The sequence below is a fragment of the Crinia signifera genome, chromosome 6 (assembly GCF_055691185.1).
Source record: "Crinia signifera chromosome 6, ASM5569118v1, whole genome shotgun sequence".
In the NCBI taxonomy this organism is placed as follows: Eukaryota; Metazoa; Chordata; class Amphibia; order Anura; family Myobatrachidae; genus Crinia; species Crinia signifera.
In genome coordinates this window covers 11,417,228-11,544,184 of record NC_139222.1, presented here as the reverse complement: position 1 = coordinate 11,544,184, position 126,957 = coordinate 11,417,228, and the positions used below count along the sequence as shown (strand labels likewise).

The 126,957-nt window shown below is 46.4% G+C and overlaps 1 protein-coding gene across 1 annotated transcript; it reads left to right on the top strand.

The window, feature by feature from the left end:
• Positions 1 to 5,394: 5,394 nt before the first annotated feature.
• Positions 5,395 to 94,450, top strand: LOC146007440 (uncharacterized). Its single transcript, XM_083145788.1, has 9 exons — positions 5,395 to 5,407; positions 5,619 to 7,226; positions 13,294 to 13,355; positions 18,581 to 19,060; positions 20,191 to 20,754; positions 24,652 to 24,744; positions 35,385 to 35,496; positions 47,187 to 48,509; positions 92,722 to 94,450. The coding sequence occupies exons 1-9, from the start codon at positions 5,395 to 5,397 to the stop codon at positions 93,672 to 93,674; spliced, it is 5,208 nt and encodes a 1,735-aa protein (XP_083001914.1). The 3' UTR covers positions 93,675 to 94,450.
• The last annotated feature ends 32,507 nt before the right edge of the window (positions 94,451 to 126,957 follow it).

The following is a 126,957-nucleotide window of genomic DNA, read 5'->3' as shown; positions in this document are numbered from 1 at the left end:
CTGCCGCTGCCCCATTCTCCAGCTCAGTCCTGATGTCCCCATTCTGTGTGATCTCCTTCTGTACCCTACTCCTCTGTCCTACCCCATTCTCCAGCTCAGTCCTGATGTCCCCATTCTGTGTGTGATCATCTTCTGTACCCTACCTCTCTGTACTGCCCCATTCTCCAGCTCAGTCCTGATGTCCCCATTCTGTGTGATCTTCTTCTGTACCCTACTCCTCTGTACTGCCCCATTTTCCAGCTCAGTCCTGATGCCCCCATTCTGTGTGATCTCCTTCTGTACCCTACTCCTCTGTACTGCCCCATTCTCCAGCTCAGTCCTGATGTCCCCATTCTGTGTGAGCTTCTTCAGTACCCTACTCCTCTGTCCTGCCGCTGCCCCATTCTCCAGCTTAGTCCGGTTGCCCCCATTCTGTGTGATCTCCTTCTGTACCCTACTCCTCTGTCCTGCCCCATTCTCCAGCTCAGTCCTGATGTCCCCATTCTGTGTGATCTCCTTCTGTACCCTATTCCTCTGTCCTGCCCCATTCTCCAGCTCAGTCCTGATGTCCCCATTCTGTGTGATCTCCTTCTGTACCCTACTCCTCTGTCCTGCCGATGCCCCATTCACCAGCTCAGTCCTGATGCCCCCATTCTGTGTGATCACCTTCTGTACCCTACTCCTCTGTCCTGCCGCTGCCCCATTCACCAGCTCAGTCCTGATGTCCCCATTCTGTGTGATCTCCTTCTGTACCCTGCTCCTCTGTCCTGCCGCTGCCCCATTCTCCAGCTCAGTCCTGATGTCCCCATTCTGTGTGATCTCCTTCTGTACCCTACTCCTCTGTCCTGCCGCTGCCCCATTCTCCAGCTCAGTCCTGATGTCCCCATTCTGTGTGATCTCCTTCTGTACCCTACTCCTCTGTCCTGCCCATTCTCCAGCTCAGTTCTGATGTCCCCATTCTGTGTGATCTCCTTCTGTACCCTACTCCTCTGTCCTGCCCCATTCTCCAGCTCAGTCCTGATGCCCCGTTCTGTGTGATCTCCTTCTGTACCCTACTCCTCTGTCCTGCCCCTTTCTCCAGCTCAGTCCTGATGCCCCATTCTGTGTGATCTCTTTCTGTACCCTACTCCTCTGACCTGCCCCATTCTCCAGCTCAGTTCTGATGTCCCCATTCTGTGTGATCTCCTTCTGTACCCTACTCCTCTGTCCTGCCCCATTCTCCAGCTCAGTTCTGATGTCCCCATTCTGTGTGATCTCCTTCTGTACCCTACTCCTCTGTCCTGCCCCATTCTCCAGCTCAGTCCTGATGCCCCCATTCTGTGTGATCTCCTTCTGTACCCTAGTCCTCTGTCCTGCCCCATTCTCCAGCTCAGTCCTGATGTCCCCATTCTGTGTGAGCTTCTTCTGTACCCTACTCCTCTGTCCTGCCGATGCCCCATTCACCAGCTCAGTCCTGATGCCCCCATTCTGTGTGATCACCTTCTGTACCCTACTCCTCTGTCCTGCCCCATTCTCCAGCTCAGTCCTGATGTCCCCATTCTGTGTGATCTCCTTCTGTACCCTACTCCTGTCCTGCCCCATTCTCCAGCTCAGTCCTGATGCCCCCATTCTGTGTGATCTCCTTCTGTACCCTACTCCCCTGTCCTGCTGATGCCCCATTCTCCAGCTCAGTCCTGATGTCCCCATTCTGTGTGATCATCTTCTGTACCCTACTCCTCTGTACTGCCCCATTCTCCAGCTCAGTCCTGATGTCCCCATTCTGTGTGATCATCTTCTGTGCCCTACTCCTCTGTACTGCCCCATTTTCCAGCTCAGTCCTGATGCCCCCATTCTGTGTGATCTCCTTCTGTACCCTACTCCTCTGTACTGCCCCATTCTCCAGCTCAGTCCTGATGTCCCCATTCTGTGTGAGCTTCTTCTGTACCCTACTCCTCTGTCCTGCCGCTGCCCCATTCTCCAGCTCAGTCCGGTTGCCCCCATTCTGTGTGATCTCCTTCTGTACCCTACTCCTCTGTCCTGCCCCATTCTCCAGCTCAGTCCTGATGTCCCCATTCTGTGTGATCTCTTTCTGTACCCTAGTCCTCTGTCCTGCCCCATTCTCCAGCTCAGTCCTGATGTCCCCATTCTGTGTGAGCTTCTTCTGTACCCTACTCCTCTGTCCTGCTGCTGCCCCATTCTCCAGCTCAGTCCTGATGCCCCCATTCTGTGTGATCTTCTTCTGTACCCTACTCCTCTGTCCTGCCCCATTCTCCAGCTCAGTCCTGATGCCCCCATTCTGTGTGATCACCTTCTGTACCCTACTCCTCTGTCCTGCCGCTGCCCCATTCTCCAGCTCAGTCCTGATGTCCCCATTCTGTGTGATCTCCTTCTGTACCCTACTCCTCTGTCCTGCCCCATTCTCCAGCTCAGTCCTGATGCCCCCATTCTGTGTGATCTCCTTCTGTACCCTACTCCTCTGTCCTGCCCCATTCTCCAGCTCAGTCCTGATGCCCCCATTCTGTGTGATCTCCTTCTGTACCCTACTCCTCTGTCCTGCCGATGCCCCATTCACCAGCTCAGTCCTGATGCCCCCATTCTGTGTGATCACCTTCTGTACCCTACTCCTCTGTCCTGCCACTGCCCCATTCTCCAGCTCAGTCCTAATGTCCCCATTCTGTGTGATCTCCTTCTGTACCTTACTCCTCTGTCCTGCCCCATTCACCAGCTCAGTTCTGATGTCCCCATTCTGTGTGATCACCTTCTGTACCCTACTCCTCTGTCCTGCCCCATTCTCCAGCTCAGTCCTGATGCCCCCATTCTGTGTGATCTCCTTCTGTACCCTACTCCTGTCCTGCCCCATTCTCCAGCTCAGTCCTGATGCCCCCATTCTGTGTGATCTCCTTCTGTACCCTACTCCCCTGTCCTGCCCCATTATCCAGCTCTGTCCTGATGCCCCCATTCTGTGTGATCTCCTTCTGTACCCTACTCCTCTGTCCTGCCGCTGCCCCATTCTCCAGCTCATTCCTGATGCCCCCATTCTGTGTGATCTCCTTCTGTACCCTAGTCCTCTGTCCTGCCGCTGCCCCATACTCCAGCTCAGTCCTGATGTCCCCATTCTGTGTGATCTCCTTCTGTACCCTAGTCCTCTGTCCTGCCCCATTCTCCAGCTCAGTCCTGATGTCCCCATTATGTGTGATCTTCTTCTGTACCCTACTCCTCTGTACTGCCCCATTCTCCAGCTCAGCCCTGATGTCCCCATTCTGTGTCATCACCTTCTGTACCCTACTCCTCTGTCCTGCCGCTGCCCCATTCTCCAGCTCAGTCCTGATGTCCCCATTCTGTGTGATCTCCTTCTGTACCCTACTCCTCTGTCCTGCCGCTGCCCCATTCTCCAGCTCAGTCCTGATGCCCCCATTCTGTGTGATCTCCTTCTGTATCCTACTCCCCTGTCCTGCCCCATTCTCCAGCTCAGTTCTGATGTCCCCATTCTGTGTGATCTCCTTCTGTACCCTACTCCTCTGTCCTGCCCCATTCTCCAGCTCAGTCCTGATGTCCCCATTCTGTGTGATCACCTTCTGTACCCTACTCCTCTGTCCTGCCGCTGCCCCATTCTCCAGCTCAGTCCTGATGTCCCCATTCTGTGTGATCTCCTTCTGTACCCTTCTCCTCTGTCCTGCCGCTGCCCCATTCTCCAGCTCAGTCCTGATGCCCCCATTCTGTGTGATCTCCTTCTGTACCCTACTCCTGTCCTGCCCCATTCTCCAGCTCAGTCCTGATGTCCCCATTCTGTGTGATCTCCTTCTGTACCCTACTCCTGTCCTGCCCCATTCTCCAGCTCAGTCCTGATGCCCCCATTCTGTGTGATCTCCTTCTGTACCCAACTCCTCTACCCTGCCGCTGCCCCATTCTCCAGCTCAGTCCTGATGTCCCCATTCTGTGTGATCTCCTTCTGTACCGTACTCCTCTGTCCTGCTGCCCCATTCTCCAGCTCAGTCCTGATGTCCCCATTCTGTGTGATCTCCTTCTGTACCCTACTCCTCTGTCCTGCCCCATTCTCCAGCTCAGTCCTGATGTCCCCATTCTGTGTGATCTCCTTCTGTACCCTACTCCTCTGTCCTGCCCCATTCTCCAGCTCAGTCCTGATGTCCCCATTCTGTATGATCTCCTTCTGTACCTTACTCCTCTGTCCTGCCGCTGCCCCATTCTCCAGCTCAGTCCTGATGTCCCCATTCTGTGTGATCTCCTTCTGTACCCTACTCCTCTGTCCTGCCGCTGCCCCATTCTCCAGCTCGGTCCTGATGTCCCCATTCTGTGTGATCTCCTTCTGTACCCTTCTCCTCTGTCCTGCCCCATTCTCCAGCTCAGTCCTGATGTCCCCATTCTGTGTGATCTCCTTCTGTACCCTACTCCTCTGTCCTGCCCCATTCTCCAGCTCAGTCCTGATGCCCCCATTCTGTGTGATCTCCTTCTGTGCCCTACTCCTCTGTCCTGCCCCATTCTCCAGCTCAGTCCTGATGCCCCCATTCTGTGTGATCTCCTTCTGTACCCTACTCCTCTGTCCTGCCGCTGCCCCATTCTCCAGCTCAGTCCTGATGTCCCCATTCTGTGTGATCTCCTTCTGTACCCTACTCCTCTGTCCTACCCCATTCTCCAGCTCAGTCCTGATGTCCCCATTCTGTGTGTGATCTCCTTCTGTACCTTACTCCTCTGTCCTGCCCCATTCTCCAGCTCAGTCCTGATGTCCCCATTCTGCGTGATCTCCTTCTGTACCCTACTCCTCTGTCCTGCTGCTGCCTCATTGTCCAGTTTCCTTACATTTAGCATCTTAGTCACATCACAGTTGTGTCCTCATGCCCCGGGCATCCATACGCCATGTGATACGAGATGCCCGGTGGCACCACGAGAGGAGTAGTGCCCCATATGTTTCCTTACATTTAGCATCTTAGTCACATCACAGTTGTGTCCTCATGCCCCGGGCACCCATACACCACGTGGTGCGAGATGCCCGGTGGCACCACGAGAGGAGTAGTGCCCCATATGTTTCCTTACATTTAGCATCTTAGTCACATCACAGTTGTGTCCTCATGCCCCGTGCACCCTTACACCACGTGGTACGAGATTCCCAGTGGCACCACGAGAGGAGTAGTGTCTCATATGTTTCCTTACAATAGGCATCTTAGTCACATCGCAGGTGCAGAGAAAAGCCTCTGATTGCACTACAGACTCTGGGCTGTGACTTGGTGTCGCACACGTACAGTCACAGATGACGCACAACAGAACGTGTGATATATACGCTGCCGGAACTGCATTGTGGTGCTTTGTGTACAGATTCAGCCTCAGTCCCACACTGATGTACAAATGTCGCACACACCAGAGATCAGTGTACACTAGCAATGTCGTTCTTCCACCTCTGTCTGTTTTACTTCTCCAAATAAGATGCACATTTTGGGTGAGAAAGATGCTCTGTGCTGCTGTGAGCCACGGGGCCTGGCACGGCTGAGAGGGGCTATTTGGTGCTGCTGCAGTAATTAAGGACCCATCTGTGGAAATGCTCCACGTTGTAACACAAGATCTCTCTTTCCATGCGTGTATTGTATTCCCAGCACAAGGACACCCGAGAAGGAATAATCCTGATGGATAAACCCCATTTTGTTTTTCAGATTTGAAAATAGAAGATGACATCACAGGAAGTTCTCCAGGAGAAAACCGCATTCCTCTAACTATACATTCAGTACATCGCAGTGCAGATACATCGCCTGCTTCCTCCGATAGTGAGGAATGTCCCACTGATGACACCGATAATGAGGAATGTTCCACTGATGCCACCGATAATGAGGAATGTACCACTGATGACACCAATAAGGAGAAATGTCCCACTGATGACACAGATGTTGGTACACCTAGTACATCTCGCAAAGTATTTGCCTGTTCTGAATGTGATAAGTGTTTTCCATGTAAGTCAAGGTTAGAAGCACATCAGAGAACTCACACAGGGGAGAAGCCATTTTCATGCTCTGAGTGTGGGAAATGTTTTAAAGTAAAGTCTCATCTTATTGTGCATCATAGAACCCACACAGGGGAGAAGCCGTTTTCATGTTCCGAGTGCGAGAAATGTTTTACACATAAATCAGCTCTTGTCCTACATCAGAGAACTCACACAGGTGAGAAGCCATTTTCATGTTCCGAGTGTGAGAAATGTTTTGCTTTGAAAGATGATCTTGTTAAACATCAGAGAACTCACACAGGTGAGAAGCCATTTCCATGTTCTGAGTGTGGGAAATGTTTTGCACAAAAAAAAGATCTTGGGAGGCATCAGAGAACTCACACAGGGGAGAAGCCGTATGCATGCTCTGAGTGTGAGAAATGTTATACGCAGAGAGGACAGCTTGTCCGACATCAGAGAACTCACACAGGGGAGAAGCCGTATGCATGTTCTGAGTGTGGGAAATGTTTTATATATAAATCAGAACTTAATAGACATCAGCTAAGCCACACAGGGGAGAAGCCGTTTCCATGTTCTGAATGTGGAAAATGTTTTATATATAAATCAGAACTTAATAGACATCAGCTAAGCCACACAGGGGTGAAGCGGTTTCCATGTTCTGAGTGTGAGAAATTTTTTGCACGTAAATCACATCTTGTTGAACATCAGAGACATCACACGGGGGAGAAGCCATTTCCATGTTCTGAGTGCGAGAAATGTTTTGCAGCTAAAGGAGACCTTGTTAAACATCAGAGAACTCACACAGGTGAAAAGTTTTTATGCTCTGAATGTGGGAAATCTTTTACACAAAAACAAATGCTTTGTGCTCATCAGAGATCTCACACAGGGGAGAAGCCGTATGCATGTTCTGAGTGTGAGAAATGTTTTCCACATAAATCAGCTCTTGTTGCACATCAGAGAACTCACACAGGGGAGAAGCCGTATGCATGTTCTGAGTGCAGGAAATGTTTTCCACATAAATCAGCTCTTGTTGAAAATCAGAGACATCACACGGGGGAGAAGCCGTTTCCATGTTCTGAGTGCGAGAAATGTTTTGCAGCGAAAGGAAGCCTTGTTAAACATCAGAGAACTCACACAGGGGAGAAGTTTTTATGCTCTGAATGTGGGAAATCTTTTACACAAAAACAATCGCTTTGTGCTCATCAGAGAACTCACACAGAGGAGAAGCCGTATGCATGTTCTGAGTGTGGGAAATGTTTTATATATATAAATATCATCTGGATAGACACCAGAAAATCCACACACAGGTGTAATGTAATACCCGGTAGATAAGGGACATGGTACAGGCTGGTTACATTACTCTGACAATAAAAGGAGAAATGTTGGCATAAATATGATGTATTCACTTATACCAAATTGTCAGGCGCTGTTTGATCTTAAATATTCATAATTTAACCTTATTATTAATATCGGTCTCTATAGGATTTTTCGTGTCAGTGCATACACGAGTAGTCTAAGGGGGACATTTACTAAGATGTGTATTCTGCTTCACATGTGATGTTGCTATGGGCAACCAATCAGAATCTACTTCCTACCTGCCACAGTGTCACTATCGCGCTGCGGGGTCTTCCTCAGCGTTCGGCTCAGGTGTCCCTTTGATAGTCAGATATGAGCTCTCCCGGGGAAGCAGGAGGCTGACATCTCAGTGTTTGAATATTGGCTTCTTTATCCGGGATTAGTTGTAGATTCAGAGCATTTTCTACTTTGTCTCTCATTCGCCATTCAATGTGTTAAATAAGACGGTGGACAGCAGAAGGCAATTGTGAGGGTGAGAACTAATGCTGCCCATACACTTTTGAGTTATTACATGCAATCATTTGATTTTGACCACATCTGGCTGATAGATGAAATGATCGTATGCATTTTAATGGGACCATTTAAAAGGATGCGCGGGCACGCCTTTGAACGCTGCACCGATAGATCGTATGTGCTGCACATCATTTCTGTTGAATTGCAGGAGCGATTGCATGTAGTTTTTAGAATTGTTTAAAACACTGGGCAGCCCTCTGATAGGCTGAGACAGCTTAGCCAATCAGAGGGCTGCCCAGTGTTACAAACAATTTTGCCACCACTGCTGACGCCCGCTAGCACTACACTACAATGCGGTCCTCTGCCAGCACCTGATGTGCCATCTCAAGATGGCATGGACATCGGGTGCTGAAAAGGGGCACTTTTTACACCGCAAGATGCAATCAGGTTTGATGGACATCGCACTTCGATGTTGCATCGAATCCGATAGCATAAGTGTATGGGCAGCATTACTTTTGATATATGTATATATTCCCTATTTTCTTAAGGCTGTCTCATCCTGTGGTGGTGAGTGTCCCTGCAATGCCCATTATGTATCAGGGGCCATCTGCACCAATGCACAGAAAAGCAGAAGCGTTCTCTTTTCATTTTCACTCCAACTTGCTGATGACCAAATGCTCTCATCTGTTGTGATCATATTACTGCCATACCTCACTGTGTCCCCTAGTCTCCTCCCACCTTAGAGGCTAAGCAGTGATTGGTCTGGTCAGCACCTGATTAGGAGACTACCAGGGAATACCTGGTGCTGTAATCTCTCAGACAGCAGAAGCGCAGGAACTATTCCCAGTGGAGTATTCTATACAGCCAGATCTGTTCTGTTTCTCTGCATCTCTCATCTGTCAGCCTTTAGGACGCTAACTGGTGCTGAGCAATATTATAAATGTATTCACTGGAACCTATGGATACTAAATATTGTATCTATTGCTGAGTACGGAATGTTCTCATTCAGTGTCATGCGTTATAACTGACATTTCCTTGCCGATGTCACTGATCATATTATATCTTAGCCACCTATTGTAGTGACTTACATCTTATTACCGGTGGTGACAGTTATATAGGAGATAATCCGTAGTGTAACCATTGTATGTGATCACAAAGACCTTTCCTATCATTATAAGGATTTCTGCATTTATTTGTATTGATTATGTCTTTCATGTTTGTCTTTATTGCTAAATATATGTTGCTATTTTAAACTATCTTATGAATAAAAGTTATTTTGAATTAATTCACAGATCATTTTATCTATATCTTTATAAAGTGTGTCCCAAAAACCCTGTTGTTCTTCTTTGGTTTTCTACGACTGACTGTTGTTTTCAGTTATTGCACTGAGCCTACCTTGGGAGCACCGCCAACCTGATACCACATGGGATTACCGGTAATGTGGTTTTGATGTTGGTAAAATTTGATTATTTACTTATGTTATACTTCAGTGCCTGTGCGAATCCTCCCCCACAGTGTGTATGGTTGCAGACCCATCAGGTTGTTTTAAAAATGTGTCAGATAAAAGGAACAGGGTACATGCCATACAATACAGTCTCTTACACATTATAACACACATTAGTGTTACACATAATGAAACAAACGGTAGTGCCGCTTATACACATACCACACAGTAGTGCCCCTTATACATTATACCATACAGTAGTGTCCCTTACACATTATGCCACACAGTAGTGTTTCTTACACATTATTATTCTTTATTTATATGGTTACACAAAGGATCCCCAGCACCCAGACGCATAAACGAATATGCAAAACAGGGACTTACAGTTGAACACAACAGAGGACAAGTATAGGGTACATAAAAATAGCTGTATCAGCAGAGGACACTGGAATAATTATCAGAAAATTGCAGAATGTGGTGCCATCAAAGATGGTTTTTAAGTAATAGAAGGAAAAGCACATGAGGGAAAAGGGCCCTGCTCGTAAGAGCTTACATTCTAAAGATGAGGGGCAGACAAATAGGGGTGACACAGATGGGACAGACAGCAAGCATAGAACAGAGAGGTGAGATTTGGTGAAGAAGTGGGTCCTGAGAGCCTGTGTGAGAGGTAGAGAATTCCAGAGGTAGGGAGCAGCATGTGAAAAGTCTTGGAGGTAGGAGTGGGAGGAAGTAATCCCTGGGCAGGAGAGGCTGCGTGCATTAGCAGAGCGAAGAGGGCAGGCAGTAGTGTAAAGGGCGATGAGGTCAGAGATGTTAATGGCAAAGGAATGGGTGAGGGAGTGATGGAAGCTTAAATTGGATTCTGAAAGGGAAGGGAAGCCATTGAAAGAAACTATAATATTCTTGTAACCTTTGTTTTGTAACAATGGGCTTTGAAGTTTGGACCTGGATTAAATATCTAAATCTTAGTTCTGTTTTTTTTGTGTTTTCCAATCCAAGCGTGCATGTAAGAGTCAGAGCTTGCCCTGGTCATTGGCATACACACGGTACTCTACCTCAGCGCATGTGGTAAATCAAATCGGTTACTGCCACCAGCCAATCAGTAAGGTGTCACGGGCAGCGATTCTCAGATTGGCATACCTGGAGACTTGCCACGCTTACAATAGTAGAATTTATCACCCTTTCAGACCTGACCTCTGACAGACTGATTAGAAGAGAATTACAACGAATTGAACTTCAAAAATAAAAAATTCCTTAGGGACAGATTCAATATACCACCCAGAGACAAGAAGAAACCAATTAAGACTTTAGAGAAAAACCCATTGAAGAGCAGTTCAGTATACAAAAGACTCAACCTAACAAACCAGCAGTATATGACATCACTACATACCAGCAGTATATGACATCACTACATACCAGCAGTATATGACATCACTACATACCAGCAGTATATGACATCACTACATACCAAAGCAAGACAAGAAACAGAGACCCCAGCAGAAAACAATATTCTAGCTGATGAGACAACGAATACATCGATATCTGAACAATCGTTTCCAATACATAAAGTAGAAACACCGTTAGAAGAAAACGCACATTACGACCATCTAGCTAGGATTTCACTAGAACAAGGGTGGGAATCAAGCAGAACAGAGGGACATACCATCAGATTCTCAATATTAAAAACAGAATTCACAATACATCAGGGTACACCTGAGAAAGGATCAGAACTAGAATCAAACTTGGACCAAAGAACATCTAACCAACATCGGACCTCACCAAGTGAGACAACAAGCACCCAGACATGTGTAGACATAGCACCTCTTTTTTTTTTAGGGGTGAAACACACAGCACCTCCATAAATAAAGAAAGCAACGAGATGGAGAAATGTAACAAACAAAATAAGAGGACTAGAAGAGGGTGCAGAGGAGGAGGTGGCAAGAAAGAGAGTAAGACACAGGAGGGGGAAATAGGAAAAGGAATATTCATTTTAAGAAACCATAACATGATCAAAGAACATACAAAATTACTAGGTAAAGGGCTAAAGTTCACTCCTACCAATCAATGAGACAAGTTCCAGACGTACCTTGATTTACATAATTTTACAGGAAAACTCACATAACAAGAAGTTCTTTGCAAATACAACGGCAGCACCAGTAAGAAACACCGATAATGGGGACCAATACAAACATACACACCAAAAACCAGCATCAACCTTCTACGCCAGCTACATGAAAGGCGCACAGATAGACCATTTCACCAAGATGGTAGAAAAAGATCTAGAAAAACTAGACATACACAATCATGACAGAAACCTAACTATTATTATTATTATAATTTTATTTATAAGGTGCCACAAGTGTTTCGCAGCGCCGTACAAAGGAACAATACAGGGAGACAAAACTTGGCATAACATTGAATAAATAACAAAAATACAGTACAAATAAAGAGCACCACAGTTCAATACACATTACAGCTTAAATGTAAGTAGTGAGGACCCAATCAACATACAACTAGAGGCTTGAGGCCAATGATGGAGATGAGTATGAAGATGGTCACTGAGTGTTGGAGTAAAGGAGAGCTGTGAGTGAAATGTGAAGAGAAGTGGGCTTTGACAACAGAAGGGAAGAGGGCCCTACTCGGAGGAGCTTACAATCTAGTAGGAAGGGGAGACAGACAGATTACAAGAGGTGCAAGCGAGGGGGTGGTGGTTAGATAGCAGGATGTAAACAGGCAAGGGGTCGGAGAACCAGCTGGTTTATGCAGTGGAAGGGTACGCTTTGATGAATAGGTGAGTTTTCAGTGCCCGTTTGAAGCTTTGCAAGGTCGGGGAGAGTCTAATGGAGCGAGGGAGTGCGTTCCACTGAAGGGGTGCAGCACGGGCAAAGTCCTGTACTCTAGCATGGGAAGCAGTGATCAGGGTGGAGGAGAGACGACAGTCGTCAGCTGACCGTAGAGGGCGGGAGGGTGTATGAATGAATAATAACTAGAAAAGAAATATCAGCATTACAGGATCTACAAAACAATCACTCAATAATAATAATAAAACCAGTTGACAAAGGGGGAGGGATTATAATTCTTAATAAAGCCGATTACCTAGAGCAGTGGTTCTCAATGCCGGTTCTCAGGACCCCCCAACAGTGCATGTTTTCCAGGTCTCCACACAGTGGGCCTTATTCTAGTTCACTTTTAGAGGCAAATTCCTTCTCAAATGGACAAAACCATGTGCACTGCAGGGGGGCAGATATAACATGTGCAGAGAGAGTTAGATTTGGGTGGGGTTTTTCTTCAAAGTGAGATCTATATTGCAGTGTAAAAATAAAGCAGTCAGTATTTCCCCTGTACAGAAACAAAATAACTCACCCAAATCTAATTCTATCTGCACCTGTTACATCTGCCCCCCTGCAGTGCACATGGTTTTGTCCTTCTGAGAAGGAATTTGCCTCTAAGAGTGAACTAGAATAAGGCCCAGAATCACAGATGAAATAATTAGCTCCACCTGTGGATCTTTTAAAATCTGTCAGTGAATAATGAGTGCACCTGCTGGGTGACATGGAAAACGTCCTTGAGGACGAGGTTGAGAACCACTGACCTAGAAGAATCACAGAGAATTCTGGGGGATACAAAAACATACTCCCGACTAAAACAAGACCCAACCATTAAATTCAAACAAGAGTTAGACAAACACTTACATGAAGGACATACAATGGGGATCCTGAAACAAAAAGTATTACAATTCATACAGACCAACCATCCAGTTATACCAGTGTTTTACTATCTCCCGAAAATCCACAAAAATGCTGTAAAGCCTGGTAGGCCAATAAATCATCAAACCTCTCACGATACTTGGATACCTTTTTGCAGCCATATGTTCAAAAACAGATCATTTCTAAGAGACACCACACATATACTAGACAAACTTCAAAATACCCAATGGGACCAAGACCTCTGGATGGCCACATCCATTGTTACATCATTATATTCAGTGATAGAACATGAGCAAGGGCTAGAAAGTATTAAATACCATCTCACACAGGATAAAGATTTAGCAACAGAACAGATACAATTCATTATCACCAGCATAGATTTCATTCTTAAACACAATTATGTCTGGTTTGAGAATTGGTTTTTTATGCAGACCACTGGGACAGCAATGGGCACGAGATTCGCCCCCAGAAACGCCAACCTCTTCCTGAGTTGGTGGGAGGACCACCACATATGGGGGGAGGTGACTAGAGGCGAATCTCGTGCTACGGACAAGGTACATAGATGATGTGCTCTTCATCTGGAGAGGGGATGAGCAGTCATTAAAATAATTCATTTCACACAAACAATAACAAGAACAATCTAATTTTCACAACCAAAAAATAAGTACATTTCCTCGACCTAAACATTTACACAGACAAATCTTGGATTCAAACAAAAACATAATTAAAAAAACAGTAGATGTAAACAGCTACATACTGTCAACCAGTTGGCATCACCCAAACTGGATGAATTCAGTCTCCAAAAGCCAGTTTATGAGACTAAGATGAAACTGCTCCAACATTTTATACTACATAAAACAAGGGAATGAACTGGCCAGTGAATTCAAAGAAAAACAATATGAAGAAAACAAAATCAGTGAAGCCTTTCAACAAATTCAACAGACCAATAGAGAAGACCTATTGAAATACAGAGATAAAGGACCAGATAAAGATCCAATCCTTAATGAGGTACCTTTCATCACACAATACTCCAAACAACCAGGACAATTGAGGACAATTCTAATCAAACACTGGCCAATACTATTAGAAGATGAAGTTCTGGAAGACCATCTCCCACAAATACCAAAACTTATATTCAAAAAGGCACCTGATTTAAAACAAAAATAAACAACCATATCCCCCCAAAACCTGCCATACAAACAACAATAGCTCAGTACCCCCCTAACAAAAGATTTCTTCTATTGTGGAAACTGTGCCAGTTGTAACAACCAAAAACAAAGAAGCACCAGACCCACCACCGACTTTAAATCCTTTATCAATGACGAAACATTTAAAATAAAGCAAGAAATCACATGCGACAGTAAGGGCTGTTTCACACAGTACGGTTCCTGCCGCACGGTGAAATCCCGTACGGCCAGGGAGCCGTGCCGCACTCAGCAGTTGTGAATGGACACTATTGTGTCCATTCACACGGGACGGCCACGGCCCGGCCGCACGGCTGCAGCCGGATCCCCCCACTGGAAGGGACGGCTGCCGGGCTGTGGCCATCCCTGCCATTATAAAATTCTGAGTGCGGCGCGGCTCCCTGACCGTACGGGATTTCACCGTGCGGCAGGAACCGTACTGTGTGAAACAGCCCTTAGGGTGTCATTTATCTCCTGAAATGTGGGTGCAACAAACAATGCGTTGGCAGAACTACCAGACAACTAAAAGAGCGTATATACGAGCACTTAAGGAACATAAAAGAGGGTACAAGGAACACAATATCTCAAGAAACTTCACCATGATAGTGACCCACAATTAGGGAAGCCAATCCCAGGGCAATTTTTCAATCCCGGGATTGAAAAATGCTCAATGCCCTGCATGTTTACTTACATGGGCATGGTGATGTTGCCGGGAGGGTGGGCGTGGAGCCGGGAGGGGTCGCCGGGAGCCGGGTGGGTAGGAGGGATCTCCGGGAGCCAGCCAGCATGTTGTCTAGGACAGGAGCAGGCAGGAAGCCAGGTGGGGGAGAGAGTTCTCCGTGAGCCGGGTGGGTAGGCAGGGTCTCCGGGAGCCAGCACGCAGGACACTTCTTAGACTGTCTGTGCGGCCTGCGCAGCGTGACCTATGACCTCGTCACACTGCGCAGGGCCGCACTGCCGGGTGCAGGGGAAGTCTGGCAGCGTCTGAGCGATGCTCAGACGCTGCCCAGCATTAGACTGCGCAGATCCCGAAATCCCGGGATTGGATACACCAATCCCGGTGTTTTGGGGGCCAAATCCCGGGATCCCGCCGATACCGATCTCAGTATTGGCCACACTACCCACAATCATTGAAAATTGTGGGTATAGAATTGTTACATTCAAACTGGAGGGGGGGAGACTATACACATAAAATCAACAAAGCAGAATTAAAATGAATGTAAAAACATAAAACATTTGCACCAAGAGGGCTCAACCTACACAATGAGGTTAAACCAATCATTGGCAAAAAAATAGAGCACAAAGAACAAATCTAAACAAAAGTCCATTCCTCCATCAGAAACCAGTACACAGCATAAGCATTAATATGAGTATAGTTTGAATGTACAATAATATTATCAAATACACTTCTTAATAAAGGGATAATGAATTTAAAATAAATTCAACGAACCACAGGCTAAATCAATCATTGGAAGTAAATAATTAATAAATAATTAATCAGACTACAGAACATCAATAGCTCACACACTTTAAAATATCACTTTTCACAGCAGCTAATTACAACAAACATTTGGACTCTAAATACTTAACACATATACTCTCCGAGAGAAAGATTACATTGATAACAAATTATCTAGTCGTATACACAGAGGAAATAATATATCAAAGAAGCATCTTAGGTACACAAGAGATTTTTCCAGACACCGACAGAAGCATTGACAAAGATTCCGACCTTTAGGTACTAACGGGGCTGCGACTAAGGAAGACTGTTAGGTCCTAGTGTAAATAGGGTAGACTGTTAGGTGCTGACAGGGGCACATTCTAGGGGAATGTCATGTCCAATTGAACAAAAAAGAGGGATACTTTGGAAAAACATATATAAAAACTAATCGCACTGCTAACACAAGAGGATAAAATGTACAATAATGACAGCAATGCCTAAAACCAAACAGATATGATATTCTAGAGATACGCAGACAAAATAATTGAAAAAACAATGAAAAGTACACCACTGGAGCCAATCAGAAGGCATTGATGACAGACACTCTGACCGACCAATACAAAATGATTACCAGAACCATCCAGAGAACGGAGAAGGTTTTAAACACACAGACTTTTCCAAAGCACAAACTTCCTTGAAGGCTTACAAGCTGAAACGCGTTGGAGACAGACGAAGATGGGAACGATCCAACCTGCACCCATACGGTGACAGCCGGGAGCACTCTTCTCGCAGCTGAACGGGAGCCAGATGGACTGCAAGGAAAGGGTAAGTAGGAGGCCGCAAGTGATGAGCGAGGCAGGAGGGATCCCGGTCTGAATAAGCTAGGCAGTGTCCACGGCAATGCTGTTGACCGGAACATCGCACTCTGCTATTTGAAGTCCCTGAAGCCGCCGGATATCAGCGGCGGTCGGTGCGTGGAGTGTACACATGTGCAACAACTTCACCATCTGGGGCTATCAGTTGAGACGCCGACACCCCTAAGCTGCACCAGTCCCTCTCCTCTGAAAACCTGCAGCAACAAACCAGCGGGCTTTTAAAGGGGTACCCGAAGACATAATTTATCTGATAAGCGGGACGCGGCATTTAGATAACATACTTAACTTTTGAAGAAACTGTGGACAGAGACTTTCATAATAATAGTGTATTTTCACATCTAGGTTTTATTCACCACCTTCAAATATTTAAAATTACACAAACACACACAGCCATGTCTGTATGTGTGTGTGTGTGTATTTTTATGTTTGTATTTTTTTTTTCCATACAAAGAAAAAGAAAGTAAGTACATAGTATAATGCATTTACATCATTTAGTACATTTCTCCAACAATGGTAATAATTCAATGGAGATAAGCATCGAAAGACCATAGCAGACCTCTCAATTTATGGATATTCTCCCTTAGTAATTTGGTTTCTGTGTAAATCAGTGTGTGGGATTTCTATGTGAGTCCATTTATACCATATACCGCATAGAACTGATGAGAAAACTCTAATGCGTGTGTTTCTATATATCCTATCTAACTGTGACGGTCAAAATAACCAAAAAATGGTTCTTTTAAATTTCAACATGTAGTAGTAAGTGTATTTACTGTGTAGTGAAATGTATGAGCAAATTGCCAGACCGTTAAAGCTTGACGAAGTAAAAGTTTAACCGATGATACGCCTGAAAGTAAAAAATTGTAGTGGAGAGAAGGAAAAAGTAGAGGAACGGTCCACCTGCTCAGCTAAAAAAATGACCATTGTTGGATCCACCGTTCCCTTCACCCATTCAGACAGATGCGCCAGTTGTGAGGCCACATAATACAGTCGCAGATTGGGGAGTCCCAAACCTCCCGATGACTGGGCCTTATACAGGGTTTTAATAGCAATTCTAGCTGTACCATTATTCCAAATAAAGGATCATTTCTCTTTCAATGGTCCTGGTGACACAGCTTCACATTGGGCTGTAGGAGGGTCCGCAGGAGCCAGGCACCTATACCAAAGCTTTTAGAAAGGTAGGCTCCTCCCACTGCATCCCAGAATCCTCAGTTCGTGTTAGGTGCCCATCGGAGTGGGTGTTATACTGAAGAGGCCGCTGCGCAGCTGAAGATTAGAGATAGATAGGTGTTTTTTATTTTCTTAATTTTGCACTTATAGGTAGGACGCAGTGCTGAGGATTCTCACAGAATCCTCACACTGCCAGCGCTGTATGAGCTGACAGAAGCGCGTCCTGTCAGCTCCCTGCGCACAGAGGAGACACTGTTCTCTCTGTGCGGCGCTGACAGCTTCTATTAAGAAGCTGCCTGGGCTCCGGAGTGCACTGAACCGGCTTCACGCAGGTGAGGTTCATGGGGAGGGGCGCTCCGTTATGGGGGCGGCCATTTTATGCGGAGCTTACAAGCTGAGCTCCTTATTGAAAAAGACAGCAGCTTGTCACAGGACGATTCCAAGTGGTCCCTATGCGAAGGGGAGACAATAGGAATGAGGAGATCCAACAGTGGGAGCAGCTACTGGGGGTAGTTTGGCGCCAAAACTCCACAAACCCCGCAGCAGCAGGGACAGTTGGTCTCTTCCCTCACTCTGCTTGGCGCTGCTTTGGGAGACGCTGACTGTGGAGCTGAAGCGCTGTTTTCTGGCTGAGTGGTGGATTTCCTGGGCACCGCTACCCCCTTCATCTGGAGGAGAATTCCAGAGCTTCAGACAGATAAGTGCTGTGATATGCATTGACTCTGTATATAACGCCTGTCAGTTTGCACTGTGTGAAAATACTTAATCATGTCAGAGCAAAAGTCTGTAACTTTGGGGGAGGGAGCCCTATTTACATTGTGCACATGCAGTGTTTGTGCACTTCAAATATCCCCTGAACAGATGGCCAAGGGGGGATTGTGCCTTGCTTGCGTAGCTGTGAGACCGATGGGCAGTGAACCCCAGAGGGTAGAGCAGACAGAGCCTGCGTGGGCTAATGCCCTGGGCAGGTCAGTGAATGCCTTAGTGCAGTTGTTTGACAAACAGAGATGTTGGGGTATCTTCCCCTAAACCTATATCATCTTCTCAACAGTCCTCTGGCTCCTTGCCTCTGACTCAAGCAGATCCTGGTCTGTTGCAGGTGATGCAGGACACTGCTAAGGGTATCAGAAGGTTTAATGCTCTGCTGGATAGATTTGACAATGATTCCGAGGGGACTCCTAGACCGTCTTATTCGGTCCCTTTGCTGCCTGTTGATTCAGGGGAGGAAGGAGAGTGCACCTCAGATATTCACTGGGAGCAGGGTGATGATTTTGAGGATACCTCAACCCCTGTGGTGGAGGATTTGATTGCTGCTGTTAAGCAGGCCTTGAATTTGTCTGAAGAAGACAAGACTCCTTTTAAAGGGGTGTTTAAGAGGCAACGTAGAGAGGCTGTTTCCTTCCCGGCAGATGAAGGTTTACAGGATCTTTTAGAAGGGGCTTGGAAAATGCCTGATAAGAGGCTCCAAAATTTTCGGCCTTTCGGCCCTCCTCTAGAGGAGGTGCATCCTTTTGGGTCCAGTCTTTTAGGGGTAAATTCCAGTCCAGTAAAGGAAAAGCCCCAAAATCTTGCTTCGGCTCTTTCCATAAGAAACTGAGCACCAAAGGTGATGAAAAGCCCTCGGCATGACTGCCTGGGGAATCCCCATCTGTCTTCAGAGTAGGGGGTCGTCTTTTAAGGTTTCGGGAAGCTTGAGCCTTGTTGGATCAGGATCCTTGGATGTTAGACATTGTCTCTAAGGGATACGAGATCCCTTTCAGGGGTCTTCCTCCGAGAAGATTCTTACCCACACCACTCCCAAAGGAGTCACGACTCCGAACTGCTCTTTTGGGGGGGGCTCAGTCGCTTCTAGAAAAAGGAGTGGTGATCCCGGTACCACGGGAGGAATGGAAAAAAGGCTTTTATTCCATTCTGTTTTTAGTGCCCAAACCAGATGGAACCTTCAGACCCATCCTGAATCTGAAGTCATTAAATCTTCACCTGTGGGGGGATCACTTCAAGATGGAGTCTCTGCGGTCTGTGCTTCTCAGCCTAGACCAGGGAGAATTTTTGGCGTCCATGGACATCCAGGACGCATATTTACATGTCCCAATTCACCTGAAGCATCAGGCTCTTTTGAGGTTTGCAATCGGGGACTGACATTTTCAATTCCAGGCGCTGCCCTTTGGACTGGCTAAGGCTCCACTACCGACACCAGTCTCAGGGGCTTGGGGGCAGTAGTCCTGGACCTGAGGCTTCAGGGCCTGTGGACTGCAGTGGAGTCAGCTGTCCCGATAAACATCCTGGAGCTTTGGGCTGTTTGCAAGGCCTTATCCCTGTCGGAAGACAGACTGAGAGGCCTCCCCATAAGGATTCAGTCGGACAACGCCACGGCTGTGGCATATCTGAATCATCAGGGCGGCACACACAGCATGCTGGCTATGAGTGAGGTGTCGCGGATTCTATTGTGGGCGGAGCAGAATGTTCCAGACTTATCGGCAATATTCATACCAGGTGTGAGGAATGTGGAGGCCGATTTCTTGAGCAGGGAAGAGCTGCTAGAAGGGAAATGGACGTTGAATCCACAGATCTTCCAGCAGATTGCATCTCGGTGGGGGCTCCCGGAGGTGGATTTAATGGCGTTCAGGTTTAACCATCAACCAAATTCTTTTCCAGGACTAGGGATCCTCTGGCGTCAGCTGTGGATGCAATGACCATACCCTGGACAGGGAATCTGGCATACATTTTTCCACCATTCCCGATGATTGCCAGGGTTCTGAAGAGGATCAGATACCAAGGGATTCCAGTAATACTGATAGCTCCAGATTGGCCAAGGAGGTCTTGGTACTCGAGTGTTCGGAGACTATCAGTAGAGTCGTGGCGTCTACCTCTAAGGCCAGACCTACTAAGTCAAGGGCCGTTTTTTCATCAGGATTTAGCTCGGCTAACTTTGACGGCTTGGCTATTGAAACCGCCATTTTAAATAACAAAGGATTTTCTGAAGCGGTTGTGAATACTATGATCAAGGCTAGAAAGTCGGTGTCTTCGGCTAACTACTATAGGGTCTGGAAGACATATATTAGATGGTGTGAGCGCCAGAAGTCTCATACGTCCAGAGTCCGGCTATCTAAGTTGCTTGAATTCCTTCAGGATGGATTTTCTTCAGAGCTGAGTCTCCAGTCTCTTAAAGTCCAGATATCGGCACTGTCGATTTTCTTTCAGAAAAGGGTGGCTGTGCTTCCGGAGGTGCAAACCTTCCTTCAGGGAGTTACCAGATTAAAACCACCATACAAACAACCGGTGGCACCATGGGATTTGTCTCTGGTGTTGGAGATACTTCAAAAGCCTCCTTTTGAACCATTAAGGTCGGCTGACCTCAAGTTTTTCATTTGGAAGTTAGTGTTTTTGTTGGCTGTTTCCTTTGTAAAGGGGGTTTCGGAGTTGGGAGCATTGTCTTGTAAGCCTCCCTTCTTAATCTTTCATGATAAGGCTGTTCTGAGAACAGTACCCCAGTTTTTGCCGAAAGTGGTTTCGGCTTTCCATTTAAATCAGGATATTGTTCTTCCTGTGTTTCAACCCCCAGAGGGTTCCAAGAAAAGGGACAAATTGAGGAATTTGGATGTGGTGCGCGCCTTGCGCATTTATATGGACAGTTAAAGTTTTTCAGAAGACAGATACTTTACTGGTTTTATATGATGTACAAGATAGGCTGGCCCGCTTCAAAACAGACCATTGCCAGGTGGTTGAGATCAGTTATTGCGTTTGTATATACTAAGGTTGGTAGGCCTGTACCAGCCAGAATAAACGCACATACCACCAGGTCTGTTGCCACCTCTTGGGCGGTTCGCCATGGGGCTACAGCTGAGCAAGTTTGCAGGGCCGCCACTTGGTCATCTGTTCACACTTTTGCCAAATTCTATAGGTTCCATGAGTTCGCGTTGGAGGACGCATCATTTGGGCGAGCAGTGATGAGAGCTGCAGACCTGAGCGTACCCTCCCAATGGACCGGCTCTGGAACGTCCCAATGTGAAGCTGTGTCACTAGGACCATTGAAAGAGAAAAAGGGATTTTTGTAAGAACTTACCGTTCGAATCCCTTTCTCTGATATGGTCCTGATGACACAGCGATCCCTCCCTTACACTCAGTAAGTATGCCGTTTTCATGATGTATCGTGTTATGATGGTAAAATTTAAGTTTCTGCATATGATATGTTTAGGCGTTTGTACTGAGTTGATGTATTCCAGTGGCTTTGGAAGTTGAACTGAGGATTCTGGGATGCAGTGGGAGGAGCCTACCTCTCTAAAGCTTTGGTATAGGTGCCTGGCTCCTGTGGACCCTCCTACATCCCAATGTGAAGCTGTGTCACCAGGACCATATCAGAGAAAGGGATTTGAATGGTAAGTTCTTACAAAAATCCCTTTATGGTGTCTCTGACCTATGTAGGGGTTACTTATTTATAAAACTCTACGTTGCTCAGCTGGAGGATCCCTTCCCGTGGAGGACAGTTGTTCCACATTTTGTTTGGTTTCCCATTGTACGGGTTTTAGTTAGCTTTACTCTTGTCTGCTCCAGAGGTGGTGGGCACCTTGTTTCCTTGCAAATTCCTGGTGGCACCGGGGTTGGGGTGAACCTAATTTACCCCTTCAAATGTGGCTACTATAGGTGAAGTCTTAGCGCTGCTGCCTATAACCTTTGGAGTCAGGTGTGGTGCTGTGGCCTGGTGTGGTGCTGTGGTCAGTCTCCTTCTGTATTTGTACACGGGTACTCCCCAGAGTACTAACACTAAGGTAGCCAGTACCCCATTCTGGTATCCGGAACAGCTGTCTTAGGTGGTCTACACCCTATCCCGCCACCAGAAATAGCTGCTGAATGTAGACTACACTTTGCCCAGCAGCCACAATGGCTAAGGTGGTCTGCACCCTATTCTGCTACCTTAAGTGGTTGGCTAAGGTGGTCTGCTCCCTATTCTGGTGCCTTGAATGGTTGGCTAAGGTGGTCTGCTCCCTATTCTGGTGCCTTGAATGGTTGGCTAAGGTGATCTGCAAAGCTGGGCAGTTAGACTCAGTGCCCTCACCAAGGAGTTTAGCTAAGTCTCACGGCCAGAGAATTTATGCATAGGTCCTACATCCTACCCGCCAAGCTTCCAGCACCATAAGTGCAGCCCGTCCGGGGACCGCAGCCTGTCACTGATCCACAACAACCATCCGATGTGACATTGGCTAAGGTGGTCTGCTCCCTACTCTGGTACCTAGAATGGTTGGCAAGTCGGACTGAAGAAGAAAGATGACTCTTTGTTGGGACACTTCTTTATAAAATGTATTATTTTTATTGATATACGTTAAAATCTATATTCCTACACTATACTTTTGCGCTTAATTGCCACCCAATAGCAACTATATAATTAATAATTGCACTACTAGATACCTGTTTTAAAGAGTGAAAAGATAATGACATCAAACAATAGTGGATCAAGAATATTTATTGGTACTTGTTTCCTAGCACGGTGCCACCGATTTTGATCAAAGTGCATCTTATCGCATTGCATGCAATATAGCGGCATGCGATGCGATTTTTAATTGTACAAGCACAATGATGGGTGCTTACAATGTTAAATGCACCCCCATTGTCAACGCCCCCCCACTATCAACGCCAACCGTAAGCGCAGTGAGCCCGCGAGGGGCGGCAGTACTCGTCCTCCGACCTTTTCATAACCCCACTATCCACGTCGGAGCGGAGTTGATTTTAGATAGTGTGGCGAGCGCAGCGAGCCACCGTGCCCGAAGCGTGGCGAGGGGACATGGATTACTTTCCATGTATTCCACGTCCCCTCGCGGGGCTCACCACGCTTCGGGCTCGCCACACTATCTAAAATCAACTCAATGCCGACGTGGATAGTGGGGGTATGAAAAGGTCGGAGGACGCGTACCGCTGCCCCTCGTGGGCTCGCTGTGCTTGCCACGCTTCGGGTTGGCGATGATAGTGGGGGTGTCGTTGACAATGGGGGTGCATTTAACATTGTAAGCACCCATCATTGTGCTTGTACAATTAAAAATTGCATCACATGCCATTTGCTGGCATGCAATGCTATGCAATATTTCATTGTACAAGCACTCCTGTTAATTTAACGGGAATATCGCATCGCATACCATCACATACCACTCAATAAGGATGGTATGCGATGGGCGCCCTGTTAGGAAACAAGTACCTATTTATTTGTATCAGCTGTGATAGCCAATGATCTCACTTTGGGAGTTTATCACATCCCTTGTGGCATTAATCTTTAACAGATTTTTTATATAAGTGATATATTAACAAACATTGGGGCAGATGTATGAAGGGTCGTTATGGGGGAGAAGGGGTATCAGCGCATGTTATGTGCACTGATACCGCTTCTCCCCCATGTATGAAGCAGCCAGCGTGCGGTACAGGACAGAGGCGCTATGCGCCCCTGTCCATATCGGCGCTGCTATCTAAATGATAGCAGGCCGAATGTATGCTCAGTGCAGCCGGCCGGGGGACAGGAGACAGCGCATCAGTGTAAACTGATGCACTGTCTCCAGGAGGGGACATCGCCGGAGGGGGGGGGGGGGTAGCGCTCCCCCGCTTCGGCGATCTTGTCGGTCTCCCCTCCTGCTTCGCCTCGCTAATGAGGCGAAGCAGGAAGTATTATAGCTATAATACATCTGCCCCATTACGTGAAACATCAAATTAAATATAAATGTTAAAAATTGACAAAGATATTATTCTGGGTCTGGGTGACTGTCTCAGGCTGATAGCCACAATGTTAATGGAATACTCATTCAGGAAAATATTGTGTGTGTGTGTATATATATATATATATATATATATATGCGAAAAGAAAAAGAAGGAGCGCACAGTAGAGCCACAGGTTAACGATTTTACTGAAAAAATCTGTATAAAAGCTCATACAATACAGTATAAATAGCCAGCATGAGAAGTATAGTCACCGACAATTAAATGCACGCTGTAGGTACGGGATCTGGGGACTCCAGGTATTCCGTCCAGAATGTATAGCGGCAATAGGCGTTCTCTGAATGAAGAGATGCGTGTGGCACGGGATCTGGGGATTCCAGCAACTTCCGACCAAAGTGTAAACGGTAACAGCATACACGGCACACCCAGCTGAAGGCACGGGACCTGGGGACTCCAGTCTCTCCGACCAAGATGGATCAGCGACGGCGGCGGCAGCGTTCTCAGCACGGCAGCAGCGGACAGGTAAGAATCAGCACAGGAGCTCTGATACGTCAGGAGGACACGCCCCTGGGGGCGTGTCCTCCTGACGTATCAGAGCTCCTGTGCTGATTCTTACCTGTCCGCTGCTGCCGTGCTGAGAACGCTGCCGCCGCCGTCGCTGATCCATCTTGGTCGGAGAGACTGGAGTCCCCAGGTCCCGTGCCTTCAGCTGGGTGTGCCGTGTATGCTGTTACCGTTTACACTTTGGTCGGAAGTTGCTGGAATCCCCAGATCCCGTGCCACACGCATCTCTTCATTCAGAGAACGCCTATTGCCGCTATACATTCTGGACGGAATACCTGGAGTCCCCAGATCCCGTACCTACAGCGTGCATTTAATTGTCGGTGACTATACTTCTCATGCTGGCTATTTATACTGTATTGTATGAGCTTTTATACAGATTTTTTCAGTAAAATCGTTAACCTGTGGCTCTACTGTGCGCTCCTTCTTTTTCTTTTCGCAATTCTACTGTCTCTGAGGCCTGACTAGCCCCATTTGAAGTGAGCTGCACTACGATACTAATTATTGGACAGACTTTCAGCTGATTTTTATTTCAGTGAGATTTTGCGCAGATTTTGCATTTCTTTATATATATATATATATATATATATACACACACACACACACACACTGCCGACAATGCAGATTTACATATTATTACACAGAGGGAGAAGATGAGGAGTATCAATGGGGGATTATGAAAGAAGGACTGCTCCCTTATGCCTCAAATTGTTCCTGCTCTCCTGCCATGTGTCTCAAGGACAGTGAACGGACTGGATGAGGGCGCAATTAAATAGAGGCTTATCAGCAGCAGTAGAAGGAAGATATGGGGATCTGCTGTTGAGGTCCAGTGCCAGGTTTCTAACCTGTTTAGAATAACCCAGTGCAGGGGATCAAACTAGGACTGGCCAACAATGAGAGTCCCCTAGTGGTGTAAAGTAGATAGCCAAGGTAAAGTTTATAATAAATCCCCTAATGGGGTAAGATAGGCAGTAGATAGCCAAAGTATAATACCAATAAACAATATGTCTTAATAGATGGTAAGCTATTCAGTTATATCTTATTCAGATGTACTCTAGCACTCCATGGTGATGTATATCTTATACAGATTCCCCCCAACTCTTTCCTATATCCCAAAGTGCGGACATCAGTTTAGGTACTACTGATTAAATGCTCTTATATTTCTCAATTTTTAGATAACATTAAATAACATCCTCATATTTCTCTAAATAAATATGCACTGTGTCCATTTAAATACTTGCTCCTCGATGACGGATGTATATAGAAAACCGGGGGTAATGGACTTAGTAAATGTGTACTTAGCTTTCTAATGAGCTGTAATCACATCATATGTGACTCTGGTTTCCATCTGGTGTAGTCCCCCAGACTCTGGACGCGCGTTTCACCGGTACGAAGGCTTAAACACCAGTGAGGGGGACGTGTTGGGTCTCCTTTATTTGTACGAATCTACAAGCTACCAGGTTAGGTGCTTCGGGTTTCGGCGGCACCTCCCTGCATTATTGTGATACGTCTTACTTTAGGTCTGTCTGGTATCAATGGCAAATCAGGGCTGTGGAAGTTCCTTCCGCTCTGTATGATGAGACAATAGCGTAACTCTCTCCTAGGGGCTGACGGCTTCATGTCCGCTCCTACATTGACCGAGTGCATCATCTGACCGGTCACCTAGCAATTTTGAAAGTATATGTGACGCTCCGTTTCTCCATAGCAACAGAGAGCGTCATTATTTTCTTGTGTGAATGGGTGCTGTTTTGTCTCCCAGGTTACGTGCGGCGTCTCTTACATTATTCAAATGTGTGAGACGAACATCTATTATTCATGCCAGCAAATAGCGCATTTCTTATATATTTATATTTTATACATTTATATTTATTTTAATGGTTGGCTAAGGTGGTCTGCTCCCTATTCTGGTACCTTGAATGGTTGTGTATGGTGGTCTGCTCCCTATTCTGCGCTAGGGTGGTCTGCTCCCTACTCTGGTACCTTGAATGGTTGGCTAAGGTGGTCGGCGCCCTACTCTGCGCTAAGGTGGTCTGCTCCCTATTCTGGTACCTTGAATGGTTGGCTAAGGTGGTCTGCTCCCTACTCTGGTACCTTGAATGGTTGGCTAAGGTGGTCTGAGCCCTATACTGGTACCTTGAATGGTTGGCTAAAGTGGTCTGCTCCCTATTCTGGTACCTTGAATGGTTGTGTATGGTGGTCTGCTCCCTATTCTGCGCTAAGGTGGTCTGCTCCCTACTCTGGTACCTTGAATGGTTGGCTAAGGTGGTCGGCGCCCTACTCTGCGCTAAGGTGGTCTGCTCCCTATTCTGGTACCTTGAATGGTTGGCTAAGGTGGTCTGCTCCCTACTCTGGTACCTTGAATGGTTGGCTAAGGTGGTCTGAGCCCTATACTGGTACCTTGAATGGTTGGCTAAGGTGGTCTGCGCCCTATACTGGTACCTTGAATGGTTGGCTAAGGTGGTCTGCGCCCTACTCTGGTACCTTGAATGGTTAGCTAAGGTGGTCTGCTCCCTATTCTGGTACCTTGAATGGTTGGCTAAGGTGCGCTAAGGTGGTCTGCTCCCTATTCTGGTACCTTGAATGGTTGGGTATGGTGGTCTGCGCCCTACTCTGGTACCTTGAATGGTTAGCTAAGGTGGTCTGCTCCCTATTCTGGTACCTTGAATGGTTAGGTAAGGTGGTCTGCACCCTATTCTGGTACCTTGAATGGTTGGCTAAGGTGGTCTGCACCCTACTCTGCGCTAAGGTGGTCTGCTCCCTATTCTGGTACCTTGAATGGTTAGGTAAGGTGGTCTGCACCCTATTCTGGTACCTTGAATGGTTGGTAAGGTGGTCTGCGCCCTACTCTGCGCTAAGGTGGTCTGCACCCTATTCTGGTACCTTGAATGGTTGGTAAGGTGGTCTACTCCCTATTCTGGTATCCGGAACACCTGGTGAAGGTGGTTTGCTCATCATTCTAGCATCTGAAACAGCTATGGCGGTCTGCATCCTGTTCCAACACACAGAACAGCTAACTAAGGTAGTCTTCACACCATGTGGCATTTAAATAAATAAGGAGGTCTTGCTCAGGTGGTCTACACCTAGAATGGCTATCTAAGGTGGTCAACATTCGGCACATCTGTCTATGGTGGTGTCTGCCACTAGAAATGGCTAAGGTGGTCTACGCCCCATTCACACATCCAGAACAGTCTTATATGGTGGTCTGTACCCTGCCCGGCACCCACAATGGGTATCTAAGGTGCTTTGTACCCCGAGACATCTGGCTGAGTTTGTCTGCTCCAGATCCGGTAACTAAGGTCATCTGCGCCCTGTTACAGAACTCATCATCCTGCTCAGGAAATGATGGAGGTGATGTTTTTTCTAATTAATCGATAAACTGATTGTCACTGATATTCCCGGCGTTCCGCCCCCTGACCTCCCAACACTACCAGGGAGCCAGCGGGCGTAATATCTGCCCCCTAATCCGGGCTATATACAGGCAGCAGCAGCCAGTGTGTCCGGGGGCGGCAGCAGCGGGTTCGGGGTCTCCCCAGTGACGGCGGCTCCGTGCACGGCTGAGCATTGTCACCTCCCCGGCTGCTGCCCGGCAACGGCACAGAGAGCTCCCCAGCGGCAGAGGGCGCTGCAGGCGGCGGTTCCATTGGACGCGTCACAGTCACTAGTGGAACATGATCACTTTCGGTGTATTCGCTGCCGCGCTGCGGCCATTTTCTCGGAGTCTCCAGAAGAGGGAAGTAGCGGGCGGCGCCGCCGCAGAGAAGTGTCCGGACTCGGAGCTCCGGGAGAGGCGGCCAGCGGGGTGTAAGTAAGTGCTGCAGTGTCGGTGTGAGCGGTGCTGGGGAAAGGGTTACACCTGACTCCCTGCACCCCTATATACCTGTGTGTGGCTGTGCCCCTATAGACCTGGGTGTGGCTGTGCCCCTATAGACCTGGGTGTGGCTGTGTCCCTATGGACCTGCGTGTGACTGTGCCCCTATGGACCTGGGTGTGGCTGTGCCCCTATAGACCTGGGTGTGGCTGTGCCCCTATAGACCTGGGTGTGGCTGTGTCCCTATGGACCTGCATGTGACTGCGCCCCTATGGACCTGCGTGTGGCTGCGCCCCTATGGACCTGCGTGTGGCTGTGCCCCTATGGACCGGCGTGTGACTGCGCCCCCATGGACCAGCGTATGGGAGCGTCACGGTGACATCACTCTTATCTCTATTACTGACGCAGGGACCCGACTGGGGAGGTGAGGGGGTCTGGGAGCGTCACAGTGATGTCACTCTTACATACCCTCCAACTGTACCGATTTTGCCGGTACAGTACCGTTTTTTAACAGTCTGTACCGGCAAAATCAGTTTGTACCGAATGTACCGGTTTTCTGCAACACAGGACTGTGTTGGGAGCGCGCGTCCTGGGGCAACAGACCAGCTGTCGTAGCGCCCCATTCTAAGTACCCCGCTCCCCGTGGACCCTGGCATGGAGGTGGCGGCACCATTCGCCCAGTTTGACGAGGACTGGCAGGACTTTTAACAAAGTTCCGTCCTCCATCCTCTTCCCCCGGGAGCAGCAGCCGCCTGTACAAGGTTCCCCCTCAGCAGCAGCAGATCCCTTCCCCGGGGGCCTGGGCGCTCTCAAGGACCTGGCCGAGCTGGACAACGGATTCTCCTTGGAGCTGACACCCACCACATCGCCCCGTCCTGCCGATCACCGAGGAGGGCATCATGCGTCATGACGACTGAGCGTGGCCATCTCTACGCAATGTGTACTGTAGTGTAGTGTGATGCAGGCAGCGTGTAGTGTATTGTAGCATACCCTCCATCATGGCTAGACTCCCCCCCCTCTCCTGCATTTTTTTAAATGCATACTTTTGAAAAAAGTATACATTCGGAAAGGGGGCTTGGCCACGCCCCCTTTCAGTAGGTGTACCGATTTCTGCCCTAGAAATGTTGGAGGGTATGCTCTTATCTCTATCACTGACACAGGGACCTGACTGGGGAGGTGAGGAGGTCTGGGAGCGTCACAGTGACATCTCTCTTATCTCTATCACTGACACAGGGACCTGACTGGGGAGGTGAGGGGGTCTGGGAGCATCACAGTGACATCACTCTTATCTCTATCACTGACACAGGGACCTGACCGGGGAGGTGAGGGGGTCTGGGAGCGTCACGGTGACATCACTCTTATCTCTATTACAGACACAGGGACCTGACTGGTAGGTGAGAGGGTCTGGGAGCATCACGGTGACATCACTCTTATCTCTATCACTGACACAGGGACCTGACCGGGGAGGTGAGGGGGTCTGGGAGCGTCACGGTGACATCACTCTTATCTCTATCACTGACACAGGGACCTGACCGGGGAGGTGAGGGGGTCTGGGAGCGTCACGGTGACATCACTCTTATCTCTATCACTGACACAGGGACCTGACCGGGGAGGTGAGGGGGTCTGGGAGCGTCACGGTGACATCACTCTTATCTCTATTACAGACACAGGGACCTGACTGGTAGGTGAGGGGGTCTGGGAGCGTCACAGTGACATCACTCTTATCTCTATTACTGACACAGGGACCTGACCGGGGAGGTTTCTTTTTATCTGTACTTAGTGGAACCCATTTTGCATACGTTTTGAAGTAAAAAATAAAAAAGACGGAGCTGGTGATGTCACACTCCCAGCTGGCAGTGAAGTTTGTTCATGCTGTACCTGCACAGCGCTGTCAGTGCCCAGAGTTAAGGAACACTTATCAGGCGCAAAAAAAGATGAAATAAGCAGATATATACTAAACATTTTATACTTGTCCAACTGTACAACATAATAAATTTGGTGATCTTGTAATACTTATTATATTGAATGCTAGAGTTCCCTCCTAAACACCATTATGGGTGCAGCCATGTTGAAATCGGTCACCTGACTTTCCTCAGCCACTCAGGGCCCTGCACCCAGATCAGCTGTTAGCATCTTCCAATGGGTGAACACACAGTACTATAAAGGGAACTTCCTGACCAACCAAATTTGCCAGTACAATGTCGCTTCTGCAGAAGTAACAGCTTAGTGCTGAGCTCCCCGGTACTTTGTATCCGCACGGTTCCAGTCCGTCCAATCCAGTTCCAGTCTGGTTACTTCACATCCGTGCTCTGCTCCAGCGTTCAGTTCCAATGTAGATACACAGTGACTTGTTCCTAGCAGCAAACATCCGGTTCTAGTCTTGTCACCGATCCCCCTTCTGTTTCCGTCATCAGTCTGGTTCCTATTTATTACTATCCAGTTCCAGCCCAGTAATCAATATGGTTCTGTTATGTCTCTGCGGAATACCCTGTGTATACAAACATTAGTGGCAATGGGCATACACATAAACATTGGTGGTCAGTGGGCATACACATATATAAACAATGGTGGGCACTGGGCATACATATTTCACGCAAGGAATCCTACATTAATCACAAAGTATGTAAGTAGGCAAGCGATATAGAGTGACGCATATTACGAGCATGATGTTGCAGAAGAGCGCTCATCAATTAATTAGGAACAAGGCAGTGGGGTAAACTGAATGTCCTGTGGGGTGCCAATCAAGCCTGGCACTCAGAGTAAGAAGCAGAATGGACAAGTTAGGGTAATTGTAAGGACTGTGCTAATTACACGGGTTGTGTGCATGATGTGTGGTCAGCAGGCTACATGGTCGACATTGTGTCAACTGTTTTACAAAAAGCATGTGTAGGACAGTTGTTCATTTAAACCGAGGGGTTGTTCTGTTTGTAGTTTATAGATCCACCTCGCTTCAAGTTGAAGGAGCTGGCGGCCTCTGTCACCTCCTCTGGAGTTCGGGGGTACACAATCAATGATATTGCCAATATATATATATATATTAAAATCTGGCGCAGGTGGACAGTGTCAGCTATAATGTATACATTACTGGCCTGCGCCAGCAATACAGTAATATATATAAACCCCGCCCATTATGTAAATAGCCTTTTCTATGAAAGATTTTCAGCAAAGTCTTTCGCCTCCTGAAAACCTCTCGCTCTTTGGGGAAAATAGCTCAGTGTGTACGCACTACTTTGGTGAAAGATATATCTATCTATAGGCCCATACACACTAGTAGACTTTCATTTCAAAAGACTTTGACAAAATCTTTGATAGATATATCTTTCACCAAAGTAGTGCGTACACACTAGACTATTTTCCTCAAAGAGCGAGAGCTTTTCAGGAGGCGAAAGACTTTGCTGAAAATCTTTCATAGAAAAGGCTATTTACATAATGGGCTGGGTTTGAATTCCAAGGGTGGGAGCAGGGTCCATTTTAATCAGTGCATTCCTGTTCTTGGTGCCTGATTCAGAACTGATTGTTGGCAAAATCCCGCCCGTGTGCACAGCAAACATTTTATTTGTAGCCGTGCACATAGGGAGAAAATTATTCACACCATCATGTCCATTACACATTATACCACATACTAGAATGCCCATTACACAATATGCCACACACCATTGGGTGATCGGCAGTGGGTGATAGTGATGGATAGCGGGTGACAGCAGTGTAAGGGTGGTGGATGAGGGTGACGGGCAGTGGGTGATAGTGACAGATAGTGGGTGACAGCAGTGTAAGGGTGATGGGCAGTGGGTGATAGCGATGGATAGTGGGTGATAGCGATGGATAGTGGGTGACGGCAGCATAAGGGCGACATCGGTGTGAGGGTGACGAGCAGTGAGTGATAGTAATGGATAGTGGGTGACAGCAGCATGAGGGTGGTGGATGAGGGTGACGGGCAGTGGGTGACAGCAGCGTGAGGGTGATGGGCAGTGGGTGATGGTGACGGCAGCGTAAGGGTGGCCGGTGATGGTGACGGAAAGTGTACTGACTGGGGGGGCACATGCCACCCTGCCACCCGACACAGTCCGCTACTGGAACTTGGGCCCCTAGGATTATGGGGCCCTAGGGCAACTGCCCATCAAGCCCTTGCATTAAGATGTCCCTGAATATATACATTGCTGGCCTGTGCCAGCAATGTATATATTACTTGCTAATACGTAATCATTGGTGCCCTGTGGCACCAATAATATATACATTGCTGGTCTGTGCCAGCAATGTATATATTACTGGCTTATTAATAACATTGGTGCCCAGTGGTGCCAGTAATATATACATTGCTGGTCTGTGCCAGCAATGTATATATTACTGGCTTATTAATAACATTGGTGCCCTGTGGCACCAATAATATATACATTGCTGGTCTGTGCCAGCAATGTATATATTACTGGCTTATTAATAACATTGGTGCCCAGTGGTGCCAGTAATATATACATTGCTGACCTGTGCCAGCAATGTATATATTACTGGCTTATTAATAACATTGGTGCCCAGTGGTGCCAGTAATATATACATTGCTGACCTGTGCCAGCAATGTATATATTACTGCATTATAAATATCATTGGTGGCCAGTGGTGGCAGAAATATATACATTGCTGGCATATGCCAGCAATGTATATATCACTGCCTTTAACATTGGTGGTCAGCGGAGGAGCAGGGAGGATGCGGCCAGTGGGCTGTGGGCCGGGCGTTCGGCTAGGGGGGCGGGGTGCTCCGATGTGCTGCTGTGTACTGTAGCCGGGAGGAGGGGGAGAGGAGGCTGCGCTGCGTGCATATCTGCAGCCTGTGACCGGACAGCGTGGGAGCGAGGAGGGGTGAGTATAAGCAGGGGGAGGGAGCGGGCGGTCAGCTGGGCTGAAAGTCTGTGATCTTTCAGCCCGGCTGCCGTACACATTTAGCGATGATGGCTAAAAAACCAGCCATCATCGCTAGATGTGCTGGTAAAACCAGCAGACTTCCCACCTCGCTACCGATGATGCGGGAGCGCGCATCATCGCTAGTCGGGGATCTCTGGCCCATACACACTAGGCGATTTTCAGCTGAAAATCGTCAAGTGTGTATGGGCCTATAGATTTTGGCAAAGTCTTTTGGAGTGAAAATCTTCTAGTGTGTGTGTGTGTGTGGGCCTTAAGGCTTCACCTATAATAGCCATGTTTGTGTCCGGCCTCAGCCCGGTGCCACCAGGTATTATAGGGAACAAGGTGCCTAATACCTCTAAACTGGACAAGAGGAAAAACTAACTAAAACCCAGTAAACAAGCAAACAGACAGTGGCACAATTGTTCCCAATGGGTAATTTGAGGAATGACCCCCAAACGGACTCTAAAGGCCTAAGGGATACGGTCATTAGGTCTACACCAACTGGTTTGACATGGGTCTAGGTCGACAGGTAAGTAGGTCGACACAAGCAATAGGTTCACAGTCAAAAGGTCCACATGGGGTTTTTCACTGTTTTTTGAGCCGACATGTGCCGGCAGGCAGTATTTCATGCACTACCATCCACTAGGGTGTGGTGGGAGAATAAAATAGTGTGCCCAAAGCATTGCGAGCAATGCGGGGTTATGCAGTGTACTTCAAACTGTGTCAATGTCGACTGATTTGACATTCGGGTCAAAAAACAGTGTTGACCTCGCCCATGTCGACCCAGTGCTTGTCCACCAAACCTAGTTGGTGTAGACCTAACAACCCAGGCCTAGTCAGAAGGTAAAAGCACAGAAGTAATGACCCCTCTGCTCTGTGCACAAAATACGGAAAATCACTCTGCATGCTAGTATAGGAAATAACAACATACACACGAGCAGTGTTAATGAATGCTACTATGCATGAAGATGTTAAACAAAAGTAACTCACAAGTATAATGCTGGTAAATGCAACAATGCATAAAGATGTTACACAAAATAATTAACAAGTACAAAGGCGCACAGTGTTTTAGAAGCCACTTGACCTGGAAGAGAGACAAAAAAACTCTACACAGAATCTCTCACAGAATGCTAGTAAGGCACAATGATGGCAAGAGGGTGCACTTATCTCAACCTCCTGGGTTCTGCAGGGCCAGGCAGAGGACACAGGACTCAGAAACAGGGACTAGCGGCAGACAGCAATTCCAACAGCAAACTAAGGCAAGGCAGCAGCACGTGGAGTCTGGACAGCAGACCCACGGCTGGGAACTCAGGCTGGAACACTAACCAACAGACTGCACAGTGAGAAGCCACTGCTGTGGAACAAAACAGGAAATATAACCAGCAGGGAGCAGCTGGTCAGAATCCCTAATGACAGGTAATCAGCTAATGAGAAAAATCAGACCAGGTTGCTTAGCAACAGCTAAATAACAAACCAGCAGCAGCACACCTAACCGGTTCCAGTTCAGTCATCTATCTGGTTCTAGCCTGTCCCATTTCCTGTTGCTACCCCTCCTGTAGCACATATACATTCATGGATTGTACTAAATCATAAAAGCTATAACCTATAACAGAATGTAATGGACTGTATTTCCTATTTTAAGCAGCTTTTGCAGCCTGCTGGGAACAACAGCCAGGTAATCAGCACCTGTAACCTTGGCTTACACCTCTGCTGGGTACAGGGCTCCTGATGCTGGACAAGCTGGCCAGGAGATATACACAGTGCTGCTGCCTATCCCAAATACACTGCCAGCACATATAAACATAGATGTGAAGATGCATGTAACATATGTTCTTAGCAGCCCCCCGTCAGTAATATTCAGACATTATTAATGTATTTTATTTTGTGATTTAATTAGGGTGAAACACTGACCGATATTAAAGAACAAAATAAAGAGGGAGAAGAAGAGATGGATGTGATGGGTGACCAGCAGTGTAAGGAGGAGGAAATCCCTGCAGGTATCAGCACAGGTGAGTAATAATCACTAAGTACAGAACAGAGGGTAACTCTGTGATGCTGCCGCAGTGAGTACTCGGAGAGTGAATGACAGGAAGGGACGGCTTGGGGGAGGTAACAGGAAGTGGCGGCAGGAGTGTCATTGTCATTATCAGGGCGTGTTCCTGCCATCAGCTGTGACCATGTATGTAGAGAAACACGGGCCAGTATCGGTACTGCAGCGGCCAGTCTGCGTGACCATAGAATCAGGGAGCCGATGTTCCCCATTTCTGTGATGGTGCCGTGTATGGTGAGGTGGTTGCTGAGGACCTTGCAATGGCTCCGGGGGCCGTGTCTCATCTTGGCTGGGCAGCTGCTCACGTGTGATGGTTACCAGGTCTGTAACCTCAGACATGGCAGCTGCGTAGGCTTCTGTGTACTAATCACATTCACATATTCTCCTTGTTCAGTCTCTACAGTATTATCTTATTCTATACCCTCTTCTGTCAGCTCAGACTAATGAGGGAAATGTATCTGCCCCGTGGGTAACGCTGGAGCCAACATCTCCTCTTACACCAATGTTCTCAGCTGTTCCCACAGCCTCCCCGCAGCCTGGTGCTGCTCCTACAAGGCACATTGCCGCAGTGATTCCATCATTAGTCAATGGGAGGAGACCCGGTGACATTAGTAGAAGTAGTTTATTTATTTATAAGGCGCCACAAAGTGTCCGCAGCGCCGTACATAGCAAACATAAAAACAATTTACAAGGTAACGTACAGGGTGCGTTGATAAAATGCAGCATAAATAGGGGTATAGCTGATAGGACTAAAATCAGCATCAGTTCAGAAGTAGGTTTTGAAATTGTTGAGGAGACTGAGGATGAAGTAGAGGAAGGGAAGAACAGGACAGGAGCACAGGTGAGGTAAAGAGGTAGGGTGAGTACGTGAGGAAGGAGGACCCTACTCATAAGAGTTAACAGACTAAAAGGAGGTGGGTGGACGAACGAAAAACAATAGGATAAGTAGGAATGGAGGCAGGATAGGAGGATCAAAAGAGGTTCGGAGGAGGAGGGATAGGCTAGTCAAAAGAAGTGGGTAAGGAAATCAGAAAGCCTGATGGGTGGCGGGAGGTTGTTCCAGTGCAGGGGGGGCAGCGCGAGAGAAGTCTTGGACACGGGAGTGGGAGGAGGTGATTAGGTGAGAGGTCAGTCGGAGGTCAGTGGTGGAGCGAAGAGGACGGGAGGGAGTGTGGATAGAGATCAGTGAAGAGAGGTAAGAAGCAGCTGAGGAGGAGAGAGAGCCTTGTAGGTGAAGGTGAGGAGTTTAAAGAGAACTCGGAAAGGAATGGGGAGCCAGTGAAGAGATAGCCAGAGGGGGAAGGTGGAGGCAGAGCAGCGGGAGAGGAAGATGAGCCTAGCAGCAGCGTTAACAATGGATTGGAGAGGTGCGAGGCGGGTGAGAGGTAGCCCGAAGAGAAGGATGTTGCAGTAGTCAAGGCGGGAGATGACAAGATAGTGAATGAGAATTTTGGTCGCATCAGTGGAGAGGAATGGTCTGATGCGCGAGATGTTGCGGAGGTGAAAGCGGCAAGACTGTGAGAGCACGAATGTGGGGGGTGAAAGAGAGGGAGAAGTCAATGATGACACCGAGGCATCGCGTTTTGTCAGTGGAGGTGATCTCGGTTTCACCAATGCTGATGGAGATAGTGGGAGAAGAGGGGATGTTCGGGGGATGGAAGATTATTGGCTCCTGCGTTACCAACAGGGCAGATTAATTTCCCTCCTGTGCAGTATCACCTGTCATAGTGCCCATTATCTCCCTGTGTTAAGGAGCCCATACACGCTGCAATGCGGCGGCTCCATTTTGTACTTTGAGATGCGCGCTCCTGCGCATCTCATTGTACAGTACAAAAAGTATGTGCTGCACAAACTTTTTGTACTAGCTTTTCATTGCATCGCATTGCATGCACAAGGCATGCGATGCGATGTGTACTATTAAAGTACAAAACGTACGCCCACAACGGAGCGTGTATGGGCTCCTATATGGTGTCTTCCATGTCCTAGAGCTTACAGTCCCCACCTACCAAGTACCTCAGCCTATAACAGCCACTTTCCCAGATCTGCAGTCATTCACTGGTATTCTGCAGCCATCAGGACTTCAGCCCCAAGTAGTGTAAGCTCGAGATCACATACAGATATATTTACATGGAACAGACACCTCAGAGATTACTAAAAGTAAACCGCATGCCAGATCTTCACTATAGCACAGGTAATCCTCACTGAAGAGTATGCTCACCAATTGTCCAAGCAGCATTCTGTGTGATCTCCTTCTGTACCCTACTCCTCTGTCCTGCCCCATTCTCCAGCTCAGTCCTGATGTCCCCATTCTGTGTGATCTCCTTCTGTACCCTACTCCTCTGTCCTGCCCCATTCTCCAGCTCAGTCCTGATGTCCCCATTCTGTGTGATCTCCTTCTGTACCCTACTCCTCTGTCCTGCCCCATTCTCCAGCTCAGTCCTGATGTCCCCATTCTGTGTGATCTCCTTCTGTACCCTACTCCTCTGTCCTGCCCCATTCTCCAGCTCAGTCCTGATGCCCCCATTCTGTGTGATCTCCTTCTGTACCCTACTCCTCTGTCCTGCTGCTGCCTCATTCTCCAGCTCAGTCCTCATGTCCCCATTCTGTGTGATCTCCTTCTGTACCCTACTCCTCTGTCCTGCCGCTGCCCCATTCTCCAGCTCAGTCCTGATGTCCCCATTCTGTGTGATCTCCTTCTGTACCCTACTCCTCTGTCCTGTCCCATTCTCCAGCTCAGTCCTGATGTCTCCATTCTGTGTGATCTCCTTCTGTACCCTACTCCTCTGTCCTGCCCCATTCTCCAGCTCAGTCCTGATGCCCCCATTCTGTGTGATCTCCTTCTGTACCCTACTCCTCTGTCCTGCCGCTGCCCCATTCTCCAGCTCAGTCCTGATGTCCCCATTCTGTGTGATCTCCTTCTGTACCCTACTCCTCTGTCCTGCCGCTGCCCCACTCTCCAGCTCAGTCCTGATGTCCCCATTCTGTGTGATCTCCTTCTGTACCCTACTCCTCTGCCCTGCCCCATTCTCCAGCTCAGTCCTGATGCCCCATTCTGTGTGATCTCCTTCTGTACCCTACTCCTCTGTCCTGCCGCTGCCCCATTCTCCAGCTCAGTCCTGATGTCCCCATTCTGTGTGATCTCCTTCTGTACCCCACTCCTCTGTCCTGCCCCATTCTCCAGCTCACTCCTGATGCCCCCATTCTGTGTGATCTCCATCTGTACCCTACTCCTCTGTCCTGCCGCTGCCCCATTCTCCAGCTCAGTCCCGATGTCCCCATTCTGTGTGATCTCCTTCTGTACCCTACTCCCTGTCCTGCCCCATTCTCCAGCTCAGTCCTGATGCCCCCATTCTGTGTGATCTCCTTCTGTACCCTACTCCTCTGTCCTGCCGCTGCCCCATTCTCCAGCTCAGTCCTGATGTCCCCATTCTGTGTGATCTCCTTCTGTACCCTACTCCTCTGTCCTGCCGCTGCCCCATTCTCCAGCTCAGTCCTGATGTCCCCATTCTGTGTGATCTCCTTCTGTACCCTACTCCTCTGTCCTGCCCCATTCTCCAGCTCAGTCCTGATGCCCCCATTCTGTGTGATCTCCTTCTGTACCCTACTCCCCTGTCCTGCCCCATTCTCCAGCTCAGTCCTGATGTCCCCATTCTGTGTGATCTCCTTCTGTACCCTACTCCTCTGTCCTGCCGCTGCCCCATTCTCCAGCTCAGTCCTGATGTCCCCATTCTGTGTGATCTCCTTCTGTACCCTACTCCTCTGTCCTGCCCCATTCTCCAGCTCAGTCCTGATGCCCCCATTCTGTGTGATCTCCTTCTGTACCCTACTCCCCTGTCCTGCCCCATTCTCCAGCTCAGTCCTGATGTCCCCATTCTGTGTGATCTCCTTCTGTACCCTACTCCCTGCCGCTGCCCCATTCTCCAGCTCAGTCCTGATGCCCCCATTCTGTGTGATCTCCTTCTGTACCCTACTCCTCTGTCCTGCCCCATTCTCCAGCTCAGTCCTGATGTCCCCATTCTGTGTGATCTCCTTCTGTACCCTACTCCTCTGTCCTGCCGCTGCGCCATTCTCCAGCTCAGTCCTGATGCCCCCATTCTGTGTGATCTCCTTCTGTACCCTACTCCTCTGTCCTGCCCCATCGTCCAGCTCAGTCCTGATGTCCCCATTCTGTGTGATCTCCTTCTGTACCCTACTCCTCTGTCCTGTTGCTGCCTCATTGTCCAGTTTCCTTACAGTTAGCATCTTTTTTTTTTTAATCATTTTTATTTGAGCTTTTTTTAAAACAATATAAAGACATATGAATATGACATATACATTAACAACAAACTTGAAAGTACTTTTCCATTCACAGCCACAACATACATTACAATTCTTGCCTCCAATACCACATATCAAATTTGACATGTCTCCCTACCATTTTTAATTCTTAATCCTCCATTCTTTTTACGCATAGTTACCATCCACTATTTTAGACAACTGCTTTACTTCGATCCATCTCATATTATACTCTCTATCCTGATATTACTATTATTCTTACTCTTTTCGGGCTTCATTTACCTCTAATAATTTATTCATTTTTATGAGCTTTTAAGTGAATTTTACCCTCGTGATTCTCCCCCCCCCCCTCCCTCCCATCATTCTAATATGATAAGTAGCTATGGCTCTTATTTTAACGCCCAATTTGTGTTCGATCTTTCGTGCTCTTTCTTTCAATCATTTCTGTTAGTGCTTTTCCCCTCGATATAGCCTTACCAAGGCCTTACTAGATACACTACGTGTCATCCTACTACTTATATAACATCATAAAGTGCTCATTTTACTCATAATCAAGGTAAGCAATGTGATACACAAAGGAGAAGGAGAAAAATAAAATAAATAAATACATAAATAAATAGATACATATATAAATAGATTAACAGAGAATTAAGGAATAAAGACATAAAGTATAACTTCAATTCTCTTAATTTCTCCCTACCCCTTTATATATTCCCCCCCTCCCCTATATATATCCCTTATTATACCACCCCTCCCATATCCTGTAGAATTTTGTTACTGTGTTCCGTGATATATATATATATTTTTCGTGCTCTATTGTGCTATTTACTAATTCCACCCATTTCCTAATATCAGGGCCTTCTTTGGCCATCCAGGATCTGGCTATGCTGACCTTTGCTATTGCACATATATTTAAAGCAGTTTGTCTTTTTTCGGATGTGGTGTCCTCACGAGGCCAAATACCCAGAATGCAGCTACCTGGGTTCACATGTTGATATGGGATTCCCAGCTCTACCAATATCTCCCTAACCTTTTCCCATAGGGTTTGCACCTTTTTACATTGCCACATCAAGTGAAAGAACGAACACTCCAGTTCCCCACATTTTGGACAACTATCCCCTTTGTTTCCACCAAATCTGCTCAGCTTCACTGGGGTTATGTAAGTCCTATGAAGTATATTTATCTGGACCTGCTGGACCCTTAAGGAATTGGTCGCGCCCCTTGTTGACGCCATGGCCATTATCCAGTCCTCATCACTAAACTCTGGAATGTCTACCCTCCATTTAGTTCTAAGTTCTGTAAGTTCATTTTCTTGACTAAAATTTAAGAGGTACTTATACATTTTAGAGACTCTCTTCCCCTGACTTGTCTTGTTAATGAAGTTTTTAACTGGAGTATCTATAATCATATGTGAGTTCTCTCCCCCAATACTTTGAGATAGTGCACTCCGCATTTGCAAGTATCTAAAAAACATTGATTTAGGTATCCCATATTCGCTCTGAAGTTGTGAAAAGGGTTTCAATACGTTGTTATCATACACCTGCCCCAGATAGTTGATACCATAGTTGTTCCATATTTTGTCCCCTTGTTCTAATTTTAGTTTCCCCGTATGTTTGAAGGAGAAGATGTACCTCTCAGGGTCGATTCCTTTGTAGTTGGTGATTCTGCCCACATGTTTCCATACCCTACTTGCCTGTGTCAATATCGGTGGTGTCCTCCGGCCACCTCCCGCCTCCAGTAAAGCCTGCAGTGGAGTATACCCAGGGGCGGCCACCCCGACCAGGTCCACCAGACCAGGTGGTTCTTCCCCTTTCCGGATCCAGCCACTGATATGAGCTAGCTGGGTCGCGAAATAATACAGCCTGAAGCTGGGCATTGCCAGCCCTCCCCTTTCTCTCTCTCTAATCAGGGTATCATTTTTTATTCTTGGGCGTTTGTTTCTCCAAATGAAAGATGTTACAATACTATTGATTTTTCTAAATATATCTTCACTTATAAATATAGGGGATTGTTGCACGATATAAAGAAACTTGGGCAGGATCACCATCTTAATAAGATTTATCCGCCCTATCAATGTCAATGGTAGCTTCATCCAACATTTACACTTCACTTTAATTTCCTCAATCAGAGGGGCCACATTATCAGAGTAAAAACTTTTGGGATCACTTGAGATGACAATCCCCAGATATTTACATTTTTTTGACACTTGGAGAGGGGTATCTACCCTAGACTCCCCCTGTCCCTCCTTTCCCCTTATCAACAGATGAGATTTATTCCAGTTTATGGTGAGGCCTGAGAAGAGCCCAAACTCCGTGAGTATGGTTATCACCCTCGGCAAATCCCTTTGATAGTTTGTCATGCCTACCATCAGATCATCTGCATATAAAGATACAATATTATAATTTTTCATCCTTAGGTCCCTCTCTATCCCAATTGTCTCTCTTATTTTACACGCTATTGGCTCTATCGCCACCGCAAACAGCAGGGGCGATAGGGGGCACCCCTGACGTGTGCCCCTTGACAGGGAGAAGGATTCTGACACAAATCCATTTATGGACACTCTGGCTGCTGGATTACCATACAGCAAGAAAATCCACCCAATGTAGCGCGGCCCAAAACCAAAGGCCTTCAGTACTGCTCGCAAGTACGGCCACTCCACCGAGTCGAATGCCTTGTTGGCGTCAAACGACGCCAACGCAGCATCAGACCCTATAAAGTCTAATGTCTGAAGGTACGTAAAGACCCGTCTTATATTTTCAGATGTGGCCTTCCCACTCATGAACCCCGTTTGATCTGGGCTTACAATATCCCTGACTACCCGACTCAGCCTGTTAGCCAATACTTTGGCATATATCTTCGCATCGGCTGTAATCAGGGATATTGGACGGTAGGAATCCACGTTCATCGGGTCCTTTCCACTTTTAGGAATGACAGTAATCACTGCCTCTGTCATAGAGTTTGCTATTTCCCCCTCCCTTTCCATTTCCTGGAACAGATGCATTAATCTGGGTATCAGGACAGACCCATATTTTTTGTAAATTTCCCCCGGCAGCCCATCAATACCTGGCGCCTTTCCATTTGCCAGAGCAGCTACCGCCTCTCCTATTTCTTCAGACGAAAAGGACTCTTCCATACTATTTGCTATTTCGGGGGTCAATTTTGGTAGATTAATCCTGCCCACATACCTTTGTATGTCCTCCTCCCCTTTATCCTCTAATCTCGATTGGTATACCCCCTTAAAGTGTTTTACAAATACCTCGGAAATTTTAGCAGTGTTGGTGTGGATTTCTCCAGCGTCTGATACTATTTTGCTCACTATATTTGTTGGTCTATCTACTTTGGATATTAAGGCCATGAATTTCCCTGCTTTATCCGAGTTTACATATATTTGATGGGAACTTTTGAGGATCCTATTTTTAGCCATACTTTGCAGATGTTCTACCCATTTTCCTTGCGCCCTCACCCATTCCTCTCTATCCTTCTCTGTTTTACTTAGGATATACCCTTGTTCGTACTCTTTCATTTTCTCCTCCAATTCTAAGGCTTTTTCCTGCGCCCCTTTTTTGATCAAACTTGTCTTTTTGAGCATATAACCCCTGAAAAATGCCTTGAATGTATCCCATACATTAATAAAATTAGTAGAACCTATGTTTGAATCAAAGAACCTCTCTATTTCTTCCACTACCTCCTCCGAATTATCCATCTGCTCTAACCACCCTGCTTGAAATCTCCAATACCTGAATCCTTCCTCCTTTCTTAGCTCTATTTTCATTACCACTGGGGAATGATCAGATATTCCACGGGCTTTATATTCTACCGCCGAGATGCTGTTCAACATATTTCCTGATATAAGTATCATGTCTATCCTGGAGAATGATTTTTTGGCTGGAGAGTAGCATGAGTATTGTCTTGCCCCCGGATATCTTTCCCTCCAGACGTCAAACCATCCTATTTCCCTGATAAAATCGCCTATACCTCTCCTTACATTCACCAATGCCCCTTTATGACTCCAGCTATCCATTACGGGGTTCAAAACAGCGTTTAAATCCCCTAGACCTATTACATTACTTTCTGGGTATGACGCTGAGAAATCTACCGCCATCCTCAGTATCTCATACGTGAAGGGGGGAGGTATATAGACAGACATGATACAAAACCTAACCGCATTAATAAAACAATCCAGGAAAATAAATCTACCCCCCGGATCAATTTTGGAGGTGATACATTCAAACGATATACTTTTTTTAATTAGGATTGATACCCCCCTAGAAGAGGAGGTGAACGGGGCATGGAAGTAAGACCCAATCCAGGGGCGCTTTAGTGAGAGGATTTTGTCCCCACACAAGTGCGTCTCCTGAAGACATATAACATCAGCATTTAGTGATTTGCATTGTTTAAGTACCATTGACCTCTTGATCTTTTCATTCAGTCCTCTCACATTCCAAGTCATACACCTAACCATAGCTTTTCCCTCTGGCAAACTGTAAACTTTCTGGTAACACGATAATCAAATTCTGGATTATTTTTAAACTTTTTGGTTGCAAGATACATACATAATTCACACTTACACATATCACATTTAACACATACCCCCCCTCCTCCCCCACCCTGTATCACCTACCCATCTAGGCATACCTATTCCCAACTTAACCCCTTACTCTAATTACACCCCAGTTTTCCTCCTCTTTTTTTTTTTTTTCCCTTTTTTTTTTCCTTTTTTTTAACCAAGGGGTTGATTAATTAATAGCCACCAAACGCCCGGCCGGCTCTCCAGCCCTTATTCATATTTTCCTTCCTATTTTTCTTCTTTCCCCCCCACCACCCCACCCCCCACACTTCAATATTGCTTTATTCACTTTTAATTTTCCTGGTTATTATTATCACAATCTTTTCCCCCGCTCCCCTCCTTTATATTTATTCTTCAGTACACATAAATCGGGCAGAGAGTTTCAGTCCTAGCCCAATTGCTTCCTGCCGGGATAGTTATTATCTAGCCACTTGGCTGCTTCACCCGGGTTCAAAAAGAATTTTGTTTCTCCTCCCGAGATCACTCGTAGTTTAGAGGGATATATCATTGAATATTTAACTTCGAGTTCTCTCATCCTGCTCTTGACTTCTCGGAATTTAGCTCGCTCCCGTTGTACTTCCAGAGGGAGGTCGGGGAATACTGAGACCTTTGCACCCTTATAACCAAAGTCCCCTTTGTTTCGGGCCAGTCTTAAGATTGTGTCTCTGTCCTTAAAATGAAGGACCTTGGCAATAAAGGTCCGAGGTGGGCCTCCTGGAGGTGGCGGGCGACCTGGTACTCTGTGCGCCCTTTCCACAGCAAATTGAGCCGTAAACTCCCCCCCTCCAAACTCCTCTTTCATCCACTCTTCAAGAAATTTTTCAGGGGCTCTTCCTTCTACCCGCTCCTCCAGACCCACAAATCGAACATTGTTACGCCTCATCCTCCCTTCAATGTCCGACATTTTAAAGCGTATCTCACTTAGCTGCCCCGTCAGTATTTTAACTTGCTTTTGCAGTGGTTCGGCAGCATCCTCCATTATGGACATTCGACTTTCCAGTTCAGTCACTCTTTCTCTGTTTTTTTGGGCATCATTCCTAATAAGCATTATGTCTGACTGGACCTGATTTATTTGTTCAGAGAGGCGAACTTCGCATTTATTAACAGCATCGAGGACCTGTTGTAAGGTCACTTCTGGGATTGGCTGTACGCTGGTTGCTTTAGTGGGGGTTGACTGTGGGGTAGCGACCTGCGAGCTATTAGCAGCATTAGTTTGTGTACGTGCGTACTTTTCTAGCCTCGCGGCAGCGGTATTTGTGCCTGTTTTACCCATTTTGGGGCTCTTGGGTTAAGGCCAATTTTTATCAAGAGTCTATGTCCTTTAGCTTTTTGCCTTTAACCTTTCAGCTGTTCAACTCTTAAATTACTGCAGCAGAGTATTTCTCAGGTTGGGTACAATAATCCTGCTGCTGTATTACAGGAGTTCTTTAATCCCCAGCCTGTCTCAGGACACAAGAGTAAACAAATATAAAGTAGGGCTTACCAGCCAAGGGAGTTCCACCAGTTTCTTTATGCCCTCAGAGCCTTCTTCGTCTCCCCTGATGTCACTGGCTGCTGGCTTTTGTTGCAGGACTTTTCTCCTCCGGTCTATGCAGGCACCGGTACCCGGACGTTTTTCCCCCCTGCCTGCTCCACTTGGATCCTCAGAGTTAGCCCACAATGTCCACTGGCTTAGGGGGTCCCCAGCAAGGCTTTCCCTCCTTGCCGTCCGCTCGCTGCTCTCCCCGAGCGCTCCGTCCCCTCCGCAGATTAGTGCTGGTCGGTGTAGCCGGAGGCGAGACACGCCAAGGAGCTCCAGCGTCTCTTCCTCCCCACTGCGCCCGCGCGAGATCACCCGCTCACGTGACTACCTCGTCACTACCCGGCGTCTGCGTCTCTGTGCCACTGCCGCTGCCGCTATGGGACACCTCGCTCCAGTCACCCGCAACAACCTCCAGAGCTTTCCTCCGTCAAGGGCTCACAATCTCCTCCCAGGTATATGTTCAGTGTGGCGGGAAGGGGGGGGAGTGATTCACCGCTGGTTCAGCTGGAGAGCCGGACCTCTCTCCTCCACCTCACTCACAGGCTGCCGTGGCCACACCCCTCCTCAAAAAACCTCCGAAAAAGTTAGCATCTTAGTCACATCATAGTTGGGTCCTCATGCCCCGGGCATCCATACACCACGTGGTACGAGATGCCCGGTGACACCACGAGAGGAGTAGTGCCCCATATGTTTCCTTACATTTAGCATCTTAGTCACATCATAGTTGGGTCCTAATGCCCCGGGTATCTATACACCACGTGGTACAAGATGCCCGGTGACACCACGAGAGGAGTAGTGCACCGTATGTTTCCTTACAATAGGCATCTTAGTCACATCGCAGGTGCAGAGAAAAGCCTCTGATTGCACTACAGACTCTGGGCTGTGACTTGGTGTCGCACACGTACAGTCACAGATGACGCACAACAGAACGTGTGATATACGCTGCTGGCACTGCATTGTGGTGCTTTGTGTATGTGTTCAGCCTCAGTCACACACTGATGTACAAATGTCGCACACACCAGAGATCAGTGTACACTAGCAATGTCGTTCTTCCACCTCTGTCTGTTTTACTTCTCCAAATAAGATGCACATTTGGGATGAGAGACACTCTGTGCTGCTGTGGGGCACGGGGCCTGGCACGCAGAGGGCTATACGGTGCTTCTGCAGTAATTAAGGACTCATCTGTGGAAATGCTCCACAGTGTAACACAAGATCTCTCTTTCCATGCGTCTGTTATTCCCAAGAAGGAATTACCCTGATGGATTAACCCCATTTTGTTTTTCAGATTTGAAAATAGAAGATGACATCACAGGAAGTTCTCCAGGAGAAAACCGCATTCCTCTAACTATACATTCAGTCCATCACAGTGCAGATACATCAGCTGATCCCTCCGATAGTGAGGAATGTTCCACTGATGACAGTGATAGTAAGGAATGTCCCACTGATGACACCGATAATGAGGAATGTTCCACTGATGACACCGATAATGAGGAATGTTCCACTGATGCCACCGATAATGAGGAATGTTCTACTGATGACGCCGATAATGAGGAATGTTCCACTGATGGCACCGATAATGAGGAATGTTCCACTGATGCCACCGATAATGAGGAATGTTCCACTGATGACACCGATAATGAGGAATGTTCCACTGATGCCACCGATAATGAGGAATGTTCCACTGATGCCACATTTGGTACACCTAGTACATCTCGCAAAGTATTTGCCTGTTGTGAATGTGATAAGTGTTTTCCATGTAAGTCAAAGTTAGTTGAACATCAGAGAACTCACACAGGGGAGAGGCCGTTTCCATGCTCTGAGTGTGGGAAATGTTTTAAAGTAAAGTCTTATCTTATAACACATCAGAGAGTTCACACAGGGGAGAAGCCATTTATGTGTTCTGTGTGTGGGAAATGTTATAAAATGAAAGCGCATCTTAATGTGCATCATAGAACCCACACAGGAGAGATGATGTTTCCATGTTCTGAGTGCGAGAAATGTTTTACACTTAAATCAGCTCTTGTCCTACATCATAGAACTCACACAGGTGAGAAGCCATTTTCATGTTCCGAGTGCGAGAAATGTTTTGCTTTGAAAGATGATCTTGTTAAACATCAGAGAACTCACACAGGTGAGAAGCCATTTCCATGTTCTGAGTGTGGGAAATATTTTGCACAAAAAAAAGATCTTGGGAGGCATCAGAGAATTCACACAGGGGAGAAGCCGTATGCATGTTCTGAGTGTGAGAAATGTTATACACAGAGAGCACATCTTGTCCTACATCAGAGAACTCACACAGGGGAGAAGCCGTATGCATGTTCTGAGTGTGGGAAATGTTTTCCACATAAATCAGCTCTTGTTGCACATCAGAGAACTCACACAGGGGAGAAGCCGTTTCCTTGTTCTGAATGTGGAAAATGTTTTATATATAAATCAAAACTTAATAGACATCAGCTAAGCCACACAGGGGAGAAGCAGTTTCCATGTGCTGAGTGTGAGAAATGTTTTGCCCTGAAAGGAGATCTTGTTAAACATCAGAGAATTCACACAGGGGAGAAGTTTTTATGCTCTGAATGTGGGAAATGTTTTACACAAAAACAAACGCTTTGTGCTCATCAGAGAACTCACACAGGGGAGAAGCCGTATGCATGTTCTGAGTGCGGGAAATGTTTTATATATAAACATCATCTGGTTAGACACCAGAAAATCCACACACAGGTGTAATGTAATACCCGGAAGATAAGGGAAATGATACAGGCTGGTTACATTACTCTGACAGTAAAAAGGAGAAATGTTGGCATAAATATGATGTATTCACTTATACCAAATTGTCAGGCGCTGTTTGATCTTAAATATTCATTATATAACCTTATTATTAATATCGGTCTCTATAGGATTTTTCGTGTCAGTGCATACACGAGTAGTCTAAGGGGGACATTTACTAAGATGTGTATTCTGCTTCACATGTGGTGTTGCTATGGGCAACCAATCAGAATCTACTTCCTGCCTGTCACAGTGTCACGATCGCGCTGCGGGGTCCTCCTCAGCGTTCGGCTCAGGTGTCCCTTTGATAGTCAGATATGAGCTGTCCCGGGGAAGCAGGAGGCTGACATCTCAGTGTTTGAATATTGGCTTCTTTATCCGGGATTAGTTGTAGATTCAGAGCATTTTCTACTTTGTCTCTCATTCGCCATTCAATGTGTTAAATAAGACGGTGGACAGCAGAAGGCAATTGTGAGGGTGAGAACTAATGCTGCCCATACACTTGTGAGATATTACATGCAATCATTTGCTTTTGACCACATCTGGCTGATAGATGAAATGTTTGTATGCATTTTAATGGGACCATTAAACAGGATGCGCGGGCACGCCTTTGAACGCTGCACCGATAGATCGTATGTGCTGCACATCATTTCTGTTGAATTGCAGGAGCGATCCCATGTAGTTTTTAACCACATGCAATCGCTCAAATGCAATCCACGGGTGGGGGGGGGGGGCAGCGGAGAGAACGCTTTCAGTGGCTTGGGGAGAGGGGGCCGAAGGGAGCGCTGGAGGTGTGGGAGAGGGCAACATTGTATTGTAGCGCTAGCGGGAGTCAGCGGTGGTGGCAGAATTATTTAAAACACTGGGCAGCCCTCTGATAGGCTGAGACAGCTTAGCCAATCAGAGGGCTGCCCAGTGTTTTAAACAATTTTGCCACCACTGCTGACGCCCGCTAGCACTACACTACAATGCGGTCCTCTGCCAGCACCTGATGTGCCATCTCAAGATGGCATGGACATCGGGTGCTGAAAAGGGGCACTTTTTACACCGCAAGATGCAATCGGGTTTGATGGACATCGCACTTCGATGTTGCATCGAATCCGATAGCATAAGTGTATGGGCAGCATTACTTTTGATATATATGTATATATTCCCTATTTTCTTACGGCTGTCTCATTCGGTGGTGGTGAGTGTCCCTGCAATGCTGATTATGTATCAGGGACCATCTGCACCAATGCACAGAAAGGCAGAAGCGTTCTCTTTTCATTTTCACTCCAACTTGCTGATGACCAAATGCTCTCATCTGCGGTGATCATATTACTGCCATACCTCACTGTGTCCCCTAGTCTCCTCCCACCTTAGAGGCTAAGCCGTGATTGGCCTGGTTAGCACCTGATTAGGAGACTACCAGGGAATACCTGGTGCTGTAATCTCTCAGACAGCAGAAGCGCAGGAACTATTCCCAGTGGAGTATTCTATACAGCCAGATCTGTTCTGTTTCTCTGCATCTCTCATCTGTCAGCCTTTAGGACGCTAACTGGTGCTGAGCAATATTATAAATGTATTCACTGGAACCTATGGATACTAAATATTGTATCTATTGCTGAGTACGGAATGTTCTCAATCAGTGTCATGCGTTATAACTGACATTTCCTTGCCGATGTCACTGATCATATTATATCTTAGCCACCTATTGTAGTGACTTACATCTTATTACCGGTGGTGGCCATTTATAGGAGATAATCCGTAGTGTAACCATTGTATGTGATCACAAAGACCTTTCCTATCATTATAAGGATTTCTGCATTTATATGTATTGATTATGTCTTTCATGTTTGTCTTTATTGCTAAATATATGACGCTATTTTAAACTATCTTCTGAATAAAAGTTTTTTTAATTAATTCACTGATCATTTTATCCCCTGTTGTTCTTCTTTGGTTTTCTACGACTGACTGTTGTTTTCAGTTATTGCACTGAACCTACCTTGGAAGCACCGCCAACCTGATACCACATGGGATTACCGGTAATGTGGTTTTGATGTTGGTAAAATTTGATTATTTACTTATGTTATACTTCAGTGCCTGTGCGAATCCTCCCCGACAGTGTGTATGGTTGCAGACCCGTCAGGTTGTTTTAAAAAGTGATGTGGGTCTTTAGAGCCTGTATGAGAGGTAAAGAATTCCAGAGGTAGGGGGCAGCATGTGATAAGTCTTGGAGTTAGGAGTGGGAGGAAGTAATCCTTAGGCAGTAGAGGTGGCGTGCATTATCAGAGCGAAGAGGGCGGGCAGGAGTGTAAAGGGCGATGAGGTCAGAGATGTGAATGGGTGAGTCATGCTGCTTTCAGACCGCATAACTGGCTTTGACCCTGTATTTGGAAACGTTTCCAAAAACGGGTCTGCCAGATAAAACCCCTTTCACACCGCAGCACTTAAACGGTATATTACCGTTTAAGTGCCGATTTTTTGACACTGGCAGACCCGTTTTTGGAAACTTTCCAAATACAGGGTCAAAGCCAGTGCAGCCTTCAGCCCTCCCCTCCGTGCAGCTCCCCCCCCCCCCTTCGCGTGTCGACCGAGAGCATGTCGACGCCCCCCCGCGCATGTCGACGCCCCCCGCGCGTGTCGACCCCCCCCCACCCCGCGTGCCGGCGCCCCCCCCCCCCCGTGTTGACTTACCCCGTGCCGGTACCTCCGTTGTGGACTGCAGCTCAGTATGCTCGGAAAGCACTTATGAAAAAAGTGTCTTCCAGAAAATGGCTGCCCCATAGGAAACCCTGTTTAAAAAAACTGTCTTCCGTATGGGGGGCAGCCATTTTCTGAAAGACACTTTTTTCATAAGTGCTTTCCGAGCATACTGAGCTGCAGTGCCGGGAACCACAACGGAGATACCGGCACGGGGTAAGTCGACACGGGGGGGCGCCGACACGCGGGGGGGTCGACACGCGGGGGGGCCGTCGACACGCGCGCGGGGGGTGTCGACACGCGCGGGGGGGGCTCCAGTGCTGTGAATACTTAATGAGCGCTCATTAAGTATTCACTGTGCTGAATTTAGGACCCAGCTCATTGGCTGGGTCCTAAATACCGTTTCTGAGCCGATTTTTGCGCTAAAATACCGGTTCAGAAACGGGTAGGACCCTGCATTTTAACCGGTTAGAAAAAACGGCATTTTCTAACCGGTTAAGTGGGACTGGACCTTTCAGACCGCACACATTACCGTTTTAAAACGGTAAAAAAACGGCAATTTACCGTTTTAAAAGTGCGGTCTGAAAGGGGCATAAGTGTTGGAAGCTTAAATTGGATTCTGAAAGGGAAGGGAAGCCAGTGAAAGAAACTATGATATTCTTGTAACCTTTCTTATTTCTGTGACAATGAGATTTGAAGTTTGGACCTGGATTAAAAATCTAAATCTTAGTTCTGGTTTTCTGCGTTTTCCAACCCAAGACCGAGAGCATGTTACCATTTTCTTTTATGTATTAATAAATTTGTGTGCATGTAAGAGTCAGTGCTTGCCCTGGGCATTGGCATACACACGGTACTCTGGCTGGTGGCAGTAACTGATTTGATTTAGCACATGCGCTGAGGTAGTCAGTAAGGTGTCACCGGCAGTGATATTTTGCCACGCCTAAAATAGTAGAATTTATCACCCTTTCAGACCTGACCTCTGACAGACTGATTAGAGAAGAATTACAACTAATTGAACTTCAAAAATAAAAAATTCCTTGGGGACAGATTCAATATACCACCCAAAGACAAGAAGAAACCAATTAAGACTTTAGAGAAAAAAACATTGACGAGCAGTTCAGTATACAAAAGACCCAACCTAACATACCAGCAGTATATGACATCACTACATACCAGCAGTATACGACATCACTACATACCAGCAGTATATGACATCACTGCATACCAGCTGTATATGACATCACTACATACCAGCAGTATACGACATCACTACATACCAGCAGTATACGACATCACTACATACCAAAGCAAGACAAGAAACAGAGACCCCAGCAGAAAACAATATTCTAGCTGATGAGACAACGAATACATCGATATCTGAACAATCGTTTTCAATACATGAAGTAGAAACACCGTTAGAAGAAAACGCACATTACGACCATCTAGCTAGGATTTCACTAGAACAAGGATGGGAATCAAGCAGAACAGAGGGACATACCATCAGATTCTCAATATTAAAAACAGAATTCGCAATACATCAGGGTACATCTGAGAAAGGATCAGAACTAGAATCAAACACTGACCAAAGAACATCTAAACAACATCAGACCTCACCAAGGGGGTTATTCTAGTTCACTCTTTCTGACAAAATCCTTCTTAGATGGACAAAACCATGTGCACTGCAGGTGGGGCAGATGTTACTTGTGCAGAGATAATTAGATTTGGGTGGGGTTTTACTTCAAAGTGAGATCTATATTGCAGTGTAAAATAAAAGCAGCCAGTATTTACCCTTCTCACAAACAAAATAACTCACCCAAATCTAATTCTCTTTGCACATTTTACATCTGCCCTCCTGCAGTGCACATGGTTTTGTCCATCTAAGAAGGATTTTGTCAGAAAGAGTGAACTAGAATAAGGCCCCAAGTGAGACAACAAGCACCCAGACATGTGTCGACATAGCACCTCTTTTTTTAGGGGTGAAACACACAGCACCTCCATAAATAAAGAAAGCAACGAGATGGAGAAATGTAACAAACACAATAAGAGGACTAGAAGAGGGTGCAGAGGAGGAGGTGGCAAGAAAGAGAGTAAGACACAGGAGGGGGAAATAGGAAAAGGAATATTCATTTTAAGCAACCATATCATGACAAAAGAACATACAAAATTACTATGTAAAGGGCTAAAGTTCACTCCTACCAATCAATGAGACAAGTTCCAGACGTACCTTGATTTACATAATTTTACAGGAAAACTCACATAACAAGAAGTTTTTTGCAAATACAACGCCAGCACCAATAAGAAACACCGATAATGGGGACCAATACAAACATACACACCAAAAACCAGCATCGACCTTCTACCCCAGCTACATGAAAGGCGCACAGGGAGACAGTTTCACAAAGATGGTAGAAAAAGATCTAGAAAAACTAGACATACACAATCATGACAGAAACCTAACTATTATTATTATTATTATAATTTTATTTATAAGGCGCCACAAGTGTTTCGCAGCGCCGTACAAAGGAACAATACAGGGAGACAAAACTTGGCATAACATTGAATAAATAACAAAAATACAGTACAAATAAAGAGCACCACAGTTCAATACACATTACAGCTTAAATGTAAGTAGTGAGGACCCAATCAACATACAACTAGAGGCTTGAGGCCAATGATGGAGATGAGTATGAAGATGGTCACTGAGTGTTGGAGTAAAGGAGAGCTGTGAGTGAAATGTGAAGAGAAGTGGGCTTTGACAACAGGAGGGAAGAGGGCCCTACTCGGAGGAGCTTACAATCTAGTAGGAAGGGGAGACAGACAGATTACAAGAGGTGCAAGCGAGGGGGTGGTGGTTAGATAGCAGGATGTAAACAGGCAAGGGGTCGGAGAACCAGCTGGTTTATGCAGTGGAAGGGTACGCTTTGATGAATAGGTGAGTTTTCAGTGCCCGTTTGAAGCTTTGCAAGGTCGGGGAGAGTCTAATGGAGCGAGGGAGTGCGTTCCACTGAAGGGGTGCAGCACGGGCAAAGTCTTGTACTCTAGCATGGGAAGCAGTGATCAGGGTGGAGGAGAGACGACAGTCGTCAGCTGACCGTAGAGGGCGGGAGGGTGTATGAATGAATAATAACTAGAAAAGAAATATCAGCATTACAGGATCTACAAAACAATCACTCAATAATAATAATAAAACCAGTTGACAAAGGGGGAGGGATTATAATTCTTAATAAAGCCGATTACCTAGAGCAGTGGTTCTCAATGCCGGTTCTCAGGACCCCCCAACAGTGCATGTTTTCCAGGTCTCCACACAGTGGGCCTTATTCTAGTTCACTTTTAGAGGCAAATTCCTTCTCAAATGGACAAAACCATGTGCACTGCAGGGGGGCAGATATAACATGTGCAGAGAGAGTTAGATTTGGGTGGGGTTTTTCTTCAAAGTGAGATCTATATTGCAGTGTAAAAATAAAGCAGTCAGTATTTTCCCTGTACAGAAACAAAATAACTCACCCAAATCTAATTCTATCTGCACCTGTTACATCTGCCCCCCTGCAGTGCACATGGTTTTGTCCATCTGAGAAGGAATTTGCCTCTAAGAGTGAACTAGAATAAGGCCCAGAATCACAGATGAAATAATTAGCTCCACCTGTGGATCTTTTAAAATCTGTCAGTGAATAATGAGTGCACCTGCTGGGTGACATGGAAAACGTCCTTGAGGACGAGGTTGAGAACCACTGACCTAGAAGAATCACAGAGAATTCTGGGGGATACAAAAACATACTCCCGACTAAAACAAGACCCAACCATTAAATTCAAACAAGAGTTAGACAAACACTTACATGAAGGACATACAATGGGGATCCTGAAACAAAAAGTATTACAATTCATACAGACCAACCATCCAGTTATACCAGTGTTTTACTATCTCCCGAAAATCCACAAAAATACTGTAAAGCCTGGTAGGCCAATAAATCATCAAACCTCTCACGATACTTGGATACCTTTTTGCAGCCATATGTTCAAAAACAGAGATCATTTCTAAGAGACACCACACATATACTAGACAAACTTCAAAATACCCAATGGGACCAAGACCTCTGGCTGGCCACATCCGATATTACATCATTATATTCAGTGATAGAACATGAGCAAGGGCTAGAAAGTATTAAATACCATCTCACACAGGATAAAGATTTAGCAACAGAACAGATACAATTCATTATCACCAGCATAGATTTCATTCTTAAACACAATTATGTCTGGTTTGAGAATCAGTTTTTCATGCAGACCACTGGGACAGCAATGGGCACGAGATTCGCCCCCAGAAACGCCAACCTCTTCATGAGTTGGTGGGAGGACCACCACATATGGGGGGAGGTGACTAGAGGCGAATCTCGTGCTACGGACAAGGTACATAGATGATGTGCTCTTCATCTGGAGAGGGGATGAGCAGTCATTAAAATAATTCATTTCACACAAACAATAACAAGAACAATCTAATTTTCACAACCAAGTAAATTTCCTCGACCTAAACATTTACACAGACAAATCTTGGATTCAAACAAAAACATAATAAAAAAAAACAGTAGATGTAAACAGCTACATACTGTCAACCAGTTGGCATCACCCAAACTGGATGAATTCAGTCCCCAAAAGCCAGTTTATGAGACTAAGATGAAACTGCTCCAACATTTTATACTACATAAAACAAGGGAATGAACTGGCCAGACAATTCAAAGAAAAACAATATGAAGAAAACAAAATCAGTGAAGCCTTCCAACAAATTCAACAGACCAATAGAGAAGACCTATTGAAATACAGAGATAAAGGAGCAGATAAAGATCCAATCCTTAATGAGGTACCTTTCATCACACAATACTCCAAACAATCAGGACAATTCTAATCAAACACTGGCCAATACTATTAGAAGATAAAGTTCTGGCAGACCATCTCCCACAAATACCAAAACTTATATTCAAAAAGGCACCTGATTTAAAACAAAAGTTAATAAAAAAAACATATCCCCCAAAACCTGCCATACAAACAACAATAGCTCAGTACCCCCTAACAAAAGGTTTCTTCTATTGTGGAAACTTTGCCGGTTGTAACAACCAAAAACAGAAGCACCAGACCCACCACAGATTTTAAATCCTTTGTCAATGACGAAACATTTAAAATAAAGCAAGAAATAACATGCGACAGCAAAGGTGTCATTCATCTCCTGAAATGTGGGTGCAACAAATAATGCGTTGGCAGAACTACCAGACAACTAAAAGAGCATATATAGGAGCACTTAAGGAACATAAAAAGAGGGTACAAGGAACACAATATCTGAAAACACTTCAAACTTCACCATGATAGTGACCCACAATCATTGAAATTTGTGGGCATAGAATTGATACATCCAAACTGGAGGGTGGAAGACTGTACACATAAAATCAACAAAGCAGAATTAAAATGAATGTAAAAACATAAAACATTTGCACCAAGAGGGCTCAACCTACACAATGAGGTTAAATCAATCATTGGCAAAAAAATAGAGCACAAAGAACAAATCTAAACAAAAGTCCATTCCTCCATCAGAAACCAGTACACAGCATAAGCATTAATAGGAGTATAGTTTGAATGTACAATAATATTATCAAATACACTTCTTAATAAAGGGATAGTTAATTTAAAATAAATTCATCGAACCACAGGCTAAATCAATCATTGGAAGTAAATAATTAATAAATAATTAATCAGACTACAGAACATCAATAGCTCACACACCCATTAAAATATCACTTTTCACAGCAGCTAATTACAACAAACATTAGGACTCTAAATACTTAACACATATACTCTCCGAGAGAAAGATTACATTGATAACAAATGATCTAGTCATATACACAGAGGAAACAATATATCAAAGAAGCATCTTAGGTACACAAGAGATTTTTCCAGACACCGGCAGAAGCATTGACAAAGATTCCGACCTTTAGGTACTAACGGGACTGCGACTAAGGAAGACTGTTAGGTCCTAGTGTAAATAGGGTAGACTGTTAGGTGCTGACAGGGGCACATTCAAGGGGAATGTCATGTCCAATTGAACAAAAAAGAGGGATACTTTGGAAAAAACATATATAAAAACTAATCGCACTGCTAACACAAAAGGATAAAATGGAGGATAAAATGTACAATAATGACAGCAATGCCTAAAACCAAACAGATCTGATATTCTAGAGATACGCAGACAAAATAAATGAAAAAACAATGAAAAGTACACCACTGGAGCCAATCAGAAGGCATTGATGACAGACACTCTGACCGACCAATACGAAATGATTACCAGAACCATCCAGAGAACGGAGAAGGTTTTAAACACACAGACTTTTCCAAAGCACAAACTTCCTTGAAGGCTTACAAGCTGAAACGCGTTGGAGACAGACGAAGATGGGAACGATCCAACCTGCACCCATACGGTGACAGCCGGTAGCACTCTTCTCGCAGCTGAATGGGAGCCAGATGGACTGCAAGGAAAGGGTAAGTAGGAGGCTGCAAGTGACGAGCGAGGCAGGAGGGATCTCGGTCTGAATAAGCTAGGCAGTGTCCACGGCAATGCTGTTGACCGGAACATCGCACTCTGCTATTTGAAGTCCCTGAAGCCGCCAGATATCAGCGGCGGTCGGTGCATGGAGTGTACACATGTGCAACAACTTCACCATCTGGGGCTATCAGTTGAGACGCCAACACCCCTAAGCTGCACCAGTCTCTCTCCTCTGAAAACCTGCAGCAACAAACCAGCGGGCTTTTAAAGGGGTACCCGAAGACATAATTTATCTGATAAGCGGGACGCGGCATTTAGATAACATACTTAACTTTTAAAGAAACTGTGGACAGAGACTTTCATAATAATAGTGTATTTTCAGATCTAGGTTTTATTCACCACCTTCAAATATTTAAAATTACACAAACACACACAGCCATGTCTGTATGTGTGTGTGTATTTTTAAGTTTGTATTTTTTTTTTCCATACAAAGAAAAAGAAAGTAAATGAAATTACAAACAACGAAGTACATAGTATAATACATTTACATCATTTAGTACATTTCTCCAACAATGGTAATAATTCAATGGAGATAAGCATCAAAAGACCATAGCAGACCTCTCAATTTATGGATATTCTCCCTTAGTAATTTGGTTTCTGTGTAAACCAGTGTGTGGGATTTCTATGTGAGTCAATTTATACCATATACCGCATAGAACTGATGAGAAAACTCTAATGCATGTGTTTCTATATATCCTATCTAACTGTGAAGGTCAAAATAACCAAAAAATGGTTCTTTTAAATTTCAACATGTAGTAGTAAGTGTATTTACTGTGTAGTGATATATATATATATGGTACTCTTTACCTATCACGGCGCCCATCGCGGGCATATTTATGTCTGGCCGCGACGCGACCGACGCGATGCCCGCGATTTCCCATTGAAAACCATGTTAAACATGGAAATCGCGTCGGTCGCGTCGTGGCCGGCCATAAATGTGCACACGATGACCGCGACGCGATGCCCACGATTTGCCATAGGAATCAATGTTAAAAGGCCCGATGGACACGATTTTCATGTTAAATGGCTCAATGGACCCGATTTCCACATAGGAATCAATGTTAAATGGGCTACAGAGCCCAAATTGGCACAATTAACCCTTAAATGTCCCCCCAAATTTTTGAACACCACCCCACGATCCACGCCAACCCGAAGCGGGGCGAGCGCAGCGAGCCCGCGAGGGACGGCGGTACGCGTCCTCCGACCTTTTCATGCCCTACTATACACGTCGGCGTGGAGTTGAGAATAGAATAGTGTGGCGAGCGCACCGAGGCCCGAAGCGTGGCGAGCGCAGCGAGCCCCGCGAGGGGACGCGGATACCTTCACAGGTAAACGCGTCCCCTCGCGGACTTCACAGGTGTCCGCGTCGCCACGGACACCTGTGAAGCCCGCGAGGGGACGCGTATAACTGTGAAGGTATCCGCGCCCCCTCGCGGGGCTCGCTGCGCTCGCCACGCTTCGGGCCTCGGTGGCTCGCTGCGCTCGCCACACTATTCTATTCTCAACTCCACGCCGACGTGGATAGTAGGGCATGAAAAGGTCGGAGGACGCGTACTGCCGCCCCTCGCGGGCTCGCTGCGCTCGCCACGCTTCGGGTTGGCGTGGATCGTGGGGTGGCGTTAAAAAATTTGGGGGGACATTTAAGGGTTAATTGTGCCTATTTGGGCTCTGTAGCCCATTTAACATTGATTCCTATGTGGAAATCGCGGGCATTGAGGCATTTGACATAAAAATCGCGGTCAAACTGCCTTTTTAACATTGTTCCCTATGGGAAAATCGCGGTCATCGCGGGCACCCGATTTTGATGTACCCGCGATGCCCGCGATGACCGCGATTTTACCCCCGACGCCCGCGATTCTAATCGTGGGCGCCGTTCTAGGTAAAGAGTACCATATATATATATATATATATAAATATATATATATATATATATATATATATATATATATATATAGACAAAAGGGTGCCCAAAACCGCGCACAACAATTGTGTTGCAGCAACTCTGAGGATCCCGTTAGGCGGGACCCAGGTGGGTTTAGAGATGAAAAAGGTAAGAGTTCAGAGTGCGCTACCAGAAATTACAATTTTTAAAATACAATATGAACCACAATTAAAAAACTTAGAAGCTATAAGTAAAGGGCTCTAATTACAGAACGGTGGGGAAATCTCCATATAAAAAGGGATCCCGCACTTTACATATGGACGATCGCTCCGTTCTCAACAGGTAATAACAAAAACAAAATGGCCCCCGTTTGGAACGCACGGCGTGCACGCCTTGCGTTCCACCACTCAATTAAGTTTTTATAGCTCAGAGAAGCAATTTCGGAATATAAGGTTATGTCCACGGCTTAAGGACATTACACCCAAAGAGCCTATTAACATTTGGTCACCCTAATATAAGTCAAAGAAGTACATTTCAGCATAAAAGAATAAGAGTGATTAAGCCCATACAGGAAGTGATGTCACTCCTAGAATCCCTATATATACCTACCAGAGCACACTGGTATCCATTCAGCTTTTGGATTCCAGTGAGCACACATCCGGTTGTCCAGACATTTGTAAGTGTTTTTTCTTATATTGTTGGCTCTTAATCACATAAGAATTACATGTATGTACATTTAAGTCAATTGAAAGCTATCCACGTTTTGCTTATTTTTAGATGGGACTATTTTGTTGCTAAGGAATTGCTTTGAGGCCTTATTCTGTTTGGGGTGGATATTAACCCCCGCATATCAGGCCCCTAAAGAATTGATTGTCGGTCCGTCCTTAATTGCGGGTACAAACACATTTCTGTAAGTAGAATAAACCAGTTGTCCTCAATATAAAGACATTTGGGTACTCTATATTTAGGAATATTCAATTTATCACTATATCTTTTCTCAGATGTTTTTTTGGTACTGTATTGTTGACACAATTCGACCAGTGTGTATGACAATTGATGTCGTACAAAGGTGTATATATAAACTTTTCAAAATAATTATCTCTTCCTTTCACTTCGGTGGGGTATTCACTTATTTAATCACAAAGGATCACAATTGTCTGTAATTAACTCTAAGTATTGTCATTATATATTCAATCACGTATATCAGGATCAGTATGATCCCTTTGTAAACTAAACGTTTTCAAACGTATATATTGTATATGTTCACCACAGAACAAAATTACATTTTCACAAATTCTAAATCATAGAAATAGTAATGCATTATCCTTAATGAAATCATGTATAATATTAATCATGTTTTGCATATTATTATTGTCTCTCTCTCTCTCTCATCCTCCTCTCCTCTTTATACCCTTCATTACCAAAAATTGTTCCTTTTACTCTAAATGTACAAATGAATTTTTTCTTGTTTTCATTTTTATTCATGTCTGTATTGAATTTACAGTGCCATTTGGTTGTCAAAAATATTGCGTATAAGCCCCTGATGAAGTCATTCTCATGACGAAACGCCTTGGGCCTGCTTCACCAATGGAATAACAGATACTTGCTGCAATAAAAAAGCTGTTGTATTTCTGTACTTTTACGTGTTGCCTATGAGGCTTTTATATTAAAATCGGTACTTGTTTCCTAGCACGGCCACACCGATTAAGATCGGGGTGATCGTGCTGAAAAAAATCGGGTCGATCGCATCGCATGCGATTTGGTCGCATGCGATGCGATCGACGCGACCGACCGATTTTTCACCCGATTTTTTCATTCAATCCAATGTAAATTGGGTCCCTGGGACCCAATTTTACATTGGATTGAATGAAAAAAATTCCCAACCCCCCCAAATTCAAGCGCGTAAACCCCACCCCACGATAGACGGCAACCCGAAGCGTGGCGAGCGCAGCGAGCCCGCGAGGGGCGGCGGTACGCGTCCTCCGACCTTTTCATGCCCTACTATCCACTAGGGCGTGGAGTGAGAATAGAATAGTGTGGCGAGCGCAGCGAGCCACCGAGCCCGAAGCGTGGCGAGGGGACGCGGATACCTTCACAGGTAAACGCGTCCCTTCGCGGGCTTCACAGCTGTCCGCGTCGCCACGGACACCTGTGAAGCCCGCGAAGGGACGCGTATAACTGTGAAGATATCCGCGTCCCCTCGCGGGGCTCGCTGCGCTCGCCACGCTTCGGGCTCGGTGGCTCGCTGCGCTCGCCACACTATTCTATTCTCACTCCACGCCCTAGTGGATAGTAGGGCATGAAAAGGTCGGAGGACGCGTACCGCCGCCCCTCGCGGGCTCGCTGCGCTCGCCACGCTTCGGGTTGGCGTGTATCGTGGGGCGACGACGGGGACATTTATAATGTGAAATGGGTCATATTGACCCATTTCACATTTTTTGACATTTTTACACCATTTCAAAGTTAAAAAATTTTTTAACATTGAATCCTATGCAAAAATCGGGTGCATCGCGTCGCATCGCGTCGGGACCAATGTTAATGGTCCCGACCGACGCGATGCCCCCGATATTTTAACTTCCCGACAAGATTTCAATGTTAAAATTTTTTTTAACATTGAAGTCAATGGAAATATCGGGGGCATCGCGTCGGTCGCGTCGGGACCAATGTTAATGGTCCCGACCGACGTGATGCACCCGATATTTCCATTGACTTCCATGGACCTGATTTCAAAAGAAATCGGGTCCATCGGGGTAATCGTGTCCCTTAATTAAGGGACACGATTACTTAAGATTGTGGCCGTGCTAGGAAACAAGTACCTTAAAATCATATTGTATTTTAAAAATTGTGTAATTTCTGGTAGCGCACTCTGAACTCTTACCTTTTTCATATATATATATATATATATATATATATATATATATATATATATATATATATATATATATAGTTTCTGGCAAAACCAATATGTATAATTATTATGTGAACTAATGTGTATATTATCCAAGTGTGAAAAGAAAAAATAGGGGAGCATATTATTAATATTAATCTCTATAAAAAATGGTATATAAAATACTTTAAAATTAAATATATTTACTATAAATTGATTACAGTAACACAAGATTCTTTTCCTTCCCCTCACCCCCCCCCCCCCAACCCAGTCACACGCCTTTCCGCTGATCTTCATAAAACTAAAACCAACCTTATACTATATCTTTTTTACACAGAACAAAAAAAACAAGAAAGAATGCAAATAAAGAATGCAAATAAATAAATGAAAACAACCCAATGAATTGTATTCTGTATTTTCTGCTGTCTGTATACATATTTAAGCAAATATATCTCTTATCTATTTATTCCTTTCCTACACATATATCCACGGGTTATATATATCCTCAATATATTCACAAAATATACAAGAGAAAAAAATAATGGTACTTGTTTCCTAGCACGGGTCCCATCGCATACCAAAACTTAAGGTATGCGATGGGACCCGACCGACCCGATTCTAGGGTTTTTAAGACGTTCCCATACAATTTTAAAATCGCGTTGCATCGCATGCCATTATAATGCCATGCGATGCAATGCGATTATGCCCGATTTCACATTGTACAGCCACCCTGATGACTGATTACAATGTTAAATGCCCCCCAGACCCGATTTGTAATTGTATACCCACCATAATGGTTAATTAGTATGTCAAATGCCCCCCCATTGTTCACGCCACAATAAACGCCAACCCGAAGCGTGGCGAGCGCAGCGGTACGCATCCTCCGACCTTTTCATACCCCCACTATCCACGTTGGCTTTGAGTTGATTGTATATAGTGGGGCGAGCGCAGCGAGGGGACGTGTAATACATGTGAAGTAATGCGTGTCCCCTCGCCGGGCTCGCCACGCTTCGGGCTTGCTGCGCTAGCCTCACTATATAAAATCAACTCCACGCCGACGTGGATAGTGGGGGTATGAAAAGGTCGGAGGACGCGTACCACCGCTCCTCGTAGGCTCGCTGCGCTCGCCATGCTTCGGGTTGGCATTTATCGTGGTGCAGCATTAACAATGGGGGGGGGGGGGCATTTGACATAGTAATTACCCATCAGGGTGGGTATACAATTAAAAATCGGGTCTGGGGGGGCATTTAACAAAGGAATAAGCCATCAGGGTGGCTGTATAATTAAAAATCACAGACCCGATGCCATACAATGTTAATCGGTGGCGCCGTGCTAGGAAACAAGTACCAAAATAATAGATATATGTATCATTTTATAACCCAAACCAGCAATGTACCATCAAACAATTCAAAGTATTGTGTTGTACTGGGGGAGCGTGGTTTTCCTGCTCCCCCAGCGGCACTACGCTAATTGCATACAGCGTCCGTGGTGAGTGCCTGAGCAGGGGGACTGAATGTGACTGCTGAGGAGTCGCCGTGGATCCCAGCATAAGTCAGAGGGGATCGACGTGGTGCTGGGCCGGAGGAGGGTAAGTATAGACCAGCCAGTGGGGATATTAAGCAGTGTGTTTTTTAGGGCTCCAGAGCCAATTGCGTAGTTTACGTAGCCAGCATCGTGCTGTACTGGTATTCTGAATACACCACTACGTAATGGGTGCCCTGATAATACACAAGTACTGAAGGATATTTGTCTAAATCTGATTCATGGGGTAGTATATTCCGGTGATCTGATTCCACTGCTCATTGGACAGGGACCCTAAGTATATTTCCCATTTCAATCTGAGTTTAACAATTTGCTCCAGTATAGATTTATCATTAATAACTACATATGTAGCAGATATCTTTCCCCTCTGTCCCAGGTTCAGTAACATTTTTCAGCACGTCGCAACTGATAATATTGATATAGAGGAGTATTAGGGACCCCGAAAATATATTTTCATTGTTGAAAGAACCTGAACCCGTCTTCACAGTATATCTGACCTACTGATAGTACTCACAGAGTAATCCAAATATTATCCTCAGATAATTTAAACATTTCTGGATATGCATTATTAAACCATAGCGGGGTACTTTCATCTTGATCAGCCCAATCATAAAATGTATGAGCAAATTGCCAGACCGTTAAGCTTGACGAAGCAAAAGTTTAACCGATGATACGCCTGAAAGTAAAAAATTGTAGTGGAGAGAAGGAAAAAGTAGAGGAACAGTCCACCTGCTCAGCTAAAAAAATGACCATTGTTGGATCCACCGTTCCCTTCACCCATTCAGACAGTTGCGCCAGTTGTGAGGCCACATAATACAGTCGCAGATTGGGGAGTCCCAAACCTCCCGATGACTGGGCCTTATACAGGGTTTTAATAGCAATTCTAGCTGTACCATTATTCCAAATAAAGGATCATTTCTCTTTCAATGGTCCTGGTGACACAGCTTCACATTGGGCTGTAGGAGGGTCCGCAGGAGCCAGGCACCTATCCTAAAGCTTTTAGAAAGGTAGGCTCCTCCCACTGCATCCCAGAATCCTCAGTTCGTGTTAGGTGCCCATCGGAGTGGGTGTTATACTGAAGAGGCTGCTGCACAGCTGAAGATTAGAGATAGATAGGTGTTTTTTATTTTCTTAATTTTGCACTTATAGGTAGGACGCAGTGCTGAGGATTCTCACAGAATCCTCACACTGCCAGCGCTGTATGAGCTGACAGAAGCGCGTCCTGTCAGCTCCCTGCGCACAGAGGAGACACTGTTCTCTCTGTGCGGCGCTGACAGCTTCTATTAAGAAGCTGCCTGGGCTCCGGAGTGAACTGAACCGGCTTCACGCAGGTGAGGTTCATGGGGAGGGGTGCTCCGTTATGGGGGCGGCCATTTTATGCCGAGCTTACAAGCTGAGCTCCTTATTGAAAAAGACAGCAGCTTGTCACAGGACGATTCCAAGTGGTCCCCATGCGAAGGGGAGACACTAGGAATGAGGAGATTCAACAGTGGGACCGGCTACTGGGGGTAGTTTGGCGCCAAAACTCCACAGACCCCGCAGCAGCAGGGACAGTTGGTCTCTTCCCTCACTCTGCTTGGCGCTGCTTTGGGAGACGCTGACTGTGGAGCTGAAGCGCTGTTTTCTGGCTGAGTGGTGGATTTCCTGGGCATCGCTACCCCCTTCATCTGCAGGAGAATTCCGGAGCTTCAGACAGATAAGTGCTGTGATATACATTGACTCTGTATATAACGCCTGTCAGTTTGCACTGTGTGAAAATACTTTATCATGTCAGAGCAACAGTCTTTAGCTTTGGGAGAGGGAGCCCCATTTACATTGAGCGCGTGCAGTGTTTGTGCACTTCAAATTTCCCCTGAACAGATGGCCAAGGGGGGATTGTGCCTTGCTTGCATAGCTGTGAGACCGATGGGCAGTGAACCCCAGAGGGTAGAGCAGACAGAGCCTGCGTGGGCTAGTGCCCTGGGCAGGTCAGTGAATGCCTTAGTGCAGTGTTTGACAAACAGAGATGTTGGGGTATCTTCCCCTAAACCTATGTCATCCTCTCAGCAGTCCTCAGGCTCCTTGCCTCTGACTCAAGCAGATCCTGGTCTGTTGCAGGTGATGCAGGACACTGCTAAGGGTATCAGTAGGTTTAATGCTCTGCTGGATAGATTTGACAATGATTCCGAGGGGACTCCTAGACCGTCTTATTCGGTCCCTTTGCTGCCTGTTGATTCGGGGGAGGAAGGAGAGTGCACCTCAGATATTCACTGGGAGCAGGGTGATGATATTGAGGATACCTCAACCCCTGGGGTGGAGGATTTGATTGCTGCTGTTAAGCAGGCCTTGAATTTGTCTGAAGACTCCTTTTAAAGGGGTGTTTAAGAGGCAACGTAGAGAGGCTGTTACCTTCCCAGCAGATGAAGGTTTACAGGATCTTTTAGAAGGGGCTTGGAAAACGCCTGATAAGAGGCTCCAAAATTTTCGGCCTTTCGTCCGTCCTTTCGGCCCTCCTCTAGAGGAGGTGCGTCCTTTTGAGGCCAGTCTTTTAGGGGTAAATTCCAGTCCAGTAAAGGAAAAGCCCCAAAATCTCGCTTCGGCTCTTTCCATAAGAAACTGAGCACCAAAGGTGATGAAAAGCCCTCGGCATGACTGCCTGGGGAATCCCCATCTGTCTTCAGAGTAGGGGGTCGTCTTTTAAGGTTTCGGGAAGCTTGGGCCTTGTTGGATCAGGATCCTTGGATGTTAGACATTGTCTCACAGGGATACGAGATCCCTTTCAGGGGTCTTCCTCCGAGAAGATTCTTACCCACACCACTCCCAAAGGAGTCACGACTCCGAACTGCTCTTTTGGGGGGGGCTCAGTCGCTTCTAGAAAAAGGAGTGGTGATCCCCGTACCACGGGAGGAATGGAAAAAAGGCTTTTATTCCATTCTGTTTTTAGTGCCCAAACCAGATGGAACCTTCAGACCCATCCTGAATCTGAAGTAATTAAATCTTCACCTGTGGGGGGATCACTTCAAGATGGAGTCTCTGCGGTCTGTGCTTCTCAGCCTAGACCAGGGAGAATTTTTGGCGTCCATGGACATCCAGGACGCATATTTATATGTCCCAATTCACCTGAAGCATCAGGCTCTTTTGAGGTTTGCAATCGGGGACCGACATTTTCAATTCCAGGCGCTGCCCTTTGGACTGGCTAAGGCTCCACTACCGACACCAGTCTCAGGGGCTTGGGGGCAGTAGTCCTGGACCTGAGGCTTCAGGGCCTGTGGACTGCAGTGGAGTCAGCTGTCCCGATAAACATCCTGGAGCTTTGGGCTGTTTGCAAGGCCTTATCCCTGTCGGAAGACAGACTGAGAGGCCTCCCCATAAGGATTCAGTCGGACAACGCCACGGCTGTGGCATATCTGAATCATCAGGGTGGCACACGCAGCATGCTGGCTATGAGGGAGGTGTCGCGGATTCTATTGTGGGCGGAGCAGAATGTTCCAGACTTATCGGCAATATTCATACCAGGTGTGAGGAATGTGGAGGCAGATTTCTTGAGCAGGGAAGAGCTGCTAGAAGGGAAATGGACGTTGAATTCACAGATCTTCCAGCAGATTGCATCTCGGTGGGGGCTCCCGGAGGTGGATTTAATGGCGTCCAGGTTCAACCATCAACCAAATTCTTTTCCAGGACTAGGGATCCTCTGGCGTCAGCTGTGGATGCAATGACCATACCCTGGACAGGGAATCTGGCATAAATTTTTCCACCATTCCCGATGATTGCCAGGGTTCTGAAGAGGATCAGATACCAAGGGATTCTAGTAATACTGATAGCTCCAGATTGGCCAAGGAGGTCTTGGTACTCGAGTGTTCGGAGACTATCAGTAGAGTCGTGGCGTCTACCTCTAAGGCCAGACCTACTAAGTCAAGGGCCGTTTTTTCATCAGGACTTAGCTCGGCTAACTTTGACGGCTTGGCTATTGAAACTATGATCAAGGCTAGAAAGTCGGTGTCTTCGGCTAACTACTATAGGGTCTGGAAGACATATATTAGATGGTGTGAGCGCCAGAAGTCTCATACGTCCAGAGTCCGGCTATCTAAGTTGCTTGAATTCCTTCAGGATGGATTTTCTTCAGAGCTGAGTCTCCAGTCTCTTAAAGTCCAGATATCGGCTCTGTCGATTTTCTTTCAGAAAAGGGTGGCTGTGCTCCCGGAGGTGCAAACCTTTCTTCAGGGAGTAACTAGATTAAAACCACCATACAAACAACCGGTGGCACCCTGGGATTTGTCTCTGGTGTTGGAGATACTTCAAAAGCCTCCTTTTGAACCAGTTAGTGTTTTTGTGTGCTGTTTCCTTTGTAAAGGGGGTTTCGGAGTTGGGAGCATTGTCTTGTAAGCCTCCCTTCTTAATCTTTCATGATGATAAGGCTGTTCTGAGAACAGTACCCCAGTTTTTGCCGAAAGTGGTTTCGGCTTTCCATTTAAATCAGGATATTGTTCTTCCTGTGTTTCAACCCCCAGAGGGTTCCAAGAAAAGGGACAAATTGAGGAATTTGGATGTGGTGCGCGCCTTGCGCATTTATATGGACAGTTAAAGTTTTTCAGAAGAAAGATACTTTACTGGTTTTATATGATGTACACAAGATAGGCTGGCCCGCTTCAAAACAGACCATTGCCAGGTGGTTGAGATCAGTTATTGCGTTTGTATATACTAAGGTTGGTAGGCCTGTACCAGCCAGAATAAACGCACATACCACCAGGTCTGTTGCCACCTCTTGGGCGGTTCGCCATGGAACTACGGCTGAGCAAGTATGCAGGGCTGCCACTTGGTCATCTGTTCACACTTTTGCCAAATTCTACAGGTTCCACGAGTTCGCGTTGGAGAACGCATCATTTGGGCGAGCAGTGATGAGAGCTGCAGACCTGAGCGTACCCTCCCAATGGACCGTCCCAATGTGAAGCTGTGTCACTAGGACCATTGAAAGAGAAAAAGGGATTTTTGTAAGAACTTACCGTTCGAATCCCTTTCTCTGATATGGTCCTGGTGACATAGCGATCAGTAAGTATGCCAGTGTTCATGATGTATCGTGTTATGATGGTAAAATTGAAGTTTCTGCATATGATATGTTCAGGCGTTTGTACTGAGTTGATGTATTCCAGTGGCTTTGAAAGTTGAACTGAGGATTCTGGGATGCAGTGGGAGGAGCCTACCTCTCTAAAGCTTTGGTATAGGTGCCTGGCTCCTGTGGACCCTCCTACATCCCAATGTGAAGCTGTGTCACCAGGACCATATCAGAGAAAGGGATTTGAATGGTAAGTTCTTACAAAAATCCCTTTATGGTGTCTCTGACCTATGTAGGGGTTACTTATTTATAAAACTCTACGTTGTTCAGCTGGAGGATCCCTTCCCGTGGAGGACAGTTGTTCCACATTTTGTTTGGTTTCCCATTGTACGGGTTTTAGTTAGCTTTACTCTTGTCTGCTCCAGAGGTGGTGGGCATCTTGTTACCTTGCAAATTCCTGGTGACACAGGGGTTGGGGTGAACCTAATTTAAGCCTTCGAATGTGGCTACTATAGGTGAAGTCTTAGCGCTGCTGACTATAACCTTTGGAGTCAGGTGTGGTGCTGTGGCCCGGTGTGGTGCTGTGGTCAGTCTCCTTCTGTATTTGTACACGGGTACACCCCAGAGTACTAACACTAAGGTAGCCAGTACCCCATTCTGGTATCCGGAACAGCTGTCTTAGGTGGTCTACACCCTACCCGCCACCAGAAATAGCTGCTGAATGTAGACTACACTTTGCCCAGCAGCCACAATGGCTAAGGTGGTCTGCACCCTATTCTGCTACCTTAAGTGATTGGCTAAGGTGGTCTGCTCCCTATTCTGGTGCCTTGAATGGTTGGCTAAGGTGATCTGCAAAGCTGGGCAGTTAGACTCAGTGCCCTCACCAAGGAGTTTAGCTAAGTCTCACGGCCAGAGAGTTTATGCATAGGTCCTACATCCTACCCGCCAAGCTTCCAGCACCATAAGTGCAGCCCGTCCGGGGACCGCAGCCTGTCACTGATCCACAACAACCATCCGATGTGACATTGGCTAAGGTGGTCTGCTCCCTATTTTGGTACCTTGAATGGTTGGCTAAGGTGGTCTGCTCCCTACTCTGGTACCTAGAATGGTTGGCAAGTCGGACTGAAGAAGAAAGATGACTCTTTGTTGAGACACTTCTTTATAAAATGTATTATTTTTATTGATATACGTTAAAATCTATATTCCTACACTATACTTTTGCGCTTAATTGCCACCCAATAGCAACTATATAATTAATAATTGCACTACTAGATACCTGTTTTAAAGAGTGAAAAGATAATGACATCAAACAATAGTGAATCAAGAATATTTATTGGTACTTGTTTCCTAGCACGGTGCCACCGATTTTGATCAAAGTGCATCTTATCGCATTGCATGCAATATAGCGGCATGCGATGCGATTTTTAATTGTACAAGCACAATGATGGGTGCTTACAATGTTAAATGCACCCCCATTGTCAACGCCCCCCCCAATATCAACGCCAACCCTAAGCGCAGTGAGCCCACGAGGGGCGGCAGTACTCGTCCTCCGACCTTTTCATAACCCCACTATCCACGTCGGAGCGGAGTTGATTTTAGATAGTGTGGCGAGCGCAGCGAGCCACCATGCCTGAAGCGTGGCGAGGGGACATGGATTACTTTCCATGTATTCCACGTCCCCTCGCGGGGCTCACCACGCTTCGGGCTCGCCACACTATCTAAAATCAACTCAATGCCAACGTGGATAGTGGGGGTATGAAAAGGTCGGAGGACGCTGCCCCTCGTGGGCTCGCTGTGCTTGCCACGCTTCGGGTTGGCGTTAATAGTGGGGGTGTCGTTGACAATGGGGGTGCATTTAACATTGTAAGCACCCATCATTGTGCTTGTACAATTAAAAATTGCATCACATGCCATTTGCTGGCATGCGATGCTATGCGATATTTCATTGTACAAGCACTCCTGTTAATTTAACGGGAATATCGCATCGCATACCATCACATACCACTCAATATGGATGGTATGCGATGGGCGCCCTGTTAGGAAACAAGTACCTATTTATTTGTATCAGCTGTCATAGCCAATGATCTCACTTTGGGAGTTTATCACATCCCTTGTGGCATTAATCTTTAACAGATTTTTTTTTTTTTTTTTTTTTTTTTTATCATTAGATTTTTATTGAGAAAATATTTCTTGTTTTAGTTGCACAAAATATCAACATATGATATAAGACAATTACAGTAATTGAGCAAATAGAAAGGAGGGATGGGGGTACGGGGGTACAGAAAAAAGAAACAGGGCGAGATTGGGAGGGGGAGTATGGGGAAGGGGGAAGTACATCAGGTACACAATGTCTCAACAACAACAAGTTGTAAATATCCTACTTGTCAATCAACGGGTCAATCACAAGTCAGGGCAGGGGCCCTTGGGCTTAAACTAGGGGATCTGAGTGAAGACAAACTAATCGGGACGTTTTGCGTGGAAAGACAGCCCGTTCTCTCCCTATATTTGGACCACTTAAGCCACTTTGTGCGTATAGATGTGGACATTGTGGAAAAACCGTGGTCAACTGTCTCGAATACAAAATGTTTGTGTATCTTATTTATAATCACTGATATATTAGGGATTTCGGATGATTTTCACAGGTAGGCCAAGGAAGCTTTTGTGGCTATCAGGATATGACCCAGGAGGTATTTGTCTTCTCCAATCGTGTCTTTGGGGAGATAGTGGAATAGCGCCACTAGAGGATCCTTTGGGACAGTCACCCCCAGTACCTCTGAGATAAGTAGGAAAACCTCGCTCCAGAGTGTGTGAATTGCAGGGCAGCGCCAAAAGATGTGCAAAAGGTCTCCCGTCATTCCACAATTCCTCCAACAGCTAGCTGAGACATCTGGCCAAATTGTATGTAACCGCACCGGGGTGAAGTACATTCTATGAATCAGTTTGTAAAACATTTCTGAGTGGTTTACACACCCAGAAATCTTAAAGCTCGATTTAAAAATAGCTTCCCAAATTTCTTCGTTAAAAGTGTTAGGAAGATCTCTCTCCCACTTAACTTGTGCTGGGAACTTCACTTTTTGCTGTATGCTGAGTAAATATTGATACCACCTAGAGATATTCCCTTTCGTAGACTGGGAAGTGAGGAGAAATGTTAGGATTTTAGGGAGACCACTCTGCACTGGGGATTTTGGCATGTGTTTCTGCACCCAATTCCGTACCTGCAGATATTTGTAAAAATCCTGCTTCGGGATGTTGTATTTAGATTGAAGGAAAGAGAAGGGGGCTACAGTCCCATCAAGAAGGACATCCTGTATGGACTGCAGGCCTAATTCTCGCCAGGTATTTAGCTGTAGGTCCTGAATCGTGAGGGCTATGGAATGGAGGGATAACTGCGGGGTGGGCAAGGCCTTATCCTGAGTGCTATGGATTAGACCATGCCAAGCGGACAAGGTCGCCAGAATCGCTCTACAGTTCCTGGCTTCTCGGGTAGCCAAAGCCCCCGGCATCCAGGGAAAATCTGATAGGGAGAAAGGTAAAACTGCGTTCTGTTCTATGGATACCCACGGTTTGGGAGCATCTCTAGAGAACCAGTCCCTAATCTGGCCAAGCATACACGCCGAGTGGTATTTTTCCAAATCTGGGTATGCCACCCCCCCTACACTTTTGGCCAGAGTCAGAGTTGATCTAGCTATTCTCGGTCTTGCCCCGCCCCAGATGTATTTGGATAATAAGCGGTTAAATTTATTGCACAGAGCTTTAGGGAAGGGTCTAGGGATTGTACGAAAAAGGTACATTAGCTTGGGGAGTAATACCATTTTTGCCGCTGCCACACTACCGACCCAAGAAACTTCCTGCATCATCCACTCTTTTGTGATCTTTTCAAATGCTCTATATAGTGGGTCAAAGTTACAGTTCATTAGGTCCCCTTCTCTGGAGAGATTAACCCCCAGGTATTTAATCGATTTTGATTGCCATGAGTATTTGTATTTTTCTTTTAGTCTACGTAGGACCTCCTCCGGCACGTTTATAGGAAGGGCTTCTGTTTTTGTCGTATTTAATTTGTAGAAGGAGATGTCTGTATAGGAGTCTAGGATATTGTGTAGGTGTGAGAGAGAAGCCTCAGGTTGGAGTAGGCATAGTAAAATGTCATCAGCAAAGAGGCTGATTTTGTGAGAAAGCCTGCCAATCTCAGGTCCAACGACAGATTGCCTAGATCTAATACATTGCGCTAGGGGTTCAATGGACAAGGCAAACATCAGGGGTGATAGGGGGCATCCTTGACGTGTCCCATTGGAGATATTGAATGGGGTGGAAGAACAGCCATTAGTGAATACCGAGGCCGATGGGGCGGAGTATAACGCTAGCATGGATTGTAATATTCCTCCCTTGAACCCAAAAGTGAGAGTGGCCTTCATGTAGTCCCAGTTGAGCCTATCAAAGGCTTTTTCCGCGTCCAGGGAGAGAACTAGCATTGGGAGGCCCTGGAGTTGACAATACTCCATTAGGTTAATGACCCTCCGGGTGTTGTCGGACGCTTGCCTGCCCAGCACAAAGCCCACCTGGTCCTGGTGAATGAGTTTGGGGAGTAATGGCGATATTCTGTTGGCTATCATCTTCGCAAATATTTTTATATCCGTGTTTAATAAAGCTATGGGGCGATAGTTTTGTACCGCAGTGGGCGGCTTGCCTGGCTTCGGTATAGTAACTATTCGGGCCCCCAACATCTCCTTAGGAAAGTAGGAGGAATGAGAGGCTTCGTTAAAGACCGACAGGAGCACAGGTGCAAGTGTAGTCTTAAATGCTTTGAAGAAATTAGAAGGGTAGCCGTCTGGGCCTGGGGCTTTATCTGAGGGGAATGAATCGATGGCCGCCTCTACTTCACTCAGCGTCCACGGGGAGCCAAGTGCTTCGCAAGTCACTGAGTCAAGAGAGGGGAGGTCTAGGCTATCAAGGAACTTATTTATTTTAGCTAAAGTTGGTTGGGGCGTGTTGGGATCATCTTTTAGATTATACAGTTGCGAGTAGTACTCCGCGAAAGTGTCGGCTATGGTAAAAGGGTCAACTACTTTGGTACCCCTGGGGGTGTAAATTGCATGTATGCGTTCTTTGGCTCTACGGCCTCTCAGTTTGCGGGCCAACAGGCGGCCTGCCTTATTGCCCAGCGTATAATATCTTTGGTTAAGCCTTTGGATATTACGATGGACTTCTGTGAGGGAAAATGTGTTGACTGTATCTCGGGCGATTAGGAGTTGTCTAAAAAGGGCTTTATTATGAGGGTCTGCTTTATGGGCTTTTTCTAGTGTGGCTGATTTCCTTTCTGCCGAGGCTTGGCGTTGTTTGTACTGTCGCTTCATTCTAGATGCCACTTGTATTGCTGAGCCTCGGATCACTGCCTTCAGCGCACACCAATGCGTGAAGACAGAGGTATCCGAGGGGGAGTTGGTTTTAATATATGAGTCCTTTAACAGATTTTTTATATAAGTGATATATTAACAAACACTGGGGCAGATGTATGAAGGGTCGTTATGGCGGAGAAGGGGTATCAGCGCACGTTATGTGCACTGATACCGCTTCTCCCCCATGTATGAAGCAGCCAGCGTGCGGTACAGGACAGAGGCGCTATCCTATGATAGCAGGCCGAATGTATGCCCAGTGCAGCCGGCCGGGGGACAGGAGACAGCGCATCAGTGTAAACTGATACGCTATCTCCAGGAGGGGACATCGCCGGAGGGGGGGTTAGCGCTCCCCCGCTTCGGCGATCTTGTCGGTCTCCCCTCCTCCTCGCTAATGAGGCGAAGCAGGAAGTATTATAGCTATAATACATCTGCCCCATTACGTGAAACATCAAATTAAATATAAATGTTAAAAATTGACAAAGATATTATTCTGGGTCTGGGTGACTGTCTCAGGCTGATAGCCACAATGTTAATGGAATACTCATTCAGGAAAATATTGTGTGTGTGTATATATATATATAAACACACACACACACTGCCGACAACGCACAGATTTACATATTATTACACAGAGGGAGAAGATTACGCCTCTGTTAGGTTAACCCTTGGTGCTCCAGGGAAAAACAAAACCAACAAACTGATGCAGGGGAATGTGGAGTGTTTTAATGAAACAGAACAAAAAGAGGAACACGGGAACAGATGCAAAAAACTGGAACAAACTTAGTGCTAATAAAAAATACAAAGTGGCTGGGGAGCAGAACAAAAACAGAGGTACCGGGTGCAGATGCAGGTGATCCGACAGTTTGGCTGAGGCTTAGGCTGAGGCACAAGGCACAGGACACGAGGCACAGGATACAAGGGAACGGCTGTAGGCTCCTTCCCATACAAGGCAAAAATGGAGAATGACCAGCCCTGAGTGCTGGTCTCAGATGGAATATATAGGCCAATAACAGGTGTCTCACATGAGCAATTGTCACTAACGCCAGGCACCTGATCCCTCAGAGTAAAGAGAGACAAGTCCAACAGGTGCCTGGTGCCCCCTAGTGGTAGTACACATGAAAAGGCAAACAAACATAACATAATGCCCCCCTGAAGAAGGCGGATTCCAGACGCCTTAAGAGTCATCTTCTACTGTTCTTCTTCTTGTTCTTCTTAGAACCAGACGACGTAGCCTTACAGAGCCCAGCGGCCTGGAGGGAGTCCTTAATAATAGCCCAAACCTCTGGTGGACCAAACCTCCTGGTAACCGCTTCAGTGAAGGCAGCCAAATCATGCAATGCTGGATCTTTAGACTCCAAAGAATTCGCCCATGTCAGTGCCTCCCCTCTAAACCTCATCAACATATTGCCAATTAATTCCTCCATATTTGTACCTTCCCAAGGCTGGCAGAAGAAGGCATTAAGTGTGGAAATATTCCCATCAAAAAAGATGGTTCCAGGAATACACCCCGTGTCATCAAAGACTATGCCTGGGTTTGTGGTACTGGTGCCCCCTTCTCGGACCCCTGGCACGTCAGGCGGAACCTCTCGGACCTCTGGCACGTCAGGCAGAACCTCTCGGACCTCTGGTACGTCGGGCGGAACCTCTCGGACCTCTGGCACGTCGGGCGGACCCTCACGGACCTCTGGCAAGTCGGGCGGACCCTCACGGACCTCTGGCACGTCGGGCAGAACCTCTCGGACCTCTGGCACGTCAGGCAGAACCTCTCGGACCTCTGGCACGTCAGGCAGAACCTCTCGGACCTCTGGCACGTCAGGCGGAATCTCTCGGGCCTCTGGCACGTCGGGTGGACCCTCACGGACCTCTGGCACATCGGGTGGAAATGCTCTGAAAGAAAAAACATCGCAACTGACGGCCGACACGGCGGCCCTCAATTTATGCCCAATGGAATCAGCAGGAGCGGACTCAAGACAGGGGGGCACAGGAGTCACAGAAGCGTCCTCAGGCCCGGAGGCCAGGGCAGAAGCGTCCTCAGGCCCGGAGGCCAGGGCAGAAGCGTCCTCAGGCCCGGAGGCCAGGGCAGAAGCGTCCTCAGGCCCGGAGGCCAGGGCAGAAGCGTCCTCAGGCCCGGAGGCCAGGGCAGAAGCGTCCTCAGGCCCGGAGGCCAGGGCAGAAGCGTCCTCAGGCCCGGAGGCCAGGGCAGAAGCGTCCTCAGGCCCGGAGGCCAGGGCAGAAGCGTTCTCAGGCCCGGAGGCAAGGGCAATAGCGTCCTCAGGCCCGGAGGCCAGGGCAGAAGCGTCCTCAGGCCCGGAGGCCAGGGCAGAAGCGTCCTCAGGCCCGGAGGCCAGGGCAGAAGCGTCCTCAGGCCCGGAGGCCAGGGCAGAAGCGTCCTCAGGCCCGGAGGCCAGGGCAGAAGCGTCCTCAGGCCCGGAGGCCAGGGCAGAAGCGTCCTCAGGCCCGGAGGCCAGGGCAGAAGCGTCCTCAGGCCCGGAGGCCAGGGCAGAAGCGTCCTCTGACCCGGAGGCCAGGGCAATAGCGTCCTCTGACCCGGAGGCCAGGGCAATAGCATCCTCTGACCCGGAGGCCAGGGCAATAGCGTCCTCTGACCCGGAGGCCAGGGCAATAGCGTCCTCTGACCCGGAGGCCAGGGCAATAGCGTCCTCTGACCCGGAGGCCAGGGCAATAGCGTCCTCTGACCCGGAGGCCAGGGCAATAGCGTCCTCTGACCCAGAGGCCAGGGCAATAGCGTCCTCTGACCCGGAGGCCAGGGCAATAGCAACCCCCTCCTGGGGCTGGATAGGACCCCCTCCTGGGGCTAGACAGACGGAACCCCCTCCTGGGGCTAGACAGACGGAACCCCCTCCTGGGGCTAGACAGACGGAACCCCCCCCTGGGGCTAGACAGACGGAACCCCCTCCTGGGGCTAGAACATCGGGCTCCTTGGCGGGGACCGGATCATCGGGCTCCTTGGCGGGGACCGGATCATCGGGCTCCTTGGCGGGGACCGGATCATCGGGCTCCTTGGCGGAGACCGGGACATCGGACCCTCTGGCGGAGACCGGGACATCGGACCCTCTGGCGGAGACCGGGACATCGGACCCTCTGGCGGAGACCGGGACATCGGACCCTCTGGCGGAGACCGGGACATCGGACCCTCTGGCGGAGACCGGGACATCGGACCCTCTGGCGGAGACCGGGACATCGGACCCTCTGGCGGAGACCGGGACATCGGACCCTCTGGCGGAGACCGGGACATCGGACCCTCTGGCGGAGACCGGGACATCGGACCCTCTGGCGGAGACCGGGACATCGGACCCTCTGGCGGAGACCGGGACATCGGACCCTCTGGCGGAGACCGGGACATCGGACCCTCTGGCGGAGACCGGGACATCGGACGTTGGCCTCCCCCCAAGAAATTCCTCAGACTGTAGAGACTCTGGCTGGGCAGCTCTGGGTAGAGACTCTGGCTGGGCAGCTCTGGGTAGAGACTCTGGCTGGGCAGCTCTGGGTAGAGACTCTGGCTGGGCAGCTCTGGGTAGAGACTCTGGCTGGGCAGCTCTGGGTAGAGACTCTGGCTGGGCAGCTCTGGGTAGAGACTCTGGCTGGGCAGCTCTGGGTAGAGACTCTGGCTGGGCAGCTCTGGGTAGAGACTCTGGCTGGGCAGCTCTGGGTAGAGACTCTGGCTGGGCAGCTCTGGGTAGAGACTCTGGCTGGGCAGCTCTGTCCGCCATTTTGGGCCTGCGATGAGGACAGGAGAGCAAAAAGTGTTCAGGGCTGGCACAATACAGGCACAAAAGGTTATTCCTGCGAAAGGCACGCTCTGTTACAGATAGCGGAGCACGAGGACCACTTGAACCTCTGAAATTCACAGTTACTGTTTGGAGTGTATCTGGAACCACAGCAACCGATGGGAAAATGGTGTTCTGAGGGTTGGAGACACTAGAAGGCCCCTCTTGCGGCACAGAAGTTTGCTTTTCTGCCAATTGTCCAGGAAAATCAGGAGTAAAATTAACTTGAAGCAATGCAGATATTTTCTTTAGGAAATCAGACAAAAAGGTGCCAAGTTGAAGTAATTGCACACGTAGTAAAATGATATCTGCATGCATAGGGTTAAGTGCAGCTTTTCCACAGGGATCATTAGCTAACTTGAAAGCACCAGGGAGCTCTGCAATCAAGGATTTAATTAGAGAATCCAAACAAAACTTTTGTTCAGCATTCTCTTGTCTGTTTTGGCTGGTCATTATGTTAGGTTAACCCTTGGTGCTCCAGGGAAAAACAAAACCAACAAACTGATGCAGGGGAATGTGGAGTGTTTTAATGAAACAGAACAAAAAGAGGAACACGGGAACAGATGCAAAAAACTGGAACAAACTTAGTGCTAATAAAAAATACAAAGTGGCTGGGGAGCAGAACAAAAACAGAGGTACCGGGTGCAGATGCAGGTGATCCGACAGTTTGGCTGAGGCTTAGGCTGAGGCACAAGGCACAGGACACGAGGCACAGGATACAAGGGAACGGCTGTAGGCTCCTTCCCATACAAGGCAAAAATGGAGAATGACCAGCCCTGAGTGCTGGTCTCAGATGGAATATATAGGCCAATAACAGGTGTCTCACATGAGCAATTGTCACTAACGCCAGGCACCTGATCCCTCAGAGTAAAGAGAGACAAGTCCAACAGGTGCCTGGTGCCCCCTAGTGGTAGTACACATGAAAAGGCAAACAAACATAACAGCCTCAAATTGTTCCTGCTCTCCTGCCATGTGTCCCAAGGACAGTGAACGGACTGGATGAGGGCACAATTAAATAGAGGCTTATCAGCGGCAGTAGAAGGAAGATATGGGGATCTGCTGTTGAGGTCCAGTGCCAGGTTTCTAACCAGTTTAGAATAACCCAGTGCAGGGGGTCAAACTAGGACTGGCCAACAATGAGAGTCCCCTAGTGGGGTAAAGTAGATAGCCAAGGTAAAGTTTATATAATAAATCCCCTAATGGGGTAAGATAGGCAGTAGATAGCCAAAGTATAATTCCAATAAACAATATGTCTTAATAGATGGTAAGCTATTCAGTTCTATCTTATTCAGATGTACTCTAGCACTCCATGGTGATGTATATCTTATACAGATTCCCCCCAACTCTTTCCTATATCCCAAAGTGCGGACATCAGTTTAGGTACTACTGATTAAATGCTCTTATATTTCTCAATTTATAGATAACATTAAATAACATCCTCATATTTCTCTAAATAAATATGCACTGTGTCCATTTAAATACTTGCTCCTCGATGACGGATGTATAGAGAAAACCGGGGGTAATGGACTTAGTAAATGTGTACTTAGCTTTCTAATGAGCTGTAATCAGATCATATGTGACTCTGGTTTCCATCTGGTGTAGTCCCCCAGACTCTGGCCGCGCGTTTCACCGGTACGAAGGCTTAATCACCAGTGAGGAGGACGTGTTGGGTCTCCTTTATTTGTACGAATCTACAAGCTACCAGGTTAGGTGCTTTGGGTTTCGGCGGCACCTCCCTGCATTATTGTGATACGTCTTACTTTAGGTCTGTCTGGTATCAATGGCAAATCAGGGCTGTGGCAGTTCCTTCCGCTCTGTATGATGAGACAATAGCGTAACTCTCTCCTAGGGGCTGACGGCTTCATGTCCACTCCTACATTGACCGAGTGCATCATCTGACCGGTCACCTAGCAATTTTGAAAGTATATGTGACGCTCCGTTTCTCCATAGCAACAGAGAGCGTCATTATTTTCTTGTGTGAATGGGTGCTGTTTTGTCTCCCAGGTTACGTGCGGCGTCTCTTACATTATTCAAATGTGTGAGACGCACGTCTATTATTCATGCCAGCAAATAGCGCATTTCTTATATATTTATATTTTATACATTTATATTTATTTTAATGGTTGGCTAAAGTGGTCTGCTCCCTATTCTGGTACCTTGAATGGTTGGGTATGGTGGTCTGCTCCCTATTCTGCGCTAAGGTGGTCTGCTCCCTACTCTGGTACCTTGAATGGTTGGCTAAGGTGGTCTGCGCCCTATACTGGTACCTTGAATGGTTGGGTAAGGTGGTCTGCTCCCTACTCTGGTACCTTGAATGGTTTGCTAAGGTGGTCTGTTCCCTATTCTGGTACCTTGAATGGTTGGCTAAGGTGGTCTGCGCCCTATTCTGGTACCTTGAATGGTTGGCTAAGGTGGTCTGCTCCCTATTCTGGTACCTTGAATGGTTGGCTAAGGTGGTCTGCGCCCTACTCTGGTACCTTGAATGGTTGGCTAAGGTGGTCTGCGCCCTATACTGGTACCTTGACTGGTTGGCTAAGGTGGTCTGCTCCCTACTCTGGTACCTTGAATGGTTGGCTAAGGTGGTCTGCGCCCTATACTGGTACCTTGAATGGTTGGCTAAGGTGGTCTGCGCCCTACTCTGCGCTAAGGTGGTCTGCTCCCTATTCTGGTACCTTGAATGGTTGGGTATGGTGGTCTGCTCCCTACTCTGGTACCTTGAATGGTTGGCTAAGGTGGTCTGCACCCTATACTGGTACCTTGAATGGTTGGCTAAGGTGGTCTGCGCCCTACTCTGCGCTAAGGTGGTCTGCTCCCTATTCTGGTACCTTGAATGGTTGGCTATGGTGGTCTGCTCCCTACTCTGGTACCTTGAATGGTTGGCTAAGGTGGTCTGCACCCTATACTGGTACCTTGAATGGTTGGGTATGGTGGTCTGCGCCCTATACTGGTACCTTGACTGGTTGGCTAAGGTGGTCTGCGCCCTACTCTGCGCTAAGGTGGTCTGCTCCCTATTCTGGTACCTTGAATGGTTGGCTAAGGTGGTCTGCTCCCTATTCTGGTACCTTGAATGGTTGGCTAAGGTGGTCGGCGCCCTACTCTGCGCTAAGGTGGTCGGCGCCCTACTCTGCGCTAAGGTGGTCTGCTCCCTATTCTGGTACCTTGAATGGTTGGGTATGGTGGTCTGCGCCCTACTCTGGTACCCTGAATGGTTAGCTAAGGTGGTCTGCTCCCTATTCTGGTACCTAGAATGGTTGGCTAAGGTGGTCTGTGCCCTACTCTGCGTTAAGGTGGTCTGCTCCCTATTCTGGTACCTTGAATGGTTAGGTAAGGTGGTCTGCACCCTATTCTGGTACCTTGAATGGTTGGTAAGGTGGTCTGCGCCCTACTCTGCGCTAAGGTGGTCTGCACCCTATTCTGGTACCTTGAATGGTTGGCTAAGGTGGTCTGCGCCCTACTCTGGTATCCGGAACACCTGGTGAAGGTGGTTTGCTCATCATTCTAGCATCTGAAACAGCTATGGCGGTCTGCATCCTGTTCCAACACACAGAACAGCTAACTAAGGTAGTCTTCACACCATGTGGCATTTAAATAAATAAGGAGGTCTTGCTCAGGTGGTCTACACCTAGAATGGCTATCTAAGGTGGTCAACATTCGGCACATCTGTCTATGGTGGTGTCTGCCACTAGAAATGGCTAAGGTGGTCTACACCCCATTCACACATCCAGAACAATCTTATATGGTGGTCTGCACCCTGCCCCGGCACCCACAATGGGTATCTAAGGTGCCTTGTACCCTGAGACATCTGGCTGAGTTTGCTCCAGATCCGGTATCTAAGGCCATCTGCGCCCTGTTACAGAACTGATCATCCTGCTCAGGAAATGATGGAGGTGATGTTTTTTTCTAATTAATCGATAAACTGATGGTCACTGATATTCCCAGCGCCCCCCCCCCCTGACCTCCAAACACTACCAGGGAGCCAGCGGGCGTAATATCTGCCCCCTAATCCGGGCTATATACAGGCAGCAGCAGCCAGTGTGTCCGGGGGCGGCAGCAGCGGGTTCGGGGTCTCCCCAGTGACGGCGGCTCCGTGCACGGCTGAGCAGTGTCACCTCCCCGGCTGCTGCCCGCCCGGCAACGGCACAGAGAGCTCCCCAGCGGCAGAGGGCGCTGCAGGCGGCGGTTCCATTGGACGCGTCACAGTCACTAGTGGAACATGATCACTTTCGGTGTATTCGCTGCCGCGCTGCGGCCATTTTCTCGGAGTCTCCGGAAGAGGGAAGTAGCGGGCGGCGCCGCCGCAGAGAAGTGTCCGGACTCGGAGCTCCGGGAGAGGCGACCAGCGGGGTGTAAGTGCTGCAGTGTCGGTGTGAGCGGTGCTGGGGAAAAAGTTACACCTGACTCACTGTACCCCTATATACCTGTGTGTGGCTGTGCCCCTATAGACCTGGGTGTGGCTGTGCCCCTATATACATGTGTGACACTGCCCCCAATATACCTGGGTGTGGCTGTGCCCTTATGGACCTGGGTGTGGCTGTGCCCCTATGGACCTGGGTGTGGATGTGCCCCTATGGACCTGGGTGTGGCTGTGCCCCTTTAGACCTGCGTGTGACTGTGCCCCTATGGACCTGCGTGTGACTGTGCCCCTATGGACCTGCGTGTGACTGTGCCCCTATGGACCTGCGTGTGACTGTGCCCCTATGGACCTGCGTGTGACTGTGCCCCCATGGACCTGCGTGTGACTGTGCCCCTATGGACCTGCGTGTGGCTGCACCCCCATGGACCTGCGTGTGACTGTGCCCCCATGGATCTGCGCGTGGCTGTGCCCCTATGGACCTCTGCGTGTGGCTGCGACCCTATGGACCTCTGCGTGTGGCTGCGACCCTATGGACCTCTGCGTGTGGCTGCGACCCTATGGACCTCTGCGTGTGGCTGCGACCCTATGGACCTCTGCGTGTGGCTGCGACCCTATGGACCTCTGCGTGTGGCTGCGACCCTATGGACCTCTGCGTGTGGCTGCGCCCCTATGGACCTCTGCGTGTGACTGGGGAAGTGAGGGGGGTGTGGGAGCGTCACAGTGACGTCACTGTTATCTCTATTACTGACACAGGGACCTGACTGGGGAGGTGAGGGGGTCTGGGAGCGTCACAGTGACATCACTCTTATCTCTATTACTGACACAGGGACCTGACTGGGGAGGTGAGGGGGTCTGGGAGCATCACAGTGACATCACTCTTATCTCTATTACTGACACAGGACCTGACTGGGGAGGTGAGGGGGTCTGGGAGCGTCACAGTGGCATCACTCTTATCTCTATTACTGACACAGGGACCTGACTGGGGAGGTGAGGGGGTCTGGGAGCGTCACAGTGACATCACTGTTCTCTCTATTACTGACACAAGGACCTGACTGGGGAGGTGAGGGGGTCTGAGAGCGTCACAGTGACATCACACTTATCTCTATTACTGACACAGGGACCTGACTGGGGAGGTGAGGGGGTCTGGGAGCGTCACAGTGACATCACTGTTCTCTCTATTACTGACACAAGGACCTGACTGGGGAGGTGAGGGGGTCTGGGAGCGTCACGGTGACATCACTCTTATCTCTATTACTGACACAGGGACCTGACTGGGAGGTGAGGGGGTCTGGGAGCGTCACAGTGACATCACTCTTATCTCTATTACTGACACAGGGACCTGACCGGGGAGGTTTCTTTTCATCTGTACTTAGTGGAACCCATTTTGCATAAGTTATTGAAGTAAAAAATAAAAAAGACGGAGCTGGTGATGTCACACTCCCAGCTGGCAGCGAAGTTTGTTCATGCTGTACCTGCACAGCGCTGTCAGTGCCCAGAGTTAAGGAACACTTATCAGGCGCACAAAAAGATGAAATAAGCAGATCTATACTAAACATTTTATACTTGTCCAACTGTAAAACATAATACATTTGGTGATCTTGTAATACTGAATATATTGAATGCTAGAGTTCCCTCCTAAACACCATTATGGGTGCAGCCATGTTGAAATCGGTCACCTGACTTTCCTCAGCCACTCAGGGCCCTGCACCCAGATCAGCTGTTAGCAGCTTCCAATGGGTGAACACACAGTACTATAAAGGGAACTTCCTGACCAACCCAATATGCCAGTACAATGTCGCTTCTGCAGAAGTAACAGCTTGGTGCTGAGCTCCCTGGTACTTTGTATCCGCACGGTTCCAGTCTGGTTACTTCACATCTGTGCTCTGCTCCAGCTTTCAGTTCCAATGTAGATACACGGGGACTTGTTCCTAGCAGCAAACATCCGGTTCTAGTCTTGTCACCGATCCCCCTTCTGTTTCCGTCATCAGTCTGGTTCCTATTTAGTTACTATCCAGTTCCAGCCCAGTAATCAATATGGTTCTGTTATGTCTCTGCGGAATAACCTGTATAAACAAACATTAGTGGCAATGGGCATACACATAAACATTGGTGGTCAGTGGGCATACACATATATAAACAATGGTGGGCACTGGGCATACATATTTCACGCAAGGAATCCTACATTAATCACAAAGTATGTAAGTAGGCAAGCGCTATAGAGCGACGCATATTACGAGCATGATGTTGCAGAAGAGCGCTCATCAATTAATTAGGAACAAGGCAGTGGGGTAAACTGAATGTCCTGTGGGGTGCCAATCAAGCCTGGCACTCAGAGTAAGAAGCAGAATGGACAAGTTAGGGTAATTGTAAGGACTGTGCTAATTACACGAGTTGTGTGCATGATGTGTGGTCAGCAGGCTACATGGTTGACATTGTGTCAACTGTTTTACAAAAAGCATGTGTAGGACAGTTGTTCATTTAAACCGAGGGGTTGTACTGTTTGTAGTTTATAGATCCACCTCGCTTCAAGTTGAAGGAGCTGGCGGCCTCTGTCACCTCCTCTGAAGTTCGGGGGTACACAATCAATGATATCGTCAATATATATATATAAAAAATCTGGCGCAGGTGGACAGTGTCAGCAATAATGTATACATTACTGGCAATACAGTAATATATATAAACCCCGCCCATTATGTAAATAGCCTTTTCTATGAAAGATTTTCAGCAAAGTCTTTCGCCTCCTGAAAAGCTCTTGCTCTTTGGGGAAAATAGCTCAGTGTGTACGCACTACTTTGGTGAAAGATATATCTATCATAGATTTTGGCAAAGTCTTTTGAAGTGAAAATCTTCTAGTGTGTGTGGGCCTTAAGGCTTCACCTATAATAGCCATGTTTGTGTCCGGCCCCAGCCCGGTGCCACCAGGTATTCTAGGGAACAAGGTGCCTAATACCTCTAAATTGGACAAGAGGAAAAACTAACTAAAACCCAGTAAACAAGCAAACAGACAGTGGCACAATTGTTCCCAATGGGTAATTTGAGGAATGACCCCCAAACGGACTCTAAAGGCCTAAGGGATACGGTCATTAGGTCTACACCAACTGGTTTGACATGGGTCTAGGTTGACAGGTAAGTAGGTCGACACAAGCAATAGGTTGACAGTCAAAAGGTCCACATGGGGTCTTTCACTGTTTTTGAGCCGACATGTGCCGGCAGGCAGTATTTCATGCACTACCATCCACTAGGGTGTGGTGGGAGAATAAAATAATGTGCCCAAAGCATTGCGAGCAATGCGGGGTTATGCAGTGTACTTCAAACTGTGTCAATGTCGACTGATTTGACATTCGGGTCAAAAAACAGTGTTGACCTTGCCCATGTCGACCCAGTGCTTGTCGACCAAACCTAGTTGGTGTAGACCTAACAACCCACACCCAGGCCTAGTCAGTAGGTAAAAGCACAGAACTAATGACCCCTCTGCTCTGTGCACAAAATACGGAAAATCACTCTGCATGCTGGTATAGGAAATAACAACATACACACGAGCAGTGTTAATGAATGCTACTATGCATGAAGATGTTAAACAAAAGTAACTCACAAGTATAATGCTGGTAAATGCAACAATGCATAAAGATGTTACACAAAATAATTAACAAGTACAAAGGCGCACAGTGTTTTAGAAGCCACTTGACCTGGAAGAGAGACAAAAAAACTCTAAACAGAATCTCTCACAGAATGCTAGTAAGGCACAATGATGGCAAGGGGGTGCACTTATCTCAACCTCCTGGGTTCTGCAGGGCCAGGCAGAGGACACAGGACTCAGAAACAGGGACTAGCGGCAGACAGCAATTCCAACAGCAAACTAAGGCAAGGCAGCAGCACGTGGAGTCTGGACAGCAGACCCACGGCTGGGAACTCAGGCTGGAACACTAACCAACAGACTGCACAGTGAGAAGCCACTGCTGTGGAACAAAACAGGAAATATAACCAGCAGGGAGCAGCTGGTCAGAATCCCTAATGACAGGTAATCAGCTAATGAGAAAAATCAGACCAGGTTGCTTAGCAACAGCTAAATAACAAACCAGCAGCAGCACACCTAACCGGTTCCAGTTCAGTCATCTATCTGGTTCTAGCCTGTCCCATTTCCTGTTGCTACCCCTCCTGTAGCACATATACATTCATGGATTGTACTAAATCATAAAAGCTATAACCTATAACAGAATGTAATGGACTGTATTTCCTATTTTAAGCAGCTTTTGCAGCCTGCTGGGAACAACAGCCAGGTAATCAGCACCTGTAACCTTGGCTTACACCTCTGCTGGGTACAGGGCTCCTGATGCTGGACAAGCTGGCCAGGAGATATACACAGTGCTGCTGCCTATCCCAAATACACTGCCAGCACATATAAACATAGATGTGAAGATGCATGTAATATATGTTCTTAGCAGCCCCCCGTCAGTAATATTCAGACATTATTAATGTATTTTATTTTGTGATTTAATTAGGGTGAAACACTGACCGATATTAAAGAACAAAATAAAGAGGGAGAAGAAGAGATGGATGTGAGGGGTGACCAGCAGTGTAAGGAGGAGGAAATCCCTGCAGGTATCAGTACAGGTGAGTAATAATCACTAAGTACAGAACAGAGGGTAACTCTGTGATGCTGCCGCAGTGAGTACTCGGAGAGTGAATGACAGGAAGGGACGGCTTGGGGGAGGTAACAGGAAGTGGCGGCAGGAGCGTCATTATCAGGGTGTGTTCCGTCCATTAGCCGTGACCATATATGTAGAGAAACACGGGCCAGTATCAGTACTGCAGCGGCCAGTCTGTGTGACCATAGAATCAGGGAGCCGATGTTCCCCATTTCTGTGATGGTGCCGTGTATGGTGAGGTGGTTGCTGAGGACCTTGCAATGGCTCCGGGGGCCGTGTCTCATCTTGGCTGGGCAGCTGCTCACGTGTGATGGTTACCAGGTCTGTAACCTCAGACATGGCAGCTGCGTAGGCTTCTGTGTACTAATCACATTCACATATTCTCCTTGTTCAGTCTCTACAGTATTATCTTATTCTATACCCTCTTCTGTCAGCTCAGACTAATGAGGGAAATGTATCTGCCCCGTGGGTAACGCTGGAGCCAACATCTCCTCTTACACCAATGTTCTCAGCTGTTCCCACAGCCTCCCCGCAGCCTGGTGCTGCTCCTACAAGGCACATTGCCGCAGTGATTCCATCATTAGTCAATGGGAGGAGACCCGGTGACATTAGTAGAAGTAGTTTATTTATTTATAAGGCGCCACAAAGTGTCCGCAGCGCCGTACATAGCAAACATAAAAACAATTTACAAGGTAACGTACAGGGTGCGTTGATAAAATGCAGCATAAATAGGGGTATAGCTGATAGGACTAAAATCAGCATCAGTTCAGAAGTAGGTTTTGAAATTGTTGAGGAGACTGAGGATGAAGTAGAGGAAGGGAAGAACAGGACAGGAGCACAGGTGAGGTAAAGAGGTAGGGTGAGTACGTGAGGAAGGAGGACCCTACTCATAAGAGTTAACAGACTAAAAGGAGGTGGGTGGACGAACGAAAAACAATAGGATAAGTAGGAATGGAGGCAGGATAGGAGGATCAAAAGAGGTTCGGAGGAGGAGGGATAGGCTAGTCAAAAGAAGTGGGTAAGGAAATCAGAAAGCCTGATGGGTGGCGGGAGGTTGTTCCAGTGCAGGGGGGGCAGCGCGAGAGAAGTCTTGGACACGGGAGTGGGAGGAGGTGATTAGGTGAGAGGTCAGTCGGAGGTCAGTGGTGGAGCGAAGAGGACGGGAGGGAGTGTGGATAGAGATCAGTGAAGAGAGGTAAGAAGCAGCTGAGGAGGAGAGAGAGCCTTGTAGGTGAAGGTGAGGAGTTTAAAGAGAACTCGGAAAGGAATGGGGAGCCAGTGAAGAGATAGCCAGAGGGGGAAGGTGGAGGCAGAGCAGCGGGAGAGGAAGATGAGCCTAGCAGCAGCGTTAACAATGGATTGGAGAGGTGCGAGGCGGGTGAGAGGTAGCCCGAAGAGAAGGATGTTGCAGTAGTCAAGGCGGGAGATGACAAGATAGTGAATGAGAATTTTGGTCGCGTCAGTGGAGAGGAATGGTCTGATGCGCGAGATGTTGCGGAGGTGAAAGCGGCAAGACTGTGAGAGCACGAATGTGGGGGGTGAAAGAGAGGGAGGAGTCAATGATGACACCGAGGCATCGCGTTTGGTCAGTGGAGGTGATCTCGGTTTCACCAATGCTGATGGAGATAGTGGGAGAAGAGGGGATGTTCGGGGGATGGAAGATTATTGGCTCCTGCGTTACCAACAGGGCAGATTAATTTCCCTCCTGTGCAGTATCACCTGTCATAGTGCCCATTATCTCCCTGTGTTAAGGAGCCCATACACGCTGCAATGCGGCGGCTCCATTTTGTACTTTGAGATGCGCGCTCCTGCGCATCTCATTGTACAGTACAAAAAGTATGTGCTGCACAAACTTTTTGTACTAGCTTTTCATTGCATCGCATTGCATGCACAAGGCATGCGATGCGATGTGTACTATTAAAGTACAAAACGTACGCCCACAACGGAGCGTGTATGGGCTCCTATATGGTGTCTTCCATGTCCTAGAGCTTACAGTCCCCACCTACCAAGTACCTCAGCCTATAACAGCCACTTTCCCAGATCTGCAGTCATTCACTGGTATTCTGCAGCCATCAGGACTTCAGCCCCAAGTAGTGTAAGCTCGAGATCACATACAGATATATTTACATGGAACAGACACCTCAGAGATTACTAAAAGTAAACCGCATGCCAGATCTTCACTATAGCACAGGTAATCCTCACTGAAGAGTATGCTCACCAATTGTCCAAGCAGCATTCTGTGTGATCTCCTTCTGTACCCTACTCCTCTGTCCTGCCCCATTCTCCAGCTCAGTCCTGATGTCCCCATTCTGTGTGATCTCCTTCTGTACCCTACTCCTCTGTCCTGCCCCATTCTCCAGCTCAGTCCTGATGTCCCTATTCTGTATGATCTCCTTCTGTACCTTACTCCTCTGTCCTGCCCCATTCTCCAGCTCAGTCCTGATGTCCCCATTCTGTGTGATCTCCTTCTGTACCCTACTCCTCTGTCCTGCCGCTGCCCCATTCTCCAGCTCAGTCCTGATGTCCCCATTCTGTGTGATCTCCTTCTGTACCCTACTCCTCTGTCCTGTCCCATTCTCCAGCTCAGTCCTGATGTCTCCATTCTGTGTGATCTCCTTCTGTACCCTACTCCTCTGTCCTGCCGCTGCCCCATTCTCCAGCTCAGTCCTGATGTCCCCATTCTGTGTGATCTCCTTCTGTACCCTACTCCTCTGCCCTGCCCCATTCTCCAGCTCAGTCCTGATGCCCCATTCTGTGTGATCTCCTTCTGTACCCTACTCCTCTGTCCTGCCGCTGCCCCATTCTCCAGCTCAGTCCTGATGTCCCCATTCTGTGTGATCTCCTTCTGTACCCCACTCCTCTGTCCTGCCCCATTCTCCAGCTCACTCCTGATGCCCCCATTCTGTGTGATCTCCATCTGTACCCTACTCCTCTGTCCTGCCGCTGCCCCATTCTCCAGCTCAGTCCTGATGTCCCCATTCTGTGTGATCTCCTTCTGTACCCTACTCCCTGTCCTGCCCCATTCTCCAGCTCAGTCCTGATGCCCCCATTCTGTGTGATCTCCTTCTGTACCCTACTCCTCTGTCCTGCCACTGCCCCATTCTCCAGCTCAGTCCTGATGTCCCCATTCTGTGTGATCTCCTTCTGTACCCTACTCCTCTGTCCTACCCCATTCTCCAGCTCAGTACTGATGTCCCCATTCTGTGTGATCTCCTTCTGTACCCTACTCCTCTGTCCTGCCCCATTCTCCAGCTCAGTCCTGATGTCCCCATTCTGTGTGATCTCCTTCTGTACCCTACTCCTCTGTCCTGCCCCATTCTCCAGCTCAGTCCTGATGTCCCCATTCTGTGTGATCTCCTTCTGTACCCTACTCCTCTGTCCTGCCCCATTCTCCAGCTCAGTCCTGATGTCCCCATTCTGTGTGATCTCCTTCTGTACCCTACTCCTCTGTCCTGCCGCTGCCCCATTCTCCAGCTCAGTCCTGATGCCCCATTCTGTGTGATCTCCTTCTGTACCCTACTCCTCTGTCCTGCCCCATTCTCCAGCTCAGTCCTGATGCCCCCATTCTGTGTGATCTCCTTCTGTACCCTACTCCTCTGTCCTGCCGCTGCCCCATTCTCCAGCTCAGTCCTGATGCCCCCATTCTGTGTGATCTCCTTCTGTACCCTACTCCTCTGTCCTGCCCCATTCTCCAGCTCAGTCCTGATGTCCCCATTCTGTGTGATCTCCTTCTGTACCCTACTCCTCTGTCCTGCCCCATTCTCCAGCTCAGTCCTGATGCCCCCATTCTGTGTGATCTCCTTCTGTACCCTACTCCTCTGTCCTGCCCCATCGTCCAGCTCAGTCCTGATGTCCCCATTCTGTGTGATCTCCTTCTGTACCCTACTCCTCTGTCCTGCCCCATTCTCCAGCTCAGTCCTGATGTCCCCATTCTGTGTGATCTCCTTCTGTGCCCTACTCCTCTGTCCTGTCACATTCTCCAGCTCAGTCCTGATGCCCCCATTCTGTGTGATCTCCTTCTGTACCCTACTCCTCTGTCCTGCCCCATTCTCCAGCTCAGTCCTGATGTCCCCATTCTGTGTGATCTCCTTCTGTACCCTACTCCTCTGTCCTGTTGCTGCCTCATTGTCCAGTTTCCTTACAGTTAGCATCTTAGTCACATCATAGTTGGGTCCTCATGCCCCGGGCATCCATACACCACGTGGTACGAGATGCCCGGTGACACCACGAGAGGAGTAGTGCCCCATATGTTTCCTTACATTTAGCATCTTAGTCACATCATAGTTGGGTCCTAATGCCCCGGGTATCTATACACCACGTGGTACAAGATGCCCGGTGACACCACGAGAGGAGTAGTGCACCGTATGTTTCCTTACAATAGGCATCTTAGTCACATCGCAGGTGCAGAGAAAAGCCTCTGATTGCACTACAGACTCTGGGCTGTGACTTGGTGTCGCACACGTACAGTCACAGATGACGCACAACAGAACGTGTGATATACGCTGCTGGTACTGCATTGTGGTGCTTTGTGTATGTGTTCAGCCTCAGTCACACACTGATGTACAAATGTCGCACACACCAGAGATCAGTGTACACTAGCAATGTCGTTCTTCCACCTCTGTCTGTTTTACTTCTCCAAATAAGATGCACATTTGGGATGAGAGACACTCTGTGCTGCTGTGGGGCACGGGGCCTGGCACGCAGAGGGCTATACGGTGCTTCTGCAGTAATTAAGGACTCATCTGTGGAAATGCTCCACAGTGTAACACAAGATCTCTCTTTCCATGCGTCTGTTATTCCCAAGAAGGAATTACCCTGATGGATAAACCCCATTTTGTTTTTCAGATTTGAAAATAGAAGATGACATCACAGGAAGTTCTCCAGGAGAAAACCGCATTCCTCTAACTATACATTCAGTCCATCACAGTGCAGATACATCGCCTGCTCCCGCCGATAGTGAGGAATGTTCTACTGATGCCACCGATAATGAGGAATGTTCCACTGATGACACCGATAATGAGGAATGTACCACTGATGACACCGATAATGAGGAATGTTCCACTGATGTCACCGATAATGAGGAATGTTCCACTGATGGCACCGATACTGAGGAATGTTCCACTGATGCCACCGATAATGAGGAATGTTCCACTGATGACACCGATAATGAGGAATGTTCCACTGATGCCACATTTGGTACACCTAGTACATCTCGCAAAGTATTTGCCTGTTGTGAATGTGATAAGTGTTTTCCATGTAAGTCAAAGTTAGTTGAACATCAGAGAACTCACACAGGGGAGAGGCCGTTTCCATGCTCTGAGTGTGGGAAATGTTTTAAAGTAAAGTCTTATCTTATAACACATCAGAGAGTTCACACAGGGGAGAAGCCATTTATGTGTTCTGTGTGTGGGAAATGTTATAAAATGAAAGCGCATCTTAATGTGCATCATAGAACCCACACAGGAGAGATGATGTTTCCATGTTCTGAGTGCGAGAAATGTTTTACACTTAAATCAGCTCTTGTCCTACATCATAGAACTCACACAGGTGAGAAGCCATTTTCATGTTCCGAGTGCGAGAAATGTTTTGCTTTGAAAGATGATCTTGTTAAACATCAGAGAACTCACACAGGTGAGAAGCCATTTCCATGTTCTGAGTGTGGGAAATATTTTGCACAAAAAAAAGATCTTGGGAGGCATCAGAGAATTCACACAGGGGAGAAGCCGTATGCATGTTCTGAGTGTGGGAAATGTTATACACAGAGAGCACATCTTGTCCTACATCAGAGAACTCACACAGGGGAGAAGCCGTATGCATGTTCTGAGTGTGGGAAATGTTTTCCACATAAATCAGCTCTTGTTGCACATCAGAGAACTCACACAGGGGAGAAGCCGTTTCCTTGTTCTGAATGTGGAAAATGTTTTATATATAAATCAAAACTTAATAGACATCAGCTAAGCCACACAGGGGAGAAGCAGTTTCCATGTGCTGAGTGTGAGAAATGTTTTGCCCTGAAAGGAGATCTTGTTAAACATCAGAGAATTCACACAGGGGAGAAGTTTTTATGCTCTGAATGTGGGAAATGTTTTACACAAAAACAAACGCTTTGTGCTCATCAGAGAACTCACACAGGGGAGAAGCCGTATGCATGTTCTGAGTGCGGGAAATGTTTTATATATAAACATCATCTGGTTAGACACCAGAAAATCCACACACAGGTGTAATGTAATACCCGGAAGATAAGGGAAATGATACAGGCTGGTTACATTACTCTGACAGTAAAAAGGAGAAATGTTGGCATAAATATGATGTATTCACTTATACCAAATTGTCAGGCGCTGTTTGATCTTAAATATTCATTATATAACCTTATTATTAATATCGGTCTCTATAGGATTTTTCGTGTCAGTGCATACACGAGTAGTCTAAGGGGGACATTTACTAAGATGTGTATTCTGCTTCACATGTGGTGTTGCTATGGGCAACCAATCAGAATCTACTTCCTGCCTGTCACAGTGTCACGATCGCGCTGCGGGGTCCTCCTCAGCGTTCGGCTCAGGTGTCCCTTTGATAGTCAGATATGAGCTGTCCCGGGGAAGCAGGAGGCTGACATCTCAGTGTTTGAATATTGGCTTCTTTATCCGGGATTAGTTGTAGATTCAGAGCATTTTCTACTTTGTCTCTCATTCGCCATTCAATGTGTTAAATAAGACGGTGGACAGCAGAAGGCAATTGTGAGGGTGAGAACTAATGCTGCCCATACACTTGTGAGTTATTACATGTAATCATTTGCTTTTGACCACATCTGGCTGATAGATGAAATGTTTGTATGCATTTTAATGGGACCATTAAACAGGATGCGCGGGCACGCCTTTGAACGCTGCACCGATAGATCGTATGTGCTGCACATAATTTCTGTTGAATTGCAGGAGCGATCCCATGTAGTTTTTAACCACATGCAATCGCTCAAATGCAATCCACGGGTGGGGGGGGGGGGCAGCGGAGAGAACGCTTTCAGTGGCTTGGGGAGAGGGGGCCGAAGGGAGCGCTGGAGGTGTGGGAGAGGGCAACATTGTATTGTAGCGCTAGCGGGAGTCAGCGGTGGTGGCAGAATTATTTAAAACACTGGGCAGCCCTCTGATAGGCTGAGACAGCTTAGCCAATCAGAGGGCTGCCCAGTGTTTTAAACAATTTTGCCACCACTGCTGACGCCCGCTAGCACTACACTACAATGCGGTCCTCTGCCAGCACCTGATGTGCCATCTCAAGATGGCATGGACATCGGGTGCTGAAAAGGGGCACTTTTTACACCGCAAGATGCAATCGGGTTTGATGGACATCGCACTTCGATGTTGCATCAAATCCGATAGCATAAGTGTATGGGCAGCATTACTTTTGATATATATGTATATATTCCCTATTTTCTTAAGGCTGTCTCATTCTGTGGTGGTGAGTGTTCCTGCAATGCCGATTCTGTATCAGGGGCCCATCTGCACCAATGCACAGAAAAGCAGAAGCGTTCTCTTTTCATTTTCACTCCAACTTGCTGATGACCAAATGCTCTCATCTGTGGTGATCATATTACTGCCATACCTCACTGTGTCCCCTAGTCTCCTCCCACCTTAGAGGCTAAGCCGTGATTGGCCTGGTTAGCACCTGATTAGGAGACTACCAGGGAATACCTGGTGCTGTAATCTCTCAGACAGCAGAAGCGCAGGAACTATTCCCAGTGGAGTATTCTATACAGCCAGATCTGTTCTGTTTCTCTGCATCTCTCATCTGTCAGCCTTTAGGACGCTAACTGGTGCTGAGCAATATTATAAATGTATTCACTGGAACCTATGGATACTAAATATTGTATCTATTGCTGAGTACGGAATGTTCTCATTCAGTGTCATGCGTTATAACTGACATTCCCTTGCCGATGTCACTGATCATATTATATCTTAGCCACCTATTGTAGTGACTTACATCTTATTACCGGTGGTGGCCATTTATAGGAGATAATCCGTAGTGTAACCATTGTATGTGATCACAAAGACCTTTCCTATCATTATAAGGATTTCTGCATTTATATGTATTGATTATGTCTTTCATGTTTGTCTTTATTGCTAAATATATGTCGCTATTTTAAACTATCTTCTGAATAAAAGTTTTTTTAATTAATTCACTGATCATTTTATCCCCTGTTGTTCTTCTTTGGTTTTCTACGACTGACTGTTGTTTTCAGTTATTGCACTGAACCTACCTTGGAAGCACCGCCAACCTGATACCACATGGGATTACCGGTAATGTGGTTTTGATGTTGGTAAAATTTGATTATTTACTTATGTTATACTTCAGTGCCTGTGCGAATCCTCCCCCACAGTGTGTATGGTTGCAGACCCGTCAGGTTGTTTTAAAAAGTGATGTGGGTCTTTAGAGCCTGTTTGAGAGGTAAAGAATTCCAGAGGTAGGGGGCAGCATGTGATAAGTCTTGGAGTTAGGAGTGGGAGGAAGTAATCCTTAGGCAGTAGAGGTGGCGTGCATTATCAGAGCGAAGAGGGCGGGCAGGAGTGTAAAGGGCGATGAGGTCAGAGATGTGAATGGGTGAGTAAGTGTTGGAAGCTTAAATTGGATTCTGAAAGGGAAGGGAAGCCAGTGAAAGAAACTATGATATTCTTGTAACCTTTCTTATTTCTGTGACAATGAGATTTGAAGTTTGGACCTGGATTAAAAATCTAAATCTTAGTTCTGGTTTTCTGCGTTTTCCAACCCAAGACCGAGAGCATGTTACCATTTTCTTTATGTATTAATAAATTTGTGTGCATGTAAGAGTCAGTGCTTGCCCTGGGCATTGGCATACACACGGTACTCTGGCTGGTGGCAGTAACTGATTTGATTTAGCACATGCGCTGAGGTAGTCAGTAAGGTGTCACCGGCAGTGATATTTTGCCACGCCTAAAATAGTAGAATTTATCACCCTTTCAGACCTGACCTCTGACAGACTGATTAGAGAAGAATTACAACTAATTGAACTTCAAAAATAAAAAATTCCTTGGGGACAGATTCAATATACCACCCAGAGACAAGAAGAAACCAATTAAGACTTTAGAGAAAAAAACATTGACGAGCAGTTCAGTATACAAAAGACCCAACCTAACATACCAGCAGTATATGACATCACTACATACCAGCAGTATACGACATCACTACATACCAGCAGTATATGACATCACTGCATACCAGCTGTATATGACATCACTGCATACCAGCTGTATATGACATCACTACATACCAGCAGTATACGACATCACTACATACCAGCAGTATATGACATCACTACATACCAAAGCAAGACAAGAAACAGAGACCCCAGCAGAAAACAATATTCTAGCTGATGAGACAACGAATACATCGATATCTGAACAATCGTTTTCAATACATGAAGTAGAAACACCGTTAGAAGAAAACGCACATTACGACCATCTAGCTAGGATTTCACTAGAACAAGGATGGGAATCAAGCAGAACAGAGGGACATACCATCAGATTCTCAATATTAAAAACAGAATTCGCAATACATCAGGGTACATCTGAGAAAGGATCAGAACTAGAATCAAACACTGACCAAAGAACATCTAAACAACATCAGACCTCACCAAGGGGGTTATTCTAGTTCACTCTTTCTGACAAAATCCTTCTTAGATGGACAAAACCATGTGCACTGCAGGTGGGGCAGATGTTACTTGTGCAGAGATAATTAGATTTGGGTGGGGTTTTACTTCAAAGTGAGATCTATATTGCAGTGTAAAATAAAAGCAGCCAGTATTTACCCTTCTCACAAACAAAATAACTCACCCAAATCTAATTCTCTTTGCACATTTTACATCTGCCCTCCTGCAGTGCACATGGTTTTGTCCATCTAAGAAGGATTTTGTCAGAAAGAGTGAACTAGAATAAGGCCCCAAGTGAGACAACAAGCACCCAGACATGTGTCGACATAGCACCTCTTTTTTTAGGGGTGAAACACACAGCACCTCCATAAATAAAGAAAGCAACGAGATGGAGAAATGTAACAAACACAATAAGAGGACTAGAAGAGGGTGCAGAGGAGGAGGTGGCAAGAAAGAGAGTAAGACACAGGAGGGGGAAATAGGAAAAGGAATATTCATTTTAAGCAACCATATCATGACAAAAGAACATACAAAATTACTATGTAAAGGGCTAAAGTTCACTCCTACCAATCAATGAGACAAGTTCCAGACGTACCTTGATTTACATAATTTTACAGGAAAACTCACATAACAAGAAGTTTTTTGCAAATACAACGCCAGCACCAATAAGAAACACCGATAATGGGGACCAATACAAACATACACACCAAAAACCAGCATCGACCTTCTACCCCAGCTACATGAAAGGCGCACAGGGAGACAGTTTCACAAAGATGGTAGAAAAAGATCTAGAAAAACTAGACATACACAATCATGACAGAAACCTAACTATTATTATTATTATTATAATTTTATTTATAAGGCGCCACAAGTGTTTCGCAGCGCCGTACAAAGGAACAATACAGGGAGACAAAACTTGGCATAACATTGAATAAATAACAAAAATACAGTACAAATAAAGAGCACCACAGTTCAATACACATTACAGCTTAAATGTAAGTAGTGAGGACCCAATCAACATACAACTAGAGGCTTGAGGCCAATGATGGAGATGAGTATGAAGATGGTCACTGAGTGTTGGAGTAAAGGAGAGCTGTGAGTGAAATGTGAAGAGAAGTGGGCTTTGACAACAGGAGGGAAGAGGGCCCTACTCGGAGGAGCTTACAATCTAGTAGGAAGGGGAGACAGACAGATTACAAGAGGTGCAAGCGAGGGGGTGGTGGTTAGATAGCAGGATGTAAACAGGCAAGGGGTCGGAGAACCAGCTGGTTTATGCAGTGGAAGGGTACGCTTTGATGAATAGGTGAGTTTTCAGTGCCCGTTTGAAGCTTTGCAAGGTCGGGGAGAGTCTAATGGAGCGAGGGAGTGCGTTCCACTGAAGGGGTGCAGCACGGGCAAAGTCCTGTACTCTAGCATGGGAAGCAGTGATCAGGGTGGAGGAGAGACGACAGTCGTCAGCTGACCGTAGAGGGCGGGAGGGTGTATGAATGAATAATAACTAGAAAAGAAATATCAGCATTACAGGATCTACAAAACAATCACTCAATAATAATAATAAAACCAGTTGACAAAGGGGGAGGGATTATAATTCTTAATAAAGCCGATTACCTAGAGCAGTGGTTCTCAATGCCGGTTCTCAGGACCCCCCAACAGTGCATGTTTTCCAGGTCTCCACACAGTGGGCCTTATTCTAGTTCACTTTTAGAGGCAAATTCCTTCTCAAATGGACAAAACCATGTGCACTGCAGGGGGGCAGATATAACATGTGCAGAGAGAGTTAGATTTGGGTGGGGTTTTTCTTCAAAGTGAGATCTATATTGCAGTGTAAAAATAAAGCAGTCAGTATTTTCCCTGTACAGAAACAAAATAACTCACCCAAATCTAATTCTATCTGCACCTGTTACATCTGCCCCCCTGCAGTGCACATGGTTTTGTCCATCTGAGAAGGAATTTGCCTCTAAGAGTGAACTAGAATAAGGCCCAGAATCACAGATGAAATAATTAGCTCCACCTGTGGATCTTTTAAAATCTGTCAGTGAATAATGAGTGCACCTGCTGGGTGACATGGAAAACGTCCTTGAGGACGAGGTTGAGAACCACTGACCTAGAAGAATCACAGAGAATTCTGGGGGATACAAAAACATACTCCCGCCTAAAACAAGACCCAACCATTAAATTCAAACAAGAGTTAGACAAACACTTACATGAAGGACATACAATGGGGATCCTGAAACAAAAAGTATTACAATTCATACAGACCAACCATCCAGTTATACCAGTGTTTTACTATCTCCCGAAAATCCACAAAAATGCTGTAAAGCCTGGTAGGCCAATAAATCATCAAACCTCTCACGATACTTGGATACCTTTTTGCAGCCATATGTTCAAAAACAGAGATCATTTCTAAGAGACACCACACATATACTAGACAAACTTCAAAATACCCAATGGGACCAAGACCTCTGGATGGCCACATCCATTGTTACATCATTATATTCAGTGATAGAACATGAGCAAGGGCTAGAAAGTATTAAATACCATCTCACACAGGATAAAGATTTAGCAACAGAACAGATACAATTCATTATCACCAGCATAGATTTCATTCTTAAACACAATTATGTCTGGTTTGAGAATTGGTTTTTTATGCAGACCACTGGGACAGCAATGGGCACGAGATTCGCCCCCAGAAACGCCAACCTCTTCCTGAGTTGGTGGGAGGACCACCACATATGGGGGGAGGTGACTAGAGGCGAATCTCGTGCTACGGACAAGGTACATAGATGATGTGCTCTTCATCTGGAGAGGGGATGAGCAGTCATTAAAATAATTCATTTCACACAAACAATAACAAGAACAATCTAATTTTCACAACCAAAAAATAAGTACATTTCCTCGACCTAAACATTTACACAGACAAATCTTGGATTCAAACAAAAACATAATTAAAAAAACAGTAGATGTAAACAGCTACATACTGTCAACCAGTTGGCATCACCCAAACTGGATGAATTCAGTCTCCAAAAGCCAGTTTATGAGACTAAGATGAAACTGCTCCAACATTTTATACTACATAAAACAAGGGAATGAACTGGCCAGTGAATTCAAAGAAAAACAATATGAAGAAAACAAAATCAGTGAAGCCTTTCAACAAATTCAACAGACCAATAGAGAAGACCTATTGAAATACAGAGATAAAGGACCAGATAAAGATCCAATCCTTAATGAGGTACCTTTCATCACACAATACTCCAAACAACCAGGACAATTGAGGACAATTCTAATCAAACACTGGCCAATACTATTAGAAGATGAAGTTCTGGAAGACCATCTCCCACAAATACCAAAACTTATATTCAAAAAGGCACCTGATTTAAAACAAAAATAAACAACCATATCCCCCCAAAACCTGCCATACAAACAACAATAGCTCAGTACCCCCCTAACAAAAGATTTCTTCTATTGTGGAAACTGTGCCAGTTGTAACAACCAAAAACAAAGAAGCACCAGACCCACCACCGACTTTAAATCCTTTATCAATGACGAAACATTTAAAATAAAGCAAGAAATCACATGCGACAGTAAGGGTGTCATTTATCTCCTGAAATGTGGGTGCAACAAACAATGCGTTGGCAGAACTACCAGACAACTAAAAGAGCGTATATACGAGCACTTAAGGAACATAAAAGAGGGTACAAGGAACACAATATCTCAAGAAACTTCACCATGATAGTGACCCACAATTAGGGAAGCCAATCCCAGGGCAATTTTTCAATCCCGGGATTGAAAAATGCTCAATGCCCTGCATGTTTACTTACATGGGCATGGTGATGTTGCCGGGAGGGTGGGCGTGGAGCCGGGAGGGGTCGCCGGGAGCCGGGTGGGTAGGAGGGATCTCCGGGAGCCAGCCAGCATGTTGTCTAGGACAGGAGCAGGCAGGAAGCCAGGTGGGGGAGAGAGTTCTCCGTGAGCCGGGTGGGTAGGCAGGGTCTCCGGGAGCCAGCACGCAGGACACTTCTTAGACTGTCTGTGCGGCCTGCGCAGCGTGACCTATGACCTCGTCACACTGCGCAGGGCCGCACTGCCGGGTGCAGGGGAAGTCTGGCAGCGTCTGAGCGATGCTCAGACGCTGCCCAGCATTAGACTGCGCAGATCCCGAAATCCCGGGATTGGATACACCAATCCCGGTGTTTTGGGGGCCAAATCCCGGGATCCCGCCGATACCGATCTCAGGATTGGCCACCCTACCCACAATCATTGAAAATTGTGGGTATAGAATTGTTACATTCAAACTGGAGGGGGGGAGACTATACACATAAAATCAACAAAGCAGAATTAAAATGAATGTAAAAACATAAAACATTTGCACCAAGAGGGCTCAACCTACACAATGAGGTTAAACCAATCATTGGCAAAAAAATAGAGCACAAAGAACAAATCTAAACAAAAGTCCATTCCTCCATCAGAAACCAGTACACAGCATAAGCATTAATATGAGTATAGTATGAATGTACAATAATATTATCAAATACACTTCTTAATAAAGGGATAATGAATTTAAAATAAATTCAACGAACCACAGGCTAAATCAATCATTGGAAGTAAATAATTAATAAATAATTAATCAGACTACAGAACATCAATAGCTCACACACTTTAAAATATCACTTTTCACAGCAGCTAATTACAACAAACATTTGGACTCTAAATACTTAACACATATACTCTCCGAGAGAAAGATTACATTGATAACAAATTATCTAGTCGTATACACAGAGGAAATAATATATCAAAGAAGCATCTTAGGTACACAAGAGATTTTTCCAGACACCGACAGAAGCATTGACAAAGATTCCGACCTTTAGGTACTAACGGGGCTGCGACTAAGGAAGACTGTTAGGTCCTAGTGTAAATAGGGTAGACTGTTAGGTGCTGACAGGGGCACATTCTAGGGGAATGTCATGTCCAATTGAACAAAAAAGAGGGATACTTTGGAAAAACATATATAAAAACTAATCGCACTGCTAACACAAGAGGATAAAATGTACAATAATGACAGCAATGCCTAAAACCAAACAGATATGATATTCTAGAGATACGCAGACAAAATAATTGAAAAAACAATGAAAAGTACACCACTGGAGCCAATCAGAAGGCATTGATGACAGACACTCTGACCGACCAATACAAAATGATTACCAGAACCATCCAGAGAACGGAGAAGGTTTTAAACACACAGACTTTTCCAAAGCACAAACTTCCTTGAAGGCTTACAAGCTGAAACGCGTTGGAGACAGACGAAGATGGGAACGATCCAACCTGCACCCATACGGTGACAGCCGGGAGCACTCTTCTCGCAGCTGAACGGGAGCCAGATGGACTGCAAGGAAAGGGTAAGTAGGAGGCCGCAAGTGACGAGCGAGGCAGGAGGGATCCCGGTCTGAATAAGCTAGGCAGTGTCCACGGCAATGCTGTTGACCGGAACATCGCACTCTGCTATTTGAAGTCCCTGAAGCCGCCGGATATCAGCGGCGGTCGGTGCGTGGAGTGTACACATGTGCAACAACTTCACCATCTGGGGCTATCAGTTGAGACGCCGACACCCCTAAGCTGCACCAGTCCCTCTCCTCTGAAAACCTGCAGCAACAAACCAGCGGGCTTTTAAAGGGGTACCCGAAGACATAATTTATCTGATAAGCGGGACGCGGCATTTAGATAACATACTTAACTTTTGAAGAAACTGTGGACAGAGACTTTCATAATAATAGTGTATTTTCACATCTAGGTTTTATTCACCACCTTCAAATATTTAAAATTACACAAACACACACAGCCATGTCTGTATGTGTGTGTGTGTGTATTTTTATGTTTGTATTTTTTTTTTCCATACAAAGAAAAAGAAAGTAAGTACATAGTATAATGCATTTACATCATTTAGTACATTTCTCCAACAATGGTAATAATTCAATGGAGATAAGCATCGAAAGACCATAGCAGACCTCTCAATTTATGGATATTCTCCCTTAGTAATTTGGTTTCTGTGTAAATCAGTGTGTGGGATTTCTATGTGAGTCCATTTATACCATATACCGCATAGAACTGATGAGAAAACTCGAATGCGTGTGTTTCTATATATCCTATCTAACTGTGACGGTCAAAATAACCAAAAAATGGTTCTTTTAAATTTCAACATGTAGTAGTAAGTGTATTTACTGTGTAGTGAAATGTATGAGCAAATTGCCAGACCGTTAAAGCTTGACGAAGTAAAAGTTTAACCGATGATACGCCTGAAAGTAAAAAATTGTAGTGGAGAGAAGGAAAAAGTAGAGGAACGGTCCACCTGCTCAGCTAAAAAAATGACCATTGTTGGATCCACCGTTCCCTTCACCCATTCAGACAGATGCGCCAGTTGTGAGGCCACATAATACAGTCGCAGATTGGGGAGTCCCAAACCTCCCGATGACTGGGCCTTATACAGGGTTTTAATAGCAATTCTAGCTGTACCATTATTCCAAATAAAGGATCATTTCTCTTTCAATGGTCCTGGTGACACAGCTTCACATTGGGCTGTAGGAGGGTCCGCAGGAGCCAGGCACCTATACCAAAGCTTTTAGAAAGGTAGGCTCCTCCCACTGCATCCCAGAATCCTCAGTTCGTGTTAGGTGCCCATCGGAGTGGGTGTTATACTGAAGAGGCCGCTGCGCAGCTGAAGATTAGAGATAGATAGGTGTTTTTTATTTTCTTAATTTTGCACTTATAGGTAGGACGCAGTGCTGAGGATTCTCACAGAATCCTCACACTGCCAGCGCTGTATGAGCTGACAGAAGCGCGTCCTGTCAGCTCCCTGCGCACAGAGGAGACACTGTTCTCTCTGTGCGGCGCTGACAGCTTCTATTAAGAAGCTGCCTGGGCTCCGGAGTGCACTGAACCGGCTTCACGCAGGTGAGGTTCATGGGGAGGGGCGCTCCGTTATGGGGGCGGCCATTTTATGCGGAGCTTACAAGCTGAGCTCCTTATTGAAAAAGACAGCAGCTTGTCACAGGACGATTCCAAGTGGTCCCTATGCGAAGGGGAGACAATAGGAATGAGGAGATCCAACAGTGGGAGCAGCTACTGGGGGTAGTTTGGCGCCAAAACTCCACAAACCCCGTAGCAGCAGGGACAGTTGGTCTCTTCCCTCACTCTGCTTGGCGCTGCTTTGGGAGACGCTGACTGTGGAGCTGAAGCGCTGTTTTCTGGCTGAGTGGTGGATTTCCTGGGCACCGCTACCCCCTTCATCTGGAGGAGAATTCCAGAGCTTCAGACAGATAAGTGCTGTGATATGCATTGACTCTGTATATAACGCCTGTCAGTTTGCACTGTGTGAAAATACTTAATCATGTCAGAGCAAAAGTCTGTAACTTTGGGGGAGGGAGCCCTATTTACATTGTGCACATGCAGTGTTTGTGCACTTCAAATATCCCCTGAACAGATGGCCAAGGGGGGATTGTGCCTTGCTTGCGTAGCTGTGAGACCGATGGGCAGTGAACCCCAGAGGGTAGAGCAGACAGAGCCTGCGTGGGCTAATGCCCTGGGCAGTTCAGTGAATGCCTTAGTGCAGTTGTTTGACAAACAGAGATGTTGGGGTATCTTCCCCTAAACCTATATCATCTTCTCAACAGTCCTCTGGCTCCTTGCCTCTGACTCAAGCAGATCCTGGTCTGTTGCAGGTGATGCAGGACACTGCTAAGGGTATCAGAAGGTTTAATGCTCTGCTGGATAGATTTGACAATGATTCCGAGGGGACTCCTAGACCGTCTTATTCGGTCCCTTTGCTGCCTGTTGATTCAGGGGAGGAAGGAGAGTGCACCTCAGATATTCACTGGGAGCAGGGTGATGATTTTGAGGATACCTCAACCCCTGTGGTGGAGGATTTGATTGCTGCTGTTAAGCAGGCCTTGAATTTGTCTGAAGAAGACAAGACTCCTTTTAAAGGGGTGTTTAAGAGGCAACGTAGAGAGGCTGTTTCCTTCCCGGCAGATGAAGGTTTACAGGAACTTTTAGAAGGGGCTTGGAAAATGCCTGATAAGAGGCTCCAAAATTTTCGGCCTTTCGGCCCTCCTCTAGAGGAGGTGCATCCTTTTGGGTCCAGTCTTTTAGGGGTAAATTCCAGTCCAGTAAAGGAAAAGCCCCAAAATCTTGCTTCGGCTCTTTCCATAAGAAACTGAGCACCAAAGGTGATGAAAAGCCCTCGGCATGACTGCCTGGGGAATCCCCATCTGTCTTCAGAGTAGGGGGTCGTCTTTTAAGGTTTCGGGAAGCTTGAGCCTTGTTGGATCAGGATCCTTGGATGTTAGACATTGTCTCTAAGGGATACGAGATCCCTTTCAGGGGTCTTCCTCCGAGAAGATTCTTACCCACACCACTCCCAAAGGAGTCACGACTCCGAACTGCTCTTTTGGGGGGGGCTCAGTCGCTTCTAGAAAAAGGAGTGGTGATCCCGGTACCACGGGAGGAATGGAAAAAAGGCTTTTATTCCATTCTGTTTTTAGTGCCCAAACCAGATGGAACCTTCAGACCCATCCTGAATCTGAAGTCATTAAATCTTCACCTGTGGGGGGATCACTTCAAGATGGAGTCTCTGCGGTCTGTGCTTCTCAGCCTAGACCAGGGAGAATTTTTGGCGTCCATGGACATCCAGGACGCATATTTACATGTCCCAATTCACCTGAAGCATCAGGCTCTTTTGAGGTTTGCAATCGGGGACTGACATTTTCAATTCCAGGCGCTGCCCTTTGGACTGGCTAAGGCTCCACTACCGACACCAGTCTCAGGGGCTTGGGGGCAGTAGTCCTGGACCTGAGGCTTCAGGGCCTGTGGACTGCAGTGGAGTCAGCTGTCCCGATAAACATCCTGGAGCTTTGGGCTGTTTGCAAGGCCTTATCCCTGTCGGAAGACAGACTGAGAGGCCTCCCCATAAGGATTCAGTCGGACAACGCCACGGCTGTGGCATATCTGAATCATCAGGGCGGCACACGCAGCATGCTGGCTATGAGTGAGGTGTCGCGGATTCTATTGTGGGCGGAGCAGAATGTTCCAGACTTATCGGCAATATTCATACCAGGTGTGAGGAATGTGGAGGCCGATTTCTTGAGCAGGGAAGAGCTGCTAGAAGGGAAATGGACGTTGAATCCACAGATCTTCCAGCAGATTGCATCTCGGTGGGGGCTCCCGGAGGTGGATTTAATGGCGTTCAGGTTTAACCATCAACCAAATTCTTTTCCAGGACTAGGGATCCTCTGGCGTCAGCTGTGGATGCAATGACCATACCCTGGACAGGGAATCTGGCATACATTTTTCCACCATTCCCGATGATTGCCAGGGTTCTGAAGAGGATCAGATACCAAGGGATTCCAGTAATACTGATAGCTCCAGATTGGCCAAGGAGGTCTTGGTACTCGAGTGTTCGGAGACTATCAGTAGAGTCGTGGCGTCTACCTCTAAGGCCAGACCTACTAAGTCAAGGGCCGTTTTTTCATCAGGATTTAGCTCGGCTAACTTTGACGGCTTGGCTATTGAAACCGCCATTTTAAATAACAAAGGATTTTCTGAAGCGGTTGTGAATACTATGATCAAGGCTAGAAAGTCGGTGTCTTCGGCTAACTACTATAGGGTCTGGAAGACATATATTAGATGGTGTGAGCGCCAGAAGTCTCATACGTCCAGAGTCCGGCTATCTAAGTTGCTTGAATTCCTTCAGGATGGATTTTCTTCAGAGCTGAGTCTCCAGTCTCTTAAAGTCCAGATATCGGCACTGTCGATTTTCTTTCAGAAAAGGGTGGCTGTGCTTCCGGAGGTGCAAACCTTCCTTCAGGGAGTTACCAGATTAAAACCACCATACAAACAACCGGTGGCACCATGGGATTTGTCTCTGGTGTTGGAGATACTTCAAAAGCCTCCTTTTGAACCATTAAGGTCGGCTGACCTCAAGTTTTTCATTTGGAAGTTAGTGTTTTTGTTGGCTGTTTCCTTTGTAAAGGGGGTTTCGGAGTTGGGAGCATTGTCTTGTAAGCCTCCCTTCTTAATCTTTCATGATAAGGCTGTTCTGAGAACAGTACCCCAGTTTTTGCCGAAAGTGGTTTCGGCTTTCCATTTAAATCAGGATATTGTTCTTCCTGTGTTTCAACCCCCAGAGGGTTCCAAGAAAAGGGACAAATTGAGGAATTTGGATGTGGTGCATGCCTTGCGCATTTATATGGACAGTTAAAGTTTTTCAGAAGACAGATACTTTACTGGTTTTATATGATGTACAAGATAGGCTGGCCCGCTTCAAAACAGACCATTGCCAGGTGGTTGAGATCAGTTATTGCATTTGTATATACTAAGGTTGGTAGGCCTGTACCAGCCAGAATAAACGCACATACCACCAGGTCTGTTGCCACCTCTTGGGCGGTTCGCCATTGGAACTACGGCTGAGCAAGTATGCAGGGCTGCCACTTGGTCATCTGTTCACACTTTTGCCAAATTCTACAGGTTACATGAGTTCGCGTTGGAGGACGCATCATTTGGGCGAGCAGTGATGAGAGCTGCAGACCTGAGCGTACCCTCCCAATGGACCGGCTCTTGAACGTCCCAATGTGAAGCTGTGTCACTAGGACCATTGAAAGAGAAAAAGGGATTTTTGTAAGAACTTACCGTTCGAATCCCTTTCTCTGATATGGTCCTGCTGACACAGCGACCCCTCCCTTACGCTCAGTAAGTATTGCCGTTTTCATGATGTATCGTGTTATGATGGTAAAATTGAAGTTTCTGCATATGATATGTTCAGGCGTTTGTACTGAGTTGATGTATTCCAGTGGCTTTGAAAGTTGAACTGAGGATTCTGGGATGCAGTGGGAGGAGCCTACCTCTCTAAAGCTTTGGTATAGGTGCCTGGCTCCTGTGGACCCTCCTACATCCCAATGTGAAGCTGTGTCACCAGGACCATATCAGAGAAAGGGATTTGAATGGTAAGTTCTTACAAAAATCCCTTTATGGTGTCTCTGACCTATGTAGGGGTTACTTATTTATAAAACTCTACGTTGCTCAGCTGGAGGATCCCTTCCCGTGGAGGACAGTTGTTCCACATTTTGTTTGGTTTCCCATTGTACGGGTTTTAGTTAGCTTTACTCTTGTCTGCTCCAGAGGTGGTGGGCACCTTGTTTCCTTGCAAATTCCTGGTGGCACCGGGGTTGGGGTGAACCTAATTTACCCCTTCAAATGTGGCTACTATAGGTGAAGTCTTAGCGCTGCTGCCTATAACCTTTGGAGTCAGGTGTGGTGCTGTGGCCTGGTGTGGTGCTGTGGTCAGTCTCCTTCTGTATTTGTACACGGGTACTCCCCAGAGTACTAACACTAAGGTAGCCAGTACCCCATTCTGGTATCCGGAACAGCTGTCTTAGGTGGTCTACACCCTATCCCGCCACCAGAAATAGCTGCTGAATGTAGACTACACTTTGCCCAGCAGCCACAATGGCTAAGGTGGTCTGCACCCTATTCTGCTACCTTAAGTGGTTGGCTAAGGTGGTCTGCTCCCTATTCTGGTGCCTTGAATGGTTGGCTAAGGTGGTCTGCTCCCTATTCTGGTGCCTTAAATGGTTGGCTAAGGTGATCTGCAAAGCTGGGCAGTTAGACTCAGTGCCCTCACCAAGGAGTTTAGCTAAGTCTCACGGCCAGAGAATTTATGCATAGGTCCTACATCCTACCCGCCAAGCTTCCAGCACCATAAGTGCAGCCCGTCCGGGGACCGCAGCCTGTCACTGATCCACAACAACCATCCGATGTGACATTGGCTAAGGTGGTCTGCTCCCTACTCTGGTACCTAGAATGGTTGGCAAGTCGGACTGAAGAAGAAAGATGACTCTTTGTTGGGACACTTCTTTATAAAATGTATTATTTTTATTGATATACGTTAAAATCTATATTCCTACACTATACTTTTGCGCTTAATTGCCACCCAATAGCAACTATATAATTAATAATTGCACTACTAGATACCTGTTTTAAAGAGTGAAAAGATAATGACATCAAACAATAGTGGATCAAGAATATTTATTGGTACTTGTTTCCTAGCACGGTGCCACCGATTTTGATCAAAGTGCATCTTATCGCATTGCATGCAATATAGCGGCATGCGATGCGATTTTTAATTGTACAAGCACAATGATGGGTGCTTACAATGTTAAATGCACCCCCATTGTCAACGCCCCCCCACTATCAACGCCAACCGTAAGCGCAGTGAGCCCGCGAGGGGCGGCAGTACTCGTCCTCCGACCTTTTCATAACCCCACTATCCACGTCGGAGCGGAGTTGATTTTAGATAGTGTGGCGAGCGCAGCGAGCCACCGTGCCCGAAGCGTGGCGAGGGGACATGGATTACTTTCCATGTATTCCACGTCCCCTCGCGGGGCTCACCACGCTTCGGGCTCGCCACACTATCTAAAATCAACTCAATGCCGACGTGGATAGTGGGGGTATGAAAAGGTCGGAGGACGCGTACCGCTGCCCCTCGTGGGCTCGCTGTGCTTGCCACGCTTCGGGTTGGCGATGATAGTGGGGGTGTCGTTGACAATGGGGGTGCATTTAACATTGTAAGCACCCATCATTGTGCTTGTACAATTAAAAATTGCATCACATGCCATTTGCTGGCATGCAATGCTATGCAATATTTCATTGTACAAGCACTCCTGGTAATTTAACGGGAATATCGCATCGCATACCATCACATACCACTCAATAAGGATGGTATGCGATGGGCGCCCTGTTAGGAAACAAGTACCTATTTATTTGTATCAGCTGTGATAGCCAATGATCTCACTTTGGGAGTTTATCACATCCCTTGTGGCATTAATCTTTAACAGATTTTTTATATAAGTGATATATTAACAAACATTGGGGCAGATGTATGAAGGGTCGTTATGGGGGAGAAGGGGTATCAGCGCATGTTATGTGCACTGATACCGCTTCTCCCCCATGTATGAAGCAGCCAGCGTGCGGTACAGGACAGAGGCGCTATGCGCCCCTGTCCATATCGGCGCTGCTATCTAAATGATAGCAGGCCGAATGTATGCCCAGTGCAGCCGGCCGGGGGACAGGAGACAGCGCATCAGTGTAAACTGATGCACTGTCTCCAGGAGGGGACATCGCCGGAGGGGGAGGGGGGTAGCGCTCCCCCGCTTCGGTGATCTTGTCGGTCTCCCCTCCTCCTCGCTAATGAGGCGAAGCAGGAAGTATTATAGCTATAATACATCTGCCCCATTACGTGAAACATCAAATTAAATATAAATGTTAAAAATTGACAAAGATATTATTCTGGGTCTGGGTGACTGTCTCAGGCTGATAGCCACAATGTTAATGGAATACTCATTCAGGAAAATATTGTGTGTGTGTATATATATATACACACACACACACACACACACACTGCCGACAACGCAGATTTACATATTATTACACAGAGGGAGAAGATGAGGAGTATCAATGGGAGATTATGAAAGAAGGACTGCTCCCTTATGCCTCAAATTGTTCCTGCTCTCCTGCCATGTGTCTCAAGGACAGTGAACGGACTGGATGAGGGCACAATTAAATAGAGGCTTATCAGCGGCAGTAGAAGGAAGATATGGGGATCTGCTGTTGAGGTCCAGTGCCAGGTTTCTAACCAGTTTAGAATAACCCAGTGCAGGGGGTCAAACTAGGACTGGCCAACAATGAGAGTCCCCTAGTGGGGTAAAGTAGATAGCCAAGGTATAGTTTATATAATAAATCCCCTAATGGGGTAAGATAGGCAGTAGATAGCCAAAGTATAATTCCAATAAACAATATGTCTTAATAGATGGTAAGCTATTCAGTTCTATCTTATTCAGATGTACTCTAGCACTCCATGGAGATGTATATCTTATACAGATTCCCCCCAACTCTTTCCTGTATCCCAAAGTGCGGACATCAGTTTAGGTACTACTGATTAAATGCTCTTATATTTCTCAATTTATAGATAACATTAAATAACATCCTCATATTTCTCTAAATAAATATGCACTGTGTCCAGTTAAATACTTGCTCCTCGATGACGGATGTATATAGAAAACCGGGGGTAATGTATACTTAGCTTTCTATCTTTTCCATCTGGTGTAGTCCCCCAGACTCTGGCCACGCGTTTCACCGGTACGAAGGCTTAATCACCAGTGAGGAGGACGTGTTGGGTCCCCTTTATTTGTACGAATCTACAAGCTACCAGGTTAGGTGCTTCGGGTTTCGGCGGCACCTGCATTATTGTGATACGTCTTCCTTTAGGTCTGTCTGGTATCAATGGCAAATCAGGGCTGTGGCAGTTCCTTCCGCTCTGTATGATGAGACAATAGCGTAACTCTCTCCTAGGGGCTGACGGCTTCATGTCCGCTCCTACATTGACCGAGTGCATCATCTGACCGGTCACCTAGCAATTTTGAAAGTATATGTGACGCTCCGTTTCTCCATAGCAACAGAGAGCGTCATTATTTTCTTGTGTGAATGGGTGCTGTTTTGTCTCCCAGGTTACGTGCGGCGTCTCTTACATTATTCAAATGTGTGAGACACACGTCTATTATTCATGCCAGCAAATAGCGCATTTCTTATATATTTATATTTTATACATTTATATTTATTTTAATGGTTGGCTAAAGTGGTCTGCTCCCTATTCTGGTACCTTGAATGGTTGGGTATGGTGGTCTGCTCCCTATTCTGCGCTAAGGTGGTCTGCTCCCTACTCTGGTACCTTGAATGGTTGGCTAAGGTGGTCTGCGCCCTATACTGGTACCTTGAATGGTTGGGTAAGGTGGTCTGTTCCCTACTATGGTACCTTGAATGGTTTGCTAAGGTGGTCTGTTCCCTATTCTGGTACCTTGAATGGTTGGCTAAGGTGGTCTGCGCCCTATTCTGGTACCTTGAATGGTTGGCTAAGGTGGTCTGCTCCCTATTCTGGTACCTTGAATGGTTGGCTAAGGTGGTCTGCGCCCTACTCTGGTACCTTGAATGGTTGGCTAAGGTGGTCTGCGCCCTATACTGGTACCTTGACTGGTAGGCTAAGGTGGTCTGCTCCCTACTCTGGTACCTTGAATGGTTGGCTAAGGTGGTCTGCGCCCTATACTGGTACCTTGAATGGTTGGCTAAGGTGGTCTGCGCCCTACTCTGCGCTAAGGTGGTCTGCTCCCTATTCTGGTACCTTGAATGGTTGGGTATGGTGGTCTGCTCCCTACTCTGGTACCTTGAATGGTTGGCTAAGGTGGTCTGCACCCTATACTGGTACCTTGAATGGTTGGCTAAGGTGGTCTGCGCCCTACTCTGCGCTAAGGTGGTCTGCTCCCTATTCTGGTACCTTGAATGGTTGGCTATGGTGGTCTGCTCCCTACTCTGGTACCTTGAATGGTTGGCTAAGGTGGTCTGCACCCTATACTGGTACCTTGAATGGTTGGGTATGGTGGTCTGCGCCCTATACTGGTACCTTGACTGGTTGGCTAAGGTGGTCTGCGCCCTACTCTGCGCTAAGGTGGTCTACTCCCTATTCTGGTACCTTGAATGGTTGGCTAAGGTGGTCTGCTCCCTATTCTGGTACCTTGAATGGTTGGCTAAGGTGGTCTGCGCCCTACTCTGCGCTAAGGTGGTCTACTCCCTATTCTGGTACCTTGAATGGTTAGCTAAGGTGGTCTGCTCCCTATTCTGGTACCTAGAATGGTTGGCTAAGGTGGTCTGTGCCCTACTCTGCGTTAAGGTGGTCTGCTCCCTATTCTGGTACCTTGAATGGTTAGGTAAGGTGGTCTGCACCCTATTCTGGTACCTTGAATGGTTGGTAAGGTGGTCTGCGCCCTACTCTGCGCTAAGGTGGTCTGCACCCTATTCTGGTACCTTGAATGGTTGGCTAAGGTGGTCTGCGCCCTACTCTGGTATCCGGAACACCTGGTGAAGGTGGTTTGCTCATCATTCTAGCATCTGAAACAGCTATGGCGGTCTGCATCCTGTTCCAACACACAGAACAGCTAACTAAGGTAGTCTTCACACCATGTGGCATTTAAATAAATAAGGAGGTCTTGCTCAGGTGGTCTACACCTAGAATGGCTATCTAAGGTGGTCAACATTCGGCACATCTGTCTAGGGTGGTGTCTGCCACTAGAAATGGCTAAGGTGGTCTACGCCCCATTCACACATCCGGAACAGTCTTTTATGGTGGTCTGCACCCTGCCCCGGCACCCACAATGGGTATCTAAGGTGCTTTGTACCCTGAGACATCTGGCTGAGTTTGTCTGCTCCAGATCCGGTAACTAAGGCCATCTGCGCCCTGTTACAGAACTGATCATCCTGCTCAGGAAATGATGTAGGTGATGTTTTTTCTAATTAATCAATAAACTGATTGTCACTGATATTCCCAGCGTTCCGCCCCCCTGACCTCCCGACACTACCAGGGAGCCAGCGGGCGTAATATCTGCCATCTAATCCGGGCTATATACAGGCAGCAGCAGCCAGTGTGTCCGGGGGCGGCAGCAGCGGGTTCGGGGTCTCCCCAGTGACGGCGGCTCCGTGCACGGCTGAGCAGTGTCACCTCCCCGGCTGCTGCCCGGCAACGGCACAGAGAGCTCCCCAGCGGCAGAGGGCGCTGCAGGCGGCGGTTCCATTGGACGCGTCACAGTCACTAGATGAGCATGATCACTTTCGGTGTATTCGCTGCCGCGCTGCGGCCATTTTCTCGGAGTCTCCGGAATAGGGAAGTAGCGGGCGGCGCCGCCGCAGAGAAGTGTCCGGACTCGGAGCTCCGGGAGAGGCGGCCAGCGGGGTCTAAGTAAGTGCTGCAGTGTCGGTGTGAGCGGTGCTGGGGAAAAAGTTACACCTGACTCCCTGCACCCCTATATACCTGTGTGTGGCTATGCCCCTATATACATGTGTGACACTGCCCCAATGTACCTGCGTGTGGCTGTGCCCCTATGGACCTGCGTGTGGCTGTACCCCTATGGGTCTGGGGGCATCAGTGACATCACTCTTATCTCTATTACTGACACAGGGACCTGACCGGGGAGGTGAGGGAGTCTGGGAGCGTCACAGTGACATCACTCTTATCTCTATTACTGACACAGGGACCTGACCGGGGAGGTGAGAGGGTCTGGGAGCGTCACAGTGACATTACTCTTATCTCTATCACTGACACAGGGACCTGACTGGGGAGGTGAGGGGGTCTGGGAGCGTCACAGTGACATCACTCTTATCTCTATTACTGACACAGGGACCTGACCGGGGAGGTGAGGGGTTCTGGGAGCGTCACAGTGACATCGCTCTTATCTCTATTACTGACACAGGGACCTGACCGGGGAGGTGAGGGGGTCTGGGAGAGTCACAGTGACATCACTCTTATCTCTATTACTGACACAGGGACCTGACCGGGGAGGTGAGGGGGTCTGGGAGCATCACAGTGACATCACTCTTATCTCTATTACTGACACAGGGACCTGACTGGGGAGGTGAGGGGGTCTGGGAGCGTCACAGTGACATCACTCTTATCTCTATTACTGACACAGGGACCTGACCGGGGAGGTGAGGGGGTCTGGGAGCGTCACAGTGACATCACTCTTATCTCTATCACTGATACAGGGACCTGACTGGGGGAGGTGAGGGGGTCTGGGAGCATCACAGTGACATCACTCTTATCTCTATTACTGACACAGGGACCTGACCGGGGAGGTGAGGGGGTCTGGGAGCGTCACAGTGACATTACTCTTATCTCTATTACTGACACAGGGACAGGTTTATTTTCATCTGTACTTAGTGGAACCCATTTTGCATAAGTTATTGAAGTAAAAAATAAAAAAGACGGAGCTGGTGATGTCACGCTCCCAGCTGGCAGTGAAGTTTGTTCATGCTGTACCTGCACAGCGCTGTCAGTGCCCAGAGTTAAGGAACACTTATCAGGTGCAAAAAAAGATGAAATAAGCAGATATATACTAAACATTTTATACTTGTCCAACTGTAAAACATAATACATTTGGTGATCTTGTAATACTGAATATATTGAATGCTAGAGTTCTCTCCTAAACACCATTATGGGTACAGCCATGTTGAAATCGGTCACCTGTGATAAACCAGATATTTATCTGATAAGATTAGATATGATAAATAACCCAAACCAAATTTATTTACTTTATTACCTTTAAATATAACGGCAACGCTGAAATGATTGCACACCCACACAACCTTGTTATAAAAGGTATGACAATGCTTTACTTAAAGAATAGCTTCATTACAGATATTTGCAAATGCAGACTAACACAAGAAACATAAAATTGATTAGCTAATACTTAAACAGTAATTCTAAATCAAATCAAAATGGACACCTTTCAAGGACAGTGATCAGCCATGATTAAACCTCCTTCATAATTACCTCCAGCCCCCTGTGCTTCCTGGTTCTTTCTCAACTGCCTTAACCACTCCCTCTTTATGCCCAATATTTATACTTTATTCAGCTCAGTTATTTCATTATTCATATGGCCTAAAATGTGATTGGATCAGTCAGTATTGAATTAATGATATTATAATCAGTCACGTCATTTCAGACTGGTAACTAGGAAGAGAAATTTCGAGGTCTCGTTGACCTGGAGGCCTTGGGGTCTACGCATGCATACCCTGTTATCTGGTTAGTTCTCATTTCTAGACAAAACTGTGCAGACTGGCTGTCTGCCCTTGTCCTCTGTTACATCAATAAGACATTCTTAAACCCAGAAATCCAAAACAATATCTCATAAGAAATTACTTATTTCAGCAGTATTCTGACTCCACACGCCATCTTGTAACGAGATATGCAAGTCATGCCTAACAAAATGGCTGCTGCTTCTAACATATAATAACTGTTTAGCGCAAAGGGAAGGCCTCATACGCAGTGAATAGTACATTGTGCAACAAGCTAAAGTCATCTGCAGCAATAATAACAATATTTGAGAAAACAGAGTATAACAAAAGTATATAATTATTGATGCGTTATTTCAGTTTTAACAGTCCATCCTCTGAACTTCTCCAAAGAAAGTTCATATCTCTTGCAAAACGCATCATTTGTTTCTCTCTTAATACATCGGAAAACCTTCTTGAAGCATTTCACTAGTATACAGAAAAATCAATAATATTATCTTGGCAAAAACATTAAACTTCTTAAAGCATATGTAACATTGACTTATGCGAACCAGTTATTGGGGTTCAACCAAATAAACCAACTGCAGGGAATCACATCACTCACTCCTGTTCAATAAACTAATTTTTAATCCAAATAATTTCATTCAACTTTCCTTTTAATGTCACCATCCGTTTTGTACCATATTTTAATTATATTCACAAATTCAAATACAATTTTATAAACTTGGGATAATGTAAATAAGTGTGTTTCTTTAATATACCATGTGTTACTTTCAAGTCTTTATGTTGAATCACCACTGTATTAATTAGTAAAAGTAAATTTTATTACAATAGATCTTGTTTGTAACCATTTAGAAACCTTATAATCCTTGTGGTAATGTCCATGGCTTATGAGACAGTATGTTTGAGAAAACATCATAAGAAACAATTCAATGAGTACCCTTTTTTTTTATCTAGATGTTATACTAGTACACCCAACTCTGTCACATAACTACATGTTTTGTTGTACTCCAAAATATCTCCTGTTATTACACTCTTTACCAATTTTAAACCTAGGGAGAGTCAGTAACCTTATAAGATTCACTTGTGTAAATCCTACATAGAAAATGAAGTGTTGTTTGATTTGACTGCAAATATAAGTAGCCATTAACCCAACATTACCGGAGTGATACCGTAGATGACAATATAACCAACAATCAGTTTACCTTATTGTTCTTTTTATCAGCTCATGATGAGCGTCTTAAAGAAGAAATGTCAGTTTGCATATAGATATTATGTTTGCACCATTGTTACCATCCTTATTTAGAATGCCTCTTCTTTACTGATACCTTACTAGATGTATTCTATCAATGGTTCCTGTGTGGGCGTTCTCAGTTACTTTTATGTTATTACTCATATATTTATTTTAAACCTTTTAATTAGTTTAACATATTGGCTATCAGTATTTTATTACCATCCTCTGATGCATACCGAAACCTGGGAGCATCAGTAGTATGATGTATATGTGTGTCTGTTATGATTATACTTGTGGGATTAAATTAAAAGCAGAAGTAGAATACACCACCATGACTCTAGTAATACCTCTTTGATAACTATACACACTGTCCTTGCCAGCAACCAATCCCTGGTAACCCTCATTCACTATAAAAATATGAAAACTTAAAAAAACAAAAATGACTTCTTCAGTTAGTTAATGTATGGGAAACTTGGTCACTCATGGGGATCATTGTTTTACACCTTGTCCACAACCCGCAGGGACACCACTAAGGGTATCCCCCCCCAAAAAAATTAAAATATTGACATTACTGACATTATGTGTTCCTCATGCGGTTGCTTTCTTACTGAACTCTTCACGGACAAGACACATTTCCAGTGCATGGTTCTCTCGTTGGGAACTTTTGCCAATTGTCAGGTGTGGTACGCTAAATCCTGCTACTCTGCTACCTGGTGGGACCCGGGAGTCCCAGAGGATGGATGAGATGCAGGATTTAGAACATGATTGTGAGGAATATTTAAAGCAAAATTTCTCCAATTAGACCTGATATCTCTGACACGCCACTACCATCTACAAAGATTGTAGTCGTCACCAACAAGGAGACTCAGGATGGCCATATACGGGATATGCGGTAGTATTGGATTTAGAGATCCTCATTTTCCATCGTGATTTTGCTATGATATAATACGCTAATATCACAGCAAGTAAAGGAGCTCATTGAGGCTGTGCAACTCCCTGCAAAGGCAGTAGTTGTTAAGTGTCAAGCTCACATGTTATAAAGTGATCTTGTTGCACTTGGTAACAAAAATAAGATGGCCCCTGTTGTGAATCACACCACTATACAAATTAATGTTTTTACAAATTGACCAGCAGAATCTCATAAAACATCAAGAGTTGTGTATTTAAAAGGAATGTGCCAATGGATGATGAATGGATACAGTCAAAAGGCTAATGGCCTATGTAAAGATGGTGGGGGCAGACCAGTAGCTCCCCAAACCCCTCCTCCTGGCATATGCGGAAGCTGCCCATGGGATGACCCATGTAAGGAGAGAGAGGGCATGTATGTTGATTTCATCTTATGCAGAGGCCCAAACGCATCTGCAGAAGAATGAACTCAGGAAAATTATTCCTATAGAACCATCAAACATTTCTCCTACCACTGGTCCATTCCTAAGGTTAAAAATATTTTTTTGGGAATTTACATGCATTTAAAATTGTCATTATATTTAAATGGTATCTGATAGGTTATCTTGATTATAAGGAACATCCCAGTTGTCCCATGTACAGCATCCTTTACAGCAAAGAAATGTATTGAGAAATTTGTGTTCAGATATGTTATCCCAAAGGTATATGGTAAAAAAAAAAATTATTGAGGTATTTGACAGGAAAGGTATTCTAAGGAATAAATCAATGTATGGTTATTGAAGGTTGGTTGCACTCACCATTCACTAAAAGGTTTTAGTCAAAATTGAACATGTTAACAAATGCATATTGAGAACACATAATTTAGGGTGGGTGTGGAAATTACCATGAGTTGACTTGAAGTTTTGTCTTCGGTTTTGTATAACATTCACACTACTCCTCAGCAGCCACTGAACCTGTCCCCTTATAAGATCATTATTTTAATTGATATATACATTTTTTTATTTTTGGGAGACCAGCAAACGCTACTCAACATCCAGCAGCAGACTTGTCACTCTAATTCTCACATCATCTAAATACTTTACCAGAAAAGCAAACAAGCTTATGAAGGGATGTTGTTATAAGGTCCAGCCTGGAGACTATGCAATGGTGAGAAAATTCTTACAATTAAATGTCTCATAGATCAAAGGCAAGACCCGTCCCTGTGAAACATACCGATTTAATTAATGTGTCTCACTGCAAGAAGGTTTCCGACCTGGTGGTGATATCAGTTGAAAGAAATAGAAACTGATGCAGATAAATATTGTGACTGTGATTCTAACTTAATAAATTTATTTGATGATGGGCCTGTCCAGGGCCCCCACACCGACCAAGACAAGGTCCACGGAATCGGGGGGCATCCTTAGTGGTGTCCCTGCGGGTTGTGGGCAAGAAGAGGTCCACGGAATCGGGGGATACCCTTAGTGGTGTCCCTGCGGGTTGTGGACAAGGTGTAAATCAATGATCCCCATGAGTGACCAAGTTTCCCATACACTTACTAACTGAAGAAGTCATTTTTTAAGTTTTCATTTTTTTTTATAGTGAATGAGGGTTACCAGGGATTGGTTGCTGGCAAGGACAGTGTGTATAGTTATCAAAGAGGTATTACTAGAGTCATGATGGTGTATTCTACTTCTGCTTTTAATTTTAATCCCACAAGTATAGTATAATCATAACAAACACACATATACATCATACTACTGATGCTCCCAGGTTTCGGTATGCATCAGAGGATGGTAATAAAATACTGATAGCCAATATGTTAAACTAATTAGAAGGTTTAAAATAAATATATGAGTAATAACATAAAAGTAACTAAGAACATCCAAACCAGAACCATTGATAGAATACATCTAGTAAGGTATCAGTAAAGAAGAGGCATTCTAAGTTAGGATGGTAACAATGGTGCAAACATAATATCTATATGCAAACTGACATTTCTTCTTTAAGACGCTCATCATGAGCTGATAAAAATAACAATAAGGTAAACTGATTGTTGGTTATATTGTCATCTACGGTATCACTCTGGTAATGTTGGGTTAATGGCTACTTATATTTGCAGTCAAATCAAACAACACTTAATTTTCTATGTAGGATTTACACAAGTGAATCTTATAAGGTTACTGACTCTCCCTAGGTTTAAAATTGGTAAAGAGTGTAATAACAGGAGATATTTTGGAGTACAACAAAACATGTAGTTATGTGACAGAGTTGGGTGTGCTAGTATAAAATCTAGATAAAAAAAGAGTACTCATTGAATTGTTTCTTATGATGTTTTCTCAAACATACTGTCTCTTAAGATATGGACATTACCACAAGGATCTCCTATATATTTGGCTACATCTGTCACTCAAAGTGGGTGTCTGTGTCTATAACGCTCTGTTCCTGGACTTTCCTCTTAATGTGTGATTGCCTTCATCTGTGCTGAACACCTTTCTGAGAAATTAACCTGTTTAAAACAGGTGATGGCAATCATACATTAAGGCAGTGGTTCCCAAACTGTGTGCCGTGGCTCCCTGGGGTGCCTCGGGACACATGCAGGGGTGCCCTGGGTTGGTGGTCCAGGACCAACTCAGATCATGAATGGTTAGTTATTTATGAGCAATACCAGTGCTGGTGGCTGACAATAATAAAATGTGTACAAACAGAAGCAAATCCTGCACTTTACCACATAACTGATCCTAAGAATCGCATATAAACCCAATCTAATTAATTTTTTTTTTGGCCTAGGGGTGCCGTGAAAAAATTCTGATACTCTAGGGTGCTGTGATTTTAAAAAGATTGGGAACCCCTGCATTAAGGGGAAGTCTAGAAACACAGCATTGTGTCCCTCCTGGAGAGGGTCATGTTGGGAGGTATGTGACAGAGAACCAGCCCAGTGAGCCCACAGACAGTGCCAGACACCCACTGCCTTCCCATGTTGCCCAGCACTGCTACTCCACAGCCACCAGGTGAGCGCCCCCCTCCCGCGATTTGCGGCAAAACCTCCCCCCCCCCGCACGCCCCCCCCTCCCACGATTCGCTGCAAAAAGAACCCCCCCACGACCCCTCCCGCAATTCGCGGCATAACCACCACCCCCCGACCCCCCCCATCCGCTAATCGCGGAAAAAACACCCTCCCCTCCCGCGATTCGCTGCAAAAAGAACCCCCCAAGACCCCTCCCGCAATTCGCGGCATAACCACCACCCCGCGACTCCCGCGAATCGCGGAAAAAAACACCACCCCCTGCGACCCCCCCCTTGCACAATTGGCAGCACCCCCCCTGCGACCCCCCTCCCGCGATTCGCGGCACCCCCCCCGCAATTCGCAGCAGCCCCAGAATTAAATGGCACATGCAAAACACTGACATGGCTATGGTCGACAATGAAAAAGGTTGACATGAGTTTTTGAAGATTTATTTGTAATTTTTTTTATTTTTTTCATATTCATTGTCATGTGTCGACATGGACACCAATGAAGTGGCACACTTATGTCAACATTTACATGTGTTGACCTTTCTGTGTTGATTTTTTCTGGTGGCGATTCGCGTCACACCCCCCCCGCAACCCCCTCTCCCGCGATTCGCGGCACCCCCCGTGACCCCCCACCTCCAGCAATTTGCGGCAACCCCCCACCGGAACCCCTGTGAACCCCGCCCTCCCGCAATTCGCGGCACCCCCCCGTGATTCGCGGCAGCTCCAGAATTAAATTGCACATGGAAAACACTGACACGGCTATGGTCGACAATGAAAAAGGTTGACATGAGTTTTTGAAGTTTTTTTGTCATTTTTTGAATATTTTCATATTCATTCTCATGTGTCGACATGGACACCAATGAAGTGCCACACTTATGTCAACATTTACATGTGTTGACCTTTCTGTGTTGATTTTTTTCTTGTGGCGATTTGCGTCACACCCCCCCACCCCACCCCCCCCCCACAACCCCCACTCCCGCGATTCACGGCACACACACACACACCTCCCCCGCGATTCTCGGCACCCCACCCCGTGACCCCCCCTCCCGTGATTCACGGCACACCCCCGCGACCCCCCCTCCCATGATTCGCCGCAACCCCCGCCCCGTAACCCCCCCTCCCGCGATTCGCGGGACCCACCCCCGCGACCCCCCCTCCCGCAATTCGCGGCACACCCCCCCCCCCGCGATTCACGGCAGCTCCAGAATTAAATTGCACATGGAAAACACTGACATGGCTATGGTCGACAATGAAAAAGGTTGACATGAGTTTTTGAAGTTTTTTTTTTAATTTTTTGAATGTTTTCATATTCATTCTCATGTGTCGACATGGACACCAATGAAGTGCCACACCTATGTCAACATTTACATGTGTTGACCTTTCTGTGTTGATTTTTTCTTGTGGCGATTCGCGTCACACCCCCCCCACCCCCCCCTATGCAACCCCCACTCCCGCGATTCACGGCACACACACTCCCCCCCCGCGATTCTCGGCACCCCACCCCGTGACCCCCCCTCCCGTGATTCACGGCACACCCCCCGCGACCCCCCCTACCATGATTCGCCGCAACCCCCCTCCCGCGATTTGCGGCAACCCACCCCGCGACCCCCCTCCCGCGATTCTCTGCAATCCCTCCCCTCCCGCGATTCGCAGCATCCACCCCCCCACAACCCCCCCTCCTGCAATTCGCGGCACCCCCCGCGACCCCCCCTCCTGCAATTCGCGGCACCCTCCGCGACCCCCCCTCCCGCGATTCGCGGACACCTAAGTTGCAATACAGGGCATCTTTCATACAATTCTAACCATATTTATCATATACAAACGTTCACAAATTAAGGGGGCGCAGCCCCTTACGACGGTGTGAAGAGCGCCCGTAGGGCGCGATGAATCACCTAGTTATATTATATTTACACACTTAAGGTTTCTAAATGGTTACAAACAAGATCTATTGTAATAAAATTTTACTTTTACTAATTAATACAGTGGTGATTCAACATGAAGATTTGAAAGTAACACATGGTATATTAGAGAAACACACTTATTTACATTATCCCAAGTTTATAAAATTGTATTTGAATTTGTGAATATAATTAAAATATGGTACAAAACTGATGGTGACATTAAAAGGAAAGTTGAATTAAATTATTTGGGTTGAAAAAAAATTTAGTTTATTGAACAGGTGTGAGTGATGTGATTCCCTACAGTTGGTTTATTTGGTTAAACCCCAATAACTGGTTCGCATAAGTCAATGTTATATATGCTTTAAGAAGTTTGATGTTTTTGCCAAGATAATATTATTGATTTTTCTGTATACTAGTGAAATGCTTCAAGAAGGTTTTCCGATGTATTAAGAGAGAAACAAATGATGCACAGTACGAGATATATGAACTTTCTTTGGAGAAGTTCAGAGGATGGACTGTTAAAACTGAAATAACGCATCAATAATTATATACTTTTGTTATACTCTGTTTTCTCAAATATTGTTATTATTGCTGCAGATGACTTTAGCTTGTTGCACAATGTACTATTCACTGCGTATGAGGCCTTCCCTTTGCGCTAAACAGTTATTATATGTTAGAAGCAGCAGCCATTTTGTTAGGCATGACTTGCATATCTCGTTACAAGATGGCGTGTGGAGTCAGAATACTGCTGAAATAAGTAATTTCTTATGAGATATTGTTTTGGATTTCTGGGTTTAAGAATGTCTTATTGATGTAACAGAGGACAAGGGCAGACAGCCAGTCTGCACAGTTTTGTCTAGAAATGAGAACTAACCAGATAACGGGGTACGCATGCGTAGACCCCAAGGCCTCCAGGTCAACGAGACCTCGAAATTTCTCTTCCTAGTTACCAGTCTGAAATGACGTGACTGATTATAATATCATTAATTCAATACTGACTGATCCAATCACATTTTAGGCCATATGAATAATGAAATAACTGAGCTGAATAAAGTATAAATATTGGGCATAAAGAGGGAGTGGGTAAGGCAGTTGAGAAAGAACAAGGAAGCACAGGGGGCTGGAGGTAATTATGAAGGAGGTTTAATCATGGCTGATCACTGTCCTTGAAAGGTGTCCATTTTGATTTGATTTAGAATTACTGTTTAAGTATTAGCTAATCAATTTTATGTTTCTTGTGTTAGTCTGCATTTGCAAATATCTGTAATGAAGCTATTCTTTAAGTAAAGCATTGCCATACATTTTATAATAAGGTTGTGTGGGTGTGCAATTATTTCAGCGTTGCCGTTATATTTAAAGGTAATAAAGTAAATAAATTTGGTTTGGGTTATTTATCATATCTAATCTTATCAGATAAATATCTGGTTTATCACCGTGTAATATAATTTGAAGTGGGGGAGTCCCAGTCCACCCTGTTTCTTGTTCCTTATTAGGGTCCCTACTCCTATCCTGGCTCTCTTCTTTCCCCATATAAATGAAGATGTAATACTATCTATGACTCTAAAAACTCGGTTCGGTATGTATATAGGGGATTGTAATAGGATATATAGGATTTTGGGGAGGACAACCATCTTAATCAGGTTTACTCTCCCCGTTATTGTTAATGGTAGTTTTCCCCAAGATATTGTCTTACTCTGGTACCATTTTATCCATGGCTCCAGATTCAATTTCTCAAATTCTACTGGATTATTTGATACGTATATCCCCAAGTATTTCATTTTATCCATCCATTTTAAACTTGACGGTTCTACGCTGTCACCTGGGCTCTCCCCCCTATAGGGTATAATATTTGACTTGGACCAGTTTATTCTTATTCCTGATGGCCGCCCAAATTGTTCTAATTTTCTCAGAATTATTGGGATCTCTATTTGATAGTTTGCAAGGTAAACCAACATATCATCCGCATATAGTGAGATTAGTTGTTTATTTCCAGCTACTCCTTCACATAGCCCCTTCAATTCTGGAGTCTGCCTTAGGTCCCAGGCCAGGGGTTCCATTGCCAGGTTAAAAAGCACCGGTGACAGTGGACACCCCTGTCTTGTCCCCCTTTTTAGTTCAAACACCTCTGTAATGTATCCATTGGTCTGAACCCTTGCTCTGGGTGCCTGGTATAGAAGTTTTATCCAGTCTATGAATTTATTTCCTATGCCAAATTTTTTAAGGACCTGCCATAGGTATTCCCATTCCAGGCTATCGTACGCTTTGGCGGCGTCCAAAGATAGGATAGCCGCCATCTCCCCACACTGCTGTTCTGTTTGGACGTTCACCTGGAACCGCCTAATGTTCAATGCTGTACTCTTATTTCTCCGGAAGCCTGTCTGGTCCTTGTGGATAATACTTTGAGATACCTTTTCTAACCTGTTTGCAAGTATCCTGGCTAAGATTTTGGCATCCGTGTTCATAAGCGAAATTGGCCTATAAGAATCTGGCTTGCTGGGGTCCTTTCCCTCCTTTGGGATTACCACTATAATTGCCTCATTCATTGAATCAGGAAGTCTACCTTCCTGTATACTCCTATTAAAAGTTTCTGTCAAACTAGGGGCAATCATGTCAATGAATTTTTTATACAATTCAAGTGGTAATCCGTCACCTCCTGGTGCTTTTCCATTTGGGGACGCTTTTATAACTTGCTTTACTTCTTCCAGTTCTATAGGTGTTTCCAAGCTATCTTTTTGTGTTTTAGTTAATGATGGCATGTCTATATCCTTTAGATATTCGTTCTTTTCTGTATTTTCACTCTCTAATGTGGATGAGTATAGATTTTTAAAATATTGTAAAAATACCTGTGCAATTTCTGGCGTTGTCCCCACCATTTTTCCCTGTCCATCTTCTATTTGTATTATGTTATGTGATGCTCTATCCCCTCTAGCTAGGTTAGCAAGAAAACTACCCGGTCTATCGTATAGTATGTACTTATTATGAGACATAAATTCTTCTTGTATAATGGCCCTTTTCTGCAACTCATCCACCCATGCTTCATTACTTTTTAGCCAATCTACTCTAGTTTGTTCAGTCCTGTCTTGCCAGTACTTCATTTCTAGGTTTTTATTTTCCCTTTCTAACTCCACCTTTTTCTTTCTAGCATACATTTTTATTTGGGCAATTCTTTTAATTAACAACCCCCTGATGTTTGCTTTTCCCGCGTCCCACACCACATTCTGCGGGGCAGACCCCCTATTTTTTATAAAGTACATCTCCCACTCATTTTGTACATCTAGACCATCCCCCATCTGCTCCAACCATGACGGATGGCACTTCCACATTTTGCATCCCTTCTCTGCTTCCTCTTTGATGTGAACCATTATAGGGGCATGGTCTGAAATTCCCCTTGGGAGATACTCTACCCCTTCCACCTGTGGTACTAGCTTTTCGACGAACACCTGTTTGAATGTAACTTTATGCCGCTTATTAAATCTTTTGAAACTTTGATAAAGGAATGGTCCATACACAAAATATCTTGGTTGGGTAGATTGGCAGCCTCTAAGATGATTCTTCTTCCCAAACTAATATATCTATTCCGGGCAATACCTAGACAACCCCCAAGACCCTTAATCTGCAAAATAAACTCTTTATTCTCAAAATACATATGGAAGGGGTCTAAGCCCAGATTGTCCAGGGCGATCATGGCCCTACCAAAGTGTATGGGGGGACTGGGTTACCCCGACATTGATAAATACCATATGGCCTGCCTGCTTAGCCAGTCCAGAGACTGGTTTGAACCTAAGTCCCCGAAACCATGGGTAGTGCTGGAGTGCTCCCTCTCCCCGATAATCCCAATTACGGATATATTATGGCTCCCTTCTCGAGCTATTCCAGGTGGGCATGGGCTGGGTACAGCCATTAAGGCAACTCTAGAAGTATGGGGAAGGGCTACCGCAGACAACAAAGACATTGCCCTGCCGAGTGCAGATTTATCACTTAAATCTATTTCTAGGCTTATTCTGAATCTAAATCTAGACTCATGGGTGGCGGCAGGTATTACCTCTCTTGGCCAGATGGTGCAAGGGGGAATCCTTCATCAATTTTCTTCATTACAGGAGAAATTTGGCCTATCTAAAAATGACTTTTACAAGTATCTCCAAATCCGACACTGGCTCTCTGCTACT

What these genes read in the sequence shown, in the direction of transcription:
- LOC146007440 (XM_083145788.1), top strand. An exon ending in GGGTGGCTGTGCTTCCGGAG is followed by an intron (nt 20,755 to 24,651) that starts GTGCAAACCTTC and finishes CGGCACACCCAG; the next exon opens with CTGAAGGCACGGGACCTGGG. An exon ending in CCCTGCAGGTATCAGCACAG is followed by an intron (nt 35,497 to 47,186) that starts GTGAGTAATAAT and finishes TTTGTTTTTCAG; the next exon opens with ATTTGAAAATAGAAGATGAC.